This window comes from Lissotriton vulgaris, chromosome 3_1 (assembly GCF_964263255.1).
Source record: "Lissotriton vulgaris chromosome 3_1, aLisVul1.2, whole genome shotgun sequence".
Taxonomy (NCBI): domain Eukaryota; kingdom Metazoa; phylum Chordata; class Amphibia; order Caudata; family Salamandridae; genus Lissotriton; species Lissotriton vulgaris.
This window is the reverse complement of record NC_141689.1, coordinates 637,606,108-637,750,286: the sequence shown is the minus strand read 5'-3', so window position 1 is coordinate 637,750,286 and position 144,179 is coordinate 637,606,108. Positions and strand designations below refer to the sequence as shown.

General features: G+C 44.8%; 1 protein-coding gene across 1 annotated transcript; it reads left to right on the top strand.

Annotated features, from left to right (window-relative positions):
* Nucleotides 1–39,646: 39,646 nt before the first annotated feature.
* On the top strand, nt 39,647–139,154 carry GLRX (glutaredoxin). Its single transcript, XM_086963003.1, has 3 exons — nt 39,647–40,004; nt 131,235–131,354; nt 138,903–139,154. Exons 1-2 carry the CDS (start codon nt 39,798–39,800, stop codon nt 131,346–131,348), a joined length of 321 nt encoding a protein of 106 aa, XP_086819129.1. The 5' UTR covers nt 39,647–39,797; the 3' UTR covers nt 131,349–131,354; nt 138,903–139,154.
* The last annotated feature ends 5,025 nt before the right edge of the window (nt 139,155–144,179 follow it).

Below are 144,179 nucleotides of genomic sequence, written 5' to 3'. Positions count from 1 at the left end.
TTGAAAATAGCACATGAAACATTATTTAGGTAGAGGTGCGGCTCTGTGCTGAGGCAGTGCAGTTCTATGTGAAACAGGACAGCCCCTGATTTGGACATCGGAGGCCGTATCATGATGTTGTTTTCTGTGCTGCGTCAGTGCATAAGGGGTTTACGCGCTTCTTTTTATTGACCTTGCGCCCAAACATTAATTCGAAATATCTCCAAAGTAATACATACTTTCTTGGCTGCAGACATCGGCACTCGACAACACGAGGTAGTAATTGCCTCTTTGTGTTTGAGCTCAAGACGACAAAAAATGCCCAGACTTTTTCTGTTTTTCTGCAGCAGTGGAAACTGCATCAGGACACGGCCCGACATGCAAACCATTGTGAATAATGCTCGCACATACATCCATTCTACCTAAACTTTATTTGTCGTTTTAGCTCTAGCTTAATGTTGACAGTAAAACACATTGCACGCCACCATACATTTGCGTGACTGGTCGAACAAAAAAAGCGAATTTCTGAAAGAATTGTTCTTTACACCTTATTTGAATGACATTAATGCATTTATGGTTTTTATTCCATCCTGCAGACAAAAGCGCTACCCAGACCATCAATTCTGAAATGCTTTGGCTGTCTCGAAAAACTGTTTGCGTACTTAAATCAGAGCCATTAGCCACAGCGCATCATCCAGCCACACTACACAAATATAAAAGATATTCATCAGGTCACATGAATGTATTTCAACGTTTAAAGTATTCGGAAATATTTGTATTTATAACATCTAAGATAGTTATCAATATACGAAGTATAGTTTGCATCGCAAATCTCACACAAAACAAATGTGCATCGTAACGCTTCATCCATGCAAACAAGAGGTGGTCTTCATTGAGAATGATGTTGGGCAGGAAGAGAATAACCACGTGCAAGGTAGGTGTCCAATGCTTCAGCTTATAAAACAGCTGCGAGGCCGAGTAGCTTATTTTAAGTGCTTTTGCAATATGGACTTGAAAAAGCCTGACTGCCCTTTTTGCACTTCTCGCAACACACCCTATTTACAGGATTGTGGGTGCATTTTCTGTGTCAGCGCAAGGGTCCTGATCCTGAATTCAGCCGAAAAAAGTTTGATGACCCTTTATAGGTGGCCTTGACAGCAGCATTAAAACGCAAATTAATTCTTCCTTGGAGAAACATTGGCGCTTCACACAAGTGTGTGCATGAATGCCTCAGTGATATGTGGGTACACCCACATCCTGCGCAACCCAAAATATTATTTACACCACGCACTCCCGCGTATTTATGCACAAATAAAATGCATTCCCCAGCAACTATCTTGCAGTCGCGGCTCGCGTGGGGGGGTTGTCGCACGGGGTTGGGGGCCAGGGGGGTTTAAAATAAAATAAAAATCCATCCTACCTGACATGGTCTGCGCCGCCTCGGGTCGGTTGGCGCCTTCAGGAACAGCCGCATCATCACTGCTGGAGAGTGGCAACCCCTATCAGACATTCCTGGCGCTGCTCCAGCAGCGCCAGGATTGACTTAGAGCAGGGTTACTCACCGCACGCCTGCCGTTTAGGAGACCAAGGTTTAAGCCTTTGCTCAACCCTCGGTCTCCTAATGGGCATGCGCAAGCCTGAGCAGACACTAGTACTCATGACTCGGCATGGCGGAAAAATTTGCTGACCTTCACAAGTCATGCACACTTGCTCTGCTGCCTGCACCCGGTCTGACAATGACTGTCAGTCAACATGACGCCGGACCGCCAACCCCCTTCAGAATCTGGAGGGGGTGGGCGGTCCGATGTCATGCTGGCTGACTGACATGAGATGCATTATCAGTTCTCCCTCGGTGTCTCTGAACTTAAGTAAACTGAGAGTTTACTTAAGTTCAGAGACGCTGAGGGAGCTGCAGGTGCGGGCGGGTTGTGGGGCATTGCCCCAGCGCCCTTAATGGACGCACCACCACTGATTACAGTGCAAGTGCCATAACATCGCATGCTATCAGAACTCATGCCATTACAATGCATATAGTTTTACTGCGTATGCCTTTACAACAAATTTCGTTGTAAAGGCATATGTGTTTGATATGTAAGTATAAGGTAAAAAGAAAATATATACATATATATATATATATATGTGAACAAGGGCGCCTGAGCCCGAAACGCGTCATCTGTTGACTGCTGCTAGGTTGAAATAAAACATCTTGCCTGAAAAAAGAAGTGGTTCGCCTCTCTTTCTTCGCCGCCGAGGCTTTGGTGGAAGTGGAAGGAGTGACTTGTTTGCGATATATGTATATATATATATATATTTTCCAGAAGCCTGACGAAGTTCATGCCTGCGCCTCTTCGTTAATGGCGGGCCTCGACGGGGTTTCGCCTTGCCCCGTTAAATCCAAAAATTACCGTCTTCAATCGTTTAGTGACAGAGAGTCGAGGCCCCGTTTAGCTTTGTTCAAGTGCTTTTATTCGGCAACAACAACACCCAACGCGTTTCGCAGCCTTCGCCGCTTTCTCACGAGTGAACATCTATATTGTTACCATGATATATGTATATACCAAACATTCTGGTCAATTTAAACTCATCAAACATAAATGTAATGCCGTTCTTAAAACCAGTAATGAAGTGATTACTTAAATATGCTAGTATCACATTACTTTAGAATCCAATTATTACATCGAGTGAATTCATTGTATGGTGTACATAGACTGTTATTCTGGTTCAGAGTCAGGTAACCCAATATATGTATTGCGAGGGGGTTACTATCACTGCATGTATTCGTGTTCGAGCCAGTAGTGGGGAGGAAACAACAGAAATCCTTTGTGTTTCAGTACTCCGCCCCAGAGGGTGTCATGCTACGTCACTGGTAGTCAAGGTAACCCGTGTCTGGTGTGCATCATCCAGGACCCCAAAGAAAATTAATCTATCCTAATTAGTGGAGGATTACAAGGGGGCTTATATAGAGTAGGGTAACCAAAAGTGTGATGTCATGAGTCTAGCTTCTCCTGATAGTGAGAATCAGCTGGGGTGCATGCTAAATAACCTGTATATCCTCGACATATTCGCCAATAAGGCTCATGACATATCACATATCCGTTCCTGGTTAGTATATTCCATATGAATTTGCTCGCACAAATGGAGACACCCACTCTACGTTTGTTTTCACCTTGTAATGTTCTGGCCAGCAGCAACAAAGCGATGTTACCCCATTCGCAGCATCAGTTTCTTAGCCATTCTGCCATACGCGTTGCGGGGACAGATTCCCCTTGATCACCGGCTTGGCTTGGGCAAAGGAGCAGCTTAATTTTCGCCACTGGTGTTTATGGGCTTGAAGGCTTCTCAAGACCGCCCATCTGGGCGTGTCGGCGCTCAGCATTTTGGTCAATGCAGTCCGTTAAAATCCATAGTGGAAAGTGCTGCGCCTCATCCTCCAAAAGTATTATCCGTCTGGTTGCTGCTTCATGTTGTACCCGCTTGTTGCTGAATCTCCTCTCGCCAAAACAGGTACATAGCTCCTGATGCGTGTCTCGAGGTAAACGAGACACGCGGACCCGCCGAGATGGCAGTGGGGTTTCTCCGTGGCCAGAACAGGCCACTATGCACTCCATATGAATTTGCTCGCACAAATGGAGACACCCACTCTACATTTATTTTCACCTTTTAATGTTCTGGCCAGCAGCAACAAAGCAATGTTACCCCATTCGCAGCATCAGTTTCTTAGCCATTCTGCCATACACGTTACGGGGACAGATTCCCCTTGGTCACTGGCTTGGCTTGGGGAAAGGATCAGCTTCATTTTCCCACAGGTGTTTATGGGCTGGAAGGCTGCGAATGGGGTAACATTCCACCTCAGAAATGCTACCGACCTCTTCTCCTTCAGGAAAGGTCTGAAAACCTGGTTATTTACGTTATAGCCAATCACTCAACAGTAACCTTTTAGGCAAGTCCTTAGCGCCAGGACACCTTAGGGCAACAGTTGCGCTCTAGACGTTTTATTAACATAATATAACATAACCATACAGTGTTCGTCAAGATTAAAAATGATGAAATAATTAAGTAATACTGTTACGAAATGTTCCACATTATGCTGCAAAATGTGCCTTTTCTTGCTGCATAAAGTTCTCAACCCTGCTCCATAATTGGCCCTCCCCTGTCGCATAATTCCAGCGGCCCTGATTATGAGTAAGTAATTAAATAATTTGCACTTCTTCTTTCCAAAGAGTATATCACCTTGGTGAGTTCAAGCTTGCAGCTCATCACAGCTGTGACCTGCTGGTTACAACTTTGAGTTGCAGAAAGTCTAACTCGGCATTTTATTCTTCCCAGCTCAGCCGATTGTGCATCACTGAGCTAGGTAAAATAAACCTTATCTATGGGAGGTGGGGTGTTGGGAGGTCAGGTGGTTGGAGGGGCCAGGGCGGCCTGGTTTCGGATCCCACTTTGGGCACTTAACTGAGAATTGTGGATGAGGCTACAATAAGCAAACGGAACTGCATTTCAATCTACTCTTGTCATTTTTATTTTTGAACTCTGGGGAGGGAGGATGGCTCTGAATTGTAATTATTAATTACAGTGATATTCGTTGTTTTTCTTTTGTTGTGAGTGCAGTGTAAAGATCTAGAAAACAGTAGAGTGGAAGTGGTAATTCACAAATGCAAGCAAGCACTAATATAAACTGACACTCACATTTTATTCACATGCGGGACTGGCTATAAGAAACTAGAACCCCCCCCCCCCCCCCCCCCCCCCGCCACCGCCCCCTAATCCATGTGTAAAATACGTTTACCAGAATATACGTTTGGGACATGCATGGCCTTTAATTATGTATTATCGACTGAAGCCTAGTTGCAGGCTGCCACAAATGCGATGTTTACGCACAGAACGATGATAGGATTCGGTAAAAAAAGAATTCTGTGTTGTTATCTAGTTTATTTGCACTTTCCTCCACACGCCCACATCCCCACACAGCACCTACACCTGTAGTATGAAAGCTGGGTTCGTTCTAGCCAGCGAGGGGGAACAATGTATCAGCAATTGGTTCAACCGTACAGGATACAAAGTATCACCAGGTCTATACCTGCACAGGATACACTGTATCAGAAAATGGCACCGCCGTAAGAAGCCGCATTAGCGGAGCTTTTGTTCGCACGAGACTGGTTAAGTTACAACACTTTGAGTAGGTCTTGTTGATGTAACTCTATAGGATACAATACATCGGACGAGAAATAGACATGTGGCTAGCGCCTGTAGACTGAGCCCCTTGATTTTACAAGGAGGAATGATTGCACCTTATCAAAGGGAAATGTTGCTTCCCTCAATGTGATGTGATGTCTTGGCTGTAGGAGTATCTGTGAGGTGAGGCACCCATGACCGAGGGTCTTAGTTCTTCGATGACGCCCTAGTTTGACCTTCGACTCCATCCACGATAGTTTTCAAAGGCCTGGCTTTTTGTGCAATTGTGTTTTTACTTGTGCATCATTGTTTTTTTATGTGTTTGGAGCAATTTGGACATATATACCTCCAGAGTACCTACAATATTCGCGGGTTTGTAGATCACCGAAGCTCGACCAGTAGGAGACGGTTTGATTTTCTTTTCAGTGAATGTGTTGCTATATAGCAATGAAGGTATGGCTGTAGCACAGTGTCCAGAACTAACAGTGGTGCTGTATAATTTCTGTATATTTACATATAGGTTGGTATCATGACAGTTTTAAATCAACTGGTGACACGTAGGGTGTGCTCAATATTTAAAAGACAATTGATCTTGTACTTTTAGAATTCCGTATTTAATTCTGAAAGGCCCGAAAGAGTGTGCCCTACCGAGCCAAGCATTTCTGAACATACCACTCTCTCCATACCGGATAAGTGTCCACTTAGCATATTACCCATATCATAGTCCAGTTAAGGCGTTGTCCCCAAGTTGTCCACGTCTCAGTGATTCACTGAAGCATAAGAAGGTTGCAATATGAGCCACACATATTGATGTTGGGCTGCGTATACCCTACTTACGTTTTGTATAAGGACAGGCACTATACTTAGGGTAGCCCCTGATGCTGGTTGAGCTGTTATAACTAGACATTAGATTAAAGGGTACATATAGTAAAGTGGCCACACAACGTATCTATTGATCCATTTCTCATTGACGGTGAGATCACATATGCCCACTGTCCCGACATTTACTTTCCTCATGGACACCTGGAAAAACCCCAGCTCTGGCCCGGACAGCACCACCGTCATCCACGATGGCTACAAGATCACCCGCAAGGACCACACCAACAGACCAGGAGGAGGCATCACCATTGTCCACAAAAACACTCTCCACCTGACCACCCTCAAGGATGACCTAAGGACAACAATGGAATGACTCCTGTAGTTCCGTAGTTCATGGGTCCGTGGTTCACAGATTCTGAACCCATTCCATAAAGGCCGTCAGATATAGATGATTTTGGTGTCAGCGGACCACAAATCACGAGTGCGGTGTGTACAAGTGTTTTCGTCTTAATCGATCAATGAGAACACTACGTATTCAGGGATTTCGTTTGAACCCTCGGGTTCCACTTTGTGTACGGCAGCCATTTTGTGTGGTTGCCCTCACATAGGCCGATGACTGTGGCCTAACGAGTCCTTGGGACACGTACACCTTAGCTGACTCTTGTTTGACCTGGCCGAACTGACTCCCTTGCCCGAGGCTGACCTCGCTGAGCCAGTTCCTTCTTAAGCAGCTGGTCAGATAAGGATCAAAGAGCAGGACATTGCTGAGTTTATGGTACACTGCACCCACCCTTCTATCTTGCTTCTCATCTGTTTCTGTTCCTTCGTTTATGGCTTAATCACTGATTTGGGTTGAGGTTTTATGATGGGTTTGTCCGGCCTGATCGAACAGGATATTGGAATGTGCTTGGTCATTTCTGGTGGGCTGGACAACGGAAAATGGGATTGTCGTCATGCGCTACTTTTGAAATGTCACGATCTTATTGGACAGTGTGTATGTAATTGATTCTAGCCTGGAATGTGATTTTTGGCATAAAAGACCATGCCCTGCTCATTGAATTTGTGCAGTCTCTAGCGAACCACCCGTGTTGTGCTTCGTAGACCTCTGCTCCTGGTTGCAGCCTATAAACTTTGGTCTTTGACGTCATCAAGAAGTGTCCCGTGTCTCTGTTTGCGGAGGCAGGGGAATCCGAAGACATCGAGCGTTATCCCTGGCGCTGCTGGGTTCTAAAACCCGGTTCTTCAGTTGGCGCCCAACGTGGGGCGACTTTAGCGGTACCGGTCCAAGCCCGAAGATCGTGAAGAGCTTTGTGTGGAAATTCTGGAGGAAGGCCTGGCACTTCATCGACCCCTGTATGTCGTCGTGGTCCGAAAGTCTTTGCTGCGAGGTTCCCCGCCTTCCGACGGCTACGAAGGACTGCTGCCCTGACTGTCGCCCTGTCTTGGAGCCATTAGATGATTTGTAGAGCGAGACGATAGACGGGTCTTCTGGTGACGCCATCGACATTTCAGTTAAGTATGAGTGGAGCGTCTCCCAGTCCTTAGTTTTGTTTGGGTATCCTTCGGGATTGCTTTGATTTGGTACCTGCAGGCCCCAAAGCTGAGGGACTCATGTTTTCACGAGGTTATCGATTTGAGATTTCCCTTGAAGTTTGAAGCTAGACTCGTGAGCGAAGATGCCTGGTCTTAGCAGACTTGGAAAGATATTTGGTTTTGGTTGTACTAGGGATTCCCGATTGGAGGATTCGTGTCCGGTTCCTCCGATTGGAACTCCGACCTATGAGCTCTACGTAAAACATGGAGTGGGCCCCATCGCGTATAATGACATATGGGTAAAATACACGAGAAAAGACGGTGCCCTACAGTGGCCCCATTATGGTAGCTTGGAAACAGAGATTTTAGATAATCTCGAAGTAAAACTGTTCAAAAAGAAAGCCCGGCCGGCGATGTTTGACTCTTTCCGCTTATGGCAAAAAGAAGCCAAACAGAAAGAAATTAAGTTAGCGAAGAAAAATAAATGTGAACGAGGCATGTCTATGGTGCAAGCTGCTGTACAGTTTAGGGATAATGAGGAAGAACTAGAGAGCGAACAGATGCTCAGGATCCGTAAATTAGCGGTAGATAAGTGCTACCCAGCTTTGCCACCTAAAAAGCAAGAAGAGAAGAAAGATCTTGTGAAAGATCCTTTAATGTCGCATCTATTGAGTTCGCCACCCCCTTTCCACAAAATGATACGGCACCACCGCCACCAGTTGTAGTTGCGCAACCTCCGGTTGCTTTGCCACCTGCAATTCCTCAACAGCCAGCTCCTCTTCCGTTGGCTACTATTCCTTTGGTGCAGCCTTCTCAAGGGCTGCTAACTTTGCTACCTTCTTCGTCTGCTACTCCTACGCCTGTCTTGTATACTTCTTCTGTTCCGACTTTGGCTTCCTCTCATATTGCTCCGTCTCCTCTTATTTTGTCACCTTCTCCTTCTGCTCGACAGAGAATGACTGATGCAGTAGCTAGTCTCTTTTCACCTCTGATGGGTTCATTGGGTATGTCTCCTGTTGTCGAGTGTAGACAATCGCGTAGTCAATTGCCTAATTTTGATGAAAAGACAGTGTTGGATCACATGGCGCGTAAATGGGTTACGTATCCTACGCAATATGATCTTGAGGGTGTTATGGATGTTTTCCATCAATGGGAAGCACCGAAACAACGGTATGTTTTCGACATGATGTGTTATTTCATTAGTGAACAATGGGAAGATAGCGAGGTAGGTCAAACTCCGCTTGAGTTGTACCGTATACGTTCCGAGTTTGCAAAAGGGACTGTTGTGGGTCTTGGCATTGAGAAAGCTGTTGCGACGTTGTTGTCATTACGGAATGCATCCCCTTCTGACAGATTGTTCGAGCCTGATTCGGCAGTTAGGAGAAAGGCGCGTCAATATCCGATACGTGAGGTTCCTCCAGTTTGGAGACCTGCTGATGACACTGTTAATCCGCCTATTGCTGCACACTTTCAGCGTGTCTGGGTGCATGTTCCTTGGAAGCGTCCTGAAGTCTTAGCGCTTAAGCAGACTTTGCCTGATCCACGCAAAAATCCAGCAGGGTACTATAAGGAGTTGACTCAGACTGTGGGTTCATGTATCATGAATCTGGCAGATATAGATATGTTGTTTGGGAATGTTGTTCCACAGCCTATTTGAAGTAAGATGCGTCATACGGATCATGCGGAGGAATTAGGTGAGACATGGATTAATCTTAGAGATGCAGATAATAGACAAATAGGTGGCGCTAAGCCTGAGGATTTAATTACTGAACTTCCTGGTAAGATTATTACTTATATGAAGACTCTTATGCCTGAATTGCCTGTTAATTGGGACAAGTTGTCTGCGTGCAAGCAGAAGAAAGACGAAACTGTGTCCGATTTTTTCACACGGTTCGAAGAGACCTTTGTGGACCACAGTGGTCAGGACATGAGTACTGAAGGAGGTCAGAGATTGTTCGTCGACAAATTCGTTCATAATTTGCTTCCTGAATTGTGCAATAAGTTGAAGGATTCCGAGAGTGCTTGGGCTGTTTCCACGTCAGCGCAGATTTTGGCTACTGCCCAGTACTATGAAAATAGGAATAAAGACGAGATAGAGAAAGCGGATAGGAAGACTAAGGAATTGAAGACTAAAGTTCTTCTAAAACAAGCTTATCCGCCCCGTAATAATCAGAGCGATTATCAGCAGAATCAGCAATATTCGAGAAACTCGCAAAGGTACGAGTCTTCTCATTTACGTTTTCCGTATGGGCCTAATCAGTGTGCGTATTGCAAAGAAGAGGGCCATTTCAAGAGTAGTTGTCCGGTTCTGTTACAGCGCACAAATGGTGTTTCTGGTGTGAGAGGTCGAGGTGCTCAACAAGCTCCAAGAGGTAGAGGTCGTGGTCAGAATAGGCGTTCTTTGCCTTCAAAGAATTCTATGAATAGCTTTGATCAGCAGAATGGTGCGTCTGGTAGGACGGCACAGTACTATACGGATGATTACTATGTTGAAGGTGAGGAAGTGAACGGTAATGATTGCTAGGACAGCCATAGACAAAGAGAGGGAGTTGTTTCAGTTCCAGTAGATCAGAGTGGACCTTATGTTGAAGTGATTGCATCAGGTGTGTCAGAGCCTTTTCTGTTGGATACTGGTGCTGCGAAGAGTTCTATTATGCACTCTAAACTCCCTGGCGCACCTTTGTCTGGCTTACAGAATGTTTCAGTAGGTTTTTCTGGCTCCCCGGTTACGAATGCGATTTCTACTCGGTTGCCTCTTTCTGTTGGACCTCGTAGATTCGAAGCACCCCTCATTTTGACGACTGGTTGTGGTGAGAACTTGTTGGGATTGGACTTGTTAAAGAGATTTATGCAACGCTATATTGTTGTCCTTCAGGAGTACATCTTACATTGGGGGAGAGAGTGATCTCTCCGATGTATATATCTAAAGATCGACTTCCACCTGAATTGTCTTCTCTCCCTGATTCTCTTTGGGCTACTGGTCCGAACGATGTAGGCCTTTTAGAGATTCCTTTTTTGTTTATGAGTGTAAGACGCACACCTTTCCTTTCATTTCATGTACTCCCAAAGTTTGTTCAACGTCCTTCTTTTCATGCGTGCGACTTCACAATAGTGCCGTGCCTATTAGCACTTAGGTACTAACTTCAAAAGATGTGAGACTTCATCCAGTCCCTTGTGAATGCACAGCGGGGTGCCTTGTTCGGCAAGAATTTTTATCCATTTTTCTTTTTCATCCATTTACTCCATGTTATCTCTAGCTTTTTATCAAGTATTTTAAACTTAATGAGGCGGGGCCACAAGTGGCGTGTACAAGTTATTTTCAAGTTTCTACTGCTCAATGGTGCTGCTTTCAACTTATCCAAGAACATGAATTTACACGTGAATTCATCCAAAAGCAGTGTTTATTACAAACAAATCACCCAATGCATTTCGGGCTATATGCCCTTCTTCGGGGGTCACTGTAAGTTAATCAAAAAGTATTACAATTAATGAACTGTAAACACAATCTTATACCTATTCCTAACCTTTCTTTGCCAAACACAAACATGATATTGCATGATTATATTCGTAACGTACCCACCCATTCTATTCGAAAAAACATCGTGAATAAAAAACAACAAAAAGACACCATAGCGTACCCATTTCATCAAAACATGTCTCTGAACGAACCTAAAGGTTTTGTAATGCGGCCAAACTCATATCAGAATCCTAAGTGTCAACCTAACTCCATTTAACTCTAATAGCTTAAGGTATAATGTAATTCCGTCTCGGGGACTCTATATGCTAATGCGTTTAAATGCTAGAACGCTAGTTATTCTACAGCCGGTTGAGAACCTGTGCCTTCTATTCACTCGGGAAAAGGAACATCATTTTTAAACATCTCCCGTATGTGTTACGTGGGTTAGCTCTAATCTCTCCAAGTGTCACATACCTGCTACTTATAGTTAAAAACACTCTCCTTCCCATTCTCGTTCGTTCATCTCCCGCATTCCACAATTCCTCTACACTTATACACTTGCCTCTAATTCTGATTGGTCAATGTTTTTCAAAACTCCCGCTCTGCCCAAGTAGCTTTTGATGCCTAACAATTCACGACTCCACTTCCCACAATACACCCTGCTACGAAGCATTCATGTTATCATAAAAAAATGTTGAACTCTTAACGATATGTATCATGTGTTTTTATATATAATTACAGTTCATGGTAGTGCTTTCATTTAGCTGCCTTCTTCTTGAACCACAACGTTGTAAAATTACGTGTGGGCTCGCCGAGTTTCACAAGTTAATTTCAATCCAATGTCTTGGGAGCAGTCCTAGCATTTGGGCCATAGTTATAATGTTTGTTTATGAGTGTAAGACGCACACCTTTCCTTTCATTTCATGTACTCCCAAAGTTTGTTCAACGTCCTTCTTTTCATGCGTGCGACTTCACAATAGTGCCGTGCCTATTAGCACTTAGGTACTAACTTCAAAAGATGTGAGACTTCATCCAGTCCCTTGTGAATGCACAGCGGGGTGCCTTGTTCGGCAAGAATTTTTATCCATTTTTCTTTTTCATCCATTTACTCCATGTTATCTCTAGCTTTTTATCAAGTATTTTAAACTTAATGAGGCGGGGCCACAAGTGGCGTGTACAAGTTATTTTCAAGTTTCTACTGCTCAATGGTGCTGCTTTCAACTTATCCAAGAACATGAATTTACACGTGAATTCATCCAAAAGCAGTGTTTATTACAAACAAATCACCCAATGCATTTCGGGCTATATGCCCTTCTTCGGGGGTCACTGTAAGTTAATCAAAAAGTATTACAATTAATGAACTGTAAACACAATCTTATACCTATTCCTAACCTTTCTTTGCCAAACACAAACATGATATTGCATGATTATATTCGTAACGTACCCACCCATTCTATTCGAAAAAACATCGTGAATAAAAAACAACAAAAAGACACCATAGCGTACCCATTTCATCAAAACATGTCTCTGAACGAACCTAAAGGTTTTGTAATGCGGCCAAACTCATATCAGAATCCTAAGTGTCAACCTAACTCCATTTAACTCTAATAGCTTAAGGTATAATGTAATTCCGTCTCGGGGACTCTATATGCTAATGCGTTTAAATGCTAGAACGCTAGTTATTCTACAGCCGGTTGAGAACCTGTGCCTTCTATTCACTCGGGAAAAGGAACATCATTTTTAAACATCTCCCGTATGTGTTACGTGGGTTAGCTCTAATCTCTCCAAGTGTCACATACCTGCTACTTATAGTTAAAAACACTCTCCTTCCCATTCTCGTTCGTTCATCTCCCGCATTCCACAATTCCTCTACACTTATACACTTGCCTCTAATTCTGATTGGTCAATGTTTTTCAAAACTCCCGCTCTGCCCAAGTAGCTTTTGATGCCTAACAATTCACGACTCCACTTCCCACAATACACCCTGCTACGAAGCATTCATGTTATCATAAAAAAATGTTGAACTCTTAACGATATGTATCATGTGTTTTTATATATAATTACAGTTCATGGTAGTGCTTTCATTTAGCTGCCTTCTTCTTGAACCACAACGTTGTAAAATTACGTGTGGGCTCGCCGAGTTTCACAAGTTAATTTCAATCCAATGTCTTGGGTGCAGTCCTAGCATTTGGGCCATAGTTATAATGTTTGTTTATTAGTGTAGGACGCACACCTTTCCTTTCATTTCATGTACTCCCAAAGTTTGTTCAACGTCCTTCTTTTCATGCGTGCGACTTCACAATAGTGCCGTGCCCATTAGCACTTAGGTACTAACTTCAAAAGATGTGAGACTTCATCCAGTCCCTTGTGAATGCACAGCGTGGTGCCTTGTTCGGCAAGAATTGTTATCCATTTTTCTTTTTCATCCATTTACTCCATGTTATCTCTAGCTTTTTATCAAGTATTTTAAACTTAATGAGGCGGGGCCACACGTGGCGTGTACATGTTATTTTCAAGTTTCTACTGCTCAATGGTGCTGCTTTCAACTTATCCAAGAACATGAATTTACACGTGAATTCATCCAAAAGCAGTGTTTATTACAAACAAATCACCCAATGCATTTCGGGCTATATGCCCTTCTTCGGGGGTCACTGTAAGTTAATCAAAAAGTATTACAATTAGTGAACTGTAAACACAATCTTATACAAATTCCCAACCTTTCTTTGCTAAACACAAACATGATATTGCATGATTATATTCGTAACGTACCCACCTATTCTATTCGAAAAAACATTGTGAATAAAAAATACAAAAACACACCATAGCGTACCCATTTCATCAAAACATGTCTCTGAACGAACCTAAAGGTTTTGTAATACGGCCAAACTCATATCAGAATCCTAAGTGTCAACCTAACTCCATTCAACTCTAATAGCTTAAGGTATAATGTAATTCCGTCTCGGGGACTCTATATGCTAATGCATTTAAATGCTAGAACGCTAGTTATTTTACAGCCGGTTGAGAACCTGTGCCTTCTATTCACTCGGGAAAAGGAACATCATTTTAAAACATCTCCCGTATGCGTTACGTGGGTTAGCTCTAATCTCTCCAAGTGTCACATACCTGCTACTTATAGTTAAAAACACTCTCCTTCTCGTCCGTTCATCTCCCGCATCCCACAATTCCTCTACACTTATACACTTGCCTCTAATTCTGATTGGTCAATGTTTTTCAAAACTCCCGCTCTGCCCAAGTAGCTTTTGATGCCTAACAATTCACGACTCCACTTCCCACAATACACCCTGCTACGAAGCATTCATGTTATCATAAAAAAATGTTGAACTCTTAACGATATGTATCATGTGTTTTTATATATAATTACAGTTCATGGTAGTGCTTTCATTTAGCTGCCTTCTTCTTGAACCACGACGTTGTAAAATTACGTGTGGGCTCGCCGAGTTTCACAAGTTAATTTCAATCCAATGTCTTGGGTGCAGTCCTAGCATTTGGGCCATAGTTATAATGTTTGTTTATGAGTGTAGGACGCACACCTTTCCTTTCATTTCATGTACTCCCAAAGTTTGTTCAACGTCCTTCTTTTCATGCGTGCGACTTCACAATAGTGCCGTGCCCATTAGCACTTAGGTAATAACTTCAAAAGATGTGAGACTTCATCCAGTCCCTTGTGAATGCACAGCGTGGTGCCTTGTTCGGCAAGAATTTGTATCCATTTTTCTTTTTCATCCATTTACTCCATGTTATCTCTAGCTTTTTATCAAGTATTTTAAACTTAATGAGGCGGGCCACTTGTGGCGTGTACATGTTATTTTCAAGTTTCTACTGCTCAATGGTGCTGCTTTCAACTTATCCAAGAACATGAATTTACACGTGAATTCATCCAAAAGCAGTGTTTATTACAAACAAATCACCCAATGCATTTCGGGCTATATGCCCTTCTTCGGGGGTCACTGTAAGTTAATCAAAAAGTATTACAATTAGTGAACTGTAAACACAATCTTATACATATTCCCAACCTTTCTTTGCCAAACACAAACATGATATTGCATGATTATATTCGTAACGTACCCACCCATTCTATTCGAAAAAACATCGTGAATAAAAAACAACAAAAAGACACCATAGCGTACCCATTTCATCAAAACATGTCTCTGAACAAACCTAAAGGTTTTGTAATGCGGCCAAACTCATATCAGAATCCTAAGTGTCAACCTAACTCCATTTAACTCTAATAGCTTAAGGTATAATGTAATTCCGTATCGGGGACTCTATATGCTAATGCGTTTAAATGCTAGAACTCTAGTTATTCTACAGCCGGTTGAGAACCTGTGCCTTCTATTCACTCGGGAAAAGGAACATCATTTTTAAACATCTCCCGTATGCGTTACGTGGGTTAGCTCTAATCTCTCCAAGTGTCACATACCTGCTACTTATAGTTAAAAACACTCTCGTTCCCGTTCTCGTCCGTTCATCTCCCGCATCCCACAATTCCTCTACACTTATACACTTGCCTCTAATTCTGATTGGTCAAGGTTTTTCATAACTCCCGCTCTGCCCAAGTAGCTTTTGATGCCTAACAATTCACGACTCCACTTCCCACAATACACCCTGCTACGAAGCATTCATGTTATCATAAAAAAATGTTGAACTCTTAACGATATGTATCATGTGTTTTTATATATAATTACAGTTCATGGTAGTGCTGTCATTTAGCTGGCTTCTTCTTGAACCACGACGTTGTAAAATTACGTGTGGGCTCGCCGAGTTTCACAAGTTAATTTCAATCCAATGTCTTGGGAGCAGTCCTAGCATTTGGGCCATAGTTATAATGTTTGTTTATGAGTGTAGGACGCACACCTTTCCTTTCATTTCATGTACTCCCAAAGTTTGTTCAACGTCCTTCTTTTCATGCGTGCGACTTCACAATAGTGCCGTGCCCATTAGCACTTAGGTACTAACTTCAAAAGATGTGAGACTTCATCCAGTCCCTTGTGAATGCACAGCGTGGTGCTTTGTTCGGCAAGAATTTTTATTCATTTTTCTTTTTCATCCATTTACTCCATGTTATCTCTAGCTTTTTATCAAGTATTTTAAACTTAATGAGGCGGGGCCACACGTGGCGTGTACATGTTATTTTCAAGTTTCCACTGCTCAATGGTGCTGCTTTCAACTTATCCAAGAACATGAATTTACACGTGAATTCATCCAAAAGCAGTGTTTATTACAAACAAATCACCCAATGCATTTCGGGCTATATGCCCTTCTTCGGGGGTCACTGTAAGTTAATAAAAAAGTATTATAATTAGTGAACTGTAAACACAATCTTATACATATTCCCAACCTTTCTTTGCCAAACACAAACATGATATTGCATGATTATATTCGTAACGTACCCACCCATTCTATTCGAAAAAACATTGTGAATAAAAAACAACAAAAAGACACCATAGCGTACCCATTTCATCAAAACATGTCTCTGAACGAACCTAAAGGTTTTGTACTGCGGCCAAACTCATATCAGAATCCTAAGTGTCAACCTAACTCCATTTAACTCTAATAGCTTAAGGTATAATGTAATTCCGTCTCGGGGACTCTATATGCTAATGCGTTAAAATGCTAGAACGCTAGTTATTCTACAGCCGGTTGAGAACCTGTGCCTTCTATTCACTCGAGAAAAGGAACATCATTTTTAAACATCTCCCGTATGTGTTACGTGGGTTAGCTCTAATCTCTCCAAGTGTCACATACCTGCTACTTATAGTTAAAAACACTCTCCTTCCCGTTCTCGTCCGTTCATCTCCCGCATTGGGTGATTTGTTTGTAATAATCACTGCTTTTGGATGAATTCACGTGTAAATTCATGTTCTTGGATAAGTTGAAAGCAGCACCATTGAGCAGTAGAAATTTGAAAATAACGTGTACACGCCACGTGTGGCCCCGCCTCATTAAGTTTAAAATACTTTATAAAAAGCTAGAGATAACATGGAGTAAATGGATGAAAAAGAAAAATGGATAAAAATTATTGCCGAACAAGGCACCACGCTCTGCATTCACAAGGGACTGGATGAAGTCTCACATCTTTTGAAGTTAGTACCTAAGTGCTAATGGGCACGGCACTATTGTGAAGTCGCACGCATGAAAAGAAGGACGTTGAACAAACTTTGGGAGTACATGAAATGAAAGGAAAGGTGTGCGTCCTACACTCATAAACAAACATTATAACTATGGCCCAAATGCTAGGACTGCACCCAAGACATTAGATTGAAATTAACTTGTGAAACTCGGCGAGCCCACACGTAATTTTACAACGTCGTGGTTCAAGAAGAAGGCAGCTAAATGAAAGCACTACCATGAACTGTAATTATATATAAAAACACATGATACATATCGTTAAGAGTTCAACATTTTTTTATGATAACATGAATGCTTCGTAGCAGGGTGTATTTTGGGAAGTGGAGTCGTGAATTGTTAGGCATCAAAAGCTACTTGGGCAAAGTGGGAGTTTTGAAAAACATTGACCAATCAGAATTAGAGGCAAATGTATAAGTGTAGAGGAATTGTGGGATGCGGGAGATGAACGGACGAGAACGGGAAGGAGAGTGTTTTTAACTATAAGTAGCAGGTATGTGACACTTGGAGAGATTAGAGCTAACCCAAGTAACGCATATGGGAGATGTTTAAAAATGATGTTCCTTTTCCCGAGTGAATAGAAGGCACAGGTTCTCAACCGGCTGTAGAATAACTAGCGTTCTAGCATTTAAACGCATTAGCATATAGAGTCCCCGAGACGGAATTACATTATACCTTAAGCTATTAGAATTAAATGGAGTTAGGTTGAAACTTAGGATTCTGATATGAGTTTGGCCGCATTACAAAACCTTTAGGTTCGTTCAGAGACATGTTTTGATGAAATGGGTACGCTATGGTGTCTTTTTGTTGTTTTTTATTCACAATGTTTTTTCGAATAGAATGGGTGGGTACGTTACGAATATAATCATGCAATATCATGTTTGTGTTTGGCAAAGAAAGGTTGAGAATATGCATAAGATTGTGTTTACAGTTCACTAATTGTAATACTTTTTGATTAACTTACAGTGACCCCAGAAGAAGGGCATATAGCCCGAAATGCATTGGGTGATTTGTTTGTAATAAACACTGCTTTTGGATGAATTCACGTGTAAATTCATGTTCTTGGATAAGTTGAAAGCAGCACCATTGAGCAGTAGAAACTTGAAAATAACGTGTACACGCCACGTGTGGCTCCGCCTCATTAAGTTTAAAATACTTGATAAAAAGCTAGAGATAACATGGAGTAAATGGATGAAAAAGAAAAATGGATAAAAATTCTTGCCGAACAAGGCACCACGCTGTGCATTCACAAGGGACTGGATGAAGTCTCACATCTTTTGAAGTTAGTACCTAAGTGCTAATGGGCACGGCACTATTGTGAAGTCGCACGCATGAAAAGAAGGACATTGAACAAACTTTGGGAGTACATGAAATGAAAGGAAAGGTGTGCGTCCTACACTCATAAACAAACATTATAACTATTTCCCAAATTCTAGGACTGCACCCAAGACATTGGATTGAAATTAACTTGTGAAACTCGGCGAGCCCACACGTAATTTTACAACGTCGCGGTTCAAGAAGAAGGCAGCTAAATGAAAGCACTACCATGAACTGTAATTATATATAAAAACACATGATACATATCGTTAAGAGTTCAACATTTTTTTATGATAACATGAATGCTTCGTAGCAGGGTGTATTGTGGGAAGTGGAGTCGTGAATTGTTAGGCATCAAAAGCTACTTGGGCAGAGCGGGAGTTTTGAAAAACATTGACCAATCAGAATTAGAGGCAAATGTATAAGTGGAGAGGAATTGTGGGATGCGGGAGATGAACGGACGAGAACGGGAAGGAGAGTGTTTTTAACTATAAGTAGCAGGTATGTGACACTTGGAGAGATTAGAGCTAACCCACGTAACGCATACGGGAGATGTTTAAAAATGATGTTCCTTTTCCCGAGTGAATAGAAGGCACAGGTTCTCAACCGGCTGTAGAATAACTAGCGTTCTAGCATTTAAACGCATTAGCATATAGAGTCCCCGAGACGGAATTACATTATACCTTAAGCTATTAGAATTAAATGGAGTTAGGTTGAAACTTAGGATTCTGATATGAGTTTGGCCGCATTACAAAACCTTTAGGTTCGTTCAGAGACATGTTTTGATGAAATGGGTACGCTATGGTGTCTTTTTGTTGTTTTTTATTCACGATGTTTTTTCGAATAGAATGGGTGGGTACGTTACGAATATAATCATGCAATATCATGTTTGTGTTTGGCAAAGAAAGGTTGGGAATATGCATAAGATTGTGTTTACAGTTCACTAATTGTAATACTTTTTGATTAACTTACAGTGCCCCCGAAGAAGGGCATATAGCCCGAAATGCATTGGGTGATTTGTTTGTAATAAACACTGCTTTTGGATGAATTCACGTGTAAATTCATGTTCTTGGATAAGTTGAAAGCAGCACCATTGAGCAGTAGAAACTTGAAAATAACGTGTACACGCCACGTGTGGCCCCGCCTCATTAAGTTTAAAATACTTGATAAAAAGCTAGAGATAACATGGAGTAAATGGATGAAAAAGAAAAATGGATACAAATTCTTGCCGAACAAGGCACCACGCTGTGCATTCACAAGGGACTGGATGAAGTCTCACATCTTTTGAAGTTAGTACCTAAGTGCTAATGGGCACGGCACTATTGTGAAGTCGCACGCATGAAAAGAAGGACGTTGAACAAACTTTGGGAGTACATGAAATGAAAGGCAAGGTGTGCGTCCTACAGTCATAAACAAACATTATAACTATGTCCCAAATTCTAGGACTGCACCCAAGACATTGGATTGAAATTAACTTGTGAAACTCGGCGAGCCCACACGTAATTTTACAACGTCGTGGTTCAAGAAGAAGGCAGCTAAATGAAAGCACTACCATGAACTGTAATTATATATAAAAACACATGATACATATCGTTAAGAGTTCAACATTTTTTTTATGATAACATGAATGCTTCGTAGCAGTGTGTATTGTGGGAAGTGGAGTCGTGAATTGTTAGGCATCAAAACCTACTTGGGCAGAGCGGGAGTTTTGAAAAACATTGACCAATCAGAATTAGAGGCAAGTGTATAAGTGTACAGGAATTGTGGGATGCAGGAGATGAACGGACGAGAACGGGAAGGAGAGTGTTTTTAACTATAAGTAGCAGGTATGTGACACTTGGAGAGATTAGAGCTAACCCACGTAACGCATACGGGAGATGTTTAAAAATGATGTTCCTTTTCCCGACTGAATAGAAGGCACAGGTTCTCAACCGGCTGTAGAATAACTAGCGTTCTAGCATTTAAACGCATTAGCATATAGAGTCCCCGACACGGAATTACATTATACCTTAAGCTATTAGAGTTAAATGGATTTAGGTTGACACTTAGGATTCTAATATGAGTTTGGCCGCATTACAAAACCTTTAGGTTCGTTCAGAGACATGTTTTGATGAAATGGGTACGCTATGGTGTCTTTTTGTTGTTTTTTATTCACGATGTTTTTTCGAATAAAATGGGTGGGTACGTTACGAATATAATCATGCAATATCATGTTTGTGTTTGGCAAAGAAAGGTTGGGAATATGTATAAGATTGTGTTTACAGTTCACTAATTGTAATACTTTTTGATTAACTTACAGTGACCCCGAAGAAGGGCATATATCCCGAAATGCATTGGGTGATTTGTTTGTAATAAACACTGCTTTTGGATGAATTCACGTGTAAATTCATGTTCTTGGATAAGTTGAAAGCAGCACCATTGAGCAGTAGAAACTTGAAAATAACGTGTACACGCCACGTGTGGCCCCGCCTCATTAAGTTTAAAATACTTGATAAAAAGCTAGAGATAACATGGAGTAAATGGATGAAAAAGAAAAATGGATAAAAATTCTTGCCGAACAAGGCACCACGCTGTGCATTCACAAGGGACTGGATGAAGTCTCACATCTTTTAGAGATTCCGCCATATGTTGTGACGTTGAAAGCAAATGCTAGGTTATCAGGCATTCCACAGTACCGTATCTCGAGTGATGGCGAGAGAGCACTTTTGGCGATCATCTATGATCTGATTAAAAAGGGTGTGATGGAGGAAACGAGAGGTAATGTGTGCAATAGTCCTGTTTTGTCTGTTCTGAAGAGAACAGATTCTTCACAGCCTCCTGTATATAGGTTCGTGATCGATCTCCGCGAGGTGAATAAGATCGTTGTTCTGCAATTTCCTGTTGTACCTGATATCACCTCTTTGTTGACTTTGAACCCGGCTACAGCCACGTGGTTTTCGGTAATTGACTTGAAGAATGTTTTCTTCAGCATTCCGATTGCCGTGGAAAGTAGAAACATCTTTGGATTCTCTTTAGGAGGACTAGGCTTCTGCTTTAAGCGCGCTCCTCAAGGCTATTGCGAGAGTCCATCGATCTATAGCCAAGCTTTGTGAAGGGGAAAGTCTTGACCCCTTCGGTCAGTGGTCACCACCTTGAGGTGTGGCTAAAATTCGCACATCACCAACACAGCACTTCACTGAGTAAGAAAAGGAATATAAATGTAAGATACCAGACGTTCCAGTTGGAGTGGCACTTTATTTTTCAATTAACAAACAAAGAGCTAAATGCATATCAATTCAAGCAACAATGTAATTTTCTAAATATGACCCAGACTTCGCTCAGTCTGGTAAGAATGCTGGATGACTAATGCTCAAAATATCTCAAAGAAATACTGGAGTGAAATGTATTTAAAAAACATAAACACAGATGATCAAAGATGCTACACTACTGAGTACAAGAATATAGAGCCCAACTATCTATGGGCCAACCATCTGAGACAGGTCCATTGTCATAGATTGCACATTTCTATCAGAGCCCTGAATTATGAGGGCAGGGCAAAGAAGGTGCAAGTAGATTTAGCTAAGACACAACATTTTGCTACTGATTCAGTGTCTGGAAATGGCTGTGAGTGAGGCTAGTTACCTATGTTAAAAAGAGCCTACCATACAGGAATATATCCATGAAGAGAGATAGTTGAAGGGTCAGAGATCTAGAGAGAGAGAGAGAGATGGGCTATCTGCCCTGGGAGATCCACAACCTGAGTGAGGCGTCGACGTCCCAAGTCAGATAGTCTTCGGCTAGCCGAGAGATCCTTCCACGCTCATGCAGCTGGGCACCCGCAGGAAAGGTCTGATTTCAGATTTGACAGTTGGGCCTGTTATACCCAAATTTGAGGAACTAGGGTTCTATGATGACGCTGGCCCCTGGCCTTTCGGTGCAGGTGGTTTAACCACAAGTGTTTTGGACACCGGAAGGAAATGTTTTCAGTACATTATGTTCCGTACAGAACGTCTTGTACTTTTGAAAGAGAACATTTTGTACCTTTGAAATAGAACATCTTGTACCTTTGAAAGAGAACATCTTGTACCTTTGAAAGAGAACATCTTGTACCTTTGAAAGAGAACATCTTGTACCTTTGAAAGAGAACATCTTGTACCTTTGAAAGAGAACATCTTGTACCTTTGAAAGAGAATATTTCCGGAACCTCTTTCTAAACACAATGGTTACATCTTGTACATTACTAAAAAAAGACATTTTTCTGTCACGCACATTTCTACATATTTGAAAGTGTGAATTTCCATGATAGATGCTGTTTATTGCTAGAAATTGCTGCTTATACTTGTGCAAGCTATGTTTCAAAATATAACGTTAGCAGGGGTTTCAGGAAGCAGTACCACGTGTACCAGGGTAAGTGTGTGTGTGTGTGTGTGTGTGTGTGTGTGTTGGTCTGGGAGCTGACAGTGAAGCTAAACACTCTTTTGAAGGCCTATTTTCATCTTGTTTATTTTGGTGCACAGAAACGTGTGTTTGTAAGCCTGCATGCCTAGTGGGCCCTGGGGCCTTTATTTACTAATGAGGGAAGCTAGTTATTTTGGCATGTTTTCAGATTTTTATCACGCAGGGCCCACATCAGACCTTCATGTTACCAAGGCTGTCAGAACTCTCCTATCTGGTGATGTTAGATGGTAGAACGGGACCCTCCATCAGCTTTGAAGACGCAACTTGATTTGTTGGTTTTACCTGATGGTGCTGCTCTTATTCAGTACGTTGACGGCTTGTTAGTTGCTGCCGACAATGAAGAGATTTGTAGAGAGGCTACTTTGTCGTTGTTACGCCATTTGTCTGATTGTCATCACAAGGTTTCTCTTTCGAAGTTGCAATATTGTCGACAAGAAGTTACCTATTTAGGTCACCTCTTATCGAAGGACGGTAGGAAATTGACCCCAGAAAGAATTCAAGCTATTGCGAATATGAGTGTGCCTACAACACAGAGAGAAGTACGTGCGGTTTTGGGTATTACGTCGTACTGTAGACAGTGGATCCCTAATTTCTCGTTACTTGCAAAGCCTTTGATAGCTCTTACTGTTAAGGATACTCCAAATCCTATTCCTTGGACTGATGAATGTCAGAAGAGCTTTTCAGAATTACGTGATGCGTTGTGTTCGGCTCCTGTGTTGGGTACTCCCGACTACAGTAAGCCTTTCACATTGTATGTCCACGAGAGAGAGGGATGTGCATTGTCAGTCTTGACTCAACAGTTTGGCGATAAGCAGCATCCATGTGCTTATTTTTCGTCGACTTTGGATCCGGTAGCTAGAGCGTTGCCGAGTTGTTTGAGAGCTACAGCGGCAGCGGCTGTTTCGATTTGACAATCTGCTGGTTTGGTTATGGACAATACACTGATTGTGATGGTTCCACATGCAGTGGATACTTTGTTGAATCGTACCAAGACACAGCACTTAACTAGTGCTCAGTTGTCGGGTTACGAATTGACCTTGTTAGCGAGTCATGTGCATATTAAGAGATGCAACACGTTGAATCCAGCCACGTTATTGCCGATTTTAGCTGAGACAGATAATGACATAGAACAACATGATTGTTTCCTTAGAACTGAGGACGAAACGAAAGGGAGGATAGACCTTAGGGATACTCCTCTTCCAGATTGTGATGGTACTTTGTGGGTTGATGGTTCGTGCTTCAAGCTTCCGAATGGTGATACGACTGAGGCATATGCTGTTATGACTTTGCATACGATTGTTGAAGCTGCACGTATCCCACATAATTCAGCGCAAGCAGCAGAGTTGATTGCATTAACGAGAGCATGTGTGTTGGCGAAAGGAAAACGAGTGAATGTGTACACTGACAGCCAGTATGCGTTTGGTGTGGCTCATAGTTTTGGATGTTTGTGGCAAGAGCATGGGTTCCTGACTTCGCATGGGACGAAAATCCAGCATGGACAGTTGGTGAATGAACTCCTTGAATCACTTACTTTGCCATTACAAGTAGCGATTGTGAAATGCAGTGCGCATAAGAAAGTTACAGGTGATGTTGGTCGCGGAAATGCGTTTGCAGATGAGGTCGCGAAAGAAACTGCGAGAATTGTGATGAGCCGAATGTATGTTGCAGGTCCGGTGAGATGGGTTCCAGATACAAGCATGTGTGAAGATACGATGGAGAGTGTGAAATCCATCCAAGCTGAAGCTACAGAGAAAGAGTTCAATGAATGGAGAGAGTAAGGGTAGACTGGATTCGAATGGTTTTTGGATTGATTTGTCTGAGCATCAAAGATGGTTGTTACCTGACGCGTATGTGCTTCCAGTTGTTACAATGGCTCATGGAATGGCACATATCAGCGTGAAAGGGATTTGCAAGTTGTTGGCCCCGGTTTGGCAGAATGCTGGAATTCCTAAATGTGCAGAGAATCTGATTAAGAATTGTATGGCGTGTTTGATGTACAATCCTGGTAAAGGAACTCCAACTCCAGCTGGTCATTTTGCTCCTCCAACGTATCCGTTCGAGGCTTTGCAGCTAGATTTCATCCACACGGAGAGGTGCAACAACCTGAAGTATGTGTTAGTGGTTGTTTGCTCTTTTTCTAGATGGGTGGAAGCTTACCCTTTGAAGGACAATACTGCCTTGTCCACAGCGAAAGCCATTATCAAAGAATTCTTCCCTAGGTATGGTTTGCCGAGAATGATCTGGAGTGACAATGGGAGTGAATTTGTGGGTCAAGTGATGAAAAGAGTGTGTGAGGGACTAGGAATAAGGCAGAAGTTCCATGCTGCAAATCACCCCCAATCAGCTGGTTTAGTTGAGTGCTACAATGGCACTCTTAAATTAAAGTTGGCCAAAATTCAAGCGAGCTCTGGTTTACAATGCCCAGATGCTTTGCCCCTAGCTCTTTTGTCCACTAGAATGACTGTGTATTCGCGACTGGGTGTGAGTCCGTATGAGGTCGTGTTTGGCCGCCCGGCGAATATTTGGGGTGTGCCAAGGCCGACTAAATTCAGTGAGATTGAACATCCTGTGTTGCTTGATTATCTGTATGAATTGACGGCTAAATTGCGTGTTTTACATCAACAGGGTCATGACAGTTTACCACAGCCTTCTGAAGATCCAGGTCACGCCATCGAACCTGGTAGCTGGGTCTTTATTAAGAACTTCCAGCGGACCAAGAACGAGCAGCCCCGCTGGACAGGACCCTTCCTCGTTTTGTTATCTACACGTTCCGCAGTACGAGTGCACGGAAAAAAGAATTGGATCCACGGCGTACACTGCAAAAGGGCTCCTTTGCCCTTGCCGTACGACCGGTGGGTCCAGAAGGGACTTCCAGACTCTGAGACTGAGACCGTGCCTCGTTTTCTACCATTCAGCGATGCCCGTTTGATTGGAACAAACACTGAGAAAGAAAGTGATGATATTCTTCAGGAAGCTGTGCCTCCATTGAACCGTTTGAACACTACTGAACCTGATCGCTTGTTCCGTGAACAGACATTGCCTGGCAAAGACCGTTATAATTTGTGACCAAGAGTCGCAGGACTAATAAAATAATTTTTCTGTTTGCAGGTTAACTCTCCTCCGAGGAACTACTTTGATTTTTTGTTTTTCGAACCGCCATCCAGGTTCAGCTGTAGGGTCGCGGTTAACAAGTCTTTGGAGTGCAAGCCGGAGACACTAGGTCGAAGGTTCTGGTTGGCCTAAGGGAATTGACCTGGGCTGACAGAGGCATTCCTTAGCATAGAACACCCTACCACCGCGAGCAGCATATTAGTGAGGATGGAGTTGTTCGAGATAGAGAGACCTGTTGAGACAATAAGCTTTAAGAGCAAGATTTTCAAACTGATGACTCAAAAACGATTTTTAATATTGTGTTTATTCATGTTGCTGAGCTTAATGATATTTTTAATTGGTTATGTGACATTCACTTTTAAAGTGACGCTCATTCCCACTACGCAGCCTATACCTCCTCCTACTATTTCTTCTTATTCTTTTCACCCTGTGCCCGAAATTGAAATAGTTAGAAGATTGGAATTCGCTAATAATTCCTTTATTCAACTTCTGCACCAACACCAGCTTGTTATGAACACCACAAATTGTTTGGTCTGTGGCGTAATGCCCCATACGACCGATAAAGGTATTCGATACTGGGTCTTGCCTTTCAGCCTTAATGGTTCTATTTGGGCATATAGAACGATGTTCATTTATGCTCATAGTGTCTATCCCCAACGTTCACTGAAAGATAATCCAAAGAAGAGTGCTTGGGCCAAGGGTATAGTTGATATGGTTAAAGGAACTAATTTGTTTGAGACTATTCCGAAAGATGAGAGACAACCATACATTGGTTGGAACGTTACTGGGTATGGAGTTAGTCTGAGTGTTAACCAGCAAGTGAAAAGTTCTCCACCGATTTGGATAGTGCCCCATCATGGTCGCTATTGTCTGCAAGGTAATGGCAAGAATCCGATAGCTCAGTTAGGGAACAGTGTCCGCACTGAGACATATGCATTTGCGTCTCAGACTTCCCCAGCGTTTCTAGCAGCTAAGGGTACCTATTTCATCTGCTACGACAAAGCGTATACATGGTTGCCCCCTGTCTTCTCGGGCACATGTTTTGTTTCTTTCCTGTTCCTCCCACTTTGTCAGCTGCGGCAGATTACCATAAGACGAGAGTTGCTAGAGGTGTCTTCAGAAAGGAAGATACCGCAGGACAAGATTTGGGAGATTTCTTTAAGGGTTTTCTGCCGTTCTGGGGACCGATGGCTAACAGCAGGAACATTCGCCAGTTGACGAGAGTTGTTGAGTCCACCGTAGTCGAAACTGCCGGTGCCCTTAGTAATTTGACTGCTGAGCTCCAGTCGGATCGACTTATGACACTTCAGAATAGAGTTGCTCTTGATGTCATACTTGCAGATAGAGGTGGAGTGTGTAAACTGATTCAATCGAGCTGCTGCGTTTTCATTCCAGACAACGCTCCGTCAGTCTTCCAGGCCATTTCCAGATTACATAAGATCTCCGACTCTGTGCATATAGACAAAGGAGATTGGTCGTTGATGGGATAGTTTTGGCGATTGATATCCATGTGGGGATGGAAGATTTTGTTGGTCATTGGAATGATCTTAGCTATCCTTTTCCTGTTCTGTCTCTGTGTACAGTGTGCTCCTGCTATTTGTGGCCTCTGTGCTACTTCGTGTGCTAGGAGACCTGTCCAGAGAGAGGTACTAAGTACTAGGATGATGCTACAGCAACATATCGATGATCTGATGAACATAGACCTAGATTCAGACTGACATGGGTTTGGGTTTATTGCCTATGTAAAGGCAAAAGGAGGGTCTGTAGTTCCGTAGTTCGTGGGTCCGTGGTTCATAGACTCTGAACCCGTTCCATAAAGGTCGTCGGATATAGACCATTTTGGTGTCAGCGGACCGCATTTCACGAGTGCGGTGTGTACGAGTGTTTTCGTCTTAATCGATCAATGAGAACACTACGTATTCAGGGATTTCGTTTGAACCCTCGGGTTCCATTTTGTGTTCGGCAGCCATTTTGTGTGGTTGCCCTCACATAGGCTGATGACTGTGGCCGAACGAGTCCTTGGGACACGTACACCTTAGCTGACTCTTGTTTGACTTGGCCGAACTGACTCCCATGCCCGAGGCTGACCTCGCTGAGCCAGTTCATTGTTAAGCAGCTAGTCAGATAAGGATCAAAGAGCAGGACATTGCTGAGTTTATGGTACACTGCACCCACCCTTCTATCTTGCTTCTCATCTGTTTCTGTTCCTTCTTTTATGGCTTAATCACTGATTTGGGTTGAGGTTTTATGATGGGTTTCTCCGGCCTTATCGAAGAGGATATTGGAATGTGCTGGTCATTTCTGGTGGGCTGGACAACGGAAAATGGGATTGTCGTCATGCGCTAGTTTTGAAATGTCACGATCTTATTGGACAGTTTGTATGTAATCGATGCTAGCCTGGAATGTGATTTCTGGCATAAAAGACCATGCTCCGCTCATTGAATTTGTGCAGTCTCTAGCGAACCACCCGTGTTGTGCTTCGTAGACCTCTGTTCCTGGTTGCAGCCTATAAACTTTGGTCTTTGACGTCATCAAGAAGTGTCCCGTGTCTCTGTTTGCAGAGGCAGGGGAATCCTAAGACATCGAGCGTTATCCCTGGCGCTGCTGGGTTCTAAAACCCGGTTCTTCACTCCACTTCCAGATCCAGAAGAACTCAACACCACCATCCGCAGCACCCTGGTCTATCGACCACCACAGAGTCCTCCACTGGCTCCCAGTCAACAAAATAATCACTTTCAAGCTCCTCACACACGCCTACAAAGCCCTCCATGATGCAGAACCAGCATGGCAGGACCAAGGCTTCTCATTCCAAAAATCCACCAGACACCATCGCTCCGCCGAGCTGGCCCTGGCCACTGTCCCTCCGATCCAAAAGACTAGAACAAGAGGAAGATCCTTCTCCTACCTCACCGCCAATACCTTTGAACACCCTACCTCTCCAACTCAGACAATCCCTGTCGCTGCCCCAATTCAGGAGGGATCTCAAGATCTGGCTCTTTGACTGAACATCAGCTCTCTTAGGGTTTTCAACACCCCCAGTGGTTTGAGTCCCTCATGAGTGAGTAACCACGCTTTACAAACACTGAATGATTGATGTATGCTGGTTAGGGCAGTACACTGACAACAGCTTCAATGAGTGTTTAGCATCTACAATTGAGATAGGTATAACAGCCCTTTTTTCTTTCCAATTTAGGTGAAGAGGCAGTTAACTCTTGCCCTTATGGGACCCATCAATTCATGATCAGGTCAAAACATCGACAACACACCATTGCTTGTATCATGATTGTCTCAGCAGGAATACCCCATGGAACTGTTGCCAGGACTCTTGATGTCTACAAATAACATTAAAACATTTGGTTCTACTAATGTTTTTATGTGATTGTGTGTATAAAATTCACACTTCTTGGAGCTCTGCATCATCTTCACTATTATGATTGCATGTGTTGCAGCACTGTGTTTCTCCAAGCACAGTGCTACTAAACATAATGACTGAATGTTATATTGTTTCCCGTGAAAGATATAAGATCTTTTTGTCCAATCAAGCTTTCACTTGTTCAAGTTGTATTCTATGTGATTATAAAAAATGAATAAACACTCCACTGACTTTTCTGCTGCCCTGGGGTCAAGCAAGAATATCAAATATACATTAGGCAGATTTGTATCACCAATAGAAAAGACAAGTTATACAAATGCACTAAAATACTGCTTAAATACTGGGAACATTTCAAAACTATGTCAACTTGCTAATTTGTTTCAGGCTGTGTTTAAAAAAACTTTTATCACATTATACATTAAATGATAGACTGTTATAGTATTTATATATGTGAAAAATACTTGTTTCATTATTGGTGAAAGTTCTTAGTCTATGTTATTTCTGTCTTGGATGCTAATGGTTTTAATTAAGCAAAAGAAATAAATGTACTTATTTACATTGAAAGGGTATCAGATTCAGGACAGAATGTGATGTTGGTTAACACTGTGGCCACAGATTGTTTTCGCATGGTAATGAGATAAATGAGTCCCAGGGCGCCTATGTTACACATATTATGATTAGCTCAGTCCATGTAGGCTAATTGGGTCTCTCCTTGTTTATATACAACAACATTGAATCTGTGCATAACATTAGGCCCTATTTAGACAGAAACTACATGAAAAATTGATATATTTTGTCATCAGGCTTTATCAATGATTCCGATGAATGCCCCTGCCCTAGAAACTTTGTCCACTTTCTGGATCCCTGTTAACTTTAGCACAGTGTATGAGGGCTCTGTAGGCCGCATTTTACTGTGAGGCTTGTATAGATATTTCCTTCCACAGAAGCTACTTTATTTAGGGTGATTGAATGCATGCCTGGGCCACATAACTGCCTGAATCGCTGCGTTTTCACCTCCCAAGGGTTTCTTAATCTCTGCTCACTTTCTGAGTCCCAAATTCTATGTGGTTTGAAATGTATATACACGGAGACCACTTCATAGATGGCAGGTACTGACTTGTGACTTCAAGTCTATCCTCACGCGTCTCTCCTACACCCATGAGTAGGCACAAGTACACGCTTTTCTATGACACAATTTCAGCAGTTTTAGCCATATCCACACACCAAAATACTTCAAACATAGGCCCCACTGCACTCACACATTTCTGTCCTTCAATTACAATATAAAGCTTAAGAAACCTCCTTCTCACTCATTTTCTCTTCAAATTCATTCGGAGTCATAGCAATGAAATTCATTAGGCGCATAACTGGGACTAGTCTTGTGCTCCTATGGAAAGCATGCCATGCATTTACACCAATTTTTATGAGCAGGCTAAATTAATTATTAGGAGTCAGGTGTGATCTTTAGTGAGGGCTGTGGTATATGAACTCATGCATTGGTTCAGGGTTTTACTAGATGGACCACAGAGAATGAGAATAGGTATTCTTAGTATGCAGGGGTATGACTTTTAAAACAGATGTTGTGATCTTTGAAATGACGTTGACTGTCCTTGAGTCAGACCGACGGGCCAGGCCAAGATAATGTTGCCTGAACTTTGTAGGTTGTTTCGCACACAACCATGGAATGGTGCTGCCCACCAAAGAGTGCGGGTCTGAATGCACTAGCAGGTAAAAAAAAGGACTATAAATTACTTTGTGATCTGGAGATTACCTAATGGGGGAGGAACACATGCCATAAAAGTGGAGAGAGAATAATCACAAGAGCGGGAGTCAGTCAGGTTAATCTCCTCCCCCCAAAGACACAGTGTTCTGACCTTCCCACACTCCCAAGAAGAATCACAGGGACTGCTTGGGACTGTTTGCACAAAGGATACTGTTAGAGATTGTCCCAGGGTCACAGCCTAGGTAGTGTTAACAGTAACCACTGCGTAAAATAATACCCAATATCTAGTGCTGCCTTCTGATATAAGGTGTGGAGCATTAGGTTGTGTGATTCATTAAAGCACTTCTTTTCAAAGACTAAGCACTGTTTGGACATTCAGTTATTAACACATAGTCGTTGATTTGTCAAGTACTGAGTCGTGAACCCCCATCTGGACTGCTCGACTTCACTTCACGTGGTAAAGGGATGTACTTGGTGCTCAGTTTCGGACGACATTGTAAGGTTAGGTCCCAGGACTTTATTGATAAAAGTCTCTGATTGATACTCTCTGGCGCCAGTAACCCCTCTTTACCAAGATATTTGATGAAAAAGTGCCCACACTTTTGGTAATGGTGGTTATAAATGAGATATGTATATTAGGAAATAGTGTTCATTGTACACATTTTCTTTCTTTAATTCTTAATAAGATAATCTTCATATGTAATAATTTTCCAAAGTTTTATTTATAAAAAATGTACATTTAATTATCAATAATACTGGGTGTGTGCTTACTGCTTTGACCTCAGACTAGAAGCCGTCCTTAACCACTGTGACCTCACACTGGGACATGTCCTTAATGCAATCGCTGTGTACTGTGGGTTCCCCTATTGCATTGATCTGACACCAGAAACCAACCTTTCTTGCATTAATGTCACAATGGGAGATACCTTGTATTGCTGGGATATCACACTGGTATCTGTCCCCAGTGGGGTGGACATGTGCAGGCCTGCACTTACTACATTGACCTCCCACTGAAAGCTTACTTTCACTGCATTGATGTTACACTGGGAGGGATCTCGCACTGCTGTGACATCACACTATCTGTCCCGAGTGACGCGGACACACGCGGTGCACTTATTGCATTGACCTCCCACTGAAAGCTTCCCTTCACTGCAGTGATATCACACTTGGCTCTGTCATTTGCTGTAGTTCCATCACCCTGAGAGCTGCCTTTACAGGTGGGACACCAGCGCTGTCCTTGCTGCAGTGACATCAGGCTGAGTTCCTTTTACTGCATCGCACAGGGTTCTGCTGCAGATACATTACATTCATAGCTTCATGGACTGCAGTGGGAGTAATATTCCCTATACTAAAGGTTATTCTTAATTTGATGTCAAAGACTGTGTGTTTCCAGTGTGCCGTCCCTGCAGTTATGTCTTCAATGTTGCCTCTCTCACAGTGCACTTTTCCTTCTGTGCATAATGAGTTCCCAGGGCGCATCTAGCTACATCACGCTAACAGCTCTCTGTCCCAGGGCACATATCACTGACTGCACATCTTGTTACCGAGACATACATGAAAACATAACGCTCTCTATCCCAGGTCACGTCTCACCAGCTGCACATCTTGCTACCATGACACACACACACACACTTACAGCTCTCTGTTCCAGGGCACATCTCACTGCCTGACCATATTGCTAACAAGACTCAGTGGTTAATTTGTAAAACAATAAGTGCTGGGGCTCTCACCAGGAGGCAACATGCACCAGCCCATATCTCCTGTTAATGTCCCCTAAAATGTAACCAACTACTAACCATGAAAGTTGGGAGAGTATGTGCCCATTTTCGATCGGTATGGATGTAAGACGCTAACTTTGGTGTGTCAAGTCTGCACCAATCTTTGAACGTAGGGCATGAAGTGCCACGATGATGCCATGATCTCAGATATTCTGTAGAGGAAAAACCCAGGCCCAAATGATTTGGAGAAGGCCCGCAGACACCCAACAGTTACTGCCCAAGATGTACCAATAGCTGGTCTAAAGCAAGACTGGCCTGTGTGATGGGATGTGCATCACCACACAAGAGGATTTTTACCTATTTGCCCCTCTGACAGCACAAAGCATTCTTATCTTGAACACTACGGGCTTGTGACAATAATCCCCCTATTCCACTCACAGGAACATCAGATCAAAAGAGTGGCCCTGATGAAGGTGGCAGCTACTTATATCCACCGAAATGTGCATTGACCAATCTGCTGGAAACGCTCGACAAGACAGCACCAGAGCAGTTGCAAACTGTGATTTATTCAGCCCTCTATCCCTGTCTATTTGGGTTTCCCTGTGTTATTCTGATATGTGTGAATCTTGAGATGGGTGAGCGTGTTTTCGTTTCTGAGAGTGTGGTATGAGAGGTGAGGTCATCTGATGGGGTTTTTTTGTTTTTTTGTGTGATTGAATGCTTAGGAGCATATTCATGCATTCGCTTTTGTATTTTATCTGTAAATATTATTTGTAGATGCGATTTACATATGATATTGAATGATTTGATCAGTATATTTTTGCTGATATTTGTAACAGCAGATATGCTATAATGATCAAAGATAAATAAAACGTAATATATTTTTTCACATCTGAGTATAGTTAGACTGATTTGTGGGGACTGTTCAATTTGAGCCCTTAGCTGGCCATTGGATAAATAGATATAGGTCTGTAGGAGCATTCGCTCATACAATTTTTTCTAGTAATGGCCAGAGCTGCCAACTTTGGAGCTTGGAAACCAGGTTCGAGTCTCGACATTGGCTCAACATCCTGTGAATCTGGGCAAATCACTTAATCTCCCCATAAATTAATATGTCCTTAATAGGTGCACATAAAAATCACCAGTGATCCCAAGACTATACAGTCTTTCAATCAATATCGCACGGGAGACTGTATTGAATTCCGCGGACAGGTCAAGGAGCACAAGCATTGCTGCATCGCCTACGTCCACGCATTCGTGGATAGTCTCTGCCACCTCCAGAAGTGCAGTCTTGGTGCTATAGCCGGATCTAAAACCGGACTGCGAATTGTGGATCAGTTGTCCGACTCAAGGTAGTTAGAGAGTTGTTCTTGCACAACTTTCTCCAGGATTTTGGCTGGTTTAGGTCAAAGGGAAATGGGCCGGTAGTTGCTAAACACCGATGGGTCGGCTTCAGGCTTTTTATAAATAGGTTTAAGCATGGCCTGTTTCCAAGACGAAGGGGAATGACCAGTTTGTAATGAAGTCTTCCAGATTATGTTCAACTGAGATATGATAAGAGGGGAGAGTGAACTAAATAGTGTGCCGGACAGGGGTCCAAAGGGGAGCCTGATTTGCATGCCAACATTTTTTGTGAAGAGGTATCAATAGAGATAGATTTAAAAGACGTAAAAGCCTCCTCCTTGGTTACCCTGGAGTCAAAAACTGGGGCATCCCTGGACGTATTGAACGTAGAAAAAAAGTCTAAAAAATGTTTGTGAAAAAAGTTAGATAAACAATCACTGAGTCCTTGGCAAGGGGGGGGGGTTGAGCTAGATAATGCAGTTGGTTTGGAAAACTATTTCAGTATTTTGAACAGAGTTTTTGAGGAGTTATCAGCAGAGCTGACTTTCTTAATGAAGTACTCTCTCATTATGGTACGTTTCAGTTTGTGGAATTTCTTAACAGCAGCTCTATAAGTAGCTTTAGCCTCTGTATCATAGGATTGTCTTCAGCTCTGCTCAAGCTTTTTACAGTGGCTCTTCTCAGCACGCAAGGCGGGGTAGAACCAAGGAGCTGAAGGTTTTATTCTAGAGGAAATTATTGGTTGCATAGGGGCAATAGCGTCAATAGCTGAGGATAGTCAGCCATTAAACTTTGAGACATCCCTGTCTAGATCCCCTACTGACTACCAAAAAGAATAGAACAGTGTGGGGGCCAGCGATGAGCAAGAGATTTTGAATCATTTCCTACCATACTCCCTGGCCTCAACTGGTGTGCCAGAGTGAGGGGTTATAGCCAGACTAAATGGGATTAGGAAATGGTCTGACCAGGTGAGAGAAAGGGGAGATGTTGTGGTCAGATTAGGATAATTGGTGAACAATAGGTCCAGCGTATGGCTGGCCAGATGAGTGGGGCCACTAACCCGATGGGTCAGATTGAGGCCCCTCATGGTGTCCAAGAGCAACCCCGCTTTGGTGCAAGAGGTGTCATCTATATCCAGGTTAAAATCACCTAATATAGTGAAATGGGAATGTTTAAGCGATAGGTCAGCAGCCGTAGTATAAAAATCACTGAGAGATTGGGGGGAACCAAGAGGTCTGTATAAAAGAATACCTGCCAGAATTGTATCCCACTTCACACTAGGAAGGTACCCCTTCTACAAGCAAATCAGACCTATGCCTGCTTCTTTGGCTACAATAATGCCTCAGCACCTCTCTAGTGCCACCTGCAGGGGTCCTACCCTCCCCTGTCTTCCTTCCTCTATCCCTGTCATAAGTGTTGCGCCCCTCTCTGCCTCCAACTCCGGTGCTTTACTGAGGCTTCTATTAGATTAGTTCCAGTGTCCTGCTTTGGTGTTTGTCTCCTCTGTGCCTGCTTCCTCTCACTCCTTCTACACCCATCTTCCCTCTTCTCAAGTTTACCCCACCTCTTCCCCATGTGCCCTAATCTGTAATGTGCTATACAGTACCTCTGCTAAACTTCAACACCCCTTCCACCTCTCCCCTCTGTACCTGCACGTCTTTGTACCTGAAGAGAAAACAGGATTTTGACAACAGGAAAGAACCTCTATTGACTTTTACTATTTTTTTAGTGTAAGCTTTAACCAATCTGCTTCCAGCATTGTATTTATCAATTGGGTCTATTCGCGAAAATGTGTGGTTTTCCTTAACGGGCACAGTGTATTGGTATTACAACCTAAAGGAGAAGCTCTTCCGGTTCAATGCAAATCACTGAGATACTTCACATGGTTCATCCTTGAACAAACTGCCCACATTCTTAAAGCGGATATGCAACTTTAGGTGGTTCTGTGTAACTTCTTGAGTAAGTTACCAGATGACATCATGTCACTAGAGCCACCAATACTCCAGTATAGTTTTTACGTTAGCGCCCAACTGTAATCTAGAACTTCATTTTCAATAATCAGTTGAGGTTAACCAAGACTACAACTTTTAGAATGCATTGTGAGGAGGCTGAACATTTTTTGGGCAAATCTCACCACACAATAATATAGAAACTCGCTAACTATTAATATAAAAAATGCATGATAAGTTAAACATTAGAAAATGTGCCTTTATTTAATATGCAAACGTGAAATTTGAATATTATTTTCTGCAGAAGGATTACATTTCTATAGTTTCTCCACTTGCTAGGCCGCACTATTTATTTATTCTACTCTATCCCTTTAAGAAAATAAATGCTTTTCATAAAATAGTAATTTAACATTATATTCAAACTTTAGGGTCTGACTTTTTATGAAATGTGCTGTTTCTTAAAAAATGCATTCCTTCTTTCCTCACACTAAATGACTTCAATGTATTTAGATTGGATTCTTTTCCACATATACATAATGAACAAGTGTTTTAATGAAAAGACAATACTTGCTGCAGTTTATACTTTGAGATCTAACCAGGACATACCAGAATTTGAATGTTTCATTTCATAGAGTAGCCCATCATTGTAAGATGATACACCAGACATCTAGCAGTGTAGGCAAGCAAAAGGTTCTCATGAGAATCTTTGTAGATGTAACTTCTTGTAATACATTTGAGCCATTTCTACCTGACTTCATGCTGGCGTGGATGTTTACCATGGGAACCAAGGACGAAGACTACGGACCATCGAAAGATCTCTCTCCATTGGACACCGATGACACATTCATCTGTTTTTGAAACCTGTTTAGCTGTTTTCTATATAGTATATGTTCCTAGCTAGATACAACACTCTTGAGTCATTAGGGGCATCCATCCCTACCTTGGCATCTCCCTTGACACTTTGCTGCTCTAGCCCAACTTGCCATAACCTACTGCTTACGGTGATTTCTTTGTTTTAGCTATGCTTTGTGAGGAGATTTTCTGTTATATACTGATCATAGCTATAGCTGTGATTCTCTCCTTTTCACTTGCATAGGTGGCTGCTACTGCAATTGTCCAGAGAACTGGATGGGTAGCTCGATCTTCCTCTTAGTTGTCTGACTTTGCCCCCAAATCAACTTGCTCTTTTACAAAATGAACACTTTATGGGTTCTCGATAGGATCACAAAGGTCTTTAGTTTAGAATAGAGACTGTATCCTGAATGTAACACACTTTTTTATTTCTTTATTCTTGTTCTAACCAATCTCATTTCACATTATTTCTGTAATTGATTTGCCACTAATTTGAATAAAAAGAACAAAAATATTGGCTACTCAACTAAATGAGAAAGTAATTTTGTATAACTTCACCAACCCTCTTTATTGACTGGATATCCTCATTGAGATCTAGAATCTGTATTAAAGGACCGGGTTTTAGAACCCAGCGGCGTCAGGGAAAACGCCTGATGCCTTCGAGTTCCCCTGCCTTGGCAAACAGAGACACAGGACACTTCTCTATGACATCAAAGACCAAAGTTTATTGGCTGCAACCAGGAACAGAGGTCTACGAAGCACAACACAGGTGGTTCGCTAGAGACTGCACACATTCAATGAGCGGAGCATGGTCTTTTATGCCAAAAATCAGGCCTCAGGCAACATTCCAAATTAGCATTGGTTACATACAAACTGACCAATAGAAACATGACATTTCATAAGTAGCGTATGATGACAATCCCACTTTCCATTGTCCAGCCCACCAGAAATGACCAAGCACATTCCAATATCCTGTTCAGTCAGGCCGGACAAACCCATCATAAAACCTCAACCCAAATCAGTGATTATGTTGTAAAGGAAGGAGCAGAAACAGATTGGAAGCAAGATAGAAAGGTGGGTGCAATGTACTGTAAACTTCGGCATGTCCTGCTCTTTGATCTTTATCTGACCAGCTGCTTAACAAGGAACTGGCTCAGCGAGGTCAGCCTCGGGCAAGGGAGTCAGTTCGGCCAGGTCATTCAGGAGTCAGCTAAGGTGTACGTGTCCCAAAGACTCGTTCGGCCGCAGTCATCGGCCTATGTGAGGGCAACCACACAAAATAGCTGCCACACACAAAATGGAACCCGAAGGTTTCGAACAAAATCCCTAAATCCATAGTGTTCTCATTGATCGATTAATGCGAAAACACTCGTACACACCACACTTGTGATTTGCGGTCCGTTGACACCAAAATCGTCTATTTCCGACGACCTTTATTGAACGGGTTTGGAACCACCAAACCTCACCCACAAACTACGGAACTACAGTATGGAAAATTAATAAACCCCTAATACTGGTAGGCATCCCCCTATTACCATCTATGAAGTTGAATTTTCGGTTACTGGTTGCCCATTTTTCCCCTCTCTTTTTTATCCTTGATCTAGATATACATATATTTCTCTGTTTTTATTGGATTAATCATTACTTTTTTATTCCCATGAAATGTATGTTTTTAAATTTTTATATGGAGTTGTGCAACTTTTATGGTTGTATTCTAAAACTGAATAAAGTATTTTGAAATGGCTGGATATCAAATGTAATTATTATTTTGTGTAAACACTATTCTAAAACTGTGGCAAAGATTCATCAACCTAGAAACAGCTAAACTTCCAGGTTCTCTAGGTAAGTTTTAAAGTGGCATCATTTGTGGACATGTTTATACGAGTTCTGCTCTTGCAAATCTGTTGCCAATGAAACATGAAGTCATCTGACTGAGTGCAATCCTGGCTTTTTAGACAACAGCACCGCTCAAAGGGAGGCCAATCGGTCATAGACTGGAGTGGCGGAAACCACACCTTACTTATCCTTTGATACATCTACAGCCCCAGGGGCCATGCAGCCAGAATCCGATAGTAAACAGGGCTCTAAACCCATATATATCTGATGCAGTTTTCCAGTTCCCACTTGCTGCCTTTCCCCTCGCTCCTGAGGAGCAGAGCCAGCTCTGTGGGATGCTGAGGTGGAACAAGTGCCCAGCAATGTGATGGCATTAGAGGTCACTGAGTGTGTGATGTCACTATCGCTAATCCAGTCATTTTGGTGACATGGTTTCGGGTGTTCACTTTCTGTACTTTGATGCCTGATACTTGTTTTACCAGAAAGCGAACGTACAAGTGACAAAAAGGAAAGGAAAAGCCAGGGCTCGCCGACGAAAAATAGTAGCATTGCTCGGAGAGAGAAAATTGCAACTTCTGCCAACACACGGAGGGAGTTCTCTCGGGGGCTCACACTTTGTTAATCTGGAAATTAATTAGTACGTGAAAAATATTCAAGCATCTCGTATACACACACCACATAAATGTCCCAATAGCAGGGTGCGAGTTTTGTCTCCTACACAAAAATGTCACTGTCACTCCTTCACACCCAGCCCCACTGCTCCCCGAAACAGATGTGTGTCTACCTCTATAAATGGTTATTTTATTCGTACAGCATCATGCACTTCTTCGGGTCTTCCCACTAGAAGCAGGAAGTCCGGACAGAAAAGTGCTGCTCGGTCCCTTTAAGTGTCTTGACCGACAGGGTGGTGTGTTGGCGCCTCGCTCCCTCCTCCAGTCACTCGATCTCTTTCCCGTTAGCATCTGCGAGCAGTTCGCGCCAGACTCCTTCGAGGAAGCCGCCTTTGTCCTGTGCTTAGACCGGCAGCAAGATGGCTCAGAGCTTCGTAGACAGCAAGATCCAGGCGGGGAAAGTCACCGTGTTCCTGAAGCCGTCCTGCCCGTACTGCGTCCGAGCCGAGGGGCTCCTGAAAAAATACAAGTTCAAGCCGGGCCACCTACAGATCATCGACATTAGCCACCACGAGCTGATGAGCAAAATCCAGGACTACCTGCTGCAGCTCACGGGCGAGCGGACGGTGAGTGAGGGCTCTTAGTAATAGCCACACGAGGCGGGTTAGAGGAAAGCTCGCTCCTGTCTTCACCGATTACTTCTCACACATTTTTCTGGACTGTTTGTGACATTCTGTCAGAGGCAGAATTTCCTCCGCGGAAGGTGAAAGTGCCGAATGATTATTTTCGTGTCTTCTTGGCGCTTTTATGCTCTTTCTTTTGTCGCGACACTGTATCTGGCGGGGCGAGGGCGCGATACTTTATTTCACAGAGTGAATTGTTGGAGAAGGCACTGAGTGACCTAGGGAAGTCGCGCTTATGTAAGTTCTCCATTTACTGTCTTGTATATAGGAAGGTTGCGTAAGGACGCCGCGCGCTGCCAGTGTCCGAGGGACGCGTGACTTGCAGAAAATGGTCCATCTCAGGCAGCCCTTATTGTATGCAATGTAACGAGGGCGTTGTCTCTATTGCAATAAAAGCAGCATGATGTGTTACATAAATTTCTCTACCCTGGGGGTTCCCCCTGATGTTTAAGGAAAGCTCTTTGGTGACCCCAGATTGTCACGTAATAAAGATATCATTCCTGCTAAGTAAACGAAGATCATGCATTTCCTGGCTTATCACATTACCACGCCCGATTTAAACGAACGGGGTTATTCATGCATTATCGTGACAATGCTCTTAGCCATGTTATCCACCTTCCATTGGATAACATGGCTAAGAACTGCTTTTAGCAGGCGTTAGCTTTTGGAGACATTCGCGCTTAGCGCGAATATTTCCAAAAGTTGTTAATAGGAGTTAGAGATGTTAGCGACTGTTTTCAGTCGCTAACATCTTGGCACGCCCACTTTGCATGTCATTAGCGATAATTATCGCTGACATGCAAAGTGGGCCCCTAAATGCCCACTATCGCCCACAAGCTGTCGCTAACTGGTATTAGCGACAGCTTGGTAATAGGGCGATAAAATTATCGCCGCATTAGCGGGAAAAAGTCCTGCTAATGCGGCGATAATGCCCTTGGTAATATGCCCCTTTGTTCCTTTTTAGAGGCGATGTTTTTTGTTGGCTTTTTTTCGCTTGGGCACCCGTGTGCCGACTTTAACAGATTCACTTCTCTTCAAATCTAGCATTCTAGTCTGGTAGCACTGTGCACCCTGGACCTTGTTTGTCGATTTAAATTACGTGTGGCCTTCAGATCCCATCATGCATAGAGCTTGCTCGCTTTGTGATTATAATATAACACGTTTTCGTAGCGAGCACGTTTTGCAGTTAATTTGACTGGAAGCGCTTTGGGGGAGAGCATGTCCCAAAGCGCTACCAGCTCCTTGACGGGTGCTCATGGGCATGCTCCGGTTTATGTGTATGCCCTCTCCCCTGCACGTGGGGGTCAATGCCTCGTTAGTGGTAGTAGGCGGTATTTAAATATCCCGGGGTCGTGGGGTTGACTTTGTGGCCTGCAGCCCGAGCCAGTGGAAAGATGACGTGTTGGGGTGTCCTCTGCGGATTTATTTATTTAAAGTTTTGTATAGCGTGAGCATGACCCAGAGCGCTTTACATACGGTTGAGGAAGACATAGCAAAATAGCTAGGGAAGGCAAATCAAGGTAACAGTGGGACAATATACAACTGGAGCAAGATGACTTTCTGGTGGACATAGGAAGCAGGCTGGGTGAGATCGAAAAGTAGGGCAATAAACGTCAAGAGCAAACAATACAATGTGGCAGGCGACAATGGGCCGCAACAAATGATATGTATTCAGTAAGCTAGAGGCAAGAGGAGAAAAGCATCTAGATCAGCGCATGTGGTCCATACCCCACCAGTGGGGGGGGGAGCAGAAAATAATCTAAGGCAAGAAATGTGCAGGGCGAAAACAAGTGATTTTTCTAAAAAATAAATGCCCCTAGCACCCAGATCCTGAGTAAGGTCACCTGTTCCTTGTCCCCGAGAAAATCTTTGATCTTTTGAAGTGTGGATCTACTGCCAAACCAGAGTTGGTTCTGGAGGTGTGTCCTGTTGCTTGGGGTCTTACCATTAGTAGAGTGGTCTGATCTTTTTAATTAGATATGGGTTTAGTTGGGTTGTCTACCTTGGTGAGTGGACAATAATTATTTCGGATATCTGAAGAGTTTCATCTGGCACGTTCCTCAAGTGCCAGTGTTTTTCTGTGCTCTCATGTGGAATTCAAATTCAGATGCTCATTCTCCTGACCCTTTTCAAGCGGGATTGGCTGTGTTTTTATTTTTTATCTATTTAATTGTTAAAAAATTTTCCTTTCACATTTATACTTTATGGCATTTATACAGTGCATGTTCACCCCCTGAGGGTTATCTCAACGCTAGACAACAGCCCTGATCTGATCTAAGAACCACTTCAATAAAACAGATACAGAGTGCTTGAACAATAGTTTTTCACCACATAATAGGGATGCATCGGAAAGTCCTGCAAAGAGATCATAGAAAACTCAAACCGCTCCTGCATACAGTATTGACTTGGTCCTTCATAGAGAGTGAGTTATCAGTCAGAAAGTCTAACTTCTTAGCTGCTCTTTTAGGCTTTGTAGCTGGGTCCAGAGTAGGCCACCGCAAGTCGTTGCGGGCACTATAAGCCTTCCAGAATAGTAAGATCTGTTTTCTTTCCATTCAGTTTTAGGCAGTGGGCCTGCATCCGGTCCGCTACTTCAGTAAGACAGATCACAAAAACCCCATTAGCATCTACACTGCTCGCATAATTGGAAACGATTGACCTGGTGTTTTCTGCATAAGAGGTGATCTTGAACCCCCTAGGATCTGGCAATGCCAACCAGAGGAGTCACATAGATGTTGAAAAACCTGGGACTCAGGAACAACACTGGGGGACACCACAGTTGACCGGCACTGGGTTAGATGTAAATGGGGGGTAGATGGACGGACTGGGGCCGATTCTTCAGAAAGGAGCAAAACTATGGGTGGACAGAACTCGTGGAGTTTCACGCCATGTAATTCTGGGGAGTTGCAGAAAAACTAGGCAAGATTCTGCAGAATTCCACCAATGTGTGTGAAATATGTAGCTCCCATTGCAATCTAGTGCTGGTAGCACAAGCAGCGCGGAAATTCAGTGTGAACGGCACCCTGTGCACGGCCATTCGAGTTGATTTTGCTGCGTTCGAGTAGAAAATCCTGCTGGTGCAGCAACAAATCTACTCGAACTGAAGCCCTCTGGCCGTGACTGCCCATGAACACTGGTGACCACCAGCGTTAGAAAATTAGTCTAGGGGATCAAAAATTGTTAGTCAGCGCGCATATTCTGGAGCCTTTCAGGAGAAAAATTTGGTGATGCGGTAATTTAGCAGAATTTGGCCAGAACTCTGAGTTTAAGAGTAACACAGAGTGGCCAAATTCTGCCAATTCCACGGGCAGGATGAAACATTCCACCCACCCCTTAACAAAACTAGTGCAGGGTGGCAAAATGCAGGCAGATCTCATAAAGCCTTTGTAGTAGCAGCTGTTTTGATGCCACCCGGGGGGGGGGGGGGGGGGGCGAAGCCCTATTGTATCCCATGAATAGGACTCTCTGTGATCAATGGTTGACTTTGACTTAACCATTTTGATTCTGCATATGGCGATAAGGAAGTACAGCACAACAGGACTATTTATGAATTGCCCCAAAATGAGTGCCATTGGCCGGGACCGGCTCATACTAAGCACTGATCACACCCCACTAATTAACTTGTAACCCCTCTATTGTGACCACATGATACTCAATCAATCAATCAATCAAAGACATTTATAGAGCGCACTACTTACTCGTAGGGTCTCAAGGCGCTGGGGGGAGGGGGGTGCCGTTACTGCTTGAGGGAATGGCCTGACAAACACTTAGCATTTAGCATCCTCCTGCCTTTCAGGGCACAGTATTGTACATACTACCACCCACCTCTTGTGTACACCAAACGGCGTACAACCATGCTTAGTTCAATCTCCGACCACCACACCCCTAGGCACCAAGGCACTTGCATGATGCTGCCATGCTAGGTACTGAATCCCGTGGGATCAACCCTGTGCAGCCCTCCTCATGTGGACAGCTCTTGCTCATTACCTTCCTTTATCCTCCGCTCTCCTACCCTAGAGCGGGCCCATCAACTGAGGTAAAAGTGTAGGAAAGACAGGCAAAAGAAAAGTGAGGCATGAGTGACCGGTGTCATGAGACCAGCAGTTTAGTGTAATGTAGACTTTAGGTGTAGCTGGTGGCAACCGCAAGCTCTCATCCAAGGGGAAACAATGCCACTTTCAGATGGCAAGATGAAGATCCCACCCAGCGTGGCTGACCCTTCTTAGAGTGTCTAGGGACGAAGCCCAAGACTGCACAGCTTCTAAAGCAATCCACCCACACCCTCGGCATAACCAAAATATCCAAAGAAATTAGCCATCCCTCTCAATCCCCACAGAATCTGACCCAAGAAGATTTGTGTATGTTGCAGTGATAGCCAGGAGAGCAAGGGAAGAGGTGGGAGACTGGCACCAACACTGAAAGAAAGAGCTGGAGGAGGGCAAAGGGCCATATAAACCAACACCCCAGCAGGGCCCATCATTGCTTGAGGACGAGCCATGTTGATGAGATACAAGGCAGCCTGTGAGAGATGCTAGGGAAAGACTGGGCTTATGGGGCAGACTGTGGGAGAAGACCATCCGCGTGGGCTTTGCTGCGGTGGCCCAGGAGATAAAACCACTCATGAAGACAGCAGAAGAGACTGGAGGGAGACTGAACAGTCTTCAACTATATATGGATGGCTGTCAAGCCTATGCCCAGACTCAAAAGACAGGCTCATCAATTGCCCAAACTGTTACTCAGGGGGTCTTCCACCAATCCCCTCCATAAACCACAGGATGTTCACTTCTGTGAACATGACAGACAACAGCCAGATGATGTCTGCCTCCTCCGCCCCCCACACCTGACGGAGAGAATAGCAGGGATTCTGGCGGATGGAGACCGCATTCAGCAAACAGCCTGCCCACTATGATTCTCCCCTACCATCGCCAGAAGAAGCTCGGCATTGGAGCCATTCATGCTGCAGTTTGTTTGTACCTAGAAACTCACAGTGCTGTACCCTCAAATTACAGCCCGCATATTCCTTGCCAGAGGTCGCAAACTACTCCTGCAAAGTGAGATCAATACACTCCAAGGCTGGTGAGAGGTATGAACAGGAGGACAACGCAGATGGATGGGTCTGGAGTGTGAGTCCAAGAGAGTTGTTCGTGTGCCAGGGAGAAAGTGGGGAAGTAGTCAAGGAGAGAAGAAAAGGGTGAAAGAGCAGACTACAGACTTCATCAGTGTGCCGCTATAAGTGACCGATAAGTAAATTAGGGTGTTGTAGGAGCAGAAGCAACACTAGCTTGGTACGCTTTGCACATTGTTCTATCGCAGTGATGAAAGAAGGGTTTGATGACACAGAAGATGATATTTTATGGATTAGTTAAAGCTTTGCCACTACGACTGATTTTTCCCTGTACTAGGATGATTCCCTTAAGATCCACTGATAGTGATACAAGGCTGTCAAACAATATATATCCCTCTTTTTACAGACAGAAGAAGGCTAGATAGTGAAATTGAGTTGTTTGTGGGGATGGGCAAAATCTAATTTTGTCTTCCTCTGCAAAATATGTGTAAATTTCAAGAGATTATTCATTTTATGCAAATCTATTTCATAGATCATATGAATAAAAATGATACGTAAACATATACCTCTCAGTGTCTACTTCTCTGCTAATGTGAAGGAGCGTTGCCCCACAGAAAAACCAAAATGATAATAATGTTTTATCGTTTTATTTTTCCCTATAGTCGTGCACTCTAAAGGTGTGGGTTGGGCTGTACCGGCCGCTAAGCAGGGGGAGGAGTAAAGAGTACATTCTAAAATGTGCATGACTGTTTGGCTGGCACAAAACAGCCGGCCAAACAGCCATGTGCACTTTGCATGTTCCTCACCAGGCTGCGTTGCACATCCTGGTGAGGAACATTCCCAGGCTCCGATTCCCCATCTGACCTCAGACCAATCACAACGCTGCATTGCAGCATTGTGATTGGCTTAGGGGAGGGATTCTGGGTGCTTCCTGTTCCTACATGCGTACTGTCGTAGATGTGGATGAAGAGGACGCAGGAAAGCCGGCTACTGGGAAGGTAAGTGTTTTTTCATTATTTTTTTTTAACCCTTTTTCTTTTCTTTTTTTCAACAGCCCCCACCTCACCCTGCCTGCCCCACCACTACTCCCTAGTAGCAGCCATTACTGCCTCACATCTTATCCTAGGTATTGTCAGAAGACTGGTTTGAGCAGAAAACGTCTTGTGTCAATGCCCACACCCATTTCACTTTTCTGATGAGACATTTGTTTAGGGCTACACTATAGCATCAAACTGTGCACTGCGTACACTTTCCTTGGGGCAGAACATCACAAACCCCCCCCCCAAAAATAAATTTCTTTGAGTGGGTGGTACTTTGTACACTTATGAAAACTGTCTGATCTGGGGTGCTGTAGGAAGGGTTCACAGACAATGTCTGCCTTTCATCCTGGACGTGAAAAGAAAGTATTCAACTGCCAAAATGATGGTGTTGGTGCTGGTCTGAGCAGAGACTGTCCTGAGATGGTCACTGTCCCGAGATGGTCACTGTCCCATAGCTCTGAAATATCCCAGTTCCATGTATGAGTATCTCATTCAGTCAAGGCTGTTAGATATAGCATTGTTTATTCCATTATGAATTGACCACAACAATAAGGTTGCAGGTAAGGCCAGGTGCAACAAACTTTAAAAGCTCTGCGCTTCCCAAAGGCGCCTAGATGTCAGATAGGGAACCGGATGATGTCTCTGAAGTTCAGCCAAAGCAGCTACCAGATAAGAAAAGTCCGCAAACATTTAACAACTGTGTGTGATCTGTGACCCGTTTACCTTGTTCCTTAAACCAGAACATCTACTAAAAAGGAAAAGTTACGAGAAGAGGTGGATATGGCGGTGAACTGGAGCCATTCAGAGCTTGACATGACCTCTGCCCTGTCCTACTTTTTAAGCCAAAAGCTGTGGTTAGCCATCCCGCCATTCCCATTTTAAGTACAGGCTCACAAACCCCACATTTATGAGTGGGCGGACTGACTAACCCGGAGGGGCTGACAGCCACCCTCATGGCCTGGGATCAGCTGGTAAGGATTCACCCTGAGAGGGCCTTGTCTGTTGCAGATGCCACCCTCTACTGATTTATTGCTGCAAGAAAAACGTGTTTTTCAAAGTAGTTTAACGAGAGAGACTGAAAAACATTTGACAAACTCATCACCCTGTGTTATTTTCTTAAACGCCAGTTTTGTTGTGGACACCTGAGTGAAGCTGAAGCCTTAGCAACATGCAGGTTCCACAAACAAAACACACGGCAAGAGCCAGCAATTGGGGGGGCCATCAGCTGACTAGGTGTTGAGGATGACACTTGCTCAATCAAGGACTGTTCGCAAGCACCGCTTTTTATGCTGAAGGGGGTAGTACCCTATCTGTTCCCGGTATAAATACCGGCCTAGCAGTCCCACCATGCTCAGCGCTATTGGCTAAAAATCTGGATCGCGGAAAGTCAGCATCTTCATTGTAATTTGATGGCTACTTAATTTCCGATAGACTTTCCATATGCAAAAATGATCATAAACGCACATGCTGCTGCCAAATACCACATGGCAAAATACATTGCAAACCTGCCTGACAATGCAAAACACAGCCCTCCACCAAAGCAACACTAACACTTTTTCACAATTTTTGTGTACATTTGACAGCAGTTGGTTTTTGGCCTTTTTTCTGAGCCATCAAAAGCCGTGTGTTGGGATAGGTAGGTGATAGAGGTGGTGATCTCGAGAAGCTAGCACTAGTGACAAATGAGTGGGAGTGTACTGGGACACTGCTGGACAGGCGGTGGTTGATTTTCAACAGTATAGTAGATGTTGTGAACCGTAGAGTATATCGAAAGCTAGGCAGCGGGGATCGAAAAACGGAGGATGCTGTGATAAGGACAGGTGACCACTTACATGTGATTTCTACTGAAAGTTGCTGACATGTGGCTGTTTGGTAATAAGCAGAACTAATGGAAAGGAACTCCCTGAGGAAGAGATGGAATGATGAAGAACATTTTTAAGAGCATTAGATCAATGCTGAGCTCTGTTCCAAGTTCTGTTTAGCGTAGGAGACCATTCAAGATTGGAAGGTAGAAAGGCTCAGATGGCAGAGTGCATTTGGTCTATTTGCAGGCCATAAGTGTAGAACTGCAGAGGGTTTCCAGAGAAGGAAATGACGGCAAAAGTTGGAGTAGTGTGTGTGAGAAGTTGGCCTGATATGTAGTGCTCACTATTCTAGTGATCACTGTGTATCATTCCAAACGACCCTTATTGATGATTGGTTGTAAGTCAACCGTTCGACCAGCTATCCTAGTAGCATGGACAAGAGCAGTCTTTAGGCTAAACTCTAGAGGGCGTGTTAAGCCAGCTGTTATACCATCACATATACCCCTTGAACACCAAGTGAAAGGACACCACACAAGTTGTTATGAAAATAAAAGTATATTTATTTAGAACACAACAGCCCTGGACTCTTTATGAGGACAGGACGCTAAGCACAATACAAAGCTCTTAGGAAAATACGCAAAGTTGCACAATTTATACAAATGCCCGAGGGGCACGAAAAACCATATACTCTAAAAGTGGAATGCGAAATTACTAGCAGGTAAGTACTACTCTAATAGGCTTTAGGATCGCTAGGACTTGACTACTGAACCTTCAGATTACTAGCAGGAGGCCTAGGGAGATCGGGTGCAGAGTGTGCATTCTCACGCGGGATGCGGGACAAAGTCTATGGATGCTAGATTTCGTAAAGTTAGTGATATCGGACAAATCCGACTAGGTAGAGCTGAAACGAAAAAGGATCTGGACCCTTGGATAGCAAAGCTATGCTGGAGCACCGAAATGCTGAGTTTACCTAGCCCAGGGGCTGCGGATGCATAGGTCTGGAAAGACGTCGGGAATCCTCGTTGCAGTCTATGGAGCCTGAAAGAAGAAGTTGCTGGCAGGCGACCAGTGAAGAGATTCGGAGGGATCCAAGCCTGGATCGAAGATGGAAGACACCTGTAAGCAGAGGGGACCAAGTTCTGAATCACTAGCCAGTGATTAGATGGGCACCAGGATGGCACCGGATGGAGTCACCTCGACCAGGTGAGTGGGCGACGCTGGGCTCTGCAGTCTCACGGACCAGGAGGCGTTGTCGGCGACCAGGATGGAGGTGCGAGCTGTCCCACGATGGTATATGCTGTCGACGTCGCTGGACCCAGGATTGGGCAACAAGTCTTGGCAAATGCAAGCCCACGCGGTGGACTCAAAATGGCGTCTGGAGTGGACCAGGAGGATCCGGGGTGCTCCTCTGTTGGAGGGGAGCAAGGGCCAGTCTGGAGCAACCAGACCAGTGGTGTTGATGTCGTCGTTCGTCATCGGGAAGGCCACAAGCCAGCAGGCTAGTAGGCAGACAACGCGGTGAGCAGCATAGAGCAGAAGGGCCCCACGCAGATCTCGTGGAGGCTGGGAGGCTGAACTTCAGTGCTGGAGCTGCTTAGGGTTGGGGCTTCTCACACCCCAAAGCACTCACTCGAGGATCCCTTGGCGGTCGTGCTGGGCAAGCATCGTGCAGTCCTGAAGATGGCCGGTCCCTCGAGGTCTCGTCACACCCACGAATCTCAGCTGGGCTGATGATGCAGGTTGAGGTCAGAGGTGCCAGGGAAGCGGGTTCTCGTTGAGCTGGGCAGTCTTGATCCGGAGGAGAGACTTACAGCAGACCGCGATGCTTGGATGGTGCCTGCGGATGAAGGGTGACTACTCCTTAGTCACAAGGGAGAAATCTTAGGAAGAAGTCTTGAGTTCCTTTCATAGAAAGTAGTTTCAGGATTCAAAGATGATCTAATTTGGAAGGGGGCCCGCTCCTATCTTTATACTAGGAAAAGGGGCTGGCACGCGACTAGGTCCTGCCCATGGGTGGAACCAGGAAGGGGGGTGGTTACACCCCTCTCCCATGCCGGACTTTCCCCAGCTCAGGGGCTGGTGTGCCACTGGAACTGGTTCTAACCGGCAGATGCATAGTGAGCACCGGGGTGCCACTTGCAGTCACCTTCCTCTAAAGCCCTGCCTACCCAGGATACACAAAACCCTGTCTGGGATGGTGCTAGCACCGCCCCTGACAGGAAACCCTTTGTCCAAGCCTCCCTCGCTGGAAGGACTCCCAGCAGCAGGAGGTAAGACTTATGTCTGTGGTGGCAGCATCCATTTTGTGATGATGAGGCTCGAGTTAACTTTAACCAGGGTTCACAGTTACATACATGTCGTGTCCCTCTAGAAGGGTGGAATGCTAACCCCGTCGCCAGAATTGGCGAGGGGTTAGTATTCCAATTCGTATGACACCTTACTCGACATGTTTTGATAAAGCGATACCAGAGTTGGCATATAACCGCGGGGATTATAATGCACTTAAGAGTTTATGGTTATGCGTTATCATGGAACAGCTATTAGGACTTGGTTCCGCAAGCTGGAAACGGGCTCAGCTCATTCCAGAGCACCATCTCACATGATTCCAAGCACTCTGCCTTCAGGATTGTTAAGGCCTGCCATAGGAGTGACTGATAGGAATCTATGTGTCCATTTTAGGGTTAGATATAGGTATACTATATCTACAGCAAGGGGTGATTACACCACCTTGCCCCAGCTGTCGTGCAGCCAGTTGTGTCAGATTTAGATGGCCAGCCAGGGGTGGCATAATACATGCTGCAGCCCCTGGTAGGCCCTGGGTACACCTATGCCCTGAGTTACAGGGTCTGATATGGTGGCCCAGTACCAATTGGTAAATGCACCTAAGGTACACGTGTCAATTTAGTGAGAGAACAGCAAGGCTGTGGGTCTGATTAGCAGGCCCACAGCCAGAGACGTTGTAAACCAGTGAAGCAAAAAGCAAAAATCTGGGGTGATCATAGGATTGCAGATCTACTCTCCTACAGTGTGTACACAGCAGAGTACCCAGGCCTTAGAGCACTGTAGAGCAGAACACAAGGAGAGGGTATAGTAGCCCATAATACAGAGTAGGTGTGATTGACAAGGCATTCAGAAAACCTCTATTGAACAGAGCTGTAGCTGCCCTGGAAAGGTAGAGCATCCTGAAAATGGTTATTGGTGTCTAATCATAGCTTGAGGGCTCAGTCAGTGGTTTTAAGTAACAAAAATTCTTCCTTTTTCCCTTTCCGCGTCACATATTAGGCCATGTGCAAAGTCCTCCTGAAGTGCTGCAGTATTTGCAGTTCTCACAAGGACAGTCGTGCCTTCGCCACATCCACGCGCTCCCGAAGCTTTAGCGCTGTCCTGCTTGTGAAGTGACAGTCTATCACCTGGTTCGGTTGATTGTTCTAAAATATATATGTGCAAGATTGGTACTACATGGATTAATTAGCTGGCGATGATTCATTCTCCATTTTCTGCTATTTTTGGCTCATATCTGCAACTTATTAAACTCCACTTTGCGTCCAACTTGCTCCCATCCTTTTCCGCCACTGCATGGTGACCCTGTAGCAGTGCCGTGCCTTAAGCTGGTGAAGGCAGAAATGTACACCACACTCCATCTCCCACACATCAACTCTACTCGGTGGTTTCACTGTGGGCACCTTTCATTTGTTCAAGTGTTTTAGTGAGCCCAGCAGATTCTTGGTGGCATTGCAGGTATATAGCTACTTGTTGTGTGCTTGAAGCACCCTAGTTTGTTTGCCGTAACCATTTATTTTCCATTGTGAGCAGTAATTATCACCCACTGAGGAGGGCCAAGTGGCTCATGTTTCTTTTAATAGCTTTTGCAGCTATGTTGTTTGATCCACATAGCACACTGCAAAGTTGCTTAGCGTGGAGCCTGTGCTTCCTATAATAATAATTAGGCTTCGTAATTTTGATTGTCGAGCAGCGGATGCTGCTACAAGCCCATACTCGGATGTTGACTGGTTACATTGGAGTACTGCTCTGTGGACGGAAGAGGATGTTTTTGCATTGTTTAACAACCAGGAGGCTCAGTAAACCGTAAAAGCTCCGCTCATTGGATTAACCTTATCCATTGTTGCCATATATGATATGCTGAAGGGTGTACCGACAGCTGTGGCAATGAGGTACACCAAGCGCTGGGTTTGTACAAGTTACCAGGGGCAGCTCCTCCATTGGCGATTAGAGCTACGCTCCACTTATTTGCCTCCCAAAGCCCCTGGGATGAAAAATGGTAATTCATTCCCATTTTATCTTTCATCTGCCCGTTCCGAACAGAGCATCGGGTGGGACCTGCAGAGTGCCAGTGAGGAGGAGTGGTCATCAGAGGAATGCAGATGCACTGCTTAAAATTCACATGTCTTTTTGGCTAGCCATCTTGCGACCGCCAGCCACAACTGCGCACTTTAAACCTCTCAACCCAGCTGTTTTTAAACAGCTGGTTTGAGAGTTGGTGCAGGCCTCCATAACGCTGCGGAGCACAGAGACAGGCTGCTCCTTCCAATCAGGGCGCTGCTCTCATGCTGGTAGAGTAGCACTCCAATTGGTCAACGAGTTTCCTGGTGGCTGGGCGCCTTGCAATGCTAGAGTCACAGCCTCCGTTATCGGGCACCAGAATTGGCCAGTGTCTCTCTGTATGAGGAGTCCGTCAGCGGTGGAAGTCCAGACCCTCTTTAGAGCTCCTTGATGTAGTGGATGCTGAAGCACAGAGTCTGGAAGAAAGCAGTGGTCTTGAGTGCAGCAGAGGACTTTGGTAAGTTTTTAATGATTTAATATTATTTTGCCCACGCACCCGCCCCCTACGGTAGATGCCATCTGCCACTGCAAGTTACAACATCATGATCTCTTTGGGCAAAACATTTTTTTGCCATTATTCCCAGACATATAAATGAGTTCCTCTTCCTGAGCATGTAGTTGCAAGAATTGGGTTTCAATGATTTTGCAGTCAGTATGTACCATTTTCAAATGATAAAAAATAAAGAGGCAGGTGGGTCTTGTTATATCTAGATGTATGTGAAACATGATTCTCAGGTCAGTGATCAGGTTAATCTCTGGGGTTGGGAATGGCCGTTTTGTTAGCAAGGAATGGTAACCTGTTTTACGAGCGACCATGACGCCAGGTTTTGGTACAAAAGGTTAACCGCTTTGGGTTGGGAATTTAATGGTTGTTCCCAATGTTATTTAGAAAACTGCACCTTGCAAAATGCTATCGAGCTAGGTAAGGCTCCTGCTGTGCAGAAGTGTCCCGCTTCTGTTGTGGTTGAAGTTAATTTTTCTGCTTGGCCAGTTGGGTACTGGCTGTAATGTTTCGGGGCCAATGATTGGCCTAACATGGGTGAGGGCCAATGTCTCACATTCACAAAGCTTTATTAATGCATTAAGGACTGGATAGTGCAGTAATTAAATGAATAGTAACATAAAGCTAGTTTTTTACCACATACAGGACTTCGCAACCTGTGGATATAATAACGTTTTATGGGAAAGCTTTGGACATAGTGAGTGCTGTTAAGAATGATTTGTAGCACAGGGAATCAATCAGTGCAATAAATTGAATTAGGGTACATTGCATTAAATGAGTTGGAGCAGCAGTGGTGGCTGGTGACATTTGAAAGTGGTGGGCATAAATGTTTTGTACAACTTTTATATAGTGAGCGACACGAACAAGCTTAATGGACAAACGTGGGGTCCAAGCTGGGTTCTAACTGGGTCCTCCTCCCTGAAAAAAGATTTGCATATGGGTTATTTTAAAATAAATGTAATTTAGTGATAAAGCAAGGCTTAAAAAGCCGTGGGACCCTGTACACTTGAAATATTAAACACATTAAAAACTGCCCTATATCTTACTTTATCAAAATGTTCAACAGTTACTGTAATGTGCAAATTGTAAAATGCAACAACTTCAGCCTTTTAAAGTGGGTGCTTGCCCTCTCTCTTGGACTGCATGCGGCATCAACTTTGGAAGAAAATGCTCTAACCAGGATTCGGGAAGGACTCGCAGCTTCTGATTGCATTCAGTCCTATAGAAATATGTTAAGATAGGTCTTTAAGTGGGATGAGAAATGTGGGGGCTCTCTAAAGGGAACATGTTAAATACATTATTGTGATTCCCATAGTGTGCTACACGACCGGTACTTTGGTTTCTCTCTCACATGTAATTCCATCCAGATATATACCACAACAACTGACATTCACCTAAAACCTGTCTATACAATTGGCTTTGTCAATGGTTGTTAGTTGTTTAAGATATGAGTAAGAAGGATTTTTTCATGTTGATTTTTTTGTTATTCATTTTTTTGTACGTCTTTGACGTTACCTAAGGCACCATCAATGCTTGTTTCTTATGGAATCCCCAGGTCCATACTTAGAGTGGGCTGGCAGCCCCCTCCCCCTTGCCTCCCGTCATTGGGGTGGGAATCGGATGCGTGCGGTTTGAATCAGCCTTCTGTTGTGAGGCAGGTCCCTCCCTCCATACTTGGTGCAAAGAGTAAGGCATTGAGCTGCAGTCACCAGCTGACATCTCCTTGCGAAAGCAATGCCTGCCCTCTGCTCCGGTCCCTGGGGCGGGTTCTGTGGTATAACGTCTGTTGACCTAAAGATCAGAACTGAAAGGAGAGAAATGGGCGTGGGCCGTGACAGGTTGCTTCTGCTAACCTTCTCATAGCAAATGTGTGTTCAGTAGATTTTGAAACGGCTGCTAAGAGCAAAGCGAGGAACGCCGTGAAATGCTTACTTTTTGTTAGTGAATTATTTGCACTTTTTTACAGCAATGAAAATGAAAAAGCCATGCATTTCATCAGCTCTGGTACTGCTAATTGTTGCAGAGTGTATTCAACTCCTAACAGTCACTCGGACTTTACTTCACGGCGCATCTCGGTGAAGCTGTGTTTAAGTACTTGAATAGTTTTAATTTATAATTGGTAACCTATAATTCTAAGTTGTCATCTAACATGTTTGACTTGAATGCCCGGCTTTCCTTTGGCAAAAAAGTCTGTTCTCGCTCATGTTTTAGGCTACTAACTTCTTGTGATCCACAGGATGTGTTTCTGTAGTAATGTTGTTGATGCTCTTTGACAAATGAAAGTTGGCCATGCCTGAAACAGCCTTTTCTGGTAGGTGGGGTCCGCCCCACCCATTTGACCCATTCCAAGGCATTGAAAGGGATTTTACATTCTCCGATGCACAGGGCAGTTACTGAGTTGCACCACAAGTTCATACATGTCCTTTGACCTTTGAACGGATACTTGGCACCTAGTTACAGATATAAATGCTAAAACTTGGGCTCAACAGTGTTAGTGCATATGAGCTCAGGAGAAGGTGTTCCACTCTGACGTGCCCCAGGTATCATCAGAATAAGGAACTTTTGCGCAAAAAAAGGGAGATTCTCTTTTTTCAGAATGGTGATTTATATCAGTCAATTGAGATAAAATCGCTGAATGCTGGTCAATTCTAGCTCTAAAATTGGGTCTGTATCCCTCAATAGCTACATTTAGTACAGTCTGTGAAATGTGCTGCCATGCAAGCGGAACTTCAAGGACAGGCATAGTTCGCATTTGGAGGTCCTGAGGGCAGGGACTTAAACATCGGACAGGGATCTTGTCAGTGAAGTGCTTTGCAAAATAGAGATTTTTCAGCAGAACGAGCAGGAAAAAGGCTTTAAAGGATGACTGTAGCCCGGCACACCATGTTCAAGGCCTTCTCCCACCAGGAGAATATGAGCCAAACTCCCAGAGACACTTTCCCGTCCCCGTGAGAGCCAACGGGTAAAAGGCGTAGGTCTCAAATTCTAGTGAGTATATAGGCCAAGCATATCTGATGCTGAGAAAACCAATAACTGCTTATATTTACATCTTACTGCAATCTGTCATTCATGTAGTGCGCAGTCTGCCATTCTTGATGTGCAGTGCGTTTGGTTGATAGGAAATGACTTTACAAATAGTCTGAGGTTTCCGTCACAAACCCAAGGGTTCCGTTGGTGAAGATTTGCAGCCAGTAGAGTAGAGAGATCCTCCGTTTAGTGAAAGTGTGAGCCTTAGTGAGTTTTGGGTTTTACGGGTGAGGTCAGAGGACTGAACCAGGTTGTCCCATGTCTTTTCATCCGGTACGTGCACTCTTTAACCAACAGATATATATGCGTGTTAGGTAGCTGGTGGAGGCTGGTCCTGGTGCGTGCCCTAGTTTGATATTTGGGCAGTGGAAGGTGTATGTTCAGGGTTCTGAATGCATTCTGATGTAGGAAGATAAAAGGTGTGCCTTGGAAAACAGTAGTGTCCACATGGTTGTGCTTTTGTGAACATGCTGTAACCCACCTGGTATACCCCCCTTTAACTAATGCACTTGCTGAGAATCTCCTTTCTGCAGCACCAACGTGTATAATCGTAGGCAAAGTTTCTACTCGCAGCTAGAAAAGCGTAATGCCTCCCAGTTTGGACAGAAGGTGTACAATCTGTCTGCACCCCTCCTCTAGACCAGGACCATGAGGCGGCAGGCTCAGCACTCCGTGAGTTGCCTCTTTCCTTAGTACCCAAAAACCTCCTGTCAATAACGAGGCTGCAATAGTTATAAGTTTTGCATTTCTTTTCTGTAAACTGATATTAATGCCGCATTCCACATAACTGGAAGAAGTTTATCAAAGTGGTAGTAAAATGTATTTGTTGGTAAATTAAATCCATTACAAAAAATTCAATTCATTTGCGTGTCTTTTTTTCTGTTTAATTTTTGTAATTTTTCTTTTTTTCACCATCAAATGCATTTTACTACTATTAAGAGAAATCGGTGATACATCCCTAGAAAATTGATAGCAAATTGCACATCAACTGCAAAAACGAACGCTGGCACCCCTCATAGGTCTGCTGTTGGCTGCTGCCAATGCTTATTTTGTTTTTTGAATGTTTTCAGTTTGAAGACGGAGAGAAGATTTAGTAATACAAGTAAAGAGGGAGAAAAGAAGGCCAGATATGACGACAAAAAGACAATGAAAAATGAAGTCAAGAAAGGCAAGGTAAAGAAGGAAAATGAGGATTGAGAATGAATGCCTAGAAAAGAGGTGCGAGGGGACGTTTCATGATGTCTTATAGCTAAGCCGTTGTGCAGAGCTCAGGTTCTACTGATGCTGCCGGTCTAATCACTCTTCCTTTAAAAAAAAAAAAAAAATCCGAAATATTTGTGTTGCACCTAGAGAATGTCATTCTCTCTGCTCCTATAGTAGACAAGTGGCTGACTATCCTTCCATCTTGTGTTGATGCAAACCAGAGGCCTTCAAATCGGTCTCACTCTGCTTTGTAATTAATACTGTCAGCCAAACCTGAGGATGAACACCAGAAGACATACACTGCGACATGTGCAGTATCTCCTTTTCAACCTGTACATTATTTGTCCATGTATTTTCTCACACTGCCATGATACAGCCCTGCCAAGTACCACTGATCAGGGGGTAGACTAGTGCTGGTTAGTCACACACAGAGAGCACCCTGACTTGCTTTGGGGATCATGTGATGCTCAGAAAAACAAGAGTGGAGCGCAGGGCTTAGTCTATGCACTAGTGCTCTGCCTGTGAAGCAATTTACACAACTACTTGTTATGGTGATGTGCACAGGCGTAGCTCGGCCAGTAAGATTGGAGGGAGGGGGAGTTTCAGATTTCCTAACAATCACGCTGGCACATGGGGTCTATTTACCAAAGTCTCACGCAGCTGTGCTGTGCTGCGTGAGGAGGAGAGAACAGGACAGCACCGTATTCACAAAGATATGGCACTCTCCTCCCCCTCGCCCCATGCCGGCGCACAATCAGGTAGCCATGCGCACACTGTTGCACCATAGTGAAAGGGTGGGTGTGCCAGTCTAACATTGGTTTTGTACTGGAAGGGTGCCCTTCTAGTACCAAATACATTGCTTAGACTAACTTTAAAACTTTTCCCACTTTGTATGTGCACTGTACAGTGCAGCCCACAAGCAGTCATAAAGCAAAGGAGGAATAAATGCATTTCTCCTTGATTGCACCTTTTTGAAATGGCCATTATTTTGTGATGCAAAACTGTCTTTTTTTTTTTTTATTTAATATTTTTTCGTCAAAAACCATGGATAGTTTCATGGGATCACCCATGCACTACCCATGGAACGCCCCCATGGAACTAAGTAATGTGGATTGGTAGGGGTATGAAGTGAGAGAAAACAAATTATTTTGTGAAATAATCAACAATTTTATCATTCTATTTCCAAACAGAAAGAGGGAGAGTGTGTGTGTGCATTTTTTGTCTGTTTGTAAAAGGTCTTGGTGAAATGCGACAGACCCTTCACTATACCCAACTGAAAACACCTATACCCAACTATTTATGACAAAATACATTTCATTAGGGGGTTGTAACAATTTAAACACCCCCTCCTGAAGCTTTGTCCCTGATGATGTGGGCCAGCACAGTAGGATGTATTGTTTTACATTCTCTGTACAAAAAAAAACCTGTGCTTCCTCTGCTGCCCCTCTCTGACACCCCTCTCTGACACACGTGTAGCTGAAGCACAGTCCGGGTGGCTAACTTGTGAGTCATGGAAGAGGGAGTTTTTGGCTGGCATGGGTATCCTCTCGGCTGATTTCCACCCCAAGTTAGTCATGGTCGGCATGACTAGTGGGTGTGGGGGGAGGTGTGAGGGGTTCACCCGGCAGCGGGGGATCTAATTGAAAAAAACAAATAATTAAACTTACTTTTCCGCCACTGGCCAGGTTTCATGTCTTCTCTGCTCTCCAGGAACAGGAAGCAGAAGCAGGCAGCCATGCTCCCTCTGTCCCCTAAGCCAATCACAATGTTGCAAGCAGTGTTGAGATTGTCCGGGGCTCCGCCCTGCCAGCGGCTTATGGGGAGGCCATTTTCTCCATGTAGGCAGCCTACTCTTGGTAACTTCTGCCTGGTTTGAGCTTTCAGCCGACTCCACGTCAGAGATTCATTCTCCCCCGACCGATCACTTCTGGATCGTACCACGGGACCCCGCGTACATCGTCTTTTCCCATGAGAGTGCGCCCCTCGTTCCGCACCCATTGCTTAACCCGCGCTTGATGACGCCATGGCCATATTTCAAGCTTATCACTCACTGAAATAGCCTCCACGTTTACCCAGGAGACGTGCCTGCCCACGGCGATTCCCACACAGGGGCCATGATTCCAGCACTGCCCTTGAACCCTACACAGTCCTGATGATGATCCCGATTCATGTGGATTGAAACGTCGTCGACAAACCAGCACAGCCATAGGCACTCTACACAGAATGGTTCACGAACATTAAAATTGTATTCAAGTCAAAATTTACTCCTGAAGTAATCCAGAACCATACTGTGCCAATTGTTCACTGTATATAATTCTACACCTACCACTTCTGCGCCGCTCAAGCTATTCACATTGTCACCTGAGTTGCCACTTCCCGTTTTCACTAACAAACCACAACCACCACGTGCAATTTGGGTTGCAATAATTGCTTTTATTTATGTAAATACAGTGCTGCTACAACTGTAAATTACTTTCTTTCTTCCTTTAAAAAATTTCCTCAAATGGTTTATTAAAATGATGCCATGAGCACATGCTACAATTGAATAGTCTCCTTGTTTTCTTCTGGATAATAGTGTATGCATATTCGTACTAATTGCCTACAAATAATACCAGTTGGGATACTTCTTGTTCCTAGCCTATGACTTAAAGCACTGTTAATATGCAGATTGTTATAACATTTTATTACAGGCAATATTAAATAGGCTGACTCAAAATGAACGTACATTTAGTTTTCATTATAAAGCAAGTGTTGCCCTTCAATATCAGGTGTTTTGCAGCAGTTTCAAAATATGTTTAGAGATTCTCATTGCTCCAAGGGTGTAATTTCTGGTATTTATCTTTTTATATGCACTTTATTTGTGGATTTACTCACAAGAAAGTGTCACACTTGGCAGTTGATTGTAACTCTTAAGTTCACTTCAACCATGAAAATGTCACACATAAGCAATCTGAAAATTTGGCAGCTATGATGATCTTCAGTTACTGCATCCTATGAGTGCAGCTAATGCTCTTGATATTTCTCAACATGTGCATCCAGCCTTTATTTTCCACTTTCATCCTTTGAGCTGAACAACTGACCTGGCTGGATCAGTGGCCTAGCAGTATACTGGCAGCGGACAGAAGGCTTATCTGATCCTAGTGTTCATCACAAATACCTAATACAGTACAATCTTCAAATGTTGTTTCTGTCTGTATTCCGGCATTATCAACCTGCATGCTGTCTCCAAAAAAATCTCTACATTCCTTAAATCTGACATGGAAAAACTGACCTTTAATCAAAACTTCTTATTGTCATCTCTTTTTTTCTTTTCTTTGTAAAGTTTCTCTCCTTCCCTTCTATCCTATGCATGCCTCATGTCTCTGAGCACAACCTACTCAGGCTCTCTATTCTTGTTCTGCAAATTTCCCACAGTTAATTTACAAGATTACAATCTCTCCTCCTTCGTCTGAAAGTCATAACTATGCAATCTAACAATTAAGCATGGGTGGAAAATCCGTTCCGCTCGCGGATTTTGCGGATTTTTGGTAAATTCGCAATCCGCGAGATTCGCAAATTTCCCGCAAAATCCGCAAGTGGAATGGATTGGGTCAAAAGTTCAAGCTGACTTTTGTAACTCTTTTAGAATGGCGCCGGCAAGCTACCAGAGCCATTCTAAAATAGTTACAAAAGTCAGCTTCAACAGGAAGCTCTAAAAGATAAAGTAAAGCAGGTGCTCGAGTTGAAGCTCAAATTCAGTTACACAATCATGAATCACCCCAAACTTGGGGTGATTAATGATTGTGTAACTTAATTTGACCTTCAACTCGAGCACCTGCTTTACTTTATCTATTAGTGCTTCCTGTTGAAGCTCTTTGTAGCTATTTTAGAATGGCGCTGACAGCTTGCCGGCGCCATTCTAAGTGGGGCTGAGGGCAGAAGGGCACAAAAGTGGGACAGAGGGCAGAAGGGGACAAAAAATGAGTGGGGCAGAGGGCAGAAGGGCACAGAAACGAGTGGTACAGAGGGCAGAAGGGCATAATAAACGAGAGGGTGGCAGTGATTAACCAGGCAAAAAAAACCCTGCGAACACGCAAAGCGCCCTGCGAACACGCAAAGCGCCCCGCGAACACCGGGGAACACGCAAAAATAAAAAAATCCACAAATTTGCACGAATTCACGAATTTTGCGGATCGCGAATTTGCAATATTCGCCCATGCTTACTAACAATACCTAATCTCCTCTAGCTCATCTGTTAATCCCACCAACCATGTTCAGGTCATCACATACCCCCCACTAGTGAGCACAATTACAAAACACCATTCCTTCCTCTGATACACTCACCAGGCCTCTGCTAAAGTTATTTTCTTAAATGTATTTTGTTACACTCATAGGCCTTTTGGGTCAATTTTAGCACTGAAAAGCATAGCCATCCCCACTATGACTGCCTTGAATTTTACATTGATAGTTATTCATCCATCCATCCCACCACTCCTAACCCTAATATTTCACTCTTGTGCCTTTCACCAATACAGTGTTACACCCTAGTTTTTGCGCACATGATCGCTTATGTGTGCAGTAACAACTGATCTCTCTGTCTGTGCTTCTAAGGAATTCACTGGCTTAGTCACAATTGAAGAGTAAAATACCTTAGCTGCTACCACACCTTGACACAGCTCATTCATGCAACAAAGTAAACAGTATCGTTTGTTACAACTGGCTCACCATACAATAACTTGGCTGAGCTCGAGGCTTCATCCTGCAGGTAGTGACTTGTTTGATGTGGGTTACAAGCCCAGCAGGGGGAGGCTGTCAAACAAGCCTCCCCCTGCTGGGGAAGAAATACCAGTTTTAAAACTTTAGCTTATTGGCACTTCTCTTGGAAAGTTTAAGCAATAATGCCTCAAAGCCCGATTCTCTATAAAATAGGAGACTTTCCTTCTCTCTTAATGAGAAATTCACTATAAGTGGACCGTATCAATAAACAATTAAACCATGAAACTAAAGTTTATTCTTGGGAGACATTAAAGTCAAAATGCCGATGCCATAAGTCTTTTGTTGGACATTTCTTGGGCCAGTTTTGAAGGAAAAAAAGATCTGAGCTAAGCTAGAAGCAGATTCTAGACCTATGGGGCACCATTGATCTCTACCTTGATCACTTTATGAAGAAAGAAAGTCTTCCATGATGGATATAGGGGTTATGGTCTCTGAAGATGCCACTCTCTGGTTACAGCAGTAGGGAGCATAGGATTTCGCCAAGCAGGTGGTGGCAAAGGATCCCCGAGGCACTTTAAAGAAGATGGGTGCTTTCAACTGAAAACTTTGAGTATGGTTTGTCTTCCTGTGTATGCAAGCTTGGAAAAGTACCAGTGTCCTTGGGTAATGTGTTTTAAAGAAATTCTGTTTGTTTGTGGTTTAGTTGATCTGGGCAGTCTCATCAAAGGATGTGCCATGATGTGTAGCAGATGGGAGGGCAAACCTTTGCTTAAAGGTCGTTGTAGCTAGGTTTAGACACGATTTATTAGGATGTTCTGCAGTCTGGTAGCTAGCGTGTAGTTCTCATTAAGGGAGTTGGAAGGTCTTTTATTTTGTGCTAGTGAGTGAACTGGAATCGAGAATAAGACAAAGGGAGGGTTAGAGTTCATTCTGTTGAGAGAATACCCATGTCTGATGCTTTTTGTTCACGACCAATGATCTGTGGTAAATTAATTTAAAAAGCAATTTTGAAATGGCCGGCCTTTTAAGAGGTTTCTGAATCATAGGTGTCTGGGTTCTGATCACAAGGTGAGGTTGGGGGCTTTACACAATCTAGGGCTCTGTAGGTGTAGAATTGCTGGAGAGGGGCTTCATGAAGATATATTTAGGAATTGTTGTATAGCGCTACATTGTTTACGGCTACTGCTGTGCACTAAGGAAACAAAGAACATTGGAAAAACCGTTCCCAGGTAGTAAGAGGTGATCTGGATGGGAAGACACATCCATTACAATCAAGTGTGAAATTGCTAGGTCTCGAGTTACATTCACCTTATGCTTTACTGAAGATGTTGGATGATTTTCCAAAGCATGGAGGATCGATGGTTTACTTTATAATTGCTGAGTAGATCTGGGGAACAAGCGAGTGATCTGTACCATTGTTTTATGTTCTGTTAATTAAAAGGTAAATCTGAAGCAATTAATGTGTACAACATCACCCTCCGCACTAAAATCTCTCTTTTTGTCCCATTTAAGTAACTGAACTTCTCCTTCGCACATAGACAGGCATTGCCAAGGCATGTTGCAGTGTTTGAGTGCTTTCCCAAGATGTTCTGCAGATGAAAAATATTCTGGGTATTGTCTGCGTACATCTGAGTGTCTACATGTCATTGCTCCAACAGTTGGGACCATGGGGGATAATGAAGATGGAGGTGACAAGGAAGATCCCGGGTTACCTTCATGCCACCAAGTGAATGGAAGATGCCAGCGATCCTACACCTGTTGACTGCTATCGCTGAGGATCCATTCACTCCTGCCCGTTCTTCCAGTCTTCGGATAGGCATCTCAGGGTTCCTGACATCGTAGGCTGCCAGAAGTTCCGATGGAATGAGTGCAGCTTCTATATATTCATTTACAGGGCCCAGTATCTGCCCGCGTGGTTTTGGTAACTCGTCTTAATCTAACCTCCAACTGATGGCCATGGAGTAGGAAGCAGTAACTACCATTAAGTATACTGCTCACCACATTAATAGAGCATTTTAAGGGATTTCTCCCTTTGCTCTGCCTTACAAAACCGCTGTCGGACCTGTGTGTTTCTTTATTTTGCCATAACATACGACACTATAAAGTAAGTTATTCCAGGGCTTTCAGAAACAGCAATAAAATGTAAACTATGGTGAGAAAAGAGAAACAGATTTTTTATAGCAATATCAGCGATTGCACACCAATATAATTATAACGCTGTGCAGGCAGGGATTTAGAACATTGCAACATTAGAAGTTCACTGCTGGGGTACTTTCCTTTCTTGATTCCCAATCTTGTTCACTGCTTTTATTTTGTTCTTTTTATTTACGGGATCAAGGGAGATGATGCCACCCTGCCCAGCATTCTTCGACAGCATTGACGCAATGTCCATTAACTGTTTGCACTTTATTTGCTCTTACTTTTACAACTTCTCCATATAAGCTTTTTCGATCCTGTGCTTCACCGGTTCCTGTGACCTTCTCTTTCTATTTTATATCATAGTTTGTTTGCTTGTGGTCTGCAGTATCTTCCTGCTCCACTATCTTGAATGTATACATGGCTCTAAGCCAGCAAGGAAATCCTCCTGCTGTTGGATGTCAACAGTGTGGCTACCTAATGCGCCCCAACTGCAATTCAGCTCAAAGAGCCTACAAGCAGCAAAATATTGCACTGACCTAAACCATACACCTTTTACATTATGTCAAAGCTAAAAAAAGAAAGAATGCTAGTACTCCTAGCTGCTGTATGGTTGCTAATTCTCTTTCTGGGCTCTTTGAAGAGCTATTAGATTTCATCTTTGTGAAGATTGAAAAGATAGGGCTTCCTTTGAATCTACATAGATTTGCATTTGGTTTCCTATTTCTTTCTTCCAACCCTTGATTTCTTTACTACATTGACCAGAGTTCAGTTATTCCAAACTGAGATCCAATAGATCAGGCCCTCTTCTCAATTTTAATCTGAGAGTTGTCAAGATTGCAGATGACGTCAGTGTGCTTCTCTTACTGAAATGTGCAGTATTGTGCCTGCTACTGTCCAATCTCCCATTCTTAGAGCAATTCTGTAGTCACCACCCCCTTTATGTAAGTATAAAATTAATCTAACTCTTCAGTCTATCAACCCATAGTGCTTCAAGGTTCCCATTGTTTCAACAAGGTTAAATTTTTGTTGAGGCCCATTATTTCCTTAACTCCTCACAGTCTGGCTACAGGGCTGGGCCTAGCACTGATTCCACCCTTCTTGCCATGAAGGAACATCTAAGGCAATATCTTGATGAGAAAGGTAAGGCCGCACTCATCCTGTTGGATTTGAGTGCGGCATTCAACACGATTTCCCACTCTAGTCTTATTAACAGACTGGAGTCATTAGGACTTTAAGGCTCAGCCTTGGGGTGGCTTGTCTCCTTCCTAGAGGACCGTTTGTTCCAAGTCTTTTCGGACAATGTAAAATCGAAATCACAGGCTCTGACCTCCGGAGTTCCGTGGTTCAATTTTGACCTCCTTATTATTTAACATCTATATCCGCCCTCTGATGGACTTAATAGAGAGCTGCGGCTTTACTCTCTTCTCATATGCCGATGATACTCAGACCATCTTTCCATTATCTTCTCACATAGCCACGACCTGCCCTTGTAACACCTGGCTATGAGGAAAATGTAACCATGGATTATTAAAAACTCACTTAAACTTAATGGCGACAAGACTGAGGTTATGGTTCTGAGTAACACAAGCTCCCTTTGGGGCTCACAAACTTCGGTCAACTGCTTACAATATTGTTCAAAAGGCAGCTGCTAGATTGCTCTTCTGCTTACTCAAATATGCTTCAGTCTCGTATCTGCTTCAGGAATTCCACTGGCTTAAGATTTCCAAACGTATCGAGTTCAAAGCGCTGTGCTCCATGTTCAAGGCTACATTTGGGATGACATCCAGAACCTGGTAACTCCCTATCAGCCCACTCAGTCCTTGAGATCCTCGAATCAAACTTTCTTAATTGTACCAAGGTTCTGTCTAACTCGTATGAAAGGCCGTTCCTTCTCCCACATAGGCGCTAAATTGTGGAATTTTCCACCAGACGCTCTCAGAAACTGCAAGACATTTTTCACCTTCCACAAAAATCTAAAGACCTGGCTATTCGAAGTCGCTGTCCTTTGAGACTCCATCTTTACTTTCCTAATGCTGGGAAACCCCTTGGGCTAGCTGTGTGAGCTAGAAGTTACTACTAATATTTGAGGATCTTGGATCCGCCATAAAACCCCAACTCTCACCCACAGTCAAAAGCGCAGTCTTCTGCACCTGGAATAGGCTGGCTTCTGACATGCTCATGGGATGGAATCTATGAGGTGGCAGCCTTAGACATCCTGGGCACGATACTTGATGCAGGAAAACAAACCGCTTGGGTCTCCAAGACTTCAATACAGCATTTGCTGTTTGCTCTCTCTGTTGTTTTTCTTTGAAAGGATTCCTTGTGAGGTATATTTCCATGACGCACCCTTTGGCCATTGATTATGTTGTATAAATGTCAATAATGTGTTTGCTTCTTAGTTCTGTTGCCATGCTAACTACACTCAACCTATCTTGAGGCTCAGTGAAAAAACTTCAGCAATGCAAGCAAGCTGTTCAATTGTGTTTAGTCACCCTGCTTGTTTGGATGAATTCCAATCATCGGACGCCTAACACAGAAAAAAAACAAGTGCTTGCCTTAGGGGAAGTCCGCATCACTTGGTTAGAAACCTTGTGGCCCAGCCCTTCGGTAATAGCCTCAATCCTGCAAACTGTCAGAAATCTGTGCAATTCTTGATAAGGAATGTGCGTATCTTAAGGATCATAAAAAAACAAATTGGCAATCACTCTTCTGAAGATTTTACTCTTCTTCCAAAAGAATACATGAAAACAATTATTCATCCCAATATCTCATTCTGCATTAATTCTAGGTATTTGGTTTATCTCCGTCTCCCCAGGTAACTGATAACCCAGATACATGTGATCCAGAATAGAACATGCCCACTAGAGTGGTATTGGCTCTTTACCATAAGGACTGCATTTCAGGTCTTCTTTTCAATCTTTTTCGGCATCTTATTCTTAACCAGGCACTCTTCAAATAAATATCCATCTTTTGCAAGGACATTCATAACGCCAGCCAAGCTTTTTTTTTCTTCAAGTTATCTTTTAAAATGTATATTTCTTCTAGAAAACTTTGCTTAGCTGTTACCCATGAACTAGTCTTTTCTAGATATGTGTTGAACCAGGTAGGGAAGAAGAGTCTTCTGTCATTTGTCTGCAAAAATCTGAAACTCCCTTCTGAGTTACCTCCTAACTCTTTCAAACCATAATGTTTTCCCAAGCTTCTTAAGACTTGGCTCTTCACTTCTATCGATTTCCTTATCAAATTTGCAGGGCGCTCTGTTCACACACTACACATGTCTTCACAAGAGTGAGTAAACTTTTCAAGGTCTATGCTACACTGCTCAAATTGCATTTAATTAATTTAATAGCTCGAAAATTAAAAACCAAGAAACAAGCATTGGCAAAGTAAATAGGGTTGGCTTTTATGTACGAACAAACACAGGCATTCAAAAAGTATGTTTGTGTGTATTTTGTATGCACACATTTATCAAATTAAAGCTTTTCCCATTGTCTTTCCCAGTCCTGAGGAAAAAGTTGGAAAGCTGTAAAGGGGAAGCTGTGCCAGGGATGCAAAGTCAAATCTTTTACTATTCGTGACATTGTGGGTGCTGCTTACAGAGCCACCTTGAAAGGTGGTTGTGGTGATCAGAAAGTATCTGTCTGCAGAGTAATCCTTCACTAGGACTTGGGTGGCCATCTCCAGAGGGAGGAATGGTTCAAGATTTCAAAGTAGTTCTAAATTAAATTAACATTCCAGGCCATCTCTTTGATGTGCAGTTCAAGGTATAGTTTGAAACCAAGGCCTTTTGTTGAGTTGACGACTATAGCTGTAAGATCGTGGCATTCAGTGCATTTGCAAAATTTGTGGGCCTGACTTAAGGGTTGAGTGATACGTACCTGCAAGAGGTAGTGAGACTTTTTTAGGGTTCAGACAAGTGCAGTGTTGAGGGTAAATATGGAGTTTTAGGGTCCAACGATGGGTGGTAGTAAAGCGCTTATAGGCTTCAGGGAAGGGCAGCATTAGAAAGTAGTAGGGCATTTTTAGGGTTCAGGAAGGTGGGTGTGAATCTAGAGGGGGGCAGAAGCAAACCAGAGCAGAAGAGCTAAATCATTACACTAGGAATTAAAAATGGAAAACGCTGTTTTCTCAAGGAGTGCCATTTTAAGGTATCTCTGAAGCTGATTATGGAAATGAAGGAGGGGAGGATATTAGCCATGCAGCACAGCAACATATTTTCCTCCTGAGTGCACACCCACCGTCTGTGATACTTTCAAAGAATAACCAGGCACTGTAATTATCTAGGAGGTGTGGTGTAATAGCATTGCAGTTGCATGTGTGTGACATAAGGGGCAAGCTCCACCCCATCCTAGCTCAGTAGCTTAACTTAATAAAGATCCAGCCGTAATACCACAGGCTCATAAAGCTTGATAAGCAAAGGATCAAAGATACTTGAAGGGTACTGAGCACTCTTTTTGTGGAGGCACAAAGCTTTCGCCAAACAAACATGCATACTGAGGTGAAAGAACTTAAGGGCAGAGCCACAGTTACTTTTAGTACTCCTGAAAGAAATATTTAGGATTTGCTTGTGCTATGATTGTGACATTTCTTGAATTTATATTAAAAAAAATCCTAAAAGCGGTTTAGAGTCCTCCCATTATTTACCTTTGGCTGGCTCCCACTCATGAAATCCCGTCTTAGGTTTCACTTGCACTGTGTTTGTGAAGTCTCATGTATTTGGAAAAAAAATCCTAAAAGGAGCGTAGAATCCACCCATTACTTAGCTTTACTTACCGTTAGCTGGCTGGCTCCCAAGTCACTCTTGTTTCTTTGCTGATCAGCACCTTCTCCTCCTCTCCATCTTCTTGCCATGGAGCCTGACCAATTGTTGCTTCTGGTGGCCACTGTTCTTCAACTGGCTGAATGCATCTGGAGGTTTACGTTAGCTTTGTTTCTGACTTCGTTGTTCTAACCTATCATTTTGCTGGCCCCATTATACTTTCACCACACAGTGTCTCTGATGTGCATCTGTAGCTGGCCTTGTTGATGGATATATAGTAGTAGTGGATATATAGTAGAACACTTGTGTCCCAAGGGTTCATTTCCTTTTTGAATAACTTAACAGCCACTTGTTATGGTTTAATAACTTTTGTAATCCATTCAACCGAGTCCCAAGATGACTGCAAACACTTCCCGGTTTAAGTGTTGGCAGCCAAACTAAATTCAGTAGAGTCTCAGTTGGCTGTTGGGCACCCAGATATCTATATTTTTTAAACTTGAACATCTCTAAAACTACTTAATAGATTTACACCAAATCACAAAAAGAATGCTTTCTGGAAATGCGTTTGGGACTCCCTTTTTTCTTGCCCGGCCCCCCCACCTCGCCCCCCCTCCCCCACCACTTGACGGATCACCCTGAATTTTCAACACCCCAGTTGAGTCACAACAGGGAAATGTTTTATAAATTTCATGAAGGTTTGTCAAGCGGTACCAAAGTTATTGGCAAGACAATGCTTCTCCTATGAAAACTTGGGTCCGTATTAAAAATGTATACCGTAGGTGGCATTTCTTGATGGGAGTGAAAATCACCTTCTAGTTATATACATAACTAATTAAAGTCATACATTTATCAGTCAATTGTTTACTAGGAAATAAACATATGATCATGTAATTTGATAAGAGTGCGGTGCTCCAATGAATCACATTGTATACATTCGAAGAGCATAAAGTTACTTGTGTTATGGTGGCTATGTTGAGTCACGATATGCGTAATGCAGCGGTCTAGTTTTCAAAAATAGGGGCAGTGCAATGAACAAAGGACTGTTTTAAAATAACTTCTGTTGGGGAATCGGGATTGCCCAGTTGAAGGTGTAGGCAAAAAATGTGTTGGCGTCCTGTTTTATGTCAAGTCGCAATAAAAAAAATAGAAGCATACCGCTGTGCCTGGGATGTACATTGGGGATTCCACTGCAGTGGTGTAGCTGGCTCTATGATTGGGAAGAGCAGGGGAGTGGAGATATTTATTTATTTATTTATTTATTTATTGAGATATATATATTTTATACTTAACTACAAAATGTTTACTACGCTTATGCCTTTACCATGCATGGCTTTACATCGAAAATGTAAGTTATTTACAGGTAAGTATAAACCCTGTATATATCTAGATAGCTAGACAGACAAAGGGTTTATACATACCTGTAAATACTTACATTTTCATGGTAAAGGCAAATTCATGGCAAAAGTATGCTTGGTAAGCACTCATGCATTGTAATGACCATGTTGTAAGGGCATGCGTGGTAATGGCTTACGTGGTTCCATCATACAACCCGCCTCACTCCTCCTCAGTCAGTTATGATGGTGTTTGTTACCTCCCTCTTGGGGGCCTATTCACAAACTGCATTTTGTAATGCTTAACGTAGAACTACAGTAGTACTACTATTTACTGCAAAATGTTATTCACAAACCTATGTCTTGTGACCTTTACCACTGCCTCCCTCACCTATCTTTTCAGTGCAGACATCTCTGCACACGTAGGTACATGTTTTCGTTGTGCATGTGGGGGACAAGGGGAATAGTTGGAAATGGGCAATACTTACTACGAATTGGAGGCGTTGAGGAAGAGACGTTTTATTACAAAATCACTCTCACAAATGAGGAAGATCTCAACTAATTACAGACATTTCTAAAGTTGCTACAGCCCCAAATGAGTCCAAACCGGCGTAAATGCACTCCATCCCAACTAAAAATCATCCACCAGGCCAGTCATGGGTGCTGAAACACACTCGAGCAGTAAACAGTAGCGGTGGGGGGGAGGAACATTCCATTGGAATAAATGTTAAACTAATGTTAAATACGTTTAATATGGGCCAAAATTGCCATAGAAGAATTCTGGTGATATGTTTTGAAAATATCAACAGAACCACAAGATGGCAATATTCGACCATATTATACATAGTACCCTTTATGTATTTCATATCACGTTTTGTTTGAGGCAGCTCAGTTGAAAGGCTGTTTTCTTCAAAGTGCAGCTAACAATGGGTACTTACTTGAACAAGAACATTAAGTGATTGTTTACTTTTCTTGAATACATTTTTAATAAAACAATTGACAGTGGTGAGTGTGTGTACATATACATGTTAATGAAAAAAAAATTGTAATGGTATTTTAAACATTCATAATAAATGTAACAAATTGAAAGTGTAAACCTTTATTGAAAAATTAAACATAATTTTTCGTAAACTTTACGTAATAAATGAAAATATTAGTGAGGGTGAGCTTTTAAAATTACTAATAGGGAGGGTGAGGGGCGGAACATCCCATAGGAACTAATGTTAAACTAATGTAAAATAAGTTTAATATGGGCCAAAATTGCCATAGATGAATTCTGGTGATATGTTTTGCAAATATCAACAGAACCACAAGATGGCAATATTCGACCACATTATACATGGTACCCTTTATGTATTTTATATCACGTTTTGTTTGAGGCAGCTCAGTTGAAAAGGCTGTTTTCTTCAAAGTGCAGCTAACAATGGGCACTTACTAGAATAAGAACATTAAGTGTTTGTTTACCTTTCTTGAATACATTTTTAATAAAACAATGGACAGTGGTGAGTGTGTGTACATATACACATTAATGTTAAAAAATATGTAATGGTATTTTAAACATTAATAATAAATTTAACAAATTGAAAGCGTAAACCTTTATTGAAAAATTAAACCTAATTTTTCATAAACTTTACGTAATAAATGAATAACTAGTGAGGGTGAGCTTTTATAATTACTTATAGATTAATATATTTAAATTAATTATTCAATACATATTTAATTTGAAAAGTTATTATGCCTTAACATTTTGTTTTATTTGTGCTAGGTTAAAACTAACCTTTTAAATTAATTAACATATTCTAAAAACCGTTTCCAGACCATGTTAACACAAGATAAAAACACATCCTGTTCAACATGCACTGCAAGTGCTATATCTCATTTGAACCTGTCGCGCAGTATGTTAACATGCTCCTGTCCCTGTGTTCTCGGAAAGAAGAATAACAGGTTTCCCATTAAAAATAATTCTCTGATTGAAATTCGTTTCTGTGCCCACGCACACCCAATGCTCTTTTGTTACAATCAGCTAGTCATCAGGGCAGGCGATGCCCTGCTTTGTGCCCTGCGAAGACTGTCCGGCCCACCGCACCTTGGTTTATGACAGCCCTCAAGTAAAGTAAGTGTATTTGTAAACACCTAGAAAGGATCTGGTGGAAGCATTTCGATCTCAATGAACAAATTATTTATAAACAGGCTCTGAAGGCTCACTATAAACAAGTTTATGAGGAGAAAAAACTTTTTTCTCCTCAAAAAATGCACTTGCAACAAACAAAAATAAGAACATTTTTTGAATAGTCAGTGAATTTTCCTCCTCTACAGCGGCGGTCAAATCATTTACCCCCTCTGAGACATGGACAGGTCGTATGGCCGCCTACTTTTATGATAAGAGCAAAAACATTTAGCAGACTTTCCCTGTAACACCTTCTGCACACGGAGCCAGCTGTGAGTATGACTGCTCTTTAATTCAAGTAGAGAACCATCTCTTACACGGTTTCCACCTGTCTCCATGGATAAATCTCTAGATATCATGAAAGGCCTCAATTCCAGCTCTCCCTCTGACCCATGCCCTGCTACTGTTCTGGCATTAATAGGGAGATTATCAATCCGGCGGTTAATTGGATTCTTAATCTCTCTCTGCAGAAGGGGCTGGTCCCCGACAGGTGGAAAAGGGCAAGACTTCTTCCCTTTTCAAAAAAGCTGACACCGAACCCAGAGTTAGACTCTAATTACAGGCCAATATCTTTGCTTACTTTCTTTTCCAAGGCCCTGGAAATAGTTGTGAATCATGTCACCACCTCATTGGTCAAATCCAATCAAGTACTCCAGCAGAGTCAGTCTGGATTCAGGGCAAATTTTGGCACTTAGACTGCGCTGTTGGAAGTTTTCGGAGGCCATAAAGGACGCTTTGGACAAGGGTGGCAAGGCCGTATTGATATTATTGGACTTATCTGCGGCCTTTGATACCGTCCCCCATGACCGACTCCTGTCGAGACTCCAGGAGTGCAGTTTCGGGGGCGTGGTACTCAACTGGTTTGCCTTGTATCTAAAGTATTGCCAGCAAACAGTCTGGTCCCCACCTTTTGCTGCCCCTATCCCCCTCTGGAGATGGGAGCTCCTCAGGGCTCAATTTTGAGCCCACTCCTTTAAATATATATATGGCCCCTTAGCGACTCTGGCCGAGGGTCATGGAGCAAAAATTGTATCGTCTGCGGACGATATGCAGCTGATCTTCACCTGCAATAACGACACCTATTTTAAAGGTGATGTGATTAATTCCTGTTTATCAGAAGTGTTCTCCTGGCTCCAGTCTAATTAACCTGAATGCAATCCTGAAAAGTCACAGATAATCATCTTTGGCCACCCCCCAGTAACGTGTGGCAAAACTGGTGGCCAGTAGACATGTCTCCTCCCTTAACCTCTGTAAAGACAGTGAAAAATTTAGGAGTGAAGGATGAGAATCTTTCCATGCAGGCACAGATTCAGGCAGTTGTTGGATCTTGCTTCGGCATGTTGAAAATGCTAAAGCAGTTTCTGCATCTCCTGCCTATTACACATAGGAAAACGGTAGTCCAAGCACTGATGGTCTCCAGGTTGGACTACGTAAATGTATTCTACCTACGGCTGCTGGAATATCTACTGGCTACTGGCACGGCTGCAGGTGGCCCAGAACACAGGAGCCAGTGCAATACTCATGCTTGGCCTAAGATCATGGATGTCTTCACAGTTGAAATCCCTACATTGGCTGCCAGTTCGCAAGAGGATCCATTTTAAAGCAATGGTCCTGGCTTTCAAGGCTCTCCACGCCATAGGTGCTGTGTACATCGGGAAGAGAGTCCAGTTCTACTGCCTGCACCGAACACTAAGGTCTTCAACACTTCAGTTGGCCCACACTCCCAAATATCACTGAGCACCGATAGGGGTCGCTCCTTTCAGGTACAGGCGGCTCAACTATGGAACATTCTGCCACTGGAACTAAGACTGATGCACGACCTTCTTGCATTGAGGAAATCATTGAAAACCTGGTTATTCCAGCAATAATAATCCACCTGGTTTCAATAGCCAACGACGTCACAACGCTCTAAGCGCCAAGACACTTTATTGAGTAGCTGTGCGCTTTTCAAATACTCACTTAACATAACATTAGATGGCTTTATTGTGTCTCAGTTATCTGCTCTTGATTCAAAGGCTTTTTTCCCCTGTTCTGGTGTTTGTCCCACCCCGGAGCATTTTTGTTTCATAATGTTCTGATTCGATACAATGTCTTCTTCCACTACATTTTTGAGGGGGCTCCTTTTAGGTCGAGCCTAGAGTCCACGCACATGCGATGCTCTGTGAGACTTGTTGTAGTGGTGTATGGAATGGAAGCTCCACCCATATTTGTCATTGGCTTGTGTCATTGTCCTTCGTAACTGCTGACTTCTGATTTGTAAATAGGGTTGTTAGTCCCTCCTTAATACCACATTGTCTTCATTTGTAACCTCCCATGGCGACTGGCCCTTTTACTTCGGTTGTTACACGGTACATGTTCTTAAGTCTGTAAGCACAATTTTCTTTATTGAGTTTCTCTTACTGTAGACATGACGTGCTTACTTACATTCTGTGTGCCATGTGCGGTTTCTCTTTTCAAGCAGCCGGGACAATGGCAGCCACTTTTTCCTATTTATTCATTTATTTATTTATAAAGTTTTATATAGCCTGAACTAGACCCCAGAGGGTATCAGAGCGCTTTACATTTAGGATTGTTGCGTTACAGGTTACATCATTGCTATGACCAGATTCTCAGACCAGATAGAACCAGCTCACCAGAGCACCACCAACCTGGCCAAAACGTAACCACCTCCCTCCTCAGGACCCATCTATCCAGGCACCTGGGTACCTACCTGAGGATGGGGAACTCGCAATATACAAGCTCATATTATTAGAAACACCACTAAATCTATAGGGATTACTAGGAATACTCACTAATTACTAAGGACGTCCATGCCCTACACCACACTCATACCTCATAGTCTCGCGACCACATGGGTCCAGACTAATCTACCCTGGGGCAGTTCTGATTATTTACCATTACACACTGACCACAGTCAGTGCTCGCTCGGCACCTCTGCAATCCTGCGTGCCTACACACCGGTCTGCAGCCCTAGTGCTCTCTTCCTCACAGCCCGATCCGCAATCCGGCGGACCTAAGCACTGGTGTCCCCCCCAGTGTTCTCTAACTCACAGCCCGGTCCACAATCCGGTGGACCTACACATCAGGCTTCCACCTGATGCTCTCTTTAACGCCGCTTACCAACAACGATCACTCTCCTATGAATACCTTCAGCTCTCTCTCTCTCTCTATGTTGGGAAGTTTCTCTCACTATTCACTAGAGGTTCACTTCTACAATAATATTATGGAATGGCCGAATTACTTAGTATGTAACTGTTTCCCTAGCTTAAGGGCTCCTCTCTCTCCCTAATTATTCAGTGGCTACTTACCTGATCAGGGGCAGCATCTGTTCTGGCTGTAACACCTGACTAGAAGGAAAGGTTACCAGCGCTTTAAGAACAAGAGACACAAACTGTATGCAAAAGTTATTCCCTGATTTAAACGCTCCTATTTCCTTTTGATCCATCAGTTGCTAAAGCATCTGGTTAGAAGAAAGGTTAGCTCTATCATAAGAATAACACATGCACACTGGTTCACTAAGAACTGGGGTATCTTTATTACAATAACAATAAAATGGGAATAGACACATACACAGATCTGCGGGGTCTCTGTAACTAACAGGAACTGTAACACACCGCTGAAAGAAAAAGGATTAGACATACAATAGCCTAGGGAATAAAGACAAGATTAAGGTGTAAGTGTAAAGCAAACTAGTTTAGACTACCTCACCTATTAGAAGGAATGTTTCTCTCTCTCTCTGGTGGGACCAGGGCTCTCTCTCTCTCCCTCCGTCACCACAGCTTCACTCCTCTGGCTCAACTGCTTCAGCTGGCAGCTTCAACTCCTCCATCTGCTTTAATGTATTCTGATAAACTGGCAGCCCCAGCTGATAGTTCCAACTTTGTTCATATGACTGCTCTCTCCAGCTTCAGCAATCATCTGCCTTCTCTCTCCATTCCAGAAAACCAATTGAACTGAACTGTACTCTTCAGCTCCAGCAAACATTCTACTCTTCACTCTTCAAGAACCAAACTGACCACTCCTCCTCTCCTGCAATTCGCTAATATGGAATCCTCTCCTCTAGTGGAAAGTTCCAGCCAGTAGCCTCCTCCCACCAGGTCCATGCACCGGGCTCCTTGCTCTAGACGCTCCCACAGTGATCAGCTGCTTGTTTCGTCTAGAGACCTGAGCCCAGGGACACTTCTTGATTAGATTCAGCTCTGGCCGGTTCTCTCCAGTTCGCTTAGGACGAACAACAGCTCAAAACTAAAATATTACCTTTACCCTACAAGCATCTCAGCTCTGCAGGGATAGAAAGCAAAATTGAGTCTCTCTAGTTCTGGGCCTTGTAGGCCTGAGAAGGATGAAATAACCCTTAGCTCTGTCAGAGTACCTACACAAACCATACCAATGTGTAATATAAAGTCAGGACCACAGGATCCACCCTCTACTATAGGCAGGATAATGAAAGGACACATATTTATGTCAAAGCCAATAGGCAATAGATGGATTAGAGTCAAGAATAAGGGATCTATCATCATATAAAGCAGCTATCCTCTTCTAGGTCTGGAAAAAAGGGCTTAAAAGGGCCAACACAAGGTAAGAATACAGATTATAGATGTGAGCAAGCTTAAAGTCTTCATCACTCCGAAATAGAGCCAAAAACCATGTCAGTACAATCATTTACAAGAGCAAAGTAGGGTACAGTAAACAAAAACAGTGTTGCAAGAATTTGTACGAGAGAGACTAGGAGGAACTGTGTCCAATGTCCGGCTGGTTAGGGGACGGTCAAGGGGTAAACCAGAGCCAATCTCCTCTTTCGCTGTCTAGCACGGGCATCAGCCATGTTGCACAGATCTCCCCATTCAGGAAAGACCGTATTGATTTGAAAAGTTTTATATTGCGCTGGCTAGACCCGAAGGTATCAGAGCGATACCATAGGTCTCTCATTTAAATGCGAAACCTATAGCATTGCAAATATTTTTTCTATGTTATCCGTGCCTTCTTTACTCCTGCCTTCCCTCCCTCTGTGCCTTTTTTACCCCCGCCCTCCCTCTTCTGTCTTTGCCTTATTTTCCGTCTCTCCTCTGTCCGTGTCTTCTTAACCTCCCTCCCTCTGTCCGTGCCTTCTTTACCCCGCCCTTCCTCTGCCACCACCCCCTTAGCCATTGTCCGTGCCTTGTTTACCCCCATCCATTGTCCTTCACTTGTTTACCCCCACCCCCTCGCCCATTGTCCATGTCTTGTTTACTCCCACCCCTCAGCCATTGTCCGTGTCTTGTTTACCCCCACCGGTAATCTGGGTCTTGTTTATCCATGCCCCCACTTGTTGTCCGCACCTTCTTTACCTCCACCCCCTTACCTGCTGTCCGCGCCTTTACACAGATGCCCGTGCCTTGTTTACACCCCACCCCCAACCTGATGTTCATGTCTTGTTTAAGTATTTGTTGTAACTAGATGCCAGTCGAAATTATTAACCCAAATATAAAGGTGTAGACGATATGCTTGTAACTTAGTTAAGGTTGGAATGTGGTGTGATTGTTTTTCCCTCCTCTTGCTTTTAATTGTAGTTTGTTATTGAAAAGCGTTTCTTATTCTATATTAATGGTGCAGTGCAGCATGAATGTTAATGTATGAAGAATTTGTATGCAACCTGCATATAAAGAAAAGATCGCAGGGGAACTCTTTCCGTGCTGAGCTTGGGGTATGCTCCCAATCTAGAACATGTTTATTTGTACAGGCACTGCCAATGATGCAGGAAGGAAGGAATGGAAGTGATTCGTGCCAGTGTTTCGCGTTATGAATGCTATTACTTTACCACCACGTTATGCAACGATTGCGTAATTTCAGGCGGTGCAGTTAGGAGTCAGTATAATACGTCCTGTGTCGTCTTCGCAGTGCATGTAAAGTTAAGGTGATCCAAGATAAAGTTGTATACATCATAAGGCTAGAGACCGGTTATGAGCCTGTCTCGACTGGTATTGTCGCACTGGTATGCTGGCTCCTCACACTTCCAAAATGTTCACCACCTGCTGCCTGCATGTACAGTGCCCAAAGTTGAAGTGCTGAAAATGAGTGGAGCGAGCATGCCTGCCTTCCATAAAGTGGGATACCGGTGGGGTCCCTTAAAGAAAATGTTTTGAAAAATAGGTACATTTGGCCTTTTTACACCATTATTTTCATGTATATTTGTTGCAAAATGAGAGACTACATCCTGCAACAATATACATATTTTGAATTACTATGCTATCTCGGTCAGGAGGAACCTGTAATAAAATAACAAAATAAACACAACCGTGCCTCCTAGAAACATGACACTGATTGTAGTCAGTGCTTTAAATTGGATTTTAAAAAAGGTGAGGGCCTGACTAAAAGGGCCATGCCCACAGATTCATAACTATGAATCTTTCTAAAAAGACATGGGCTATGTGACTAAGGGCCACATGCATCAAGCGATTTTTAGAGGCGCAAACGGTGCGATTCGCAAAATTCGGCCGTTTGCGATTCCAAAATCACTTTTTGGGATGCATTAAACAATTTTTTAGAAATCGCAATTTTTTTCGATTTCTAAAAATGCGATTGCACTAAAGGAATCGCATTTTTGGGATTCCTTAAATGCAATGCATGAATGTTTAAAAAAATGTGAATTCGCAAATAGGGGGAGCAAATTAACACGAGGGTGAACCTCGTGTTAATTTGCGAAATCTTTCAAATATGCTCAAAAAATCATTTTTGAAAGTGTCATGTTACACACACACATGTCCTTTGGACATGTGTGTGTGAAACTTGCACTTGAAATAACATTTCAAGGGTGCGGGGGGGTCCTTTGGACCCCCCTCAGCACCCTTGAAATGCATTAACAAATTGCGATTCGCAAAATGAAAATCACAAAATGTTAATGCCTTCCCATTGATTCCTATGGGCCTTGAATCAATGGGAAGGTTTTCCTTAATTGCGACTCGCAAAATGTGAATCGCAATTAAGGAAAATTAAGAATTCGCAAAAATATTTGCGAATTAATCATGCATTGCCGTTTGCGATTTCTAAATTGCGATTACTTAATTATCGCAATTTAGGAATCGCAAACGGGTGCAATGATGCATGTGCCCCTAAGAACCTGGATTTAGCATACTTGAATTCTGAAAATATAAGATTGCAAATTAGACATTACTGAGGAATGTGGAAGGGGTAGTGGCAGGGTTGGATTGGGATTAAGAATCGGCCCGGGCACGCATAAAAAAAATCGGCCAACATTAGCATAATGCCTACCCTCGAATCACTGCTTCAGCGTAATTTTACATAAAGAAGGGGGTGGGGGAGGAATGCATGCATCAGTTTACACTAGTGAAACGCATCTGAAAACAAGTGAGGCCACTTCTGCTCAGGCCCCCTGCCCCGCTCAGTATGCCTACATTAATGGGAGGCCCAGCGACACAAAAGGGGTGACACCTCTACCTGTTGCTGCTATACGGGAGGTAATGAGCGCCCATCTCCCTCCAGAAAGGCCACTCAGACACCCGCTGGCGGTATAGTCGAACAACAGAGACACCGCTCAAATCGGCCCCCAGGCTGCTCAAAAGCAGCCCACGGCTGGAACTTGGACCCCGGCCCCTCGGGCATTGCCTGAATGCCCCCGTTACCAATCCGACGCTGGGTAGTGGACTTTGGAGTGTCTGTGACTTCTATTCCCCCTTCAGATTACTTTCCTCAGCAATCCCTGCTATACGGTTGTGTCCTTTTTCCATAAAACATTGTCTGTGTTGTCTTTACTCCCGCCCCCACCCGTTGTCTGTGTTGTCTTTACTCCCACCTCCCACCCATTGTCTGTCTTTTCTTTACTCCCGCCCCCGGTTGTCTGTGTTTTCTTTACTCCTGCCCCCACCCATTGTCTCTGTTGTCTTTACTGCCGCCCCCACCCATTGTCCGTGCTGTTTTTACTCACGCACCACACCCTCTGTCCGTGTTGTCTTTACTCCTGCCCCTCCACCCTTTGTCCGTGTTTTTACTCCTGTCCCCACCCATTGTCTGTGTTGTCATTCCTCCCACCCATTTTCTGTATTGTCTTTACTCCAGCCCCCACCTGTTGTCTGTGTTGTCTTTACTCCTGCCCCACCTGCTTTCTGCGTTGTCTTTACTCCCACCCCACCCATTTTCCATGCTCTCTTTACCCCCCCTACCCCATCCCGTTGTCCGTGCTCTCTTTACTTTTTTCCAGTACAGCGATTTCTCAAGAGTGAACACTGGATTTTGCATTGTATGAGGAAGCTGCCAAGCAACCATCCCTAGGTGGGCCGTGTTTTTACTCTTGCCTCCCCACCTGTTTTCCGTGATGTCTTTACTCCCGCCTTACACCCTTTTTCCGTGTTGTCCTTTCGCCCCCCACCCGTTTTCCATGTTATTTACTTCCGCCCCCCACCGTTTGTCCGTGTAGTCTTTACTCCTGCCCCCACCGTTTGTCCGTGTTATCTTTACATACACCCCCCACCTGTTTTCCGTGTTGTCTTTACTCCCACCCGTTCTCTGTGTAGTCTTTACTCTCATACCCCCACTTGTCCATACTGTATTTACTCCCGCCCCCTCCCGTTGTCCTTGCTCTTTACTCCCATGGGCGTCCGCAGAAATTGTTCCTGGGGGGGGGGGCAAAATGTTAACGTCATCACCATCCTCCGACATGATGTGTGCCAGGTGGGGCACACGAAACACTGGGGCGCAGAACTAGGATAGACTCAATTAAATGCCAGGAATCCAGGACATGTGACTGACCCTGCCACGGGCCAACAAACACCACCTGTAGGGAAAACGCTAAACTTTCTGACAAGGTGCTTTATCTCTGTCTGCTAGGTGTGCAGACTTCTGGGTCCTCGATACAACACCAATCAAGGCTGTCTTCAGCACAATTCGATTTTTATCAGAATACTTTAAAACAGCCTATGATTAAAGCACCAGATTAAATATACTGTATGCACAGTGTATGTTAGGGATTGTTTGTAGCACACATATTTACCAATATTGGCTTCTTGGTGCTCGAATTCATGATAACTTTTATCCAAAGTTAAAGCACAACATCAAAGTTAGTAATAAATAATGCAGCAATCACACACGCAGTGATTTGACAGTTGGTGCTCCCTTTACTAGAATTCCCCGGGCATTGCTAAATTTTACACACATTCAAATAATTTATACAAAATAAAATGTATAGGTCCAAATGTTAGCTATATCTTTTAAAAGAAACCTAGAGTCCCTCTAAGTGTAGTCAATTGCAAACTGACATCGTGCGCACGTTTAGGGATGAAAGAATGGCCAGCTCCCTTATGCGGAAGCCCAGCACTGCAAATTTGTGGCACATGCGGCGCCCGCAGCTGCGCCACATCACAGGTCCAGGGATGCTGAGTCTTACACAGTGGTCGAAGTGGGGGGAAAAAAGTAGGGTAACAGTGGGCGGAGAATCAGAGGGTGGGAATAACCCAAGGATTGGATCTGTGGGTGGAGCCAGAGGTGTGGCTAGAATGCGCAGACATCCCAATTTTTAGTATTTGTTTGGCATTTCACTGCACAGTTTAATCAACCAATGGATACACATGATTATTTAAGGTTATAATGAGTTTTTTGACATTAAAATATATTCACAAAGTGGGATATGCTTCTAATCAAAGAATGTACCAAATACGATAAAATGTGGAAACACACGCACTTTGTCTCCGAGCCATGGAGTTTCTGTCATCAGCACTTCACCCTTTTTCAACAACAGCAGTTTAAATATGAATGGCAAAATATCCTAGTTTGCAAATATTTTCTCTAAAATTATGGCTCTGCCATATTTGCCTCATAATGCAAAATCTGCTGCATGATCTGACCATTTAAACTAATAAATTGTTTGTAGCTCAAACATATCAAAAGTTAATATAAAATGTGACTTGTGTTGCTGCGGAGTGGATGGCCTATTGTAAAGGTTGACTTGTCACCTTTCTCACTGCTGCATTTGTATGTTACACTGGTACTAATAAGGCAAAATCTTTCCAGAGACTGTTAGCATGTGTACACACGTCAAAATAATAAAATTTCAGAATATATACTGGATTACGCTGCAGCCTTTTTTTTAATGCATAAATTAGTCAACACTACGGCATAATGTTGTCATCCTTTGCTGCATAATTAATTCCAGTGGCCTCACAGCAGGCAGCACATGTTAAACGTGCTTGTGAATGAAGCAGGGAGACTGTGAAGTTTGCGAACATAGGGGGTCATTATGATCGCGGACGGACTTGAGTCCGTCTGTGACCATAGAGAAGGAGGGAACCTCCGCATGGCCTGTGGAGTTCCCTCCTGTGCAATTAGGATGTGACCGCCACCCTGGCGGTCACATCCTCTATTTTTAACATTGCGGCGGGTGCTGCTTCAAGCAGCACCCGCCGAAATGTTAAGAATGAAAGCTGTACATTTGCATGCACAAAGCGGCAGGCTTCGCGCGGTGCCTGCCGCTCTGTGCACGCAAATGCAGGAGGGTACCATAGGTACCCCCCATGTGCACCCCCCACCCCCCTGCACCCCTGGGGGCACACAACGGGGCCCCAAACAAGAATCCGTATGCCTTTGCACGGCAGACATGCCGCTGTGTAAAGGCATTGAAATTTAGACATCCTAATATGGCTGGCGGTGTCTGAGAGACACCGCCACCATATTAGGCCTTTTCCGCCGCGGTTGTAAGCCAACCGCGGCGATAAAGCAGCGGACCTAAACCAGGACCTACCGGCCATCCTAATGTGGCGGTGGGTCTTTGGTGGGTCCGCAGAGGTTTTCCGCATCCGTCCGGCCGGCGGTGGCTTCCGCCGGCCCGGAGGATGCGGAAAATCCTCCATCATAATGTGCACCTTAGTTTGGTGTGTGCAAATCCTGCATTGCCAATCCCTGGTGAATTGCAGCTACTGCTGCTGAAACAAGGCCAATGGAGGTACCTTTGGGTGAGGCAGACTGGCCTCAAGGGCAGGGCCAGCCATAGCACTGGTGGTGTCCTGTGCATTAATGTTTGTTAGTGCCCCCCAATGACCACCTCTGACATGTATTCGCTCACTACCACCCTTTACTGTGCACCCAAGTCTCCATAACCACTCTCTCTCAGATGCATTTAATTTGATTTACAGCGCCACTCAAACCATTGTAGGGTGTCCCAGCACTTTACATCACACTCATTACACAGAGACAATCAATATGTGTGTAAATCACTGTATAGAAAATGTTACATAAGACTAAGGACTACAAGGTGTAGGAGTCACATGACAACCATACTAGTAGCCCGTATAGTTTCATAGTGATTGGTCTGGAGAAACACAATACCCGGAATTTAAAACGTAATACCATGGTTAGGGGTTCTCCTTAATAATCAGAATTGATTTCTGTCCAAAAGAACACTTTTTAGGACATTAGGATAATCAAAGACTGGGGGGTTAGGAGGGGTGGAAACATAACGCTCACATTTATACCTTGCAGTTTGCAGCTCTTAGATGACAGTTAATAGCTCACTGTTCTAAGTTAGTATTTTAACTTATAAACTGCAAGTAACAAAAGGATCTCTGACAAAAGCAGTAGCCCACTGACCTATTTACATTATGTGCACTTTGTGTTCTGCATGGCGCATGTTCTTTGCAGCCGGTACATTAACCATCTGAGCTACCTTTCCATGAGTCAAAACTTCCCCTAGACAAAATTCTGATCTCTCTCTAGGAAGAAAAATAATCACCAGAGTCATCTTGACATTTTTATTGTTGCCAAAAGATGCTGGAAGCCAGGAAGGAGGCAGCAAGCGTTTTTAAAACCATAATATACTTACAAACATGATGCCTTCACCCTAAGTCAGCACCCGTTGCAGTCACACTCGTTGCACCGCTCTAGAGCTGGCCCTTCTCAAGGGTCCTGTGACCTCAGTGATTATTGTTCTAGGGTGTGCTGCTTCATAGACCAGCCCGCAAGACTGGAGGTGAGCTACAGTATGGATAGTGGTGGACAAGCCTTGAAGGTTAACCTAGACTTGGCATGCTAGGGTCCACCTGCTGGTGAGAAGACACCAGGACTTCTAAGGTGTTGCGAAGCCTTCTAAGGTCTAGCATGTGATTGTGCTCTCACAGGAGAGTGGTCTGGTGGACTGGTGATTAAGGCTGAACCTGGCTCCCAGTTCCAAATTCAGCATCTCTGACCATAGTGCCACATCCTCTCCCCCACTGAACACCGTACTTCCCCACTGAGAAAAACTCCCACTGTTTTCAACTACAACCCAATTGTTGCCCGCTATAAACACCTGGATGCGCAATTTTAATTACGCACTAGACAAGAGCAATATGCGGCCTACAAAAAAAAAAGGAACAACATCCTGGAAGAAACCAACACTTATAGGGAATGCAAAATTTAGCAAACCATGGGAAATGTAAGCAGGAGCAACATGGTTACCTTAATGCTTTTACACTCAATATTCAGAAATCAGTGAGTGCTTTTGCCTGAAAAGTAAAGGACACGACTACAGGGCCCTGAATGGACCCATTTCAATGGCCATTGCTTATATCCTTACAAAACGTAAGCAGTATGGTAAAAAGACCACATCCCTGGACGCAGAGCTGCAGCACACATTTACACATTTTGGTACCTCCAGGAATGGTGAACTAGTTCCAAGTCCAGGGAAAAGAAAGACAAGAAAACAAAAATAGCGCTTCACTGGCAAACTCTGTAAAAGTGGCGCTAATGTGTTTCAGTGTGAATAAAATCAGTTTGGCCAGTTTGCTGCCACTCTGTCTTACTTTATTTAGTTATTTATCTATTTTTCATATTTAAGCCTTTTATTCCCAATGCTGCACTTTGGAATTAAAATGTCAGAAAAATACTACATTTCCAGCAAAAGCGTCTTTCTTTTTTGGATCCATTTCACAGGGAAGCAAATAAAAGAAAGGAGAGGAAAGAGAGCGAGAACCCCATCTTAGAGTCACGGTTTTCATGGGCGTCTGCAGGGGGGGCAAGGAGGATCGCTCCAGGGGGAGGGGGGCACGCGCGGACGCGGACGCCCCCTTTTGTTGTCTGTGCTGTCTTTACTCCTGCCCCCTTCCTCACTTACTGGATTTGCAAGCTAAACGAACGTGCGATTTACAAGGTAAGGAGCAAACATTTAAGTTGTACTTCTAAATAGATATTTAGGTTTTGCTTTCATTTACAAGCATTTCCAGTACAGCGATTTCCCAAGAGTGAACACTGGATCTTGCATTGTATGAAGAAGCTTCCAAGCAACCTTCCCTGGGTGGGCTTAGGGCAGCAGCTTCACAACAAAGGTAGAGAGGAGGCATGTGCAAGCCTGAAGCGGCTGACTTTGTTTGGAACTATGTTATCTGGTTAGACTTGTTTCATCTTTAAAAACTCTTGCATTCCAGGTCTTCCAGGGGTCTGTGGGAAGCCCTGGAATGCAAGAGTTTTTAAAGATGAAACAAGTCTAACCAGATCACATAGTTCCTAACAAAGTCAGCCGCTTCAGGCTTGCATATGCTTCCCATTTCCGCCTTTCATCTCCTTCTATGCTCTAACCACACTACCAAGGTGGGTAAGCACAGCCAGACCATTTTACTAACGATCAAGATCAAAATTTAGTGCTGCCTGTAACAGGAAATTCTTATGACTGTATACAGTGTATACAATCCTAATAAAAACATAACAAATAAAAAACTCTTGCTTTCCCCTTAAAATGTCTGTGTCCATAATCCCTCCCCTCAAAGCTTGCGCCAAAAGGTTTATTATCCTTATCGGATCCCTTTAGGGCACAATTACATGCCTGCCGGTGCCTCCGTTCATAGAAACATTGCCAATGCTTGTTTATTTTTCGATGTAAAACCGGAATTATATCTATCCGACTATCACAGTTTTCCTGATGAAGTTGTGGAGTATTTTAGTCCACCCTCACCTAAAACTGCGCCTTCGTGCCGTGACTTCCACTAAACCCCACCAAACAACAGTGAGAACGGCTGCACTTAATTAAGTGCAATCCCCAGTGAATAAGGAGCTCATTTTTGTTAACATTCAAAGATTGATGCTGCCAAAGGCGAATAAAGACTGTGCCCTTTTGTACTGCCTCGAGCATTCTAGACAGCAGCCACACTGGTCTACAACATACCTTTAACACATTCGCAAAACACTTAAAAGACCTATTGGTTATGCCGATGCTCATTTATTTTATAATTTGCACTCCATTTATTTGCTCTCTCCCTGCTTTTTCTTCTTCTCACAAGTTCCATTCATTTCTCCCTTCTCAACGCTCCTCGGCCCAGCTCCATGTGTTTTTTTGTTGTTGTTTTTTTTAACAAGGTCCAGGCAGCTGAAAAGTACGACTGTACTTCTAGATCCACTGATTATCCTTCATGCACCATTCTTTTCTTGTATTTGCTTTTTACATTGTAATTTATTGTTCTACCATGGTCGTATGCCATGTTAGAATATGATATAAAAATGGTCACGTAGGTGCATGTGACACAACGCATCCTTGCATACCAGAGACCATCTTAAAAGGGGTGTTTATTAATAGAAAACCCAATCCCAGATTTCCAGGCATGTGTGAACATGTTTCTTGAAGTATGTGGCATATTTGTGATTGGTGAAAATAACTTTGTCAAAGCAAATAGCTCATCCTTTTAGAGCCGAGACGTGATGGCTTTGTCAGCTGTTGCTGTATTTAGTTGGTTGGGTGTGGGTTTGTAGTGTGATCTGGGTGGAGCTGTTAGGTGTTGTCCATGCGGCTTAGAATGGTGCACCTATCTAGTCACAGTAATCGGTAATCCTGCATCTGTGCTGACTCTTTGAGAGTGACCGCGAGGTTCAAGATGGGTAGATTCAAGCTTGTAGCGGCCTATCACGCTCTTCTTATCCGACCTGTGTATCATCGGGTCATTTATCTCATGTTGCTAGGTGGTAACAGTTCTCAGGCATTACCCAATTTACCAGCATTTGAGTCATTGACCTCGAGAGGATGAGCAGCTGAGTTGGCCCAGCATGGATTCGAAGCTTTGAGCTGCAGTTCACTACCGATGTCAGCCGTGATCGCCTAATTTGCTGAGCCATCTCGTAAGCACTAGTATTGTTTTTTAGAAGACTTAATATAGCAATCCGTAATAAATGAAGAATTTGATAGTGACTAGAATTTGCTTTATTCCCATAACTGATATAGGCAATTTACTGATTTCCAAAAACGACTTAATTTCTGCTAGTAATCGACCTCGTTACTGCCTATTACCTCCTCGTTAGTCTTCCTCGCCACATGACTAACAAAGTGAGCTTCAGCTCCACACCAGAACCCTCCAAAGCAAAAAGTCAGCTTCCCATGCCTCCCATCCCTTCCGCTTATGGCCGACCCATTACACCCTTGACCTCTATAAGAGGCGGGCCGGCCCAACCCTTCAGCCTGTTTTTTTTGTTCTGCGCTGCAGATTCTCCAGAGCATTTTCAGTCAGGTAAGTTGGGCCAAGGTCCTGCTCCAGCAGATTCCAGGGCCCTGGTGTGGAGGCCCTGCTCAAGCGGGTCGGACGCACTCACACTTTCTGGCCCCCACACTGCACTTTGGTTTTTGACGCCCTGCTCTAGTGGGCTCCGGCGGTTGCGGGCGCCTGGGGTTTCCTTTTATTCCCCTTATTGCTTTCTGCCCTGCTGTAGCGGGCTTTGTGGTTGGATATCTGCTGTCTCTCAGCCCGGGCTCTCAGGCGGGCTTTTTCAGGGAGCCTTCGGCCCCCGGCAGGGCTTACGGCCCTGTGTGCCGAGTTTTACATTGCATAGTCCCTCCACACAGGGGAATTGAGCATTCTTTGCATCTGTTAACCCGCATTCTGTTAAGACCTGGGTGGCATTGTGATGTTGGTAAATCTTGCAGTTTCACTCATGCATACGCTGCGTCCCTGAGCTCAGGCAGCCCTGCTGGGCGGTGCTTGTTAACCCACCAGTGGACAGGGAGTATTTGGGCGGTTTTTCAAGGATCAAGCGACTGGTCCCCTACCGTGGAGCTCCCGTTCCATTGTCCCGCAGCGGATTACGGGGCTGCGACGCGCGCTACATTCCACCCCGGGCCCGTAAGTGGCATACAGTCACCTTCCTCTAAGCCGGCTCCATGGGCTACAGCACTAACAGAACGAGTTTCAATTTTAGGGCTGTGAGCTTAGTTGCTGGAACTGCTGGCTGTGGAAATTGTGGTCAGGGTTTGTATCCCGCCCTTGTTTCGATGCTGTGGGCATGTCAGCAGTGTTATGGGGCTCTCATTTCTGTATTGTTGTGTGTCACTCGCATCCTTCCCTGCGGTTTTGCTGTTTGATTCCCACCACCCCCACGCCTTGAGGCGTTTCTGCCCAGCTTCTGCGGGCTCTGGCTGCGCGGGCGGGCTCTGCGGGGGAGCTTTCCTTCCTGGCCGGGTTTTCTGTTGCTACAGTTGCCTCGGTGGGTCCCGGTCCCTGGGGTTGCCGTGTATTTCCCCGTTTCTATGGCCATCGGCTATATTTTGGGTGTTGGTGATTTTGCACCTTCATGCTTGTGGCTGCCGGTGTTTGAACTTGGTTCGGGACTTACACTTGCACATGCGCACCGCTTGTTTCTTCCACTGCATGTCTGTTTCCTTGGTTTACTTGTGTCAGGGGAGTGTGCATGTTGCTCTTGTTTTCTGCAGTACATCGGGCTCACCTTTTGGTGGTTATTGCGTGTCTTGATGGGGTTTCCGACTTCAGTCATTGCTGTGTGTCTGTTTATTTACCGTACTCCTCTCTTGGGGGGGTGTGGGGTTATTTTTACCACTCTGCGAGTGTTGGGTTTCCCCTTTTGTTCCTATGTTTTTTGGCCTGCTTCTGTGCGTGGGTGTGAAGGAGCTGGTAGATAGCCTTATGGCTAGTGCGGTTGTCCCAGGGGTTGGGGTTGCCGCTCTTCTTCTCGTGCTTCTGGTCCATCCGCTCTCATTCTCTTTTATTTTTTTGGGATACATTGGCCTTCGAATCCATGTATCAATAAATGAGTATATGTTGGATGCATACTTCAGGTCTGGTGCACTGTCTTTGTACTTTTTGCCTGCTGATCTTTCTGTATCTTACGCAATCGGTTTTATATGGGTTTTCTGCTTCCTCCTTTGGTTTCGTTGCTTCCCTATTTTCACCTGGCTGAGGCACCGTGACCTGGCAGTTACGGTCTCTGTCTCTTGCTCCTGGGTTATGTTCCTGTCCGGCATTCTCACTTTTTGTGTGTTTCTTGTCGGGGGAGAGGATGTAGCCTCATGGCTAGTGCTGTCAAAGTCTTTGCCAGGGTACTTTGTTCTAGGCTCGGCAACGACACTCAACATCCTATGTTTTTGGGGACGTCACTTAAAATGGGGTCATGGTTACTTTTTTATGCGGCTGGGTTCTGCATTGGAACCTTTCCAGGGTTTTCTCTCTTTCTTTCTGAAGTTGGCAGTAAGGGGTCCATTGGGTGTTGCTCCACGCTTTCAGGTGGTGCCATCAGTTTTGGCCGTCATGGTGGTATCGTTGCCATGGGTGATTTGGGCCTCTGGTCCATTCCTCCTGCTCTCATTTATTGTGCAGAGTTTGTCCTGGTTGATCCCAATTTTGGCGTCTTACCGGGGTTCTGCATGTCTTCTGGGGGTGGGCTCCTGTTGGTGCCGGTCCTCCTTCCCTGGGTTGCCTCTGTGGTCATAGTGTGGACCGTCTGGGCTGTGTTTGGCTGATTAGGCCCTCCTCCTACCACCAGGAGTGTGGTTCTCCACTGTGCAGCTTGTTCTTGGGCTCCTTGGCCCGGCTGCTTGTGGGGTACCCTTCCTCCCGGTTATGGGTCTGTTTTGTGCGCCTCGGTTGCGGTAGTCTCTTGCGTGCTGCCTCTGTGTTTGTTCCCTGGCTTTGTTATGCTTCCCTGTCCTCGTTTTCATGCAGATCGCTTGTTGCGCCTTCTCCTGTCCGTAAGTCACTAGGCCCTCGTTTTTGAGATTCCTTCTCCTCTAGTTCTCCTGTTCTAGTGTCACCTTCATGAAATTGTGGGGGATTCTGTTTGTGAAGGGGGTTGTTCGCCCACTGTTAGCTGGTTTGCATTCGGGTGGTCTAGTGTGGGTGTTGGATGTCCCCTTCCTTCCTTTCTGTGGAGCCCTCTCTGGTGTCTTTTGTCCACGGATGTGCGTCTTGCTGCCACAGTGTTTGGGTGCTGCGCCTTGCCATTGGATGCCTCCTCCTGCTTCCCATGCTTCGGCGGCCAGGGCACTGTGACCTTGCTTCCCTGATTGTTTCTGGTCTAGTGTGCTCTGTGAGTTGTTCGCACCTTGCTGGGTGCCCTCTGGGACTCCCTGGTGCGGTGGGCTCGCTCTCCTGTGCGGCCCTCGTCTTGTGTGTATTTTGACACCACGTCTTCAATTCTTCCTTCTTTGGCCGGTGGTCTTTCTGTTCTGGGTTCCCCTTTCCGGTTGGTGATGACCTTAACCGTCCATTGGGGCGTGCATGGGTTCCCATTCGGTGCAGAGTCCCTTGGTCTGCCTTCTGTTGGCCATTCCTTTGGTTTTTCTGGGATTTGCCTTGGTCCTGCGGAGGCTCCTTGTTGCTCTCCTGGTCTGTTTCTCCCCTGCCGCATGCTCAAGGGGGGTTTGCGGGGTTCAACCCTGTTGTTTTTTTTTGTTTGTGCTGTCCTTGCCTGCATCTTTTTTTCTCTGGCTGTGGCTCTTCCATCCTGTCTGCACATGGTCTCATCCTTTCTCGGCAGTTCCTCCGGGTCGGGCCTCTTTAGTGCCTGGATACGTATGGTCCATCTTAGTTGGGCCTGGCCTGGGCTTTTGTCCTGTTGGTGGTGCTCGCCCTGGTGCTTCTCCGTTGGCGTATGCTGTTGCGATCGGTGGGCTTTGGACCTGTTTCTTGGGTCCTTGGTGTGCCTTTGTAGGCGTGGGTTTTGTGCCCGTCCCCTCCTTTCTGGTTTTCCCTTGGTCGCGCAGTGCTTTCAGGTGTTCAGGGTGCTGGGGAACCCGGTTTTTCTCTCCCAGGCGGGCGCTTTGCACTTCCGACGTGGACTTTGTGCCCTCCTTCTTTGTCCCTGGTTTTGGGGTCCTGGGTCCTGCTGGCTCGGGTTGCTCCCTGGGTGTGTTGACATGGCTCTCGCTCAGTCGCCCAGCTCTTCTGGCCTTCTCGCCTTTGGTGTTTTTTTGCCTGTGGCTGTTCCTCCCTGTGCGCTTCTGTTCCTGTTGGTTATTCATTGTTCGGCTGGACCGGGCCTGGTTGTTGGCTGGCTGTGTGGCCGCCTGGGTGCTCGCTTCGGTGACTCGCTTCCTTCTTGTGGACACGTTCCTGCGACGGTTTGCTTGGTCCCTGTGCGGGGCATCTCGCTCTTCCGGGCTGCGTCCCCCCCCCTTTCCTGCCTGTCACTAAGTGTTTTCTCCTGCATGGGTGCCTCTGGTGGCCGTTCGCTTCCTTCTGTGTCTCTTGGCCTTGGTCCTGGTCCCATCCACTCTTCAAATGGACGGCCTTGTGGGTTTTCTGTTTTTCGCTGTTGGCCGGGTGGGTTCCCTTGGTGGCCGTGTTTCGTCAGTGTCATTTCCGGCGCCTTCTCCTGGGTTTAATTTGCCTTTTCTCCCCTTGGTGTCGCTCTTCCTTCTGGGGGGTTCTATGTGTGACTGGGGTCCGTGTCTCACCTGTTTCTTGCCTTGCGGGGTTGTGGCAACCTTCATTGTTTGGTTTGTTTGCTCTGTTGGCGTGCTGAGATCCCTTGCACTCCTATCCATTCTTGTGGCTCCTGCCAGTCTGTTTAGCGGTATCTGGTTCCGCTGCCCCGTTTTCCCAGAGGTTTCGGCTCCCGCAGTTGGTGTTCCATCGTGCAGTGTTGCTGTGTTTGTCGGTTTGCGTGTCTTTTCTGCTGTGGCTTTTTTGCTGGGTCACTGTGGTGTGGATGCTCTCTATCCCCTCTTGCTTTGGGCTGTCCATTGGGCAGTCCTGATGTGTTTGGCCCAGCTTGCAGCTTTCTGTTCTGGGGCATGCTGGCAGTTGCTTTTGGCTCTGTGCGGTCTGGTGCAGTGCCTTCTCTGTCTTCCATCGGCCTTTGGTTAGGGCAGATTTTTTTGGCAGCACTTGTTGTCTCTGGGGTCCGGGTTCTCGTCCCTCCCGGTTTCTATGGCCTGGATACCCGTCACCCCCTCCCAACACAATCCCCAAGAATGGGAAGACGGATACAGTTCTTGAGCTTTTGGAAGGCGGGAGGGAGTTACCCTCCCGGCCGTATTTATTAAAATATGAAACAAAATTAAAACATTAAAATAACAGTTTCATATCATGTACAATTTCATTTATACATTACGATGTTTGTTGGCTAACCTTAACATATCTCTAATACAAAGGTTCTCCTAGCCGATTCTAAAACATCCTGTAAATGCATTTCTCAAAATTCAAATTGTACATCCTAACATTACGGGCCAACGGCAAGGTCGTAACCGGTGTCAGATCCCTAATACCAGACTCCCCCCCTTACTTGTGAGGGGCGGGCGCACAGAGGACTGTACCTCTGTGCCAACTTCCAATTTCCCTTGTCTTAACGGGGGCCCATACTTACTCGACGCCATCTTGGTGGTCGTCCGAGGACTCGTGTGAGGTGTCTAGAAGGTAGCGTAGACCCCCCTCCCACCCCACACTGCTTACCACATCCGCCGTCACGGATGTCCTGGCCCCGGGAAATTCCAAGGAGGGGACCCGTAGCCCCTCCTCCCCAGGGAGGGGTCTTGACCGCCTTCCCTTTCGGCGGTCCCATCCTTAGAAGGGTACCGCCTCCCCGTGTGAGGGGCCAATGGCCGCCTCCCACCGGGCGCTCCCATCCATAATGGGTGGCGCCCCACCTCTAGGGATCTTCCAATTACTGCTCACCGATCATGACCTTACCGCCCGACCAAAAAATAAATACGACATTGTTTAATCTACTGAGAACGACATATACAGTTATACCAGCATTTCAAGTATAAACTTTTATCTCTACAATACACTTCTTTCATCACAGCTGCGATACTCGCCTGAGTTCATGCTAAAAGAGCAACCATTTATTGTATATCAAAACATCAAACTTTATTAGAAACAACCTGAAAAAGAGACATCAAACTTTATTAGAAACAACCTGAAAAAGAGATAATATCATCATCAATCGACTTTATTGCAATACAAAACGCTGTCATCAGGGGCTGGTGGGTGGGTCAAAATTGGCTCTTGTTCCGTCAAGGGCTCACGTGCAATGAGGAGGTGCAGCTTCCAAGCACAGGAACAAGAGGATGCTTCCTTGGATTGCTGCTCCTTTATTCTTCTCCGGGAGGGCGTGGACCCTCCTCCGACCGCCTACAGGGCGTGGCCAACGGTGTAGGTGTCTAGGACAACCCCTCTTGGGCGGGAAAAGGCGCGCCCCGGCTACGCCGCTTCGGGCATACCAGCCGTGACACGCCTCCCGCCCAAAATGGCTTCCCGGGGGGATCGGGGCACCCGACCATACGTTCGGGGGGACCGAGTGGTCGCCCCTTTCCATATGGCCTGGATACCCGTCACCCCCTCCCAACACAATCCCCAAGAATGGGAAGACGGATACAGTTCTTGAGCTTTTGGAAGGCGGGAGGGAGTTACCCTCCCGGCCGTATTTATTAAAATATGAAACAAAATTAAAACATTAAAATAACAGTTTCATATCATGTACAATTTCATTTATACATTACGATGTTTATTGGCTAACCTTAACATATCTCTAATACAAAGGTTCTCCTAGCCGATTCTAAAACATCCTGTAAATGCATTTCTCAAAATTCAAATTGTACATCCTAACATTACGGGCCAACGGCAAGGTCGTAACCGGTGTCAGATCCCTAATACCAGACTCCCCCCCTTTTTTGTGAGGGGCGGGCGCACAGAGGACTGTACCTCTGTGCCAACTTCCAATTTCCCTTGTCTTAACGGGGGCCCATACTTACTCGACGCCATCTTGGTGGTCGTCCGAGGACTCGTGTGAGGTGTCTAGAAGGTAGCGTAGACCCCCCTCCCACCCCACACTGCTTACCATATCCGCCGTCGCGGATGTCCTGGCCCCGGGAAATTCCAAGGAGGGGACCCGTAGCCCCTCCTCCCCAGGGAGGGGTCTTGACCGCCTTCCCTTTCGGCGGTCCCATCCTTAGAAGGGTACCGCCTCCCCGTGTGAGGGGCCAATGGCCGACTCCCCCCGGGCGCTCCCATCCATAATGGGTGGCGCCCCACCTCTAGGGATCTTCCAATTACTGCTCACCGATCATGACCTTATCGCCACAGCCCGGATAGTTGACCGGCTATCCGGACCCCCCACAAAAGCTCCTACTAAAGGTCATGGTTACGTAAACTCTTTAACCAAGCTAAGAAGTCTCCTATGAGTAAGACATTTCCCTCCCGGGACAAATGGACCCCATCCGCCATATACATATGGTCCCCCCGGATACACCCGTGTGGAATACACTGCAATTTACCTGTACGGAACAACCTACTCAATTTGTTATTAACCTTCTTTACTGACTGGTTCAAAGCTGGCACAGAGAGGGCCCCCCGCCACACCTTCCGAGGAATCATGTGTGACCATGCGATTGTGCACCCCGAAACCCTTCTTGCCAACCAACTTACTGCGGACAAAATTAACTCGAGAAGCACTCGTCGACCAATGGTCACCAAATCATTGCCCCCAAGATGCACTATGATTACAGATGGCGGTGACCTCGTCCGCCCTAACAGTCCCTCAATGAAACTTTGAAACTGGTCAATACAGAGCCCGCCCCTTCCGTGGAAGGTCACCCTGTACCCGTATTCCCCAGCCACGTGAATCATGTCACCTGCTTTGAATACGTCCGCGGCGCGCCTCACGTATGAGTGGCCAATGACCCACACCACTCTTTCCTCAGCCGGTGATCTTTGACCGCTGGTCCCCAGGTGTCGGGTCAACTGCACAGTCCGTCCCGCAAAGCCTGCTCGCGAAACTGCAAACCAAACAGAAAACAAGAAGCGTGAGTGCATGACATTAGCTTCATAACATGTGCAAACGCACATACCTTTTATAACAGTTTGAGGACCAACGCCCCAACCGCTTCACTTTTTCAACACTCAGACCCCTGGCTGTAGCCTCTGTAGCAGCCCCTATCCGGAAGGAATGGGTCCCAAAATCGCTCGGGTTCCAGCCCGCCGCCGCGATTGCCATTGTTAACACCCGCTGAAACTGAAACCTCGTCAGTGGGGTGGCATCGGTGTGCCTCAGCAAGCTTCCCCCCCATGCTGCCGCCCTCAGCGCTAAGTATTCTTCAACGCATTTAACCGGGCACATGGGAGATCCCGGAATCCGCTGGACTACCACACTGTCCCCGATTGCTCCCTGATCGGTCTTGGACCTGGCTATCGAGATCACCATTGTCTCGCCCTTAATTTGAATGTGTTCTCGACACAGTCCTCCCCCGTGTCCTGCTTGTTCCTCGCTACCAGTTCGCTTACCCGCATAGCCCCATGGAATGCTAATGCAAAAGCGGCCCGGAACAGCACCGTCTCGGATTGAGATGAACATGTCGCAGGAAGTACGGACATTAAAAGGGACAATCTTTCCAAACCTATCGGGTGCCTCTCATCCCCTCTACGACCCTCAAGGCGTTGCCACCCACGCAGCGCCTTCTGTACCAGAAAGGACGATGTGGGGTCCTGGATGCCATGAGCCCGCGCCATGAAGGAAATGGCGGCCCGGTGCCTATTGGCCGTAGCCACTGATCTGCCTGCCTGATGTAGTGATACCAGAAATTTCAGGACATACTCCTCCTGCCCCCAGTGCTCCCCCATAGCTGAACCCAAAAAGTACCAATAGGAACGGAACGCCCCTTCATATGCCTTCCTTGCCCTGGGTGCTAGACTCTCTCCCACGAGGTTTTGTAATCCGGGGCACCGAGAGACCAGAGAGCTTCGGGAAATGGTGCCGCCACCGAGTCCGCTGAGGGCAGAAAACCCCGGAAGGCCTGCATATGGGAACGAGAGAGTGCATCAGCTGCCTGGTTTAGTACCCCTGGCACGTGTCTTGCCCTAAAGTGGACGTTTAGTCTCATACATAGCAGGACAATTTCCTTCAGCAATCTCAAAATCCATTTGCAGCGTGCTGCCTGATTATTGATACACTCAACCACGGTCATGTTATCAGACCAGAACACCACAGAGTGATCACGAAACCCCTCTGGCCAAGTTTTCAAGGCCACCAGAATGGGGAACAGCTCCAGAAACCCAATGTTACCAGTGAGTCCATTATCGTGCCACCACACAGGCCAGGTTCGTGCCGACCATTGATTGCCAAATATGGTGCCAAAACCTACACTCCCTGCCGAGTCGGTCCACAACCCCAGTTCCTCCGAGGAAACTGGTGGCTCGGTCCACACAACACGACCGTTGAAATCTGCCAGGAATGCCAGCCATATGAGCATATCCTGGCGAACCTCTGCTGACAGTCTTGTGCGGTGGTGCCCTTCCTTGAGGCCCACCATGGCTTGTGCGAAAGAACGGGAAAAGGGGCGAGCCATCGGTATTACCCTCAGGGCAAAGTTAAGCTGACCCACAGCCTGTTGTAACTGATGTAGAGTTACTTTTCTCTCGCCGAGACACATTTCGAGCGAGGCCCTGAATTTCATTATCTTCCCTTTGGGCAAGCGGAAGCACCCCTCTACAGAATCGAGCTCAATTCCCAGAAACTCGAGTGTAGTAGATGGCCCTACCGTCTTACCCGGTGCCAGTGGCACACCAAATTCCTTCATAAGAGTACAGAATTCCCTCAAAGCCTGTGCACATTCCGTGTCCCCGGCTGCCCCCAGGAACAGAAAATCATCAAGGTAATGCATAACCTGTGTAAAGCCCGTGGCCCTTGTGAACGCCCATTGCAAAAAACGACTGAATTTTTCAAAATACGCACAAGAGATGGAGCAACCCATTGGCATACATTTATCCATGTAATAGCGTCCTTGAAACATAAAACCTAGGAGTCGCTGATCATCTGGGTGTACCGGGAGCAACCGGAACGCTGACTCGATGTCTGATTTAGCCATCAGCGCTCCGGGCCCCAGGCGATTCAAAATGGCGACGGCCTCATCAAAGGAAGCGTACCGCACCGAACAAACTCCCGGGTCAATCGCATCGTTCACCGAAAGACCCCTAGGAGCAGACAAATTGTGTATTAACCTGAACTCACCTGGGTCCTTTTTGGGGACCACTCCCAACGGTGAACAAACAAAATCGCCAACTGGAGGCATGCCATATGGTCCAGCAACCCGACCTCGGGCCACTTCCTTCCCAATCTTTGCCTGCACCACCGCCGTATTTTGTTGAACCGATAGTTGGTTCTTACATTGTGCCTCCCCCCGAAAATCCCCCGCCGGGATGCGGAAACCATATGAGAAACCGTCTCGCAACACCCCGGCGGAGATATGATCAGGGTATTCGTTCAGCCAAGGGATCAGTGCCATGATATCAACAGGAGTAGGTAATGGTGCCCCTCGGTCGATTTTAGACCTGTTTGGCGCCTCCTCTACCTCCCGTATCACCATTCTTGGCTCTGCACGAACTTTCGGGGTGTGAGGACTGTCCGCACCCTGCACACTCATGCCTGAACTTGCATGTCCCCTGTGGCCTAGTGCACTTGCCTCTGTTAAAGTTCCAACAGACCCCTTTCCTACCCGAGTTCCCATTATTCTTCGCATTCTGATCACTGCTTGTGCCCGCTCGAAAGGGCGCCCCCAAAGAACGCCGGGAAGGCTCGACCCCGTTCCCGCCCAAAGAAGGCGACTTCGCCGTGTTTGACCTCTCAAGTTTCTGCCAGGAAATGGAGTCGAAACAATCCCACATCAGGGATGAGTCGTGCTCCTTGGACTTACGAAATGTGCTATCATAACAACACCATTTATTGCCCCCGTACGATTCATAGAATTCCATGATACGTGTCTGATAAACGGCTAGTTCCAACAATAATTCAGGCCTACGTTCCCCCATAATTGCAGTGAACATTCCAAACGCCCTGGCCCAATTGGCGATCGTTTCATCTACTCTGAAACCCGCCATCTTTGCACGCCATACACTGGGATGCAACAACTCTTTCTGATTTTTCACATGCTCAATCTCATAGTGATCGGTCAACAAGGAAAACATGTTTACATATTTATCTGCCCAAATGCTTTCTTTCACATCCATCGGGATATGTTGCACAACTTTTTCCCTCCTTGAGGGTAACGACCCCTCCCCCGCCATCGGCAATGACTGCTTACCCGAACCAGTAGCTGTGACCGTTGTCGCTGCCGAACCAACGCCCGATGCTGGTTGTTCCACGGGAACCTGCGGGGAAACAAGAGGACAAGGTGCCTTCGCAGCATCTTTCGATTGCCGCAACTGCTTCATTATCGGCCTGGCTTCATCAGCCGTGGCCCCCTCGTTCTCTCTGCCCAACCACGCCGCCAACTGGGCAGCCAGCTCAGGAGGCATATCCCCCTCGTTCACAGGAGTGACCACCACAGGGATCGGTTGTCCCGCGTTCGGGACCGGAACTGGGGCCTCGATCGGAGTGACCGGGCTCGCTGGAGGTGATTCGGGAACCGGAGCCTCCCCTCCTGATGCCCCCTTTCTGGCCCTTCTACCTCTCCCGTTAGGGATTACTCCCGGCAATGCTGGTCCGATGACTCTCTTTGGTCCACCCGCACCATTCATTGCCGCCATTTGCTTCTTCATGTCGGCCATGTCCTTCACCAGCATACGAAGCATCTGGTCGGTTCCAACCTTCTTGCCAGGCATCGTTCACGGATATTCCTCGAGGTCCTAGGTCAAGAAGCTTCGAAATCGCTGAAAGAAGAAGCACAAGATTAAAAGTTCTCAAAATTGGCTCTTGTTCCGTCAAGGGCTCACGTGCAACGAGGAGGTGCAGCTTCCAAGCACAGGAACAAGAGGATGCTTCCTTGGATTGCTGCTCCTTTATTCTTCTCCGGGAGGGCGTGGACCCTCCTCCGACCGCCTACAGGGCGTGGCCAACGGTGTAGGTGTCTAGGACAACCCCTCTTGGGCGGGAAAAGGCGCGCCCCGGCTACGCCGCTTCGGGCATACCAGCCGTGACACGCCTCCCGCCCAAAATGGCTTCCCGGGGGGATCGGGGCACCCGACCATACGTTCGGGGGGACCGAGTGGTCGCCCCTTTCCATTCTGTCCAGGGCTGGTTCTTCCTGCTCGTGGTTGCCTCTCTTGGGGGGTCCTGCCACTCGTCTGGTCTGTTTGGTTTGCCCTTTTTTGTAGGCATCCAATTCTGTTCCGTTGGTTTCTTGTGAGTTTTCATGAAGCCGCTTGTCTTTGGTATGTGCTCACTTTGTTAGTCCTGTGGCGAGGAAGACTTACTAGGAAGTAATGCCCCGGTTACTTACCGGTTAATCTTCATTACTACGAGTATAGTCTTCTTCACCACATGAGTTCCCATCCCTCCCTCCCTCCCTCCCTGTTGGCTTTCGGCTTCATGTTTATGCTTGGTATTTTCAGGCTGAAGGGTTGGGCCAGCCCGCCTCTTATAGAGGTCAATGCTGTAATGGGTCGGCCATATTGGGAAGGAATGGGAGGCTGACTTTTTACTTTGGAGGGTTCTGGTGTGGAGCTGAAGCTCACTTTGTTAGTCATGTGGCGAGGAAGACTATAGTCGGAGTAATGAAGATTACCGGTAAGTAACCGGGGCATTCCTGGACTCGCAGCGTAAACAAAGAAACCTTAACAGCAGAAAGCTTCCATTTTGTACTCCCTTTATTAATTATTAAACCATTTCTATGAATAATAAAGTTTCCAACAGCTGCCTCTGTAATTCACTAAAAAGATGTTTTAAATGTTTAATATGCTTAATACTCCAAAGTGCATCAGTTAATCCTAACCGTCCCCAAGTTTAGCCAACACATTCCGTGATCGTACCTCATTTCCTCTGTACCTAAAATTACGAACAAATTACCATGGTTAACTTTTGTTAATGTAACTGTTGGAAACTTCAATGTTCACAGAAATGTTTTGTTCAGAAATAAATGGAGTTTAAAATTGGTGCCTCCTAATGTTTAAGGGTCCCTTTTGATTCATTGTAAGGCTGCAGCATCGAGGAGCGCACTGCGCATGACAGCAGAACCTACCAAAAGACAGAAACGTGGCAAAAACCCTGCTTTCGGTGTTCAAAGTTGCTACAGCGTGTGGAATGTTTACAATGTGATTCTTCAGGTTCAGGGACACTGGTCTTTTAACCTCGGGGTGTTTCTGGCTGTTTGGTGCTTGTTTTAAGGAGCTATGCAGAGCTTGTTTGTAGCAACCTGCTCTCACTGTTTGTCTGTTTGTCATGGCAATGCCCTTGTTAAATGATTGTCCATTTTTTTATCTAATATTTGTTTTGGGGATTCTTTTGCAGCGAGGCTCCCCAGCCGCTTCTCTCACTCCTTGTTAGAATGGCTAGACAGAACCAGGCTGGGGTTGCACGTTTCCTACTGCAGTCCTCGCTTTTGCACTTTGTCAGCTGGGGAGTAGAACAAGCACTGATATTACAAGTGGAGGCATTTAAAAAATGTCCGACCCCACTGGTTTGTATTCACCAGAGCTCAGCATACCAAATCGATCCTTTTAGGCCAGGGTTGCGGGTGCATAATCGGATGGACCTATTGTTTACGTTAAACTCTGGGTCTGCTTCGGGTCCTCCCCCCATTAACTTTCTGGATCAGCCTCCTTCAGCCTTTGAAATGAGACTTTAGCAATCACATCTTGGCTCTGCTCACAGGCATTCTATTTCATTGAATGATCCAGACTGCTTGCTGTATGCTTTTGCCTCCAATTGAGTATGTAAGAAGCAGTCTCTATTAGCTCCTTGTCCTCGCACTTTCCTCTTTGTACTCCTTCCCACCTGTTGCTCTTTCCCCCGTGTTTCGGCTTCTTTTTCCTTTTGACAGCCCCTCCTTCATGTTGCCCCGCCCCCCATTGTTGTGGATCGGGCTCGTTATTTATTTCTTCATTTTGCTTTTAACTGCATGACCTTGTTCCTTCCAGCCCTCCCTCTGGTTGCTCCCTTCCTCTTTTCTTCCTCCCAAACACCCCTCCTTGTTGAAACTTCTCACACCTCCCTCTTTCCCCTGTTAAATATCTTTGTGGTTTCGCATGAGTGCTGTTGAAGTGTAAGGGGAGATGGTGTGCTTGTTTTTGTTTTTTACTGTATCTGCATGTCTTTGTCGGTCACATAATACAGTAAAACAATGACGGTTCCCTTGCCATCCTATCTGTGTTTCGCATAGAAAAAGAACAGGACTACACTGAATGCTCCATGGCATTCGTTACAGTGCTGTTTTTGTTTCTCGGTGTAATGAGGGTCGGGTGGCAAAGAAGCTTCCAATATTGTTCTGAATTCCTTAATCAGACATGTCCGCACACAGGAGGCCACGTCTCACAAAATAGCAGCATTTTTCCTCCAGTAAAGAGATATGTCACACAGTGAACATAGACACCTTTATTAGGAAGAAATATCCACCCCACGGTGGCATGGAAGCTCTAAACCTGTGAAATTCGTTAGGGTTTTTGCATTTTCCACAGGATGTTTGGGACTGCTCCAGAAATGTATGTTGATGGGGAAGGTAGGAGTGACTGCTGAGATAGTGCTGGGCACAAAGTCCCGCCCCCTTCCTCATCCCGTTACTAACCCTCCATGGGTGCTCATATAATGACTGCTCAGGCCCTGAGCCCCATTTCTAGTCCAGTCCTGCTTAGTCCAGGCACCTACTGCACTCACACAAGGTGAAAAGTGTTTGTGGTTCGCAGATCTGCTTCCTAAATCATTAAAATTAGGTCTCCTTTGCCATCGGGCCCCCATTTCACAAAAAAAAGCAGGTCTAAAATTGAGCTTAAAATGTACTCCTGCTGTTGTTTCTTACATTGCACCTGATATTGGTTTAATGTGATTATTCGTATACACCTGCACACATCAGCATATTGGCTTTGGCAATGCTTGTTTTTTGAGGATACGGGTGAATGAAAACACACTATTATTGAAGGTGGATATTAGCCCATTACAAGTACTAAAGTCACTAACCTGTTCAGTCCAGGCAACAATTTCAGTAATTTAAGCCTGAACTCGATCCTTGGAAGATATGGCATAGAACAGATTAGGTTCACTTAGAAAATGTGAAAAGCATTTAGAAGTACAAAAACAGTTAAAATCAAAAACAGACTCAATAAAAACCCCACATCAATTTATAAAAATAGAACACAATTTTATAAACAAACTTACATTAACGCGTCAAAAGCAAAAATATAATAAGAGGAATTGAAGATATGAATTTTGTAAAATTTGTAATACAAAGCACCAATGAAAAGTGCTGTTTGAGTTTGACCAGACTTAGGCATATTTTCAGGTCAACCGTGAAGGAGTGGCAAGTCTGATACCCCAAGCAGGTTTTTTCCGGTCAAAGATGTTATCTTCTGAAATGGAAGTGGAAATCCTCCAGCAGGACAAAATTGCAGACAATATCCAAGGAAGTCCTCTCAAAGCCACATAGCTTTTGGACAAAGTCTCGATGAAGTTGTTTGTTTTGGTTTGAAAAGCTCAGAGTGAGGAAAGTTCCCATTTTGCACCACAAAGTTCTCTCATCGGCTGGATACTTTTTATGCCTTTGCTCGGTCTACATTTCTTCATTCAGATTTGGTCTCTTTTTTGGGGGGGGGGGGGAAAGTTCATAATCCTCCAGCATTGGAAAGCTGCAGGTTGCATCTGGCTGGGAAGGTCGCACCACAGATGGATAGGCTTGACATGATAGAAAACCTGTTCAGTGGACCAAGAGGTGAAAAGCTGCAAGTGGGACCAGCTTGAAAACCTCAATTGCCAAAGATTGCACCATGGCCCAATTGACTTGGGTGGTTCGTCTCGTTTCTCCGGAGGTCTGGAACTTCAAAAATTTTCTTAGTCCCAAATTTTCAGAGATTGTTTGAGAAGTCCAGCTGGACACAGCCAAGATTCCCTGGACCTCAGGGACAGCACTCAAGGGTCAGAACTTTCTCCAGCAGAGACCAATTGCAAATTGTCAGGTGGGCACTTCAGGAAAAAGTGCTCTTAAAGCTTGTTGTGTTCCTGTAACCATACAGGAGGTCAGTCAACTGACCCCTGAAGTCCACGTCTTTGACAAGTGGGAGCAGTGCAGCACTTCAGGTCTCCTCACAGGTCTCGGACAGCAGGTGCAGTCCTTTTCCTGTTCTTTCACAGGTCCAGAAAGCTTTCTGAGTGGCTGGTTGTGAGGTCCATTTTTGTACAGTCGGTAGATTAGCCACCAGGTTGGGGTGGCTCCTGGACACTCCCCAACCAATAAGGAAAAGGTTCTCCCGAGCAACCCTACTCAATTTACCTGTACATCATATTGGCTTTACAGCTAACACCCTATTCTAGGTAGAATCTAAGATACCACGTGTCTTTTACCCTTAGAGGGAGCTTGTACGTCAGTCAGTTGTGTGTTTAGGGAAAGGAGCAGTGCCTTCCTTCTAAGCTACACCAAACTGGTTAAGGAACCAGCAGTCCCTTCCACTGAGACAGAGCCAGGCTGATCCCAGGTGTTCTGGGATCAAAGAGATTCCACATTTCAGTTCCCTCCTTAAACTAAACCATGAATAGGAAGGCCTCAACTCTGCTTCTTTCAAGTTAATTAAATTCCTAGAATCTTCTCGGCTACCCTTCTTGAGCCGCATCCTGTTGTCCGACCTAAGCTATTGTTCTGCTCCAGAAGCAGTTTTCACGCCTCGTCAAGGTCATTCACTGCCAGACACCGCGGCTGGCAAGCTAACGCAAATTAGCCTCCAGGATATCTGGCAGGCAAAAAGTAACTTTCTAAGAACTTACCTTTCCTAAATATTTATTACTAATCTAACTTTACCATTGAATTGGAGTTTTGATAATTATTTAAAAGTAGTGGTTGAACCACTTCTCTAGCTTGTACCAAATCAAAGACTACAAAAGTAATATATCAATCTTCACTCTAGTTTTCATCATAGGACTGCCTGAGCCTTCCACAGTAAAATAGCCTTCAGGTGTTTCTCACTGTAGCAACATGCCAATATTTCATTTTTACATGTCTCACTTTAAAATATTAGGTACCCTACCTTGTGGGCTACAAGGACTAATTGGATCTGACTTTTCAGTATTTAAAACCGCTTTTTTCCCCGTTGTCAAAAGGTTTATTTTGACAGGTTGGGCTGCAGGCATACCTGTCTGCCTAGGCAGAAAACATTTTTGGCAACCATTAAAACAGTTTACTAAAAGTCAAGACATAGACCAGGATTTAGGTGCTGAAAAGTAGAAAACACAAAAAGAGAGTAAATTAAAGCATGATGATATATCAGAGAAAAAAGGCACACTTTCTTTAGCTGGCAGCCTTGCCTTTATTATTTGTGGCCCTAAAAATCTACTGAGATGGTTATACTTCCCTAGAGAGTGTCAGGAATGTGGGCACCTGTGGGTACAGAACGGATAACTTGCCTGAATGAGAGATGCCTCTCTGGGTGTGGAAGGCCAATGAATGCATTTGAAATCCAACATCAAGCTACCGTATCCAATTCTGTGAGAATACTTTTAAGCCTCAACCAAAGTGGTTTCATCTTGTGGTCTTTGAACCCACAAATCCAGTAGCTTTACAGAAATAATGCCCAGTTCAGTCCATTTGTAAGGGGTATGAAATAGACATTTTCACTATAGTTCTTGTCTCATCTAGAGTATCTTTTTAAATGTTATTTCTATAAAATGTTTATTTTCTATACAATTTCTTTTTAGATACACATCTGGTATCTCCGATGGATTTTGTGGTGTCTCTGAACGCAATACTTGCTGACAATGAACTCCAATAGAAAGCACACTTGCTCACCATACAAATGGGGAAAGATCATAGTGTGTTTTAATACTAGAATCATAACCATTTGCTCTAGAGAACTAAAATAAATGTAAAGTAAATATATATCCGCAGGAAAATAGGATACCCTGACCCGGAAATGGACTAACGTATCCCTATTACACAGTATCTACTTTTTAGTGGAGAGGCTGTCTGCGTGCCTTGGGTTGTACATAAATACGTTCATACTTCAGTCTTTCTCTGAAATGCCTCGGATATGAATTATTAAGCGAGATAGCAAAGTTAAGCCAAATTTTGAAAGATAGCTGTATGTAAAGAAGTCTTTATCCCTCATGACTATAGAAAGAAAGTGTCCCATGGCCCTCTTAACTTTTTTGGGAGCCTGTTGGAGTGGGAATGTCCTCTTCATAGTGTACATTCATGCACATTTCCTGGAGTGAAGACTGTGTGTATCTAATATTCTGGTTTTGATTTTTGACCTGGAGTCCCACTAATCTAGCATTCAACTTCCGGATTCCCGGTTCAGTCGGATCCATTGCCATTGAGCCTGCCGACTCCCTGTTCACTGCTCGATCCTGGAGCACTACTGGGGTAGCTATGATACGAAGCGTGCGTTATAACTACAGCCCACGTTTTTAACTGGAACATCCAATTCCCCCAAATCAAAGCTGAGTACCCTACGGTTATTCATCTGAGGCCCCTACTCCCTTTGAGCAACCCGAAGCCTGAGGTAATCACCTCCAACTCGGACCGCGCTGTACCACTTCTCCTGATTATCGCTTCTGGAACATTTTGTGACAGGCGCTTCAATAGCAAAACAGGCAACTTAAAACCAAGTCCTGATGATGATCCCAGTTCATTAGGGGCCAGGGATCGAAACGTCGTCGTCATTTTTAGCAATTCTGTAATATTTCCATTGTGTTTATCTTATTGCAGTAATTGTGTGTCCGAACTTGCTTTATGATTGATTCAAATGCAAGGGACAGTTGGTTCCCATGTCTTTCTTGCCTGATATTGTTTGTCTTTTCTATTTTTCACCCTATTCTTCCATTTCCACCCTTGTATTTCTTGTGAGTGATTCTTGGATAGGTACAGGCTTGTACCCTATTAAATGGTGAATTGGACCCTTTTCGTGGTCTTCTCTACTCTTGTATATATTAAATAAAAATCTTTCAGGCCCGGCTGGGTACTGAAACTACTTGATATAGTACTGATCTTAGTCTATATTTTCCATTGCATGGTTCATTATGTTTATCCTAAGGACCTTTGTTCTCTAAAAAAGATTGTTTGCCCATGGTCCCTAGGTATCTATTGGGTTCCCTTGTTATATTTGAAAAGAGTAATCTAGCATGGGCACAGATGTACTTGACCTTTGCCATTTGTAAGATCAAAGACATGTGCTGTGACTTGGAGGTGTGCACCAGCATATCCTTATTGGCAGACAGTTGACTACAGTCCCTGCTATGAGTTTCTCGTAGTGGCCGTCTATTGTGATTTGTGAATCCATAGTTGTGACCAGACATTTTTGAATCTGTGATTGGAGGCCTATTGGCCTACCAGTTTAAAATTCCACTTCTGTGCACCTACCCACCTCCTTGCTCTAACATCCCAAACATATGTTGTGTATGGATGCGTGTGATATTTTGTACAGTGGTGGTGATGAGGTCTTTTCCCAATCAGTGGAAATATTTTGCAGATACTTCTGAAGCTTTAGGGAGGGTAACTAGACCCTGAAATAAATGAGATGGAGACCAGGCTTTTTTAGAAATCCATTAGAACTATTGCTTGGCAAGGAGCTGCTGGTTAGTCTTCCCGAACACTGCCATTGGGGCTGTTTGGGAAGACTGGTGGGCTACAGACTGCTGTCTAAAGTAAAAGGTTCCCTTTAGTTGAGGCCCAGGCTTTTTTAAAAAAAAAATTCTTCTGATCACACTTTCTCTTTGATTGTAGAAGGTTTTGGTACCTCATACCTTTTTGTGCCTCTGTTGTGGGTACTCCAGGATGGAAACGGCCCAGCACAGAGACTCATTTCTCCAAGCAAAGGCTGTGTTTGGAATGAAACCAGGACAGAACCCATGAAAGGAGAACTACCCCAAACTGGTTCTGAAGATGCAGATAGTGGGTTCACATCTCCTGTCCTATTTTGCTGTACATAAGTGAGCCCTCACTTGTCCAGTTCAAAGTCTTTTATGGCCAAGGAAGGGACTGATCTGCAGAGTATTCGGAAGACTGCTGTGCAACCAGAGCTGGTGTCTGCCTGGCAATCTGCTTTCCAATGTAAGGATACCATAGGGAGTTTGAACTCTTGCTGGAAGAGCTCTACACTTGACTTGAAGTGCCTAGAACCCTGCATGCCTGCTTGCCTGCCTACAGAGAAAGGGAATAACCCTGCCAGCCCTTCAGGAAGAGTGTGTTCAGGAGGAGTATTATGCAGCATGTTTTCCAGGTGTCTGTCTGACATCCAATGGAATAAAACCTATGGGAATGATCTGTTGACGCTGTTATCTGGGCTTGCAGTCTCTCCGTGGCTGTTCCAGGGAGGAACCGTGAAGATTTGGTCTGTGAGCACTAAGATCCAGGTGGGGCTGTGATTCTGAGTCAAAAATCTGGGCTGTGTCATTAAAAGATTGTGGCCACATTACTATCAGAAGAAAAACATGTGTGAGACAGTGTCCCCATCAGAAGAGCGGCCTCGGTATGGCTTTATTACCTACAGAGGATCAACATGTCTCTGGCAGCCCTGCAAGAAAATGATTTTCCTGTGCCTCGCCACACCAAACCCAGAGAATCAGCCCATGCGTGACTGCACCGGGATGGCTGCAGAGAGCCAAGGAAATCTGGGTGTGTGGGGCAGAACTGTTCACAATGTGATCAAGCCTTGAGCTCCCGTCTTCTCAACAACTGTAGAAGATCATCGTGGAATGCACCAAAACAGGACCACCAAATTCATGTCTGCTGGGCAGGCGTCCCATCAGTCAGCTCAAAGATCTAAGACTGAGTGACCATTAGTGCCACCTCCCAGAAGCGGGAGAAGGGCGCGCGCACTGAGAAGGAAGCAGGTTGGCTGCCGAATGACTGATCCAGCCCCGGTGGTAAAATGTATAAAATGAACTGTGAGAGACTGAGCACAAGTATGTTAGAGGGGAGATTGGCACCTGAGCATTAATCATGCTAATCACTTATCCCGAAGGGTGGGGGCAAAATCCCCTAGACCAGCAGGGAGTCTTTGGGGAGATAGCCGATAGAGGTGAAACCCTGCCTAACAGCACCCGGAAACTAAATTGTATTGCGAAGTGTGTGATATCGCATTCTAGTGTGCAATAAACAACTTTTTTTTATTCTTGAAATTGAAGCACTGGGTTGGAAATCCATTTGTTTATCTCTTGCACTATTGTGTGATTGTTGAGTTCTGAACTCCAGCACTCTACACTACTTCAATGAGAAGCCTGTGAGTGTTCACCATTGCTACTAATGATTCACTTGCTGAAGGTGTTGTACTCGGGTCTGTTTGCAGAGCTGTAGTAAAATTAACACCTGTGACCTAAGAGACGAACAGGCCAGGCCCAGCACCCCCTTCTTGCCCCATGGCGAATAGTATGCATACAATAAGCGAATCACCCCACTTATTGTAAATCAACCCCCCTCCCAACAACCCTGTACTACAGAGCGACAAAACACGGATTGTTGACCATCCAAGGCGTAGTCCTTTATTTCACCTTTAAGGTACTTATTATTAATTAAGTCATTAACTTGATCATTTTCAAGCATAAGCAAAAACTAACATTGTTCACTACTTAACTTATGAATGACCAGAAGATGCAAGCATATTCAAAGGTTACATTTAGGCAAAAGACTGTATTTACATTATAATCATTGCATTATACCATCAAGACACACAAATTGTGGTGAACCCCCCCTGTGCACGCTGTGCCAGGAGGCCCATACTTGCACTGGCCCCTAAGTACCACCCAGGGCATCAAACAGCATTGATGTATCACATTGACCAGCAGTCATTTTTTATTAGAAGTCACTTTTCTGCCCTCCATCCCAGAGGTAACTACAATCTGGGCACCGCATAACACCTTGGCCCCACTGGCGCTCTCGTCCTCCTATAGTTTGACTGTGTGACACCTTGGCAATGGCAACTAAAATTCCTGGTCTGGATAAATAGTTCTTGTCCCCTGTTAGACAAATTAACTCCATCATTGAGATATAACTCTGCATTGGATACCTGAATCACATTGTGCCTGATCATGTGCAGTGAGGAGCCAGCCAAAATCTTAGCGACTGCATGATTAAATTTCTTAACTGATCTGTTCACCGCTTGAACAGGTGGACCCTTGGGCCATACCCAACGTGGTATTACCTCGATCAACCCAGGCCAGACCTAGTACCCCCTGCGTGCCCCATGGCGACACTGAACAGGTTCTAAAAGGCCCAATTCACAGCTGTTTTAAGTCCAAAATCTATCAAATGACTAATTTTAAGGTTTGTGTAAATATCAAATTTTTCCAGAATTTATAATAATCTCATGCAGTATCCATTGAAAGATAGTAAACTGTAGATTGTCTGCAGTATCAAGTTCCCCCTATGGGTCAAAATGTCGTTTGATCCTATTTTTATGAATTGCAATTAAGCATCTGCGCTTGCAGATTACTTCTGTTTTTGCACACCTCGTTTCCAGTTGGGTGCACAATAACATTCTGCATGGTGCTCTTGGTGTTTTTATTCACTCTATCCAAGGCATTCACCACCACATTAAAAGGTTGTCAACACTTGTCACTGTAAACACGTTTTACAGAGAAACTATCGAAGGAATGTCACCCGGAGCAGTGGCACCATTTTGTTGCAAGGCAGTAAATAGTCTGAGCCATAAAATATACCCTCGCTTTCAACTATGTGGCTGTCCACAAATAAGTGGACGAAGCATGTAATTCTTACCCGCTCAACAAAGGGTGGCTGGAGTTGTTCCTCAGGAAAGTTTCCTTCCTTCTTCAATTCCTTCTCTATTCTACTTTACATTTTGTTTATTTTTTTCCACTCGTCTTTTCTACCTTGTTTTAGGCTCTCCCTACATTTGCCTTTCACTTACATTTTTCTTTACCATTTCCTTAATTTTTCTTTCTCTCTGTAACCATGTTTGGCAACGGGGCCGCCCCTTCTACACAACCGTGTCGTCTTCTTTCTTGTGGTGTTATTTATTAGCCTCTGTTGTCTTGCAACCAGAAAGTCACAGTTCAAAGTAAAGAAAAACCTTAAGACAGTCGTTTCAGTCGACTGACAGCCCCTCTCAAGCTGATAAAGCGGGTCCTTGACTATCCTGCGTGTCTCCTCTGTAAGGGGTTCTCTATCTAGGATACTTTACCTAGAGAGTGATGCTCATATGTCATGCATAGGATTTGGAAGCATTGATCAGGCTCAGGAAGCAAAACTGAAGTCAAAGGTTTAAGTCATAACCCTCTGACACCTCTCTTATTATTATTATTATTATGTTTCTTATATAGCGCCTGAATCGACCCCCGAAGGGGTATCTCCGCGCTTGCCTTGGGAACCCGTCCTGGCTTTTCCCTGTGAGATAGCCCCTACAGGGCATCCCCAAGGTGAAAGCCAGGCATCCCGCCGCGGGGGGCCGTTGTGGAGATTAAGCAAGCTTAATGCCCAGAGTTGCAGAGTGTGAACCCATGATTAGGTCAGGCACCGAAGCGAGAATTATCGAGTCCATGGACATTTGAGCTCAAGACCCTGCCGCCGGGTCTGACCTCTGCTTCAGGGTCTGCCTGCTCTAACCAGTGAGCCACACTTCTCCACTTGGCTGGTTGATTAAAGATCAAAGTGACAAGGCAGATTTCAAGGGTCTGAAATACTTTCAGTAAGCAATCTGGAGCGAAGTTGTGGCTTCGGACCAGCAGGGGGCGCCCCTGTACTTGAAATGTTCGGTTGGTTTGTGGTGGTAGATGCTGTACGCACGCTGTAAATGAGACTAGCGTGTGCTGTGATTTGATCCAAATGAAGAATGAAACCGAATGCTCTGTGAGTAAGAAGGTAACACAAACATACCCGGCAACAACGCATCCAATTCTGGTGTTTAGTCATGCGGTTCTTATATTAGATAGTACATTAAATCTGTGCTGCTGGCCTGTAAGCGCAGGATGGTGTGAGCTTCTGCAAGCACACAGCTAGACAACACTAATGGATGGAAGGAAGTGTCATGCTGTATATTGTGCTGCGGGTGCAGGGCTATCGGGGTACTTTTAAAACATACGTGTTGAAATGCTCTGGTTTAAACTTGAAGTACCATATCCGGATCTTGTGCTGCTACAAAAGGGCGGCTGTATTCCCGTTTTCAAGAAATTGCACTGTCTGCCGCTTATGCACTAAAAGTGGCGCAGTCGGTTAGTGCACGCGCTGAAGCAAGATCGCATGGCCTTGAACAGCAGCGCAGTAGTTACTCTGTCTCTCCAAGCTGCAAAGTCTGGGGCTCACATAATCTGTTGTGTAACCTAGTAAATGCATATGTTTTTCGACGGCGTCATTGCTTGAGAGAACCAGTGCAGAGACCATGTTTTAAAATCCTAAGTATAGATTGCTTTAATTCACTTGGATGTGATAATTTGGGAGCTGGTGGATGAATAAATAAGAACCCTACGTAAAGCACGGGGTAGTGTAATCCAGGCATGGCTCTAGGATGTCTTCTTTGGGAGGGCCGCGGGGAAGCATGGGTGGGCCATGAAGATTAAGAGGTATTGGCTTCTGTCCGCTTATGACATTTTTAACACAATATTCGGCACCGAAGGCTTAATTTGTAAAATATGAAGTCCAGGTGCTCAAATGTTTGTCGGAGGCCACACCCACTTTCCCAGGCTCCAAACACTTCCTCCACGGATCTCCACCCACTTCCACTATTGGCTCCACCCACTTCCTCAACTGGCACTGCTGAAAGTCAGATGCAATACCTGATCTGAATTTCAGCAAGGGAGCCTTCCACCTCTGAAGCAAATAACTGAATAACATCTGCACCTAGGCAATTCACTTCATATAGCGCTATATGATGGTTTAAATATTAGGGCCATAAAACCTGATAACTTGTTTTTATAGTGATTGCTAACCGTGGGCTTTGTCACTTTGATGCACTGTAAATACTTCGTGTTACTGTTCATTAAATCTACTTCAGAAGGATGAATGACTAAGTGTGAAGCTTGAAGTTTAGACATATATGCCCCCATCACCACAGATAGAGCATATCTCACTGAGCTATCTTCCCACAAAAGGGGTGTTGGTCACAGTTCAGGTGTGTAACTTATGCTTGACTCGTGAAACAGTGTCACGCTGTGATATACATTCCGTGAACGTAATGCTGTAGGAAAGAGAGGAGGAGGTGTGCATTTAGAAAGAAAAATAAGCAGTCTCTGGGGCAATTGTGTAGACAGCTGGTGTTTTTAACAATACATTGACACACACAAAAGGACATATGAAAGTGAGCTAGTAGGAGAGGGAATGCTGAAAGATCATCCGTTTTGAGGAAAATGACAAGGCAAATGCAAGGTAAGGAGTGAGATAAAAGGGATGACACATTTAGGCTATAGAATAGTCTTTCTTTTAGGTACGTTTAACTGATCTCCTCCAACTTTTTTCAATAAAAAAGACATTGTTGCATGACACTTCTACTAATAGGAAAAGAATGGGACTACATAGGGCTGTCTTTTCCTCATGTTCCATCAACTACATGAAGCAATATCTGGATATGCTTGAGCAGTTGATTGTCACAGATGGAGTGAAGTGCCAACTTTGCGTCTCCGCCCCCCTTATTGACACAGGTGAGGTGACCAGATTGTCAAAATTACATTCATCAGCATGGAAATGGGAATTTAACAAGGCTTGTGAGCCTAGGATCTGCATTTTTCTAGTAATAATGCATGGAAAATTAATGCATATTCTAAACACACCGTCATCTGTGTAGTGTAAACTGCTTAGTAATACAGTTGTTTGTCCCTCTGACTTATGTCCTGGCATCACAAGGAAGCAGCCCCACTGTTCAACAAGCATTTACAATGCAATGGTTTTGCCTTTGTTAAAGTTAGAGCGATTGGCATTGCTCTTGACATTATTTTTATTTATGTTTTTTTTAACATAAATAAATGGCATTGTCATTTACAATGCCACTAGCTTTATCTCTCGCAAATGACACACACCAACACCCACAGAGAGCCCCCCCAACACACACAACCCCCCCCCCCACACACACACCCACACAGAGCCCCCCCACACACAGCCACACAAAGCCCCCCACACACACCCACACAGAGCCCCCCCACACACACACCTTCTGGCCCATTATCTTTTCTCCTCATCAAAATAACTGCCACACCCCTTTCTTTGTTCTGAAAGTGGTAGGTAGCAAGCCATTTCAAATCTAGGGGGCTGTGGCCTAAAGAGAACTTTTTGAGGGCATGGAAAGAACAGCAGTCTCCTTTTTCATGGATGAGCATCCCCTAGCTCGGTTCTTATGCTCCACCTGTCTTTCTTTGATACTTCCTCCATTCTTTCCATAGTGTCAACAGTGGGTCAATATGCTTTGTCCTTTCTTTCCATAGCATCATGGCCGCTGTTGGATTCGATACCAAGTACAATGCAACGGTTTTGCCTTTGACAAAGTTAGAGCTATTGGCACTGTAAATGACAAATTGTTTATTTATGTGTTAGTTTTGAAAACAGATAAATAAATGGCATGGTCATTTACAATGCCAATAGCTTAATCTTTTGCAAATGCGAGACCTATTGCATTTGCACCCACACCCCCACACAGCCACACGCACACAGAGCCACACACAGAGCCCACCCCCACACACACACAGCCCTACACACAAACAGCATCACACACACACACACACACACACAGCATCACACACACACACACAGCATCACACACACACACAGCATCACACACACACACAGCAACACACACACACCGCAACACACACACACAGCAACACACACACAGCAACACACACACAGCATCACACACACACACACAGCATCACACACACACACACAGCATCACACACACACACACACAGCATCACACACACACACACACAGCAACACACACACAACACACACACAGCATCACACACACAACACACACACACAGCATCACACACACAGCATCACACACACACACAGCATCACACACACACACAGCATCACACACACACACAGCATCACACACACACACCATCACACACAGCATCACACACACACACAGCATCACACACACACACACACAGCATCACACACACACACACACAGCATCACACACACACACAGCATCACACACACACACACACAGCATCACACACACAGCATCACACACACACACAGCATCACACACACACACAGCATCACAGGGGAGCAAAGAATTATGTGACAGTGGAGCAACGAATTATGTGACAGGGGATCACATACAACAACGTGAACCAGGTTAAGGAAGATGTCAGGAGCTAAGGCACATAACCCCAACTAGCCCTTCGGTTCTCAAAAACAGTATTCAGAGGCTCGGCACCTCTTCTCACAGAGTAAGCACTATCTGCACTCACTGTATCAGCTTCCTGGGTTTAGGGCATGACTCAAAGGCAACGGTGAGTTGTCAAACTCATGAAGGAGAGTCACATGGGGACAAATTCTGTAAGAGGGACAGATAAAAACAAACATGTGCTTCGAATCAGAACCGCACATTCGTCAAAGCCAGGATGGCAAACCCAGGTTCCCTAAAGGGGTAATCATTATTTCATTTTCCCCGGGTATCCCTCAAGTCCTGAGCGCTACTTACCAAACAGTTCACCCAAACTCGCTGGTAATAGCTGGTTTCACCGTTCCACAATCACTAGTTATCAACTGGGAAATCTCAGAACTCAGCCCGCTGAGATCCGTGTACTTGTGTCGCATTCAGGAATCAAAATCTAAAACAACAAGCTTCAACTAATACAGAGACAGACTCGCATGCATACCACAGTCCACAACAGAGTCAGTTACGCTCAGACAGAAAGACAACCTCACAAACACCTGGAAGCATGGTTTGTGCACACAGCATAAGGAACAATGCAGCCCAACATGCTCGCAAGAATATATGAAGAAATTAAATGACACATGTAGCCAGACAAGAAGCGACAAACAAGATCAGTAGACCCGAGTACACCACAACTCGTTCACACGATAGACCCAAAATTGCCGCACACAATATATACATAAATTCTTGCGCACATTATAAGATAGGTAAAATAAGTATCCTGGTAAACGGACAACAGGCCAACCCGCACATCGCCAAGCACAACCTTGGGCTCAGGGAAATACTTCATGTCAGGTACCGACAGAAAACGGCACAGAGACACGCGATCGGACAGGCACACAAAAACACGAAGAGGCAGACACACACTGGGGAAAGGCACAAAGTCAAGGAAAAACAGAGGCGTGGTGCCATCCTAAAACTCCGTTTAGAGAGTAAACAATATGTGCTGGTGTTTTTATTTTAGTAGTAAAGCTTGGTGTTAAGGCATGTTTGTTTTCTGCTGGTGTGCTGGGCCAGCTTTAAAGTATAAACGCGCGGCACCTTTGCAGTTCATTAGGCAATAGGGGGACGGGGGGAATAATTGTGTGAAGTTTTCTGTAACCGCAGACCAGTGATTCAAAGATAACCCCGTGCTGGGCGCCTTTGAGACATAACGAGGGTGATGCCGGTGGGAAGGAGGGTTTTTTCAAACACCCTAGGGATGGCCTACACTCGCAGTGTTTGTACATACGAAGGCACTGGGGGCGCAAGGTGATACACTACATAGGGTATGGAGTCTACTCTCCAGAAATAGTGGGGGGACTCCCTGCACTAACCGCCACCGTGCCTGTGCTTTTGGACACGCTTTACCTGTTCACCCTGTCATGACCGGCGCAGAAAACCTCTTAACGATACAAAATGAGCTTTTTATAAAGCGCCAGAGAGCATCTGTCGGATTCTTGGCGCTAGGAGACCAACTAACGACTATAATTTACTCTCAAGGATTTCAGATCCTTTCTTCTTAGACGAAGGGGCGTGTTCCTCAGCTCAGCACAGAATGGCTGGGAGCTCATTTCTCATAGTGGGGGGGTCGGCAGCACAGCGGGTGTCACACATCACTCAGGATAACGAGTCCTTGCTCTCTCATGCTAATGAAGCATTAGTGCAGGTTGTTGGTTCTGCTCTGGTGGGGGGCAGGGAGGGTCTGGGATCACCCGCAGTGACACAGCCCTGAGCCCCAGCCCAGGAGACCCCGGAGCCAGCGATGAAGGTGACGAACAGACAGGGGTTCAATAAGCCCGCCCCCTGGGGAGCCGCACCTACCATCAAAATCATCCCTGAAAAATGGAGGGGTGGTCAGGGACGTTTGCTGAGGGGGGTGGAGGCGGGGGTGGGATAGGGGCTGTAGGGCTTTTGGCTCAAGCATTTTTTATTTACATTTGAATTCGTGGTTTTCCTCAGTACTAAGGCGCTTTATTCCTTCGCATTAGCAAACCCGGCTAATATTGTAACAGGAGTGGGGTCAGGCCAGCCTCGATCCTGCTTCTAAACACGTATAGAGACCCGGACAGGAAGCAAGCACAACACAGAAGAAATGCGACAAAAATACACAACTGACAAAGTAAAATAACACTTATAAAATGTCGTTTACACACACACAGGAGAAACGGCACTGCGGGAACGGGAGCCGAGGCAGCGGTAGGGGGCGGGAACGGGGCCGGGGAGACACGGAGAGCGGGAGAGGGGGTGGGAACCGGCAAACAAGCATTGGGGGCGGGAACGGGGCCGGGGGAGGGGTGGTCAGGGACGTTTGCTGAGGGGGGTGGAGGCGGGGGTGGGATAGGGGCTGTAGGGCTTTTGGCTCAAGCATTTTTTATTTACATTTGAATTCGTGGTTTTCCTCAGTACTAAGGCGCTTTATTCCTTCGCATTAGCAAACCCGGCTAATATTGTAACAGGAGTGGGGTCAGGCCAGCCTCGATCCTGCTTCTAAACACGTATAGAGACCCGGACAGGAAGCAAGCACAACACAGAAGAAATGCGACAAAAATACACAACTGACAAAGTAAAATAACACTTATAAAATGTCGTTTACACACACACAGGAGAAACGGCACTGCGGGAACGGGAGCCGAGGCAGCGGTAGGGGGCGGGAACGGGGCCGGGGAGACACGGAGAGCGGGAGAGGGGGTGGGAACCGGCAAACAAGCATTGGGGGCGGGAACGGGGCCGGGGAGACACGGAGAGCGGGAGAGGGGGTGGGAACCGGCAAACAAGCATTTAAAAAAGCAAGCACTCACCTGGACTTCTTCCGGGTGCCTTCAATGGCGGACCAGATTCGGGGGCGTTCCCGGCTTTCGCCTGACGTCGCGTGACGTCGGCAAAAGCCAAAGAATCTCGGGAACGCCCCCGTGTCTGGTCCGGCATTGACGGACAGGCCCCTCGTCCAATGGCTAGGCTCCATTTATGGAGCCAGCCAATGAATGACGAGGGCCGACCCAAACCCACACACACAACTCAAGAGGTTTTTTGGCACATGCGCAAAGCGCATGGCCAGTCAAAACCTAAAAAGGACGCGTTAGCAGGGCATGCTGTGCTGAAAAGAAAAATATACAATTTAAATTAAGATAAACTATACAAGAACACCAGTATAATCTGGGTCGTATGACTACCGCATCAGAAGGACTCTCAGGCAAGAAAATCCGTGGACTCTCTATCCCAATGCTTAATTTGTAGAAGGATAGAGTAAGATTGCCCACAGCTGTTAATTAAGAGTTTGAATATTCTATAGTCTTTATCAAGCTCTTTGATCGACAAAATATGCCCCGGAAAGTAACAAACTCGAGAATGTATCCTAGGTAAATCAAGGTGTGAGAAGTTGGCCTGGTATATAATGCTCACTAGTTCTAGTGATCACTTTGTACCATGCCAAGCAACCCTTATGATGATGGTTGTAATTCAACCTTGTAGACCAGTTATCCTAGTGGTAACGTGGACAAAGCAGTCTTAGGCTAAACTCTGAAAGGCATGTGAAGCCAGCTGTTATACCATACACAACCCCCTTGAATACCAAATGAAAGGGACACCACACAGATATATATTGAAAATATATATTGATTTATTAACTATTAAAATCCCCTGGACTCTTTATGAGCACAGAAGCACAAGCGTTAAATCACAAGACAGTTTAAAATACACAAAAGTTGCACAATATGGATGAGCCCTAGGGGCCACCTAAACCATATACTAAATAAGTGGTATAAGAGATACCTAAAGGAAAGTGAAGAGGCCTAGGGCCTTGGGAATCGCTGGAGCTATTCGAGACTGGAGTTAACTAAGTCGGGAAAGGCCCACGGGACTCGGGTGCAGTGTTCAAAGTGCACGCACTTCTCAATACAAAGTCTATGGTGCGTAAAAAGCACAAAGTTAGAAAGTTAGGAACCTTCCGAGTGACCTACGGAGCTGAAACTTAAAACACAGGCCCTTGGGATGTGTACCAGTGCAGGAGCACCGGCGGAGCTGAGTTACCTCACCCACAGGAAGCGGGTGCACAGGGTCGAAGATGTGTCGGGTTTCGTCACGCTGGTCGATGGTGCTTGGAGCAGGAGATGCTGCAGGCGGCTCGATGAGAAGAGTTCCGGTGGATCCAAGGGTGGATCTGTAGATGTGAAGACCTGAAAGCAGAGGGGACAGTGTTCAAAGTCACTAGCCAGTGACTGCCGTGGAACCAGAGTGGAACCAGGTGATGTCGGGTGCAAACAGGCGTTGTCGGGTAGCTTCTTTCAGCAGCCACGTGGATACCCGGGGTCGAGGACGTCCAGGAGTCGGTCACGAGCTGTCCCACGTAGGCTTCTCGCTGTTGGCGGTGTCGGCGACCTGATCGGAGCAAACAGGCCTTGGCAAATGCAAGCCACGCAGAAGTTGAAAGATGCTGTTCACTCGGACCAGTAAGGTCAGAGCGGGTGCTCCTTTTCACAGGAGCTTGGGTAGGTCTGGAGCAACCAGACCTGCTGTTTAAATCTTCGGGTTCGTCGCCAAGATGGCCGCTGGCCGCGTGGCTAGTGGCCGGGATGGCGCGTCGAGTGGCACAGTGCAAAAGGGCCCCACGCAGATCGTGGAGATGCTGGGGGGCTGATCTTCGGTGCAAGGGCTGCTCGGTGGTGGGGGTTCTCAATCCCCAAAGCACAACGTCGAGGATGCCTCAGAAGCTGCGCAGTCAGCTTTTCGGGTGTCTTTCAAGAGGTCCGGTCCCACGTCACTCGGTGCCTCCACGGGTCCCTTCTTTGCAGGGACTGTGGATCGGGCTCTGAGAGGTCTGGGAATCTGGTTCTTGTCGGGCTCTGGGCTCGGGCTCCGGCGGGAGGCGGCGGCAAAGCAGACGTCGAGTTGCTGGTTGGTACCTGTGTTCACAGGGTGGTCACTCCTTGGCCACAAGGGAGATTCTTCTTCAGTCTTCTGTGCAGCAGAATGTCGAAGTCCAGTCTTCTTCTTAGTTTTAAGTTGATTTCGGGATGATCTGCTGTGCAATGGCACTGCTCCCCCTCTTATTCCAATCTGAGGGGTGGATCTCCTGCTAGGTCCCTCCCCTATGGGTGGGACCAGGAAGGGGGGTGGTTACACCCCCTCTCCTTTGTCCAGCTCCTCGCCAGGACTGGGGCTGGAAAGCCCCAGAACCGGTTTGGGCTGGCTTATGCACAGGGACACCTTGTGTGCCCCAGGCATGTCTCAATCTATTCAGCCCTGTCCTATCCAATACACAAAACCCTGTCTGGGGTGGTGCTCGCACCTCCCCAGGCAGGAAACCCTTTGTCCAGGCCCTCCTCGCTGGAAGGACTCCCAGCAGCAGGAGGTCAGACATGTGTCTGTGGTGGCAGCATCCATTTTGTGATGCTGAGGCTCTGGTTAACTTTAACCGGGGTTAAGGCTACACACATGTCGTGTCCCTCTAGAAGGGTGGAATGCTATCCCCGTCGCCAGAACTGGCGAGGGGATAGTATTCCAATTCGTATGACACCTTACTCGACATGTTTTGATAAAGCCAAACCAAAGATAGCAAATAACCGCGAGGATTATAATGCACTTAAGAGTATATGGTATGGCAATATCCCGGAACAGCTTAGGGAGTGGTTCCCGACAGCTGCAGACAGGTTCAGCTCATGCTAGAGCACCATCTCACATATTTCCAAGCACTCTGCCTCCAGGATTGATGAGGCCTTCCATAGGAGTGGCTGATAGGAACATATGTGTCCAGTTTAGGGTTAGGCACAGGCATACTGTACCTAAGTAAGAGGTGATTACACCAACTTACCCCAGCTGAGTGATCAGCCAGTTGTGTCAAATATGGAGGCCAGGCCAGGGGTGGCACAATACATGCTGCAGCCCCTGGCAGGCCTTGGCTACACCTATGCCCTGGGTACCTATGGTACACTGTTACAGGGGCCTATAAGGTGAACCAATTCCAATTGTGTTATGCACCTAAGGTACATGGAGTCCATTTTAAGGAGAGAGCAATCAGCCTGGGGCCCTGAATAGCAGGATCCCAGGCCAACTAAGTCAAAAACCAGCTAAACACCAGGCAAAAAGTTTGGGGGTAACCATAGTCAGATATCCACCTTCCTACATAACCCCCCCCCAAACGAAAGGAGATAAGGCTATCCTTGACCAGGTAAGCCTATATTGCCTAAGTGGCCATATAAGGAAGTACCAGCTCTGGCTTGGTAACCCCCTGTCTCATGGTCCACTAAGCAATCCCTCACCCTAAGGGTATCTGAGGGTCTCCACCATAGGGAATCTCTACCTGTGGTGTGTCTTTGCAAAGTCAAAGGCTGGTGTTGGGATGGAGTACTGAAGTGAGTTTCCTCTGTAGGGCTCAGCTTCCTCCAATCACTCTCCACCATGTGTGCCTTTCTTTCTTTGACTGAGTTGCACTGTGCTCTCAGGGTCAACCTCTGGCTACCTAAAGCTGGAGGCTGAGTCCCTCTGTTTGGCTTACTGGAGGGACAGTTCAGGTTTGGGCCCTTAGGGTCCCAGGTTTGGCTGTGCCCAACAATATCCATCTGGGGGAGGTCCCTAACTACTTTTAAGGGGGATCCCTCAGGAGTTTTTAAAGTTTGCACCTCACTAGGGCTACTAGTTTCGGTGCCCCTAATCTGTTGATGGGGGTGCTTTATTTGACAGGGGGCCCTTTGGGTCTCACTGTCCTTCTTGTCCTCTGCAGCCCTGGGCTGAGTAAGGCAAAGTAGAGAGGGGCAGGTTACCTGCTCCAGACTGGGTCCCACCTGAGAAGGGTCCACTGGCATCAGAGGCTCTGTTAGGCCAGGCCTAACAACCTCTGGGACAGTTCCTTCATCAGGGGTAAGATCAGTTCCCTGAGGAGGCTGATCCTTTCCTAAAGTCTGGTGGGAGGGAGATTTCTCTTCCTCCTCAATGCTCTCTGTTTGGGTGGAGTGATCCATCATTTCAGGCTTCACTACCCATGTATCAGTTTGAGTTTGGGCTGTGGCCATCACAGCCCCACCAACCTTTTCAGGAGGAGACTCAGTTTGGGTATGGGCTGTTACTAGTACAGCCCTGCTACTCTTTTCAGGAGGGAAGTTATCTAAAGATGGGGCTGAGGTTTGCTCAGCCCTCCCAACCTTTTCAGGAAGGACATCTTGAATTGGGGCTGTAGCCATTACAGCCCCACTAACCTTTCCATGGAGATTTACCATTCTAGAATGGGTTTGCTGTTCAACCTCAGCCCAGGCTGAGATTTCCAAATCATTACCCAGTAGGCAATCTACAGGCAAGTTTGCTGTCACTGCCACTCTCTTTGGGCCAGTGACACCTCCCCAGCTAAGATTGACTACTGCCATGGGATGATTGGATTCTATGCCATCAATGTTTGTCACCTGATATTTGGCATCAGGTAAAAGTTGCCTTGAGGGGACTAGACATTCAGCCACCATGGTGATGCTAGCCCCTGTGTCTCTGAAGGCCTCAACTTTCAAGCCATTGATGAGGGGCTCCTGTCTATACTTGCTCAAAGTGTTTGGGCAAGCAGTGAAATTGGCAAACCCCATGCCAGTCTCATAGACAAGAGTATCTGAGTTAGGGGACCTGGATAGGCCAGAGTCCACCTGTCCTCCAAAAGTAAACCCACCCAAATTCTTGGGGGTGCTCCCACCACCTGGGGGACCACTGCTAACAGTGACAGGAGGTGTTGGAGCCTTACCTGGAGGTATATTCTCCTTATTGCCATTCTTGGGACAACAGCTATCTGTTTTGTAATGCCCCACCTGTTTACAGGTATGACAATAAGGCTTTTTCTGGGATGTAGAAGTGTCTTGGGACCCACCCCCATTCTTGGAGTTTTGGGGCCCTGGGGAAGTCTTTTCCTTACTTTTATCCCCACCCTTCTCTTGAGGCTTGGTAGTCTCTTTCTTTTGGTCACCACCCTGGTTCTTAGGCCTGATCCTGGTTCTGACCCATTTGTCTGCCCTCCTACCCAATTCTTGTGGGGAGGTCAGATCAGAGTCAACCAGGTGCTGATGTAGAAGCTGATTTTGACAATTACTTAAGATTTGCTCTCTCATAATTAAATTATACAATCCTGTATAGTCAGTAACCTTACTTCCCAGCAACCAGCCCTCCAGAGCCTTAGTGGCACACTCAACAAATTCAGACCAGTCCTGAGTCTGTGTCTTCTGGGTATCTCTGAACATTAACCTGTACTGTTCAGTGGTTAAGCCTAACCCATCAATCAGAGCACTCTTCAGGACCATGTAGTTTCTAGAATCCTCATCACTAACTGTGAGGAGTCTGTCTCTGCCTCTACCTTCAAAGGAGAGCCACAAGATTGCTGCCCACTGCTCCTGAGGGATCTGCTGTACCATGCAGGCTCTCTCAAGTGCAGTCATCCATTTGTGGATATCATCCCCAGCTTTGTAGGGGGGCACAATCTTACTCAGGTTTCTTGTATCAAAGGACCTGTCTTTATCCTTCTGGATATTGCTGCCACCAGTGGATCCTAATCCACTCTCTCTAGGCTGTCTTGCTCTAGCAAGTTTCTCCTTAGCCAGGGCAACCTCTAACTCTTGCCTCTGGATCCTAAGCTCAGCCTCTCTCATCTTGGCCTCATGTTCCCTTCTCTGAGGGCTAGTCATCTCCTTTCTGGAGTGACCATGAGAGCCTCTAGAGACATGGGAGGTATTGGATTCACCTGAGTGATGCCTTCTCCTCCTATGGCCCTGGTTAAGTCCACCTGGGGGTCTGAATGGGTTGTTACCTGATTCATTCCCAAGTTGACTTAAGTTAGTCTGGTTCAGTCTACTGACCAGCACCTGACTATTTCTGTCATCATCTGACTCACTGCTTTCCACCTCCTCCTCCTCTTCTTCTTCTTCCTCTTCATCTACCTGAGGAGCTCCAGTGGTGGAGGCTTCCTCATCTACTAGGATGATAGGGGTAGGGGTGTCTACAGTGTCATCCTCTGAAGGATGGCCTCCTTCAGCATTCCCTGTGGGGTTTGCTTTAGAGGTCTTTAGAGCCTCAGACTGATCCAAGAGCTCTCTTAGGTGGTCTGTAGTAGGGGTAGGCCCTGTCTTCAGACCCCTTAAGACACAAAGCTGTCTTAATTCCTTAAAGGGAAAAATAGCAAACTGGGATGGTGCCCTTGGAGGGTCACTCTCAACAGGAGTAAGTCCACTGGACCCCTCTGTTCCAGACATTGCTCTAGTGTGGGTGGATGTGTTGCAATCTACCTACACTGGTGTTTACCTACTAAACCTATCTAGTAGTTGTAGCTAGGGTGTGCTACTCCCTTTGCTCTACAACAACTAAGTTCAGTAGAACTTAAGTATACTAGTCTTGTTTTATATGTACCTAGCAGGTACCTGTATGATCTTTCAAATGATAATCTCAAAGATTGTAATGGTAAAACAACAGCAAGCTCAGATCCCAATCCGCTGCTCACCAATGTGAGAAGTTGGCCTGGTATATAATGCTCACTAGTTCTAGTGATCACTTTGTACCATGCCAAGCAACCCTTATGATGATGGTTGTAATTCAACCTTGTAGACCAGTTATCCTAGTGGTAACGTGGACAAAGCAGTCTTAGGCTAAACTCTGAAAGGCATGTGAAGCCAGCTGTTATACCATACACAACCCCCTTGAATACCAAATGAAAGGGACACCACACAGATATATATTGAAAATATATATTGATTTATTAACTATTAAAATCCCCTGGACTCTTTATGAGCACAGAAGCACAAGCGTTAAATCACAAGACAGTTTAAAATACACAAAAGTTGCACAATATGGATGAGCCCTAGGGGCCACCTAAACCATATACTAAATAAGTGGTATAAGAGATACCTAAAGGAAAGTGAAGAGGCCTAGGGCCTTGGGAATCGCTGGAGCTATTCGAGACTGGAGTTAACTAAGTCGGGAAAGGCCCACGGGACTCGGGTGCAGTGTTCAAAGTGCACGCACTTCTCAATACAAAGTCTATGGTGCGTAAAAAGCACAAAGTTAGAAAGTTAGGAACCTTCCGAGTGACCTACGGAGCTGAAACTTAAAACACAGGCCCTTGGGATGTGTACCAGTGCAGGAGCACCGGCGGAGCTGAGTTACCTCACCCACAGGAAGCGGGTGCACAGGGTCGAAGATGTGTCGGGTTTCGTCACGCTGGTCGATGGTGCTTGGAGCAGGAGATGCTGCAGGCGGCTCGATGAGAAGAGTTCCGGTGGATCCAAGGGTGGATCTGTAGATGTGAAGACCTGAAAGCAGAGGGGACAGTGTTCAAAGTCACTAGCCAGTGACTGCCGTGGAACCAGAGTGGAACCAGGTGATGTCGGGTGCAAACAGGCGTTGTCGGGTAGCTTCTTTCAGCAGCCACGTGGATACCCGGGGTCGAGGACGTCCAGGAGTCGGTCACGAGCTGTCCCACGTAGGCTTCTCGCTGTTGGCGGTGTCGGCGACCTGATCGGAGCAAACAGGCCTTGGCAAATGCAAGCCACGCAGAAGTTGAAAGATGCTGTTCACTCGGACCAGTAAGGTCAGAGCGGGTGCTCCTTTTCACAGGAGCTTGGGTAGGTCTGGAGCAACCAGACCTGCTGTTTAAATCTTCGGGTTCGTCGCCAAGATGGCCGCTGGCCGCGTGGCTAGTGGCCGGGATGGCGCGTCGAGTGGCACAGTGCAAAAGGGCCCCACGCAGATCGTGGAGATGCTGGGGGGCTGATCTTCGGTGCAAGGGCTGCTCGGTGGTGGGGGTTCTCAATCCCCAAAGCACAACGTCGAGGATGCCTCAGAAGCTGCGCAGTCAGCTTTTCGGGTGTCTTTCAAGAGGTCCGGTCCCACGTCACTCGGTGCCTCCACGGGTCCCTTCTTTGCAGGGACTGTGGATCGGGCTCTGAGAGGTCTGGGAATCTGGTTCTTGTCGGGCTCTGGGCTCGGGCTCCGGCGGGAGGCGGCGGCAAAGCAGACGTCGAGTTGCTGGTTGGTACCTGTGTTCACAGGGTGGTCACTCCTTGGCCACAAGGGAGATTCTTCTTCAGTCTTCTGTGCAGCAGAATGTCGAAGTCCAGTCTTCTTCTTAGTTTTAAGTTGATTTCGGGATGATCTGCTGTGCAATGGCACTGCTCCCCCTCTTATTCCAATCTGAGGGGTGGATCTCCTGCTAGGTCCCTCCCCTATGGGTGGGACCAGGAAGGGGGGTGGTTACACCCCCTCTCCTTTGTCCAGCTCCTCGCCAGGACTGGGGCTGGAAAGCCCCAGAACCGGTTTGGGCTGGCTTATGCACAGGGACACCTTGTGTGCCCCAGGCATGTCTCAATCTATTCAGCCCTGTCCTATCCAATACACAAAACCCTGTCTGGGGTGGTGCTCGCACCTCCCCAGGCAGGAAACCCTTTGTCCAGGCCCTCCTCGCTGGAAGGACTCCCAGCAGCAGGAGGTCAGACATGTGTCTGTGGTGGCAGCATCCATTTTGTGATGCTGAGGCTCTGGTTAACTTTAACCGGGGTTAAGGCTACACACATGTCGTGTCCCTCTAGAAGGGTGGAATGCTATCCCCGTCGCCAGAACTGGCGAGGGGATAGTATTCCAATTCGTATGACACCTTACTCGACATGTTTTGATAAAGCCAAACCAAAGATAGCAAATAACCGCGAGGATTATAATGCACTTAAGAGTATATGGTATGGCAATATCCCGGAACAGCTTAGGGAGTGGTTCCCGACAGCTGCAGACAGGTTCAGCTCATGCTAGAGCACCATCTCACATATTTCCAAGCACTCTGCCTCCAGGATTGATGAGGCCTTCCATAGGAGTGGCTGATAGGAACATATGTGTCCAGTTTAGGGTTAGGCACAGGCATACTGTACCTAAGTAAGAGGTGATTACACCAACTTACCCCAGCTGAGTGATCAGCCAGTTGTGTCAAATATGGAGGCCAGGCCAGGGGTGGCACAATACATGCTGCAGCCCCTGGCAGGCCTTGGCTACACCTATGCCCTGGGTACCTATGGTACACTGTTACAGGGGCCTATAAGGTGAACCAATTCCAATTGTGTTATGCACCTAAGGTACATGGAGTCCATTTTAAGGAGAGAGCAATCAGCCTGGGGCCCTGAATAGCAGGATCCCAGGCCAACTAAGTCAAAAACCAGCTAAACACCAGGCAAAAAGTTTGGGGGTAACCATAGTCAGATATCCACCTTCCTACACAAGGGCACTGTTAGCAATGACTGCATGAAAAAGCAATTTAGAACAAAAGCTTAATGTTGGAAACAAAATACACATGCAACACCAACACCTTATCTGTCGGAAAAGTAAAGAACTTCAAATAGGTCTACGTGTATTGGTATTTTACCCCCTTGGGCTACAGCAAAATTGGTGACAAAGGAAGATATACTGCATATTCTGCAGACGCCACTGCGGTGTATGGTTAACCAACAGAAATGCTTTACTGGAGAAGTTAAGGGGAGGGCAATATTACTGATTTTCTAGCCCCACCCTGCAATTTTCTCAAGAAACGAAGGAAAATGTTGCTCGTCTCCGTTTCCATGTCGAGTGCTGACCACTTGCCCAGGGTCACTGAATACTGCTTGCAGCCTCGACAGACACACTGCTTCCCTGGTCCAAGCGCACAGCTAACCTAGAGCATCCAGTCTGTGCTATGGCCCCACCAGCCATGTAAATGGCGTGGCTCGAGGCTTACCTTGTGGGACCACCCCTGAGAGGAGACTGCCAGGGAAGTGGAGCAGGCAGCTCAGACGACCAGCAACATGATGGCTCCCGAGGGGTCCACTATGGAAAACAGGTATTAAAATCAGGGGTGGCTGGTGACATTTGAAAGTGGTGGGGCGTAAACTAATTTGCATATTGCACCGCAGCGAGCGAGCCCGAACCACCTTGCATCCATCCATACATCATTCATGCATCCACCTACCCACCCATCCTGCATCCATACATCATTCATTCATGCATCCACCCATCCATCCATCATGCATCCACCCATCATGCATGCATCCATGCATCCATCCATACATCATTCATGCATCCACCCATCCATCCACCCACCCTGCATCCATACATCATTCATTCATTCATTCATGCATCCACCCATCCATCCATCCACCCACCCATCCAACCTGCATCCATCATTCATGCATCCATCCACCCATCATGCATACATCCATCCATGCACCCACTCTCCCTGTTCAATTTCCTTTGCTGAGGCTCTTAGAAACTGGCCAATCACGTTTAAGCTGGGTCCCCCAACTCCACCATCTAATATATTCACATTCATTTTACCCTTACTGTAAACATCCGTGGTCTCTTTGGAGGAAAACTGACCTGACAGGAGTCTGCGAGAAACTGGCTCTAAGTTTGTGATTTACATCCCCACTGAACTTTTTTCACACTGTCTACGGTTGATTAATAGCCACATTGCACACATCCGTACAGGGTGCACTCTTTACTTAAGACTGCACGCGTTTCTTCTTTCAGCACTGCAGTGCTGTCGGACATCTTAAACAAATAAAACACGTCAAAACACTTTTTTCCTCCTTACTTGCGTGTGGTCACTCTTTTGCACAGCTCGGGTCGACAGGCTGCCATGTCTGCACTAATTGTTTCCATATTTCAGACAATCCTGGCGCTGCAGGGGCACAGGTTACTCTACGCCCACAGCACGCCCATTAGGAGCCCGAAGGGCTCCTAATGGGCATGCGCAAAAAGCACGAACACAAGTGCGCATGCGTGGGCACGGGTAAAAAATTCACCCTCCGTCCCCACGCATGCGCACTCGTGTTGCTGCCTGCCTGGTGACAATCATGTGAATCAACATGACGCCTCCCGACGTCATGCTGACTGGCATGCATTGTCAGTTCTCCCTCGGTGTCTTCTGCGGGTGGCTGCGGGCGGCTGCGGGCGGGGGGGGGGGGGGGGGGGGGAGGGCTACGCCCCTGGGCACGCACCGCGCCTGATTAAAATACATACCAAACATCCGAAAGAGATGAAACCGTGCACAGTAGAACAGCAGTGCCGCTGTAAATCAATGAATAGATAGAAAAAATACAGACTGATTAAGGCCCTGCCCTTCCAGTCTCCCGTTCGTGGGATTGCACATGGAGCCTGGCGCCGCCGCCATGATTGCTCCGACTCGGAGTCCGAGTCAGTTCGTTACAAGTTTACCAACCCCGACCACCCACCATGTGACTACGCAAAAAAAAAAGCATAATTGGTTTGGTTACTTACTGGATTACTGCTTTCATTAAGAAGAGGGCTTGCAGCTGCACACTGCGTGTATGACAACCTGACTGCTTCAAATAATAGTGCAGTAGACCTTGTGCTGCACTGTCTGTGAAATGTAAGTCGTGCGTGTGTGCCGGGGTCAGGGCATGGAGTTTTAAAAAGGCTACGCAGGCTGCTGGGGCTGCTGCAACCGCAAAGGGCCAAGTCTTGCCCAATTAGTGGCCCACCCACCGGCACCACTGATTGAAGGCAAATTGGAATGGATTTATTGTCGGCCGACCGGGAACCCAGGAGACAGAGTGTGATCATTGCAATCGATTTTATTTGTGTAACACACGACGTGCAGTCATTGATGTAATTTGCCACTCAAGTGTTGACCTGGCCCTGGAAAAAAAAGTGCCGGTGCTAAGCACCGGAAAGCACCGGCACAAATTAAGTACTTTGCTTTCTTGGATGTGCTTCCGGCTTTGGGGAGGGGAGGGATGCTGCTTATCAGAACCTTAAGATGCAGTACTTTAAGAGTGTAGCATGATCCTGGTCGTGTGTAGCAGCAGATACGTTTCTGCTTCTGTGCAGGGTCACTTTATAGCTTTACATGTTTTAAACAAAAAAAAGCTGTGGCAGCTTTTTACTTTGGAAAGCATTGATGTTTAAAAAACATGTACCCGGGATCTAATGTTTAGATCCAATTGTCATATGTACTAAACTCCTGCGTGCCTGTTCTTTATCTCTTCCTTCACCTCTTAACTCTCTTCCTCCTTTCTATTTCTTTTTTCACTCTGTAACACTAACATAAGAAGGGTACACACAGAACGGTATGACATTAGTAATTTGATGTGACGGCGTAAGCCCTGTTAGAGATCTTCTAATGTGTTCCTGTATTTTCTTTATAAAAAGTGTGTAATAAAACTTGTTGAAATAAAAATAGGATGCAATAAGCCCAGACACATAAGTCAGTTTTAGGAAATCCATGCTGGTCATTTATGCATCATAGCAGCTAATAACCTCTGCTGACTGCGCACCTCTCCCCAGGCCTGAAAGTATCCTATGTCAATGGTGTCAATCATTAAAATACCCGATAAGAGAGAGCCCGTGGGGCTGCACGCCCCGCTGGAACATTAGGGTGAAAAACACTTTATTTATTTATGCGTTTTTATATAGCGTGGACTTTACCCGAAGGTGTCAGAGCGCTTCACAATAGGAACAGAACTGATACATGAGAACATTACAAGCGAACAAATTACAAAAGCAAACGTTACATTACATGAGGCAAAAGTGACAATCGTGAGCAAACAAAATACAAGAGGTAGCAAACGGTGCATTACAGGAGAAAAAAGTGACATGTGTGCAGGTTACAAAAGCGTACAAAGTACACGTAGAGGTATAATACTGCAATAAATGGAGGACACTCAAACACAAGAGCAAACGTTACGTAGGCAGTGGTGGCATTTGTGCAAGTATCGAAAGCAAACAAAATGTAAGAGGTAAGAAACAGTGTTACAAGAGAAAAGTGACGTGTGCATTTTACAAAAGAGTACCAAACACAGGTAAAAGGGTAATACTGCAATAAATGGCAGACTCTCAAACCACAAGAAAACACTGGGAAGACACTTCCATAGTCATGGAGAATAGATTTTTTTATAATAAAAGGTCTTCCTTCAGATAATAGAGAGGGCATGAATTAATTTAGGAAATACACTTGTATTAAAGTTCGGAATGGATTCGGGTGGGTCAAAGTATCTTTGGGTTGGCCTGGCCCACCCTCTAGAACTGGACCTGTATTGTATACAGGTGTGTGTAGTAGGCTTGTGGCTTAGTGAAGACAGCAATAGTGGGGGGAGGACGGTGAAACGAATGTATTGTTGTTTCCGTGTGCTGCCTGAATTGAAGATGAGGGCCATGCGACGCAGTGAGCGCACAAAAAGCTCCCAGTAGGACTAATGAGTGGTAATGAGGGCACTTTGGAGAGCAATTAATTATGTTCCATTTTGAACAAGAAGCATTCTCGCGATATTGGAGTACAAGTGTTGAGATGCCGCCTCCCCTCCCCGGCGGCGCTAGTAACAGTATGCGGAGCTTCAGCGCGCTATCCTAGCCATACAGGATCTGTTTACAGGGAGAGAAACAATCCGAAGATGTAAAATAGAAAATTAGGACTCCTTTTTTACGACCGGGGAAAAGCGGCACATTACTGAGACCTTGTTCTGCTCACTTGTTCTTGTTGACACCGATGTGTGTTCATTTGTCTGTCAATTGGTGGATCTATGATGGAGAAGATTTGGGGCCGCTGCAATGTGGACGAATCATTGTACCAAGTCCCTGGCCCAGTATCCCCACTATAACACCTTCGATACTTATCTATCGTTTATCGCATTATACTACTGCTTAATGTGAATGCTCCAAGCGTTTTTCCTCCCCTGCTTTAAAATCGAATTATAATGCTTCCTTTTCTCATCTCTTTTTGTTTGGGTTTAGGTGCCTCGCATTTTCATTGGAGAGAAGAGCGTTGGTGGCTGTTCAGACGTGACCGAGCTTGAGAGCAGCGGGCAACTCCAGACAATGATCCAAGCCATAGGAGCCCTCCAGTAACCAGTGGTAGGTGGAGAGCATTAGTTGGTACCAGACTCTAAGCATCTTGAACAAGTTTCATCACCGCACCATATGGCTGTCCCTAAATAAGGCTGCACCTCTCTAACCAGTACAGAGTTCCCTCAACACAGCTGATCTCAACATCTTTTTTAGTATTTAGTTTTAATTGTAATAAACACAGATTTCTTTACACGACAAAAAAACAGCTATGAAAACAGACTATTTCCACATTAGCGGAAAGCATGTTGAGGTGATCAAGGGGACGCATGGCAATGTGGTGTAAATGCTTCAGCACTGAGAGTTGTATTCTAACAGTCCTAGGTAGTCAGTGTGGTTGTGTAATGCAGTTTTTGTGCTTGCTTCTTGTGATTAGCCTGTCTGAGGAACTATTGGTGCCTTAAGTAAGGAGCTTGAATTGCCCCTGTTGCCTTGGAAATACTTCAACAAGTACATTCCATTCACAGTAACTGTTATATTATTGCCACTTTAAGCCACTCATTTGCCTTGTCACTGCTTACAAAAGAGGTCTGCTGTGATCCTTCTTCCTTCATTTGGTTCAGTGCCAATACAACAAAGGTATATCAAGTAACAGCGGCTCTTGTTATAACAGGGTAAATTGGGTAATCTGAATGCACAATGGCAATGTAGATGAGTTATACAGAGTTCAGACAAAGAGGCAGTCGATTACACTGGAGTTGCAAGTTCTTCGGTTTATAGCAAATATTGAAGTCAAATTCAAATACACAAAACAAAGGATTTGGTGCTCAGTGTCCCCAGTGTGAGGTAGGAACCAAACAAAGAATATATAGTGACATTTGTGAAAATTATAATCTGGATTCCATTATTTTCAACAAAAGATCATTCATTTTTTTAACAATAGTTAACAACACTTTAAGCAATGGTCAGTGCTGATAAAATGATTACTTCTTTCTGAAGTCGACAGCGTTTCGACCCTTTGAAGAATATAGGGTCTCTTCAGGACCTAATAATTAAAGGGACATCTGTAAATTAAAAAGGGAGAGTGACGTGAGCTAAAATCCGGTGGGAACATTATGTGTAAATCAATGACTCCAAAGACCAAATAGCGAGAGGTACCTGGAACAGAAACAATTGATATGCACAGCCACGTGATGTGCAAACACCGGTTGAGTGAAAAAGAAGAGAAAAGGTACTCACACTGGACCCAGCCAGACACTACAGAAGTGAGAGAGAAAGGAACAATGAGAACCAGTACATGGCATCAAGGATGGACTTGTATTAAAGGAAGTTGCTCATGCTTACCTCAGTGTGAGGCAAGCAGGAGAATTAAGGGCCATATGTATCATACTATCGTTTTGCGAATTCCAAATAGCGAATTTTAAGGAATCGCTATTTGGAAATCGCAAAACGGTATGTATGTAAATAATCGCTGTTTTTTAGCGATTTCTAATAATTCCTTATTTGCGAATTCGCAAGTTGCGAATTCGCAAATAAGGAATACATCCCATTCATTTCTAAGGGCCTCTTGGCCCATAGAAATGAAAGGCAAAATTGCGATTAGCAATTTGCTAATCGCAAATTTTGCGAATTTTCCAGGGTGCAGGGTTGTCTCAAGAACACCCTGCTGCACCCCTGAAAATGACATGTGTGCACATATGGCGCACATACATGCCCAAAGGGCATGTATGAGCGTCACATGGCACCTTTTGTTTTTTAAAAAAATGCTTTTTTAAAAGAATTCGCAATTTACCACCAACTACAAGTTGGTGGTAATTTGCGAAATCTTATTCCAAAATCGCAATTTTTAAATATTTCATAAATATCATTTAGGAAATCGCATTTTGCGATTTCCTAAATGCTTGTGCAATGTTAAGGAATCGCAACATTTGCGATTCCTTAACATTTGCGATGCGATAATTTCATACATCGCATTTCACGTTTTTCTTGTCGCAAACGCTGCGAATGCTTTGTTGTCAGGGACAGGATGTGCGAATGCTTTGTTGTCAGGAACAGGATGTGCCCCAGCGAATGGAGTCTTGCAAAAATGTGCGGGGGACAGTCAGGAGAAATGCCTTTCTAAAAAGTTACTGCTGGCGCTTAATATGGCGGGTTAAAAGGTAAAGGATGCCTTCAAGGGAATTTGTTTCAAATAAGTATTCAAGTTATTTAAGGTTAATTATGAGGACAAGTTAATGGTCTCAAGGTTGAACATTCAATCATATATTGAATAACATGAATTTCTAAAGATGTAAGCAATTGTCAAAAACCAAACATGAAATGAAAAACAAAAACAAAACAAGACTAAACGGGTGTAGGTGAGAAATATTGAATTTATCATCAAGTAAAAACGGCAAAAATTTATCTGTACAAATATATAAACAGGACTACAGGAATATCAACAATACATCAGTATATAACACTGTATATCCTGCTAACACCTTTCCTTTTTGATCAAACTTGAAAATTAATTATTAGTAGGAAAAGGCGATGGTCGACGTTTTGGTCTCTTATGTATCCATCTGCGAGACCATCCTCAGGACTGTGTTATTTATATTTGTAATGCCCTGAATGGGCGAGAAAAATATGAATTCCTTGAGCCGAGTAAGGTGTTAAACGGTGTTTCGTTCTCCGTGTTTATTGAAAGTGGAGTACCGTTCTAAATGTTGTCTCAGTCCCCACACAGTCTTTATCAAAAATGCGTGGCCACAGTAGATCGAAGGGTAGATTCAATATTTCTCATATGCACCCGTTTAGTAAATTTAGTACAGAGTACAATAAAAAGCAGAGACAAATATTCACATGATTATGAAGCGCAGTTCCAAGGCAGAACATCTTATAAATATGCATCGTATTAAACACAGGTGTCTTTTTTTTGAAAAATACTCTTAAAAACATATAGTACAACACACACATTAATAAGCATCTGCTCCTTGTGAGACATGCAGAGCAGACCTGGTGTATACAATCATACTCCTCTTGGGCCACATGTTTATGAAATATATTGTGGTAGCTTCAACTAGCTCACAGCGTAGGTCGAATAAGTATGTTTGGAAGTGATAACCAAGGAATATTCTGATTCTCTTTGCCTACATTACGAAGGTCAGATAATGACAGATATGTGGGATCAATTGCCACAGAATGTCTAGCGTGCTCAGGAGGACAGTAGAGTGACAAAGCCTCTCCATTCCTCTGCTGAGTTCAGGCCTTTCGTAATCAAATTGTTTTTTTCAATCCAATGGCACTCTAGCCGTTGTAGAATTTGGGTCATGTCTCCCCCTCTTGGCAGTAGAGTGGCTTTATCGATGACTTGCCATTTAATGTCATCTGCTAACTAACTAAGGTGAGCCATGCCGCAACTCAGCGGGACCTGTTTTTTATGGTTTTTTCTAGTGAGTTGGCGGTACATTCACAACCCTTACTGCATACTCTAGGTTTTTTAAAAACGAATCTTTGCTTGCCCTGGATACTGGTATAGCTATAGATTCAGGTTATTATAACCTACGTTGTATGGGCACGCAACAATAACTAATGTGCTGTCCTCGCTGAAGTTTTATTACCGTGATTAAATGGTAAATGCGCCCGTAGCCACGGCACAAGGCGCCACCGGCCACATTAAGCGCCAGCAGTAACTTTTTAGAAATGCATTTATCCTGACTTTTAAATGACTGATTCTTGCTTGCCCTGTATACTAGAATCAGGTTATTATAACTAGGGCTCCCGGTTTTATGGTATTTATTTACCAATCATTTCCGTCTGTATTTATACATATTTATTTTTTGGTCATTTTATCTGTATTTATCCACATTTATTTTTGTAGCAAGAAATAAAAGACACTGTAGCTAGTATTTTTCCTCATGTATTTAAATTGACATGCACACATGTACCAGGTTCTTTAGCTGTTTTTTTTCAATTGGAGCCTATGCTAATCGTACTTTACATATTGGGCCTGCCTTCCTTTGAGAGTGCAGGTCAGTTCCTTCCTACCCTGAGGAGGCATGTAGATCGTTCCAACCCTATGCCCCTACTGAGGGAAAGAAAGCATGTTCTCCTGCCTGGTGGCTGATCGGCGAGGGGGGTCCCTCCCCCTCACTACCCAGAGAAGTGAAACCTCTCTAGTGCCTAGGGCCTATGGAGACAAGAGCAAGTGGTAGTATAATGCCGAACAAGATCCAGAGATCATATGCAACAACCTACTATTACCACAAAGAAGCATGCAAAAAATGTCCTTGCTGTGTATTACATGTATGGAACACGTTTCTGGGTAATTAAGAATGCGTTAACAGAATGCATTGGTTTTAGGAAGCCCGTATAGGATATGTCATTTTAGGAGTTCCTTCCCTGAACTTTGTTGCCATCGTTTTTGTCTTAAATATTATGTAAAGTCCAAGAATGGGGTCAGTAATGGCACTATCTCTTTCCTCCAGGCCACAGTGTCTCCTTGCACCGTGAGAGAGGGCTTTGTGACGTGGAGGCCAGAGCACTGCTTCGGTCCTCAGTGGGGTAATATCAGCACGCAGCCAGAGTGCAAGTCAGTCAGGGCTGTGTGCACGTCACCGAGCTGCAACCACGCAGCTCACACACCACCACCCCAATTACCCCACAGCGTAAGCACCAATCTCTCCACACTCCTGATCCTCTGCCTGAAAACGCCATCCCAACTTCATTAAAAAAAAAGACTACTGTTAACTTTAAATATAATTTTGCACCCGATGTGGGTCTAGCTCTTGGCACACAAAGTTAGGCCTCTGTTCTGAACGCCGCAGTAGAAAGATCACATTACTCACCGTCAATAGTGACAGCATGTTCTCAATTCGGCTGTTGGGTTTTTAAGGCACTTAAAATAGGTCATGGGACCATCGCTACACCTTCAACAAGCCATTATATTGTAAAATGGTGTCCTAAATGCGCTCCTTTTTGATCCGGTCAGTGCCAGCTAATAGTTGTTGGAGGCCCTGTCACATCAACCTCCTGCTCCCTCCCATACAAAAACCAAAACAAAAGGTTGCTGGCCTGCAGCCGATGTCCTGGGGTGTTTTCACACCTCTTAATGGACATCATTGATTGCACTCCTCGAACAATTTAAACCTTGCATGACAACAGCTGTGAACCGTGCTGGAGGGTCTCTGCAGACACGGCGCTCTCAGCTGCATTTATTTAGCAGTTTCAGATTTCTTTTGGCAGCCCCTGTGCACCTCTGCCTCGGATTTCATCGTGGAGCACAGAGGCGGCAGGATTAATTTGTAAGTATTTTCCCGTTTCTATATATAAATACAGACAAAAACCAAAAAGGTTTCTGTCTGTATTTATATGTATAAATCCGTTTAAACGGAAAACCGGGAACCTTAATTATAACCCACGTTGTATGGACATACAACACTCACTAATGCGCTGTCCTCACTATATTTTTATTACCGTGATTTAATGGTTAATGCGCCCCCTAGCCACGGCACTAGGAGCCATCCGCCATATTAAGCGCCAGCAGTAACTTTTTAGAAAGGCATTTACCTGACTGTCCCCCGCACATTTTTGCAAGACTGCATTGGCTGGGACACATCCTGTTCCTGACAACAAAGCATCGCCTTTGTATCATCGCGTTTAATAGAAAGAGTATAATTAAGGATGACCTTACCCTGATTTACTATGTACTTACGTCTACCTTGTGCCACACATGGCACTGACAATGTAATTATTTATCCACAGCGCACACCTCCTTGCTGAAAACACAGGCTCCATCACAATTCGAGCCTCATCCATTAGTGCCAGCCCCTCCCTTTTTTCTCCTGCTTGCCTCACACTGAGGTAAGCATGAGCAACTTCCTTTAATACAAGTCCATCATTGATGCCATGTACTGGTTCTCATTGTTCCTTTCTCTCTCACTTCTGTAGTACCTGGCTGGGTCCAGTGTGAGTACCTTTTCTCTTCTTTTTCACTCAACCGGTGTTTGCAAATCATGTGGCTGTGCATATCAATTGTTTCTGTTCCAGGTACCTCTCGCTATTTGGTCTTTGAAGTCATTGATTTACACATCATGTTCCCACCGGATTTTAGCTTGCGTCACTCTCCCTTTTTAATTTACAGATGTCCTTATATTATTAGGTCCTGAAGAGACCCTGTATTCTTCAAAGGGTCGAAACACCGTCGACTTTAGAAAGAACGAATCATTTTATCAGCACTGACCATTGCTTAAAGTGTTGTTAACTATTGTTGAAAAAATGAATGATCGTTTGTTGAAAATAATGGAAACCAGATTATAATTTTCACAAATGTCACTATATTTTGTTTGTTTGTTTCCTACCTCACACTGGGGACAATGAGCACCAAATCCTTTGTTTTGTTTATTTGAATTTGACTTCAATATTTGCTATAAACTGAAGAACTTGCAACTACAGTGTACTCGACTGCCTCTTTGTCTGAACTCTGTATAACCCATCTACATTGCCATTGTGCACTCAGATGACCCAATTTACCCATTTATTGTTCCCACGAGAGCCGCTGTTTCTTGATATAAATACATCCCCTGGGTCTCTGTGAGTAGGGTTTCCCTTGTGTTTTTTGAGGAGTACAACAAAGGAAGCATTCAGGCTTCTTCCTTCATTTGGTGCAATGCCAGTACAACAAAGGTAGCATTCAGGCTTCAAGAGCTGAAAATGAAAGCAGCAGACATTGCGCAGGCAAACATCCCTCATCCTGGAGTGGTTATCTGGGACAGTAGGAGGTATCTGCTTGCTTATGTATTTGTGGGCCAACTCATCTTGACGGTCCCAGTTGGAGGAATGCTTTGGTGCACTAAAATAGTGACCAACGTGAATGAAGCATCCTCAGCATAACAAGTGAACATCTAACATGATTTGCTTGGTTTTCTGTGCCCCAGGTTTCAACTGTTATACGCATACATTTCATGTTATAATGTATTTCACAAGTGTGTTTCAGATATGAAGTTTTAGGGCACGATTGACTAACCTTTCACGAAAGAGGGGGAGCAGAAATGCTCTATATCTACAAAGATAGCATGCACTTCTGCACTTTAGGCACTCATGGTGCATGCGTTTCGAACAGGAATATTTTTTTTGCAGGAAGGGATACTTTCCTGGCCAAAAACAATCCTTAGAGGCATATTCCTCTTTCTAGAGCAGCATAGTCCGAAAGGAGAATTTAAAATATTTCTCCTCCGTATGCCACCCTCGAGTAGGTTTGCCATTTTTGTCACAATCCCAGGTTTACTGCCTTTAGAAAATCTGGGCTTGCATCAAAATCCATAGGTGGGTGCACAGGAAGGCCCATGGAATGCCTCCGCGACTCAAAATAACATAAGGCAGCTCTATGCTCTTTCTTTTTTTTTGGAATCCATGCACATCTAGCTTTGTGCGGCATAGTAAATCCAGAAATACACTTTGCATCAAGGTTGCTTTAAAATATATGATGAAACCCCTGCATAAAGTGTTAAGTTCTGGCCTTTATATTTATTATTTCTTGATTTAATTAATATTAAATGACTATGAATTTAACCAACCGGATTCTACAATGGTTCTTTGCTAAAAATGCAAACTGATTTTTCTTTTTTTATGTTCTTTCAGGAGAAACCAAGTCCTACATGATGCTGCTGTGCGATACTCAAGTTGCTGAACTCTCGTCGAAATACACTGCCCATCTTCATACTACGAAGTGCTTAAAATGGGCTATTTCACATTTTGCTTGTAATTTGTTTTCCTCTTGTGAAACGCCATTTATTTTTCAGTTTGGGTGTTTTTCATTGCACAAAATTTATATTTTTGAAATGGCAAAATAAATTTAACTGTACAAGTAAAATCGTGAAAATGAAAGCTTAACTGGCTCTTTTTATTTTTCAAATCTCATTTGTGTTGAAGTTGGATTTGATCCCCAAAAAATATAATTTTATTTATTTACATATTTAGCGGATGTAACATTTTGAACAGAAAAGAAGTAGTGAGGGGAACAATGAGGGAGGGGGTTGAAGCTGGCTAAAGTAAACGGAGGTGCATTATTAACATCACTTTGTGGAAGCTAGGAGCAAAGACCAACCTTAATACATATCACAAAGAGGGTATTTCACAGAAGCAGGGCAGGCTTAAGCGCTGGTGGTGCCCGGTGCAACAATCATTTTTTTTGCACCCCCATACCACATGACCCCCTCATCTGATTCTCTCACATTTAACGACAAAAGTGGCCCATATCTTCCCTGTAATAAATTATTGCTAAACACATCACCCCCACCTCAGATCAGTGCCCCTCCACAGGCCAGAGCCCAGTGCGACCGCACGGGTCGCACTGCCCTAAAGCCGGCCCTGCACAGAGCTCGTTGTGTGGTTGTTATGATGTAGGACAAGCTGCCAGTGTGTAGGTCTAGGCGAGATTACTTGGAAGCAACTTGATTAACCTCCAAGGATTAGAGGCTTGATCACCTACAAAGACGTAGAGTAAGCAAAATTCACACCTTGTTTTTTCCCTACCTGTATATATATATGTTTTGGTATTTATTTAGCACAAACCTAGCTAGAAGGCAACCAAACGCTGTACATTACACGTGAGACGATTCACAAGATTGTGTAAATCAAGACCCAGATTTATCAAGAACTAACACAACGCACTGGAGTAAGTTTAAGTTGTGTTGCATGAAAGGAAGAGAGCAGAACCGCACCACGGCTAAAATAATGTGGCACAGTTCTGCTGTCTGTGTGCTTGTCCGCTTTTGGCTGCCTTGAGCCAAAGAGACACTTTTGCACCATATTGGAAAGGTGTCTGCATTGTGGGAACAATAGGTGTGTACTGGAAGGGGTATTACTATGCTTAATGGCATTTCCCACGTTGTACATGTGCTGTAGCATACCTGTACTTTTCCTGAGCTCTTACAGTAAAACATTGGCATGGCAGTTGAGTCTATCAGACAATATCTACAAAGAGTTAGCCCTTTTTGTATGGAGGATGTAAGTGGAGATTTTCCAAGATGCTAGAATTGTTGGAGAATGTATATAGAGAAGAAAGGGAATATGCAGTCCGCTACATATCCAGGTGATCTTGTAAACAAAGCAGGTGGTAGGCCAATTGAGGCCCAGGCCAACTGGATCAGCAATTAAAAGCAATCTGTGTGTGTGTCTGTAAAATTGTGTTTAATTGGGGGAGGGGGGGACCCTCAAACCCTCTCACTTTCTCTCTCCCTTTCACTCTCTTTATAAAAAAAAAAAATATATATATATATATATATATATATATATATATATATATATATATATATATATATATATATATATATTCAACAAAGCAGGAAACCCAAATTGAGGAAAGCCACTGGAGGTTTAGCTTTTCACATATTTATTGGCAGCATGCTGACAGTTACCAAAACGCAAGTCACACCAAATATATTTCCTCGCCAGACGCGTTTCTGGAATCCAAGTTCCCTTTCTCAATGGCGTTGTGCTGTGACTGATCAAAAGCGCTGTTAATCTCTTGCAGTTCTTAAACACCACCTGTCGACCAGGGCGTGGCCGGCAGCTCGGCATTCTGGATGTGATAGTCCTTGATTCAATCCTCAGTGGGTAGCGCTTTTAAACAAAAATAAAACACATTTCTTTCTTCATGATAGATGTGAAAAAACGTCTGTTAAATGTCCTGCTTCACTGTTGCCATTGTGAATTGAGCAGGCGCTGCCCTGCATAGACACCTGCTCACCTCCCATCCGTGTAGCTAGGCACCCGTTTGGGAGCTAGCATGGACTCCGCACTGCAGCAGGCTTTCCTCCCAACCGGGACAGCCGGTATACATCCAACAATTCACAACATTCACAATGGCAACAGTGAAGCAGGACATTTAACAGACGTTTTTTCACATCTATCATGAAGAAAGAAATGTGTTTTATTTTTGTTTAAAAGCGCTACCCACTGAGGATTGAATCAAGGACTATCACATCCAGAATGCCGAGCTGCCGGCCACGCCCTGGTCGACAGGTGGTGTTTAAGAACTGCAAGAGATTAACAGCGCTTTTGATCAGTCACAGCACAACGCCATTGAGAAAGGGAACTTGGATTCCTGAAACGCGTCTGGCGAGGAAATATATTTGGTGTGACTTGCGTTTTGGTAACTGTCAGCATGCTGCCATTAAATATGTGAAAAGCTAAACCTCCAGTGGCTTTCCTCAATTTGGGTTTCCTGCTTTGTTGGATGTATACCGGCTGTCCCGGTCGGGAGGAAAGCCTGCTGCAGTGCGGAGTCCATGCTAGCTCCCAAACGGGTGCCTAGCTACACGGATGGGAGGTGAGCAGGTGTCTATGCAGGGCAGCGCCTGCTCAATTCACAATGGCAACAGTGAAGCAGGACATTTAACAGACGTTTTTTCACATCTATCATGAAGAAAGAAATGTGTTTTATTTTTGTTTAAAAGCGCTACCCACTGAGGATTGAATCAAGGACTATCACATCCAGAATGCCGAGCTGCCGGCCACGCCCTGGTCGACAGGTGGTGTTTAAGAACTGCAAGAGATTAACAGCGCTTTTGATCAGTCACAGCACAACGCCATTGAGAAAGGGAACTTGGATTCCTGAAACGCGTCTGGCGAGGAAATATATTTGGTGTGACTTGCGTTTTGGTAACTGTCAGCATGCTGCCATTAAATATGTGAAAAGCTAAACCTCCAGTGGCTTTCCTCAATTTGGGTTTCCTGCTTTGTTGGATGTATACCGGCTGTCCCGGTCGGGAGGAAAGCCTGCTGCAGTGCGGAGTCCATGCTAGCTCCCAAACGGGTGCCTAGCTACACGGATGGGAGGTGAGCAGGTGTCTATGCAGGGCAGCGCCTGCTCAATTCACAATGGCAACAGTGAAGCAGGACATTTAACAGACGTTTTTTCACATCTATCATGAAGAAAGAAATGTGTTTTATTTTTGTTTAAAAGCGCTACCCACTGAGGATTGAATCAAGGACTATCACATCCAGAATGCCGAGCTGCCGGCCACGCCCTGGTCGACAGGTGGTGTTTAAGAACTGCAAGAGATTAACAGCGCTTTTGATCAGTCACAGCACAACGCCATTGAGAAAGGGAACTTGGATTCCTGAAACGCGTCTGGCGAGGAAATATATTTGGTGTGACTTGCGTTTTGGTAACTGTCAGCATGCTGCCATTAAATATGTGAAAAGCTAAACCTCCAGTGGCTTTCCTCAATTTGGGTTTCCTGCTTTGTTGGATATATATATATATATATATATATTCACAGAAAAAACCATAGGTTTTAGGCTATATATAGTTAGGGATTAGCATTTACAAAACCTTAATTTACTCGCACAAAACCATAGAAATTCGCATATATAGTTAGATGCAATAACTATATATCGCGCACCCGCAACCCACTGCTGATGATGTCACATATTACATCATTCATGACATGGTCAGTGACATCACTGATGACATCACTGATGACAACACCCAGTGCCTGTATGTTTCTGTAAAGTTAAAATATGTCTTACATATGGAAGAATGAGTGGATGTATAAGTGTCTGGATGAAGGATTTAGTAGGTGCATGACTGACTGTATGAGTGAGTGATTAAATGTGTCTCACTGAGTGCATGGGTTAGTGACTAAACTGTCTTAATTTGTGCATCATTATATCTGTTGTTCTGTAAACTGCTGCATGTGTTGATCAGTAGCTATATGAGTAACTATATGGGTTATTGATTGGTTGCCCAAGTATTTGTATGGGAGAGTGAGTGTGTGTGTGTGGGTGTCTGGGATGTGTGAGCAGTTGATTCACTAGATGTATGGGTTCAAAACTGCATGTGGAAACAGCTGTATAGGTGGTTAACTGTGTGCATGAGTGTATTGGTGAGTGAATGGATATCTCAGTGCTACATGTCAAAGTAAGTACATATGTAAAACACAGTACATGTGAGAGTTGACATATAAATTACTGTGTATAAGAGCTAGTGAATGTGTGAGTGGCTGCATGGATCATTGAAAACTTGTATCAGTGATTGTATAAGAGAGTAAATATGTGTTAGAATATGTTTGAATAAGTAAGGTGTGTATAACTGTATAGTTAATGAAATGGAGGTGCGATTGATTCTTTGCATGACTGACTAGGTGTATGAGTAACTCCATGGATGAGTGACAATCTGTGAGTGCCTGTTTACACTGATTGTATCTAAGGTTATATTAGAGTCTGAAGAGGTTCATCGTATTATCACATGAATGATATTATCAGTGATGTGATCAGTAATGTCAAATGAGATGTCATCAGTGATGTCATCAGTGATGTCATCAGTGATGTCATCAGTGATGTCACTGACCATGTCATGAATGATGTCATTTGAGATGTCATCAGTGATGTCACTGACCATGTCATGAATGATGTAATATGTGACATCATCAGCAGTGGGTTGCGGGTGCGCGATATATAGTTATTGCATCTAACTATATATGCGAATTTCTATGGTTTTGTGCGAGTAAATTAAGGTTTTGTAAATGCTAATCCCTAACTATATATAGCCTAAAACCTATGGTTTTTTCTGTGAATTTCAATGGTTTTTTAATAGCAAATATCAAAAGCTGTCAAATGTCAAGTACGTGATAGGTCAAAACTTTTTCGTGTTTATGCACGCTGATGTGCTTTGAAGGCTGCACCCCCCTCCCCTCTTTTCTCCTAGTAGTACTCTCTCTCTGCAGAGAGTGAAGGGTAGTTAACGCAGGCCTTTGCCCCCGTTGTAATCCGTCGTGCCTGTTTGTCTCTCCATTTGATTGATTGTTATCCAAGCATTTACTGTTTTAGAATTGATTCTCTTTGGCTCATTCTCTATTTACAAAAAAGCACAAAGTCGCAATACTCTGTTTAGTCTTTGCAGATAGTGAA

Coding starts and splice junctions, on each gene's coding strand:
- GLRX (XM_086963003.1), top strand. CDS start 39,798: ATGGCTCAGAGCTTCGTAGACAGCAAGATCCAGGCGGGGAAAGTCACC. Junction 40,005..131,234: donor AGCTCACGGGCGAGCGGACG/GTGAGTGAGGGC, acceptor GTTTGGGTTTAG/GTGCCTCGCATTTTCATTGG.